Genomic DNA, 144,179 nt, shown 5'->3' on the forward strand with positions numbered 1-144,179 from the left:
AGCTGACTGATGCCATTTGAAACGGGCTGAATGGACCCTTCTTCAACACCTTGAAAGTAAATTCAATTTACTGTGATTTCTAGATGGTCTGCACAAAAAATGACATGGAATGTGTAAGTCTCCTTTCTCCATGTGGCTCTCTGATATTTGGAGAAAATTGTTGTGTCTCACCAAAACTCTTTTACAATGAAGTTGCTCAAATGCCTTCAACTATCTCTCCTGTGATATGCTTTCCGGACATGTTTATATCCTAGTCTCTCTAGCCAAGTATTAAATTCTTAAAATATATCATCCCAAACTGACCGCGATATTTCAGATGTTCTTTAATCATGTCCAGAATACCATGCCAAGTTGTCTTTTTATTTCAGGAAATGATACTTTTTTTTTTTCTTTTCAAATTAATTCAACCAAATATGTTCACCTCTTTTGACAGTTATACCATATTGCTTCCTCTTTTTGATTGTGTAACAAATACAAGTTTCAGGTAGAGAATTAGTTATCCTCATTCGCTGATGGGGGATTGATTTTCTTAAATGGATTTGTGGAACTTTTCATATATATATATATATATATATATAAATTTTTGTATCACTTTGCATATATAAATATATGCATATTTATACATATACATATATACGTGTGTGTGTATATATATATATATATATATATATATATATATCTGCATTTCTTTTCTTTGGGCTGATTATTCCAGTTATTTGAGATTTAATGCACACATAGGTATCACTTCAGAACATGTGCTACTATCTGCTGTCTGTGTTCTAATCTTGGTTCTGACACTGATTAGCTGTGTATTTGTGTGCAAGGCAATTAGAATCACTAAATTTATTCATCTGGAAAATAGGAATAGTAACAGCAGTTACTGATAAATTAGGTGAAGTTTGTCAACCAATTAGATCCATGCCTGACACATGAAAATTCTGAAAAATATCTTAGCAATTATCATTTTCATTTTTAACGTTACTAGCTGTCCCAGCAAGTGTGGTACTGTACGCAAATATGTAGCTGTTATATATTTATTAAGCTGTAGTAAAAGCCATACACAAAGAACAATTAAGCACAGAAGACTAGAGCCTTCTTCTAATATTATTACTAATATTTGTAGGACCCTTTCCCCATATGAAATCTCACTGCTTTGACATTCAGGAAAACTCCCCCTATGCAATTGATGTTGACTGCTGAGAGCCATAACATCCTTTGAAATTGTTTACATAAGATATATTTTTGAATGTAAATGAACTTCCTTAAATTTTAGCTTTAGAAATCGGTTTTTCCCAAGATAGAAAACATCAGAAAACATTTACTTGTTCCCCATTTTGTTATACTGCTCTCATTATTTCTTATTTTTTAAAGGTCACTGTCACATTTTTAAAAATTTCATGCTTTCATTCAACACACATTTTTTTAATTCCTACTGTGATAATGTAAGTTTCTCTAGCCTCAGTAATTAATAGTCCATGGGACAAACTAAACATGATCTTGCATTTTAATGTTCGATTTATGTATGAATTAGAAGAAAAGCATGAATAAGAAGATTATGACTTATCTTGGTAAGATTTCTCAGTTCCTTGGGGTTCCTGGGTGGCTCAGTCTGTTGAGTGTCTGACTCCTGATTTCTGCTCAGGTCATGAACTCCTGGTTCATGAGTTTGAGTCTTGCATAGGGTGGGCTCCATGCTGACAGTGCAGAGTCTGCTTAAGATTCTCTTTTCTCTCTCTGCCCCTCTTCTCACTCGTGTGCTCTCTTTCTCTTTCTCTCCCTCTCAAAATAAACATTAAAAAAATATTTTTCAGTTCCTTGATATCTGATTTTCATTAGACATACTGAGATGTTTCCTACAAATCTCTGGACCTATTATAAATTCAGTTCCTTTATAGCACGTTTTCTCTTAGCATCTCTATGAAGCTCATTTTATTTTTAAAGTTAGAAGCAAAATAACTTTTAATAATTTTAGGATTTTCTTGTCCTCTCTTACCTATCTGCCCAAAGACTAGACCCACAGATGCCTTCTTTGAATTATAACAGTCTATAAAGATCTACTTTACTCTTGACGTGTTTAAAATTCTTTCAGGTTTCTGTTTATAATTTGATTGGGAAATATGTGAAAGTGCATATATAATTTCATATATGCTATTGTAAATAAGAATATAAAAAAATCCATGTGTGTACCAAATAAATTAAGACATAGAACATTCCAGAAGCTTTTAAGCCCTCACATTATATTTTCCACTCAATGGTACCATCCTGACTTGTGCATTAATAAGTCGCTTGCTTTCCTTTGTAATTTCACTTCATATGTGAAAATTCCTAAATAATATGCATGTGACAATATATTAGGTATACTCTGCAATTTTGTATAATTTTGACTCACTTTAGTTTGTATTTTTTGAAATGAGTTTTATTTAATATTTTATTCTTAAAAGTTACTTAGCGTTTGAAGTACCTGGGTGACTCAGTCGGTAAGCATCTGATTCTTGATGTCAGCTCAGGTCTTGATCTCGGGGTTGTGAATTCAAGTTCCACCTTGGGCTCCATGCTGGGCATTAAGCCTACTTAAAAAAAATAACTAATGTTCGATTTTAATATTGATAATCCACTTTCCTTTTTTGAAATTCCGTTTTTATTGATGAAGTGAGCTACATTGCACTGCGTTGTACAATGGTCCTCCCTTACCCATGGAAGATATGTTTCAAGACCTCCAACAAATGTCTGAAACTGTGGATAGTACTGAACCCCATGTGCACTATGTTTTTTTTCCTATATATACATATGGATGATAAAGTTTGATTTGGAAGTTAGGCACAGTAAGAGATTAACAACAATAACAATAAAATAGAACCGTTATAACAATATACTGTCATAAAAGTTAGGTGAAGCGGTCTCTCTCTGAAAAGATCTTACTGTACTGTCCTTCTTTCTTCTTCAAGTGGTGTGAGATGCTTACGAGATGAGATGAAATGTAGAGAATGATCTAAGCATTGCGATGTAAAATTAGGTCATATTGACCTTCTGATAAAATGTCAGAAAGAGGATCATCTGCTTCTGGATGACGATTGGCTGTGTGTAACTGAAACCCCAGAAAGGGAAACCTGGATAAGGAGGAACTACTGTATACATAAGCCCCCAAATGTATTTCACATGATGATGTTTTTATGTCTTCCTGGAGTGTGCATGTAAACATATCTTTAGGGATATATAGCTAGGGGATGAACTGCTGGAGCTTAGTATTTACATCCTTCTGTTACTAGCTAATGTCATATTATTCTCCCTAGTCATTGAATCAATGCATATTCCCATCAGCGGTATGTGATACCTTACCCGGCTTTCCAGCCTCACAGACACTTAGGATTCCTGGACTCAAGAATATTTGTAAATTTCATGAATATGAATGTACATTTATCTATGACTTTATCTCAACGGGCGCCCAATAAGGTAAGATTATAGAAACTTCTAAGGAAGCCAATCATCATTATCGAAGACCATAGGTAGGCTGGAGACATTCCGGGGCTGGAGAGCAGGCTTAAAATGTGGCAAAAGACCAGCATTAAAAATAACTAGGAGGCAAGATGGAGTATGAGGCAGCTCAGGAGCTGGAAGAATCTCAGAAAGCTGAGGGGTAAGGGCGGCAGGGGGCGAGATCAGAGAGGACTAGGCAGAATATGAAAACCATTCGAAGAGTTTGAATTGTATTTAATAAATAAGTCTCATGAACGAAGAATTCTTCCAGGGTTGTCAGTGGGGAAACTCGTTACAATGCTGTAGAAGGATTACTCAGGGCACAGAAGGGGACTGGGCTGGCGGTGGAGACACCAGTAGTGACAGAGATGAAAGTGGCCCCAAATGAAGGTACGGTGTGGGAATCAGAAGAAGCAGGCGGGTTGGAGAGCCGATCTGGAGGCGATCTGGTGACTAAGAAGGAAGAAAAAAATCAAGGATGACAGATTTTTAGGATACAATCGAGGGTAAAGGGGGAGAATCACAGGTGGACATGAAATCTCAGGCGTGTTGACATTTCCCAGTTGGACACACCCGAATGCACACGCACAGTAGGGGAGGTGAGTCTATTGCAAAGGAAAGAGATTCCGATTTGGAAGGTACTGGCCACAAACCACCCAGAATCACTGGTCTTACAAAAGTTTAAATATTATTGAGTAGTTTCCAATGGGAGAAATATCTTCTTTACCTTAGGACTTTCAGAAATACAAAGTGTGAAAAATAATAACAATAATACTATATTTTTCATCATGAGTGCACCGCTGTCTGGCAACTCACTAGCTTCTTATGTTGAAGAACAGTTCTTATGTTCACTGGTATTCTTGGGCTTGTCCAAAAGTAAATCTGTGAAAGGAGATTTGAAGAGGCAGTGTCTAAGCCCAAATCTTTCAGGGAACGAAGGTTATTTTGTAATGTTTTAGAATTCTACCATCTCTGCTCTGGCCATTCTATACAATGGTCTTTCGGAATAAGGGCAGTGACATTAACTTTTGAAGTTAGGATTTATCAAGAACTAATTTCACTTGTGCGACAACATTTTTCTTGTTGCTAATGTTTTCCAATTGTTGGTATATGGGACAAGGGCTCCTCAGGGGGAAATTTTCAGTGGTAGGATGATGCCTATAGGTCAGAGTTTCTTAGTAGTAGCACTATGGGCATTTGGGACCAGTTAATTATTTCTTGCAGGTGCTGTCATGTGCAATGTAGGATGCGTGGCGGCATCCCCGGTCTCCACTTGCTACGTGCCGGTAACACACTCGCTTCCAGTCATGACCATCATGGCTCCCAACATTGCCAAAGATCGCAGGTGAAGTAGATCAAAATCAATCACCCTTGCTTTTAGGACCACATCTGTAGATATTTGAGGAAGAAAAAGTTGATATTTCAAACGGTATCAGTTATGTAAGACAATTAAGAGTATCCTTTTTAAACTGTACTCTATTTACGAATTCTTATCCCTTAACCAAAACACAGGATAACAAGAAGAGATTTGCGATTGTTTTGGCTGCAAGCTGTTCTTTCCACAAGTGGGAGTGTCTCCACTAAGAAGAAATGCTTGCCATGGCAGCAGCTTGCAGTAATACGTACCCTGTTGGAAATGTGCTATGAAGGAAATGAGTCTCATCCATGTGGCTGAATCACGGGAAGCGTGAAGCCACCTCAGTAACACAGCTGGCAGCCAGACACCTTATTCTTGAGCTTCAAAAGGGATGTTCCTGGTTGAAAGAATGGGGAAGAAATGGATTCTCAACTGTTGCCATTAACAGTAGGTATTGTCCTAGGTGACAATATGTTTCTGCTAAACTAGGCATATTATTCCTGTGTTCATTCTTCATTTACTCGGTTTAGTTCTCTAGCATTTTTTCAAATTCCTGCTTCCCAGACATATACAAGGTCTTATTATAGTACCTACACTGCTCACCAACTAGAAAAGATGTGCCATTCTCTTCTTTATCATCTGTGTCACCTGTAAGGGTGTGCATGATTGTATTGGGAGTTGAATATATGTGTTTTCCACAAAGGATTTAGAAATATGGTGTGGAAATTGCAGAAAGCTAAGGAAAGGTTATACGTTAAATTTGCTTACACACAGTCGGGCAGGAGATGGGCCTTCCAAATGCTGATTTCTCCTTGTCCTCCTTTTCAGCAGGAACAGATGTTTGTTTGAACCTGAGAAACCATAATCTAGTATTAGAGCAAAGTTTTATTTGAATGATTATGTGCAATGGGATTGTGACAGGTACTGAATATGTAACAAATGAATAACAGGAACATGATTTGCCAGAAAACTGTGCACAGAGGGCTGTAACGGATAACTTGAAACTTTTATATTTTTTGAATAAACCTCTTCAGTGTCTCACAATTTCTTGCTCATAGATTTGAAAATTCACACTATCATTAAAGACGTTGCTTCTCCTTTACTTTTTTTCCCCCTCATTCCCAACTCCTGCAAGAAAAACAAATGAGAAAAGAACTTACAAGGCACACAGCAGCAGTCCCACATTTAGTAAAAATATTCAACATGTTACAGCATGCTGTGAGTTTTGTTGACATCATACAAATTGTACAATATTTTCCAAGTGTTGAATTAATATTGTTTAACTTTTAAAAATTTATTTATTAAATATTTGATACATATAGAATGCATGCCATGTATATGTAAGTGATGAAGCATAATAATAAAATGAACTCATCATCCCTTTTAAGAAATAGAACCTCTCCAATGTCATTGCATCTAAATAGGCGTTTCTTTCTGTCCCTCTCTCCTTCCTTCCCAAACAGGTAACCATCTCCCTGAATACAGTGTCTGTTTAATTTGGTTTTCAAATCTCATTTGATGAAATGGCAAGAGAGGGTTTCAGATGATCTCCAAGGCCAGCCTGAATTATTCTTGACTGTTTTCTAAAATACTTCTTATTTTAGGGGCGCCTGGGTGGCTCAGTCGGTTGAGCATCCGACTTCGGCTAGGTCATGATCTTACAGTTCGTGGGTTCGATCCCCGTGTCAGGCTCTGTGCTGACAGCTCAGAGCCTGGAGCCTGCTTTGGATTCTGTGTACCCACCTCTCTCTGCCCCTCCCGCACTCATGCTCTGTCTTGCTCTGTCTGTCAAAAATAAATGTTAAAAAAAAAATTACTTCTTGTTTTAGACTGATTCTGTCCACTTCGTTTCAACCTCCTTTGAGATTTGGATTCTAGCCCCATCATCCATTTGTGGCCCTGATCCACTCTCCAGACTTGATGTTTTGAAATGGATTAAATAACCTTTAACTACTGATTTTCCTAGGAAAACTGCTCATGCAAAACCCAGTGATACTTTCTTTTCTTGAAAAGTTAATCTTTGCTCTCATTCTGGGAAAGAGATATGGACACCAACACTTTTGAATGGTACTTGAGTCAAACCCACCCTAGTCACCATTGGGAAGGTGACTTCATTGAAGTCAATTACTTTTTAATTAAAGATCAAATAAACGTCTTTCATGGTAATGTTTTCCTTCAGGCAAACTGAGTACAGCATTATTAAACAACCTGTAGTGCCAACCCACTTCAAATTAACCTACAGTCTATCTGAAGCTTGCTATCCAAAAGCAGCTTCTAGAAAATTAGCTTAGTCCTACTCCATGGCATCTAATTATTCAAAAGTGAAAAGCCTTACAATATAGAAATTTTAGAGCAGCCCTTACTGAGATATTTCTGCAGAGCCTGTATGGAATCTACTAACCAAAAGGGTAAATGCGTGAAGATAGCAGCAATTTTACTAAGAATAACTGTAATTATATAGAGTGCATTTTCCTAAATTTGATAAAAATAAACTCGTTCTAAAGTTATGTATTCAGAATTAAATCCCACCAAGTCCCCTGTCCTAGTCTATTGCGGATCTCTCCTAGAGTGCTTTTCTAGTCCTCGCGAACTGTTCACATGGGCCACTGTCCCATAATGTAACCATTCTCATGTCAGGAACTTTTCCAGCCTACTCTTTCCTTCTTAATTTTATGCTATCATTCCTTAGCAAACTTCACACTTTCATAATTTCAACCTCCTAATAATCTTGTACTTTCCCAATTGTTTCTTATCTACATATCTTATCTACATATATTTGCCCCTGCTCTATTTTCTCCATTCTCTTAGTATTTTTCTGTTTGAAACTCTAGCCATTCAGTTCCTTTTATCCTCTAAGAATGAATAACTTACAACAAATATGGGCTTCTGCAGATGAGTAACCCATAAAACATTGAGGGGGCTGGTCCAATATGCAATGCCCTTCTGTACCAATTCTTTTCCCTCTGGAGCACACTGGCCAATTGCTATCACATCATCTTCCCCCACTTAAAAAAAATCGCTTTGCTATCTTTCACTATTTATATCTTGCAGCATTATATTTTTCCTCTATTTTATTTTTCAGTTTCATTTACTGGCTAAATTTTTATTTTTCACACACTGACATTCTCAATAATGAATGACATTGGGTTAGTTCAGTTTCATTTGTATAGCTGCTTTACCTCCACTTATTTCTGAAATTTGTATCTAAGAGTTTCATAACATTTTGGTTTAATTTAATTGTGTATTTTGTGTGATTAATTCATTACCAATAACTGCTTTGCAAAGTGTGTAAGTTGATATCATCTGATAATGATTATAATCAACCCTGCTGCTGATCCCTTCCCTAATAATGGCATTGCTGTCTATCATTCATGAAGAAACGTAGAAACTTCAAGAGGGTGTTTTCAGAGAAGTACACTTAGCCAGAGTTTGCAAATACACTTAATCACAGATCTTAATTAAATAAATGATGTCATACCAGTAAATGGCTTGTTTATAAAATGGAAACTTTGATATCTTATTATTGGAAGTTGAAAAAAAAAATGTCTCATTGGTCTTCAAAATTCAAGGAAGTGCTTGCACATGCACTATGTTTTATTACAGTAGTTTGCAACCCTCACTTACTTTCCATCACTGAAATACTTTAAAAAAATGCTGACGTTTGGACCCAGCATCTTAATACTCTGCTTTCATTTAGGTGAGTTGGGGCCCAGGCTTCAGTATTTTAAAGGCTTCCCCGATGATTCAAAAGTGCAGCCAGGGCTAAGAATACTGCTCTATTATACCTAATTAAGTATGTCTGCATGTTAATCTAGCAAATAGTTTATCTGTACTGCCAACAGATAATCTCTATCATGGAGACAGTATTGCCTTGTGGTTCAGGATATAGATGTTGAATGTCAGACAGCATACTTCTAGAATTCTGAATGCATCGGATCGGCAACTTGGAAAATTTACCTTCACTATCAAGCTCCTTAAGGATACCTCGGTTTCCTCATACGTAGTACTGACCTCAGGCAATTATCAAAAGGATTAAATGAAATAATGTCCATATAACACAAAAACTATTTGGTAAAATATTTGACATGCAGCAGACTATCAATAAGTGATAATTATTATTTTTTAGATTACCAAAAGGAGGAAGAACTCACTTAGATTAATGTTTGACTATAATAATATGACTTCCAATATGTATTCTAACATATATACCACATATATATATATATATATATATTCTAATATATATGCTATGTCCAAATGGGAGAAATAAAAACAATATAAATTACGCACAGAGAGGTCTAGAAAAAATTTCAAAATTAAATGGATGTGTATTTAACAATTATCATGCAAGGTATTGGGCTGTTTTTATAATAAATACATAAGGTATAAAGAATATGTTAGGTGATTCAATTTGAAATAAGATCAGAAGAAGTGAAACAAAAAGTGGTTTCTAACTGCCGTTCTCTCTTTTGAATGAACTGAACTGACATACAGCAGAGGTGGTTTCCTTATTCTCTATGTACTATATAATTCCAGGGGTGCTTGGCTACTAAAAGAACGGAGAACAAAGCACAGATAGTGGAGAAAAATAATGCCATGGAGAGATATAAATATACTCACTAAATTCCTCAAAATCATTTTTTTCTGCAGGGGCAATGCCTAAAACTTAGAAGAAAAATTATTTACTAGGAAAGTCACTCAGTCCAAATTCTAGAAGTCTTACACTAAGAGATAATCAAAATTAAATGTCTACACTAGGGGAGAAAGAATGAGTAAATTACAATTTGGCATGGAAGACTTAAACAATAGTGGTTAAGAGAGTGACTTCGTCAGTTCCTGACTGTATAACCTTGGGCACATTACGTAATATCTTAGCTTCATTTTCCACACCTATAAAATGTACACTTGCAAGGTGCTTCTTGAGACTCAAATGCAATGATATAGTTCTAGCCTTAAAAACTGTATATATCATCCTATTAATAGTGCCGTGTAAGTGACATATATTATGACTATTATATCTATAGCATAGAATATTATGAGAGTATTCAATTTTCTATTATCATGAAAAAAAGATTATTATCAAATGATGTTACAAGAAAAATAGTGTATGGGGCTTATGATTGTAGCTTATGACTATCATGCATAAAGGAAAATTGCAAAAATTAAAAATAAACATGATGATTAAATCAGTGTAGCTGCAGTAGAAAACAGGATGGAGATTCCTCAAAAGGCTAAAAAATAGAACTTCTATAGGATCCAGTCATTCCACTACTGGGTATTTTCCCAAAGAAAATGAAAACATTCATTCAAAAGAGTATATGCAGCATTATGTTTATTGTAGCATTGTTTACAATAGCCAAGATAAGGGAGCATCCCAAGTGTGCATGGATAAATGGGTGGATGAAGGAGATGGGGGTGGGGGGTGGATGTGGTGTGTGTGTTGGGGTAGGTGTTGGTGCGTATGCACAAACATAAAAAAGAATGAAATTTTGCTATTTGCGACCACATATGGATGGACCTAGAGGATATTATGCTAAGTGAAATAAGTCAGACAGAGAAAGACAAATACCATATGATTCTACTTATATGTGGAATCTAAAAAACAAAACAAGCAAACAAAACCTCGGAAGCAGACCCACAAATACAGAGAACAAAATACTTGTTTCTAGAGGAGAGAGACATGGGTGATGGGTGAAATAGGTCAAGGAGATTAAGGAATACAGACATTCAGTTATAAAATAAGTCATGGGGATGGAAAGTGCAGCATAGGAAATACAGTGGATAATATTGTAATAACATCGGATGGTGACAGATGGTGACTATACTTACCTTGGTGAGCATTGAGTAGTATATAGAATTGTTGAATCACTAGTTGTACACCTAAAGCTAATTACATATTGTATGTAAACTATATTTCAATCATTAAAATAATGATAAATTATATATATATGCAATTTCTAGGATTCATCCCAGACAATACTATCAATTATTAGCAGAATGATGCCGACTTGTGCTGTGTTATAGTACGCCATGTTGTTTTGCTTGCTATGTAGATAAACGATAGAAGAGGAATTTTAAAATGAATAATTAAAATAAAGTAAAAGAAAAGAAAACAAAATCAACCATGTTAACACAGGCAATGTATAGGAATTGAAAAGGTAAATGGTTTTTATTTTCATCTTACACTTTATAGTCTAGTTTTCTACAGTAGGTTTATGATGATTTTACAACTGAAATATGTGTGTATATGTGTGCGTGCACAGTTCTCATTCTCTACCAAAAGACTTGGTATAACCACGAGAGTATCTCTTCCTCAGATGTTTGGCAGAATTCACAAGTGAAGCCAATTAAGTAAAGTTTCCTCCTGAGATGGTTTCTAATTACGGATTCAGTTTTCTCATATGGTAATGCCATTATTCAGATTTCTGGTTTCCCTTTGTGTCAGTTTTATAACATGTATTTTTCAAGGAATCTGTTCATTTTGCCTGAGGTTCATATAATGTGTTCATAATATCTTCTTATTATCTTATTAATGTCTATGAGATTTGTAGTAATATCCACTACAAATAATTTTTTTTCCTTTTTCTTCAGTGCTGTAAGTGTTTATCAATTGTATTGACCTTTTCAAAGGACCCACTTTGGGCTTTGTTGATTGCTCTCTGTTTAATCTCTAGTTTCAATTTTATTGATTTATGGTTTTATGTTTATTATTTGCTTCTTTATGTTTACTTATTTTTAACCTCCTCTTTTTCTAGTTTCTTGAGATGGAAGCTTATCTCATTGATTTTTAATTAGAAGATTATTATGAATAAAGTTAAATTTGCACTAAAGTAAAAGGAATACTATAATGAATCCCCATTAATTATTACCTGGCTTCAATAATCATCAATATATTACCCAAGCTGACTGCATTTGTACTGCCTAACCACCGTCCTTGCTGTTAAAATTTTTATAGTTTTATTGAAGTATAACTTACACATTGATCACATGTTATAAATGCAAAAAAATGCAAAACAAAACAAAACAAAACAAAAAAAGAAACGTATACAGATGTGAAACCATCACTAACATCCAGTTTTAAAACATTCCCATCACCCCTACCATCCACTAGGTAATCAGTGCCCACTCCCACACCCAAACCCAGGCAACCACTGATTGTCCCTATCATTTATCTCTTCTGGAAATTCCATGTAAATCAAATCACATGATATGTAGTATTTTGAATCTAACTACCTAACTCCCTTCACTTACCTTAACTGTTATTAAGATGCATCCATGTTGTAGCAAGTTCCATTGTATTGCTAAATAATATTCTGTTATGTGTACAAACCACATGCTGCTTATCTTTTCACCAATTGATGGTCATTTAAATTGTTTAAGGCTCTTGGCTTTTTCATATGATGCTACTATAAATATCTACATATAAACCTTTGAGTGGACATGTTTTGATTTTTCTTTTGTCAATATCTAGAAGAGGAATTATTGAATTGCACAGCAAAATTATGTTTAATTTTTCCTTACAGTGCCAAACTTCCACCATTTTATATTTCCTAGAGTAATGAATCTAGTTTCTAATTTCTCCACGTTCTGGCCAATATTTATTAGGGCCTATCAGTTTTATTATAGCCAATCAAATATGTATGAAGTGATATCTTACTATAGTTTTAATCTGAATTACCCTAATGACCATTGATGTTGAACATCTTTTCATGTGCTTATTGACAATTTGTATATATTTTTAGTGAAATGTCTGTTTACATCCATTATGAGTTTAATTGCATTTTCCCAAAAGTTACTTTGAAGTCCTAATCCCTGGTACCTGTGAATGGGACCTTATTTGGAAATAGGAATTTTGCTGATGCAATCATGTTAAGATGGAATTGTACTGGAGTAGGGTAGGACCTTAATCAAACATGACCAGCACCTAAGAAAAGGAAAGACATAGGGATAGGATGAAAAAAAAAAAAAAAACACTATGTGATGACAGAAGCAGATATTAGATTGATGTAGCTACAAGCCCAGGAATGCCAAGAATGTCTGACAAACCTCAGAACTAGGAAGTGGCAAGAAAGGATTCCACCCAGAGCTTCAGAAAGAGCATGATCCCGCTTGATTTTAGACTTATAACCTCTAAAATAGCGACACAATAAATTTCTAACGTTTTAAAGCCACCTAGTTTGGGGTAGTTTGTTATAGTCGCCCTAGGAAACCACACAACATCTTTGCCAAGTTTTAATTGGTTGTTTATGTTTTTACTATGAATTGTATGAGTTCTTTATATGGTCTGGATATGAGGGGCACCTGGGTGGCTCAATCGGTTGAGTGACCAACTTCGGCTCAGGTCATGATCTCACAGTTTGTGAGTTCAAGCCCCGCATCGAGCTCTATGCCAACAGCTCAGAGCCTGGAGCCTGCTTCTGATTCTGTGTCTCCCTCTCTCTCTGCCCCTCCCCCACTCATGCTCTGTCTCTCTCTGTCTCAGAAATAAACTTTAAAAAAATTTATATGCTCTGGATATGAGTGTTTTCTCAGATATATAACTGGCAAGAGTTTTCTTCCAGTCTGTTGCTTTGGTTTTCTTTTGTTTTCCCTTTCTCATATAATTGTTTTAGGTTTACGTCAGAATTAAGAGGAAGACACAGAGATGTCTCAGATAGTCCCTGCCCCCACACATGCATGGCCTCTTCCATTATCAACAACCCCCAACCAGAAGGGTTGCTACAATTGATGGACTTATATTAACACATCATCAACATCCAAAGTTCATAATGTACCTTAGCATTCATACTTGGTGTTGTATACTCTATGGGTTAGGACAAATGAGTAACAGCGGGTCTCCATCATGATAGTGTCAAACACAGTATTTTCACCACCCTAAATACCCTCTGTGCTCTATTCATCACTCCATCTTCACTTCTGTCCTTTAATTTTGTAATAATATCTTTTGAAGCACACACATTTTTCATTTGGTGAAGCCCAATTATACATATATATATATATTATGTATTATAATACGTACATGTATGTATAATATGTAGTATATAGCTCCTGACTTTGATGCCATACTTAAACCAAAGTAATAAAGATTTCTCCTATGTTTCCTACATTTTTTCTAGAAATTGTTTAGTTTTAGCTTATAAATTTTGGTCTCTGGTCATTTTTTTTATGTATGGAATGAGGTTAGGAGCTAAATGAATTCTTTTATATAAATGATTTCTTCTGCTCCCGTATCATTTGTTGAAAATTTTCCCATTGAATTCCTTTGACATCTTTGTTGAAAATGTGTTGCCCATCAATATAAGAGTTTATTTCTGGACAGTAATTCTGTTCCATTGATCTGTATGTTTATTTCCATAGCAGTAACCTCATTGTCTTGATTGCAAAAGCTTTACAGTAAGGTTTGAACTCAGGGAGTATAAGTGCTTCACTTTATTATTCTTTTTAAAATTGTTTTGCCTCTTCAGGTTTCTTCTTATCTCCATGTGAACTGAAAGAATCAGCTTGTAAATTTCTATTAAAAAGTTGCTGGTATTTTAATAGAGATTCAATTCAGCCTATAGAAAAATTTGGGAAGAACAGTCATCATAATAATTTAGTCTTTCAATTCATAAATATGGAATATTTATTTAGATCTTTAATTACTCTCAGTAATTTTTTTTAATTTTTTTTAACGTTTATTTATTTTTGAGACAGAGAGAGACAGAGCATGAATCGGGGAGGGTCAGAGAGAGAGGGAGACACAGAATCCGAAACAGGCTCCAGGCTCTGAGCGGTCAGCACAGAGCCCAACTCAGGGCTTGAACTCACGGACTGCGAGATCATGACCTGAGCTGAAGTCGGACGCTTAACCGACTGGGCCACCCAGGCGCCCCAGTAATCTTTTATAATATGTAGTGTACAGTCTTGTAATTTTTATTAATTTTATTCTTAAGTATTTTATTTTTTTGATGTTATTACAATTGAAATTTTAAACATTTATTTAAAGATTGTTTATTGTTATTATATGGAAACTGTTGACTTTTTTTGTATGTTGATCTTATATATTTTGGCATTGCTAAATTCACTGGTCAGTTCTTGCAAGCATTTCTTAGATTCCTTACCATTTTAACATTCAGGATTATATCATCTGAAAATAATGCCAATTTTATGTTCTTTTTTCCAAACTGAATTTTTTTTTTATTTTTTTTGCTTGCAAGATTTCACTGTCTAGAAAGAAACTTCAGTACAATAGTGACTAGAAGTGTCATGAGTAGACATTTTTGCTTTGTTCCTGATCTTAGGGAAAGAACACTCAGTGTTTCAACAGTAAGTCTAATGTGCCATTATCAAGGTGAGAAAGTTTTCTTCAATTCCTAGTTAATTGAGAGTTTATTTTTTTAATCAGAAATGAGTGTGAGATTTTTCAAATTATTCTTGCATATTTGTTGAAATTATTGAGTGGTTTTTATTTATTTTGCTAATATGGTGTATTACATTAAGGAATTTGTAATTTTAAACCGATCTCCCATTCCTGGTACATTTGGTCATATGTAATACTTTTTCTATGATTTAAGATTCTGCTCACTAAATTTAGTGTAAGGGTTTTGCATCTATGTTCATAAGGGTGATTGACCTATAGTTTACTTTTCTTATGATGTTTTGGTCTAGCTTTGGTATTATCAGACTAATACTGGTCTCATCGAATGAGTTATAAAACCTTTCCTCCTTCTCCACTTTCACAAAGATCTTGGGAAGACTAATATTTCTTCTTTTAACATTTGATAGAAGTATCCAATAAAACCATCTCGAATTAGCCTGTTCTTTGCTGGAAGAATTTTAATGACTAAATTCAATTGTATCACCCGTTACAACTCTTCTCAAATATTCTGTTTCTTCTCTTGTCATTTTTCATAATTTGCATCTTTCAAAAATTATTGATTTTGACTCTATTGTATCACAACTATATGGTTTCAAAAGAACAAGTCTGGGAATTAGAACACCAAGGCCAGGCCTTCCTCTTCCTTGGATATCATTGGAAAACATTTCAGAACTCTGGCCAGCTAAACCTCTCATTTGTCTTAGTAGGAAGTGGCTAGATAACCTTTGAGGACCAAAAATAAAGTGATTCCTTCACATTAGAACAAAAGAATGTTCCATTAAACAATAACACATTTAGTTGTTCCTTCTGGATATTTTACTTTGAAAGTTCTTATATTGTTTATGTGTGTTAGTTTTCACAGATGTTTTGTTTTTTGCTCTGTTTGTTGATGTTGTGTAATGGAGCTTTGAAAATATTTATCGTAATGCGTTTCCTTGCCCTATTGTTCCTAGGGCAAGAGGACTGGAAAAGTAAGGAAATTCATTTGAAAAACAAATATAAAATTTCATATTATTTAAAATATTTTGGCAAGTCCGTGATTGGAGAAAAAAAAAACCTATTTAGTAATTATGAACCTTTTTTTTTCTCACCAGAAATCTGTGAATTTCCATTATTTGTAAAAATAAATAACTTAGGAATTATGGGATCATTACCAATGCTTCCTGTAAAATAAGACATATTAAATTTATTTAACCCAATATATTCTACATTTCTTAATATAATTAGGTAGTTGTCACTTATTGGACAGCATATAATCTTATGGCTTTCAAATATTTTTCTAAGTTACCCATAATAAGAAATGCATTTTAGGGGCACCTGGAGGCTCAGTTGGTTAAGCAGTCAGCTTCAGCTTAGGTCATGATATCATGGTTCATTGGTTGGAGACCATCATTGGGATCTGTGGGGACAACTCAGAGCCCAGAGCTTGCTTCGGATTCTGTGTCTCCCTCTCTCTCTGCTCCTCCCTGACTTGCGCTCTGTCTCTCTCTCTCTTAGAAATACATAAACATTTAAAAAATAAAAAAAGAAATGTATTTTATATCGCAACTTAGAATGTACATATACACACCTCCCTTTCACACAGTCATAGCCATATGAATGTTTCCAAAGAAATACTTGGAGAATGTACAAGTGTACTTCTTAATTTCTATTCCATTTCATCCCATTTGGTTTCATTTTTGCAAAAGTGGAGGATTAGCCATTAAATTGATTTTATCACTTACTCATGGTACACAACCCACAAATTTTTAATTTTTTTAATGTTTATTTTTAAGAGAGAGAGAGGGAGACACAGAATCCGAAGCAAGCTCTGGGCTTGCCAGAAGGGGAGGGGCAGAGAGATAAGGAGATGCAGAATCTGAAGCAGGCTCCAGACTCTGAGCTATTAGCACAGAGCCCGATGCAGAGCTTGTATCTATGAATGGTGAGATTATGCCCTGAGCCAAGATCAGATGCTTAACTGACTGAGCCACCCAGGAGCTCCCACAACCCACAATTTGAAAACTATTGGTCTAATAAATCTAATTGGCATTTAAACAATGTACCTTATACAACTCAGAGGTAAGTCAGCTTTTCATAGGTCATATGGTAAGTGTTAGATAGAATGCTGCTCAGAGCGTACTAGCAGAGGGTCCTTAGCCCTTCAATGTGCCCAGAGAGTAGGGCGATGACACATTTGTTTGAGAAATTCGATATGCCAACACCACTCCCTGTGCCCACCTACCCTATCTGCACATTGCCCCTAATGCAGCTTAGAAGAGAAAAGGATGTATAGGCAGATCATTTCTTCAGTCAGAGAAACCTAAGTGTAAATCTGGCCCCCATTTATTAAACATATGATAGTAGGAATATTGGCTTTTTAGGACTGCCATAACCAAGTACCACGGACTGGGTGGCTTAAAACTACTGAAATGCGTCATCTTATAGTTCTAGAGGCTAACATCCAAAATCAAGGTGTCAGCGGGGCCATGCTCCTTCTGATATCTTGCCTCTTCCTAGCTTCCAGAGCTTTGCGGGCAATCTTTGTCTTCTCTTGGCTTGCAGCTGAGTAACCTCAATGTGTTTTTGTTGTCCTGTGTGCCTCTGCCTTCACATAGTTGTCTTCTTATAAGGACACCAGTCAGTGGATCAGCAGCCCCCCTTCCTCCAGTATGATCTCATCTTAATTAATTACATCTGTAAAGACTCTATTCAAAATAAGGTCACATTCTGAGGTAGTGAAGGTTAGAACTCAACATGTTTGGGGGACAGACAGATTTCAACCCATAACACTAGGAAACTCATTTGTCCACACTCTGTTGTGTCTCAGATTTTATCTTAACTATCACCATGTTTTAAGTTATAACTACACTGTCAGAAGACTTGGAGGGAGGACAGTTGATGGAATCAGGGGTACCAGATGAAAGGGAGAAAAAGAAAACATTGATTGCAAGCCACAAAACTGTAGGAGAAAACTCATATTTTATTTTTTTTATTATTTTTGTTATTTTTTTAATGTTTAATTTGCAATATCATGCAAAATCGTTCCGGGTATCCCACTCAGAATCACCAGGCACCACTCTTGAAAGACATACTCTTTTGCTTTCAACTCAAAACTTTGACATAGAATCTCATGTTTTCTTCTTTCCTCTTTTTGGCCAGCAAATAATTCTGGATTCCTAAAGTCATCAATTCCAGTCTAACAACTCCAGCTTGGATCACTCTTGTTTCATTATATTTGCAAGAATGCTGAGCTTTGGATTAAAAAGGAAAAAAAAAAATTCATCAGCTACATAGCTTTCCCCTGCTGAACCAGAGACCGGAAAATAAATGTTTGCACCTTTAATGACCTCTATTGTCCTGACTTCACAAAATCCCTAGTGGGCAGCTAATCCCTTGGAACAATACAGTACAGATGTTTCACATGATAAGAGGGCTAATTCCAGACCAATCAGAGCCACTCCGAATGTCAGCACACCAAAATAAAGTTAAAATATGGGGCAAACAGATGCAACCTCCACAGTCTGATCCCTTTGTTGGTGCCTCATTCTACAGTAATGGGTGATATCTGCTTTGTTTAAGGCAGTGACAACTTTCTCTTTAGTAAGAATTGAGCTGTCTTGTTCCTTTGTGTCTGCTGTGTTCACCACATTCAGGAAAACACAGAAAAGGATATAAATGCACCTCTCTCTCTCTGTCTGTTTCCCTCCCTCTCTTTTCTTCCACCCCTAATTTTTTGTGTCTCTTTTCTGATCTTCCTAATATTTCATAGTGAATTTAGAGATGAAAGGAGATGAATAGAAAGTTAAAATTTTATGGTAAATCAGTTCAATTATGCGATGCATTCACCATTGTGGTATATCATCTTTTTCCCAAATATTCTTTCTTTAAAAAAATTTTTAATGTATATTTAGTTTTGAAAGAGAGAGTGGGGGGGTTGGTGCAAAGAGAGAGGGAGACACAGAATCTGAAGCAGGCTCCAGGCTCTGAGCTGTCAGCACAGAGCCTGATGTGGGGCTCAAACCCACAGACCCAGAGATCATGACCTAGACTGAAGTTAGACACGTAACCAACTGAGCCACCCAGGTACCCCTATCTTTTCTACCAAATTTTCATTTTTAAAAAGGCTTTCATTTTGTTTCCTTGCTTACTTATTTGTTTTCATAACGTTTCTTAAAACATAACAATATTCACATGCTATTGAACTTTGTGAATCTGAACACATTTCATCTTTACCAACAGAACTATGGCCTGCCCATAAAATGTCTGTTTGCTTATTTGTTTGGTTATTTTCTTAAAGCTGCCTACACCCAGGATCTGACCATTAGTAGACCAAAACATTTACAAGACAGTTGTTTAGTGACCATGTTTGCTTAAAGAAATAATCCAGGTAGGATGTTTCTTTCAGGAGAAAATAAGGGTTTCCTAAGTCTTAGCTTATGATCTATTTATGTCCTTGCAGTTGGGAATAGTGTAAAGTAATGTAATTCCACAGGCTTGAGGTTTAGAATGCTCATTTAAACAGCTCGCACATTAAATTATGATGTGGTCTTTGCACTTGAAAAGACCCTTATGCAACATGAATAATCTTTTTAAAGTCTGCATTTGGCTGCTGACTTACTTGATTGCAGTGTTCTTATAAACTTTAATTCCACTCTGAGGAAAAAAAAAATATACAAATGATTATTCAAGCCAAATTTATGCTCACTACAAAAGAATAGCCAAAAAGTCACAAGCGTTTGAGATCTTTGGACAGGAAGAAAACACTTTTTATAAATTAATAAACATTTGGGGATGAAGATGGGAAGAAAATTCAATGTTTGGCACCAATTGGTCCTATAAAAAGAACAGATACCTGAGCATCCTGCAAAGTATTTCTTAGAAGCAAAACCCAGGAGATATATTAGATCTATAAGACTTTATAGTGAAAATTTGTGGTTTATCACATTAGACATTAATTGTTGAATATAACATTGCATATAATATGGAACATTGCAATAAAACATTAATAAGTGGATTCATAATTACTTTAAATGAAATCAAAGTCATGAGAATTTTATTTGATGAGGGAGCATGGGACAAGCTGAGGGCAAAGTATAGGCTAGGAGCACCTCCCCACCTCCCGGTGGGACATCTGTGATGTTCCTTGGACACTCCTGGCTACCCAAGAACAAAGGAAAGGGGTTTAAGTGCTTGCCACGGTGATGTGGGAAACTAAGGCAAATGAAAACTTAAATTCTCTTACTTCCTACAGTCCATTGACAAGTCCCTGAAACCCACAGAGTGACCTCCCTCCATGAGCTCCACCACCTGGATGATGACACTTTGCCGGGGGCAAAAGAGAACCTTAGCTTAACATTATCCCAACCCCGAGGATTCTGTAAGTCTACTTCCTTTATCTCAACTGCCCCAAGATATATGCTGACAATCATGCTCCAAGCTTGTGGCCTCCTGATATACATCTGAACGGTCTCATGACAGAGGTTTTACTAAAAAGCAATAAATGGCATTTCCTTAGCAACAACTACCCCCTCTAGGTCCTGGATACCTTGCTTCCAAAATTCCTTAGAGACTTACTTTATCCCTGACCACCTCCCAACCCGAGGGTATGTAATAAGTTTCCTCTCACAACCCCAGTGCAGCTCTTCCTGCCCATGGGTCCTGTCCCCGTTCTTTAATAAAATCACCTTTTTGCACCAAAGATGTCTTCAAGGATTCTTTCTCGGCCATCAGCTCCAGACCACCCCACCATCACCCCAAAACTTCATCATATTGAGACATTTTTGCTTTTCTATTTGATCAAATCCTCTCTTCCAAAAATATGTCGTATTTAATCTGTTCTGAGGAGAGTTATCATGAATTTCTTGGACTATTTCATAATTTGGAGCTTCTAAGTGTTAAGCTAACAAGAAAACTATGCATGAAGATAACTATCTGAACATTTGTAGGCTCATCCATCATAGTGAAGAAATATTTAAATATTCTGGGAAATTCTGCTTAGAGCCACAGTGAGAGAGAAAACTTATTTAAAACAATAAGAGTTTTCTGGTCACGTGCCATATTTCCTGCTCCATTGTGTTTGGCACCAGGAAACAACTTGGCACGAATGGCTGAAAAATCCATCAACAACTGTGTCAACTTTATCACTTCCTGAGCTTATGCTTGCAGGAAGTGGATACAAAACCAGTGATTTAATAGGGGAAAAATCACCCTTTGCCATTTGAAAATTTAAAATAATATACATTTAACACTTATCTGCTATCTCTCTGTAGTAAATAAACGGGAAATTTATCCTAAGAATAGGCAAGGCATATATTAGAATACACCGGATGAGCTTTCATTTATGAAATACAGTGAAAAATGCGTGCCCTATTTTTTCCGTTGGTTGTTGATCATGAGTCGTTTCTAAAAACTGAAGCAAATTATACGAATTTAAGTGTGAATTGAAAGGATAGGAAGAGAAGATTGATACACAGGATGTCAAACTAAGACACACTATAAAGATGCTACCTCTAGAGAGAAGTAGTTATTTTGCTTCTTTTATGGAGATGTAATAGGTGGTCAGAGTAGATGGCCAAATAAGAAAATTCACAGGGCAGAATGGCATCATGGCAGAAATAACTCTTCATTGGGGATATTAAAAGAAATGGAAAGGTACAAAATGTTTCTTTATACTACATTTGGAGGAGAAAACAATAACAAGTAAAAGGACAAAAAGTCCATTAAGTGTTGGTGGCCTGAGACTGATCTTTTGGCCATGGATTATAAAACAACCTCATTTTTGGCTCTGGTCCCTCGATGCCCAGCTTGACTAGGGGTATTCACCTGATGGTTTCTAATACTTACAGCTGAGATATTAATCAATGATCATTGCTAAAATTCCCTAGAAAACAGCCTTGGTTTTTTATCAGAGTTTTATTGCCTTTCTTACTACAAAACATTTCTTCCAAAGAGCACTGTCTTCAAGCCTGATTAACAACTCAAGGATAAATTGAATCCAAATATTCTTTGAAAAAATTGGCTATTAGAATGACTTAAGTATTCAGGAAGACAGACACTTCTCTCTCCTGAAATATGCAGTTAGGTCATATTTTTATAAGACTGATACTTTTGGGAAAAAATATTCTAGATTATGCCTAAATTCATATAGCTAGCAACGTTTCAAGAATACTTCCAGTTTTGGGGCGCCTGGGTGGCTCAGTTGGTTGAGCATCCGACTTTGGTTCAAGTCATGATCTTGTGGTCCTTGAGTTCCAGTTCCATGCTATGCTCTGTGCTGACAGCTCAAAGCCTGGAGTCTGCTTCAGATTCTGCGTCTCCCTCTTTCTCTGCCCTTCCCCCTCTCATGCTCTGTCTCTCTCTCTCTCTCTCTCTCTCTCTCTCTCTCTCTCTGTCAAAAGTAAATAAACATTAACAAAAGAAAAAAAGGATACTACCAGTTTCTACAGTATCTAAAAGTTTTTTCACAGATACTATGTTTTTAGATACTGGGATTCTTATTTCAGAATTAAGAATACTGAACTCAGTGACAAAAATGACTCACCTATGTCACAAAACAATAAGTAGCAAAACTTAGGCTAAAAACCATATCTTCTGACTCCAGCATGATTTTCAATGTAAGTGTCCCCATGTGTTTCAAGCTATGGCCTCCAGATCCTAAGGGTATTGAGCTGAAAGTTTAAGTGTCAACACAGAGAATGGATAAAATGATCACACTGAGTTGTGCCTGGAGCACCGCAGCCACTGTGGAACCCAGGCAACTCCATTAGAATCTATTTGAATATTAAGCATTCTCATAAGTTTTTATTTATTTATTCATTTATTTAGGAAAAGGCAGTTTGAAAACAAAACCATGCACTCTACCATTATTTTCCACAGGTTAATACCATAGTTGCTTAAGCCCTAAATCTAAATTTGACAAATGTAAATATGAGAGAGACTGACTAATGAACGACTTCTTGCACTGTCGGTGGGGATGCAAACTGGTGCAGCTACTCTGGAAAATAGTGTAGAGGTTCCTCATAAAAAGTTAAAAATAGAACTACCCTACAACCCACTAGGAATTTATCCAAAGGATACAGGAGTGATGATTCAAAGGGGTACATGCATCCCCAATGTTTATAGCAGCACTTTCAACAGTAGTCAAATTATGGAAAGGGCCCAAATTTTCATCAACTGATGAGTGGATAAAGAAGATGTGATATATCATATCATATCATATATATATGAATATATATGATATATATATATATTACTCAGTATAGTACTCAGTGGAATACTACTCAGTGATGAAAAACAATGAAATCTTGCCTTTTGCAACAATGTGGATAGAACCGAGGGTATTATGCTAAGCAAAATCAGTCAGTCAGAGAGAGATATCATATCATGTGTGGAATTTGACAAACTTAACAGATGACTATAAGGAAGAGAAGGAAAATTAAGATAAAAACAGAGAGGAAGGCAAACCATAAGAGACCCTTAAATACAGAGAACAACCTGAGGCTTGATGGGGGTGGTGTGGGGGGAGTGGGGAAAATGGATGATGGGCATTAAGGAGGGTACTTGTCGGGATGAGGATTGGATTTTGTATGTTAAGTGATGAATCATGGGAATCTACTCCTGAAACCAAGACTATACTGTATGTTAGCTAACTTGAGAACAAAAAAATAATAAATAAATATAAATAAGTAAATAAATAAATAAATAAATAAAATTATATAAGATTAACCTTTAGAACTAAACTATACGTCCCTCAAACAAGCTTCCAAATTGATTTTACAGAACAATATAGCTAAAAATAGCTTTAAGGATCCAATAGTACAATTTTTTTTTGCATCTTATTATTTTATTTATTTATTTTTGAGAGAGAGAGAGCTGGGGAGGGGCAGAGAGAGAGAGAGAGAAAGAATCCCAAGCAGGCTCCACACCCAGCACGGAGCCCAATGCGGGGCTCTATGTCACGGCCATGAGATCATGACCTGAGTCAAAATCAAGAGTGGGACACTTAACTGGCTGAGCTACCCAGGTGCCCTTGCATTTTATTCATAAGAAAACAATCAGAGGACAAAGAGATAAAGATAAATAACAAATGGTGAATTTGATACTCTTTATCCAGAATTGGAAAAAGTCTATTCTATGATAGGCTAAACCAAATAATTTTATTTAGACTAAAACCTATACAATGGAATATAGAAAGTATCAGACAATTGTAATGACCTGGTTGGCATTCTTTGTTAATCCAAATAAAAACAAAATATTGAAAGGTAAATGCTTTCCAATTCTCAACTGAAATTAAAATTGCTATTAACAAATCCAAGCTTGTACTAAAATAAGGAGATTTCAGTAAATTTTAAGAATATTTTAATATAAAAAAGAATATTTTAATATAACATCAAAGTTACACTAGCCTTCTTTTAAAAAAAAATAATGTTTAGGGGCGCCTGGGTGGCGCAGTCGGTTAAGCGTCCGACTTCAGCCAGGTCACGATCTCGCGGTCCGTGAGTTCGAGCCCCGCGTCGGGCTCTGGGCTGATGGCTCAGAGCCTGGAGCCTGTTTCCGATTCTGTGTCTCCGTCTCTCTCTGCCCCTCCCCCATTCATGCTCTGTCTCTCTCTGTCCCAAAAATAAATAAACGTTGAAAAAAAAAAACATAAAAAAAAAAATTACTTTAAAAAAAAAAAAAAAAAAAAATAATGTTTATTTGTTTTTGAGACAGAGAGAGACAGAGCATGAACGGGGGAAGGTCAGACAGAGACACAGAATCCGAAGCAGGCTCCAGGCTCTGAGCTGTCAGCACAGAGCCGGATGCAGGATTCGAACTCACAGACGGTGAGATCATGACTTGAGCCGAAGTCAGACGTTCGACTGACTGAGCCACCCAGGGGCCCCAACACTAGCCTTCTTATAGTCATGGTGAATTTTCTGTCCCGACCATACAAATAGGTACTGAAAATTGTTAAAAATTATATTAATTCATTTAGTATATATATGTGCTTCTCATTATTCTTGGCAGCTGCATTCTACAATGTCACCATGAAACATGAGCTGGTGAAACTGAGGCATCTATTCCTAGGAGAAATACAGGATTAGGTTCCTGTAAGCCTCTGGTTACAAGGTTTTCATCAATGGATCAGTACATAACCTGTTTTAATGTAGTTTCGGTTTAACGACACCTTATTCAGTATTATTGTTGATTTTTTAACATTGAATTCACAACAAACAGCACTAAAATGGTGAAAGAAATTTGTCTAAAACACATGTATTTTCTTCGTAAGGCACCTCCCAGCTTTCTCAAGTTTGGTAAGTAACATCAGACAATCCTTTGGCACTGTGCTTGGAGGGTATTTTAAACAATAGAATCATCCCCACTACTACCAACAAAGCAAAAAATGAGAATGTGGCACTAGATAGAACTTTCTAAAGGACAACTTTATGATATGAGAACTGAAACAAAGAAGGCAGAATATTGCCTTGTTCAGCCTCAGCTAGGAACACGGGTGCTAGGCTAATAATTTTTTTGCAGCATATCCACAGTTTTGCACATACCCACAAATGACAGTGAAAATACTGTAGATATTGATTGGGGGGGGTTGCAAATAAGCCATAGACACTAGGTGAATTCACAAGTACAGGATCCAAGGATAATGAGAATTTGCTTACTTATTGAGAGACGTCTATATGAAATGCATTTTTCCAGTATTTATTTTACCAGAGCTCTTAGCAACTACAACAGTTCACCCACTCCTGCATTTCTGAAAGTTTCTCTTCCCTTCACTATCAGGACCTTGTACTCCCCTTCTAAATGTTCATCTTCCCCTCTGGCTTCCTTTCCCCATGTGCTGTGTAGGCTCCATCTCCTCTACCGCTTTTTAAACTAGTGACATTTGGGGCTCTCGGGTGGCTCAGGTGCGTAAGCCACTCTCGGTTTCCGCTCAGGTCAGGGTCTCACGATTCTGTGATCGAGCTCCATACTGGGATATCGGGTAAGCATACAGCCTCCTTGAGATTCTCTCTCTCCTTCTGTTCCTGCCCCTCCCTCACTTGTTTGTGCATGCATGTGATTTCTTTCTCTCTCTCATAATAATAATAATAATAATAAAGTAAAATACGCAACTCTTTCAGGAACAGTCCCAAAGCTTATTCTCCTTTTACTGTATACTCTCCATTCACAAACTCTTCTATACTCAGAAGACTCACAAAATTTTATCTCTAGTTCACATCCTTCCTCTGAGTTTCAGACATATATACCATGGACGACTAGACACTTCAAGGTCTCAAAGGCACCTAGAAATCAATGTGCATAATATTGAATTTATGATCTCACACCACAAAACTTGAACCTGCAATCTGAAGAATTTACGAGCAAAAGAAACTTTTATAGCACGGGTCCAGGAGAATATTTTGAAAATGATTTTAGGTTGTACATAGCGCTAAGGATGGTCCTCTTCTCAATGTTAAACAACCTGGCCTCTTTGGTACAAGGGAATGCAGAGTGCCTTCTAGAAGGCCTCCCTTCCCTGGGGCAAGACCACCATCTTCCAAGAAATATCATCACCATTTCTGACAATACATGAAGCTAAGTCCAAGATCCAAGGCAAAGTGAGAAATGTGTTCAGATAATCTCATTAGACTTCTTCCGAGTAACCAGATTAAAAGTTCCATTGGCAGTTATGACACAGCAGCAAGAAGTCGATAATTTTTATAAATTTATTTTAAGAGAGAAAGAGAGAGCATGCGGCAGTGGAGGGCAGAGAGAGAGGGAGAGAGAGAATCCCAAGAAGACTCCATGCTGTCAGCATGGAGCCCCATGCAGGGCTTGAACCCATGAACCCTTAGATCATGACCTGAGTGGAAATCAAGAGTCAGATGCTCAACTCACAGAGCCACCCATACATTCCTTGAAATCTATGCATTTTAACCTTCCCCACAATCTTTTGGTGACGATTATCACATTGAACTAAGTAAGCTAAATTTTGTAAGGTGATATTTTTATTACATCTTTATATCTTCCAAATCTATGCAGAGTATGCATTACTTTTTTACTGATAAAATAACTAACATCATCCATAATTATATAAACAAAGAGAATAATTTTTGTCAGCCTTTTATAACCCTGTTGATTTATTTTATCAGAAATGCAGCCTCTGATTGCACAGATCAAGACGAGTATTTATAGAGGGTAATTGATGGCACTAGTGAGATTTTAAATTCAGCATTTGCTCGTCAGAGGAATAGTTATGCAGTGTTCTGGTTAACACAAATTTTGAAATTTCAGACTGCTTATCTTGGAATCTTGTTGGAACCTCATAAACATTTTTGAATGAACTGACGAGGCAGTAATGAGAGGAGGAGGAAAGACACATTTTTATGCATTTTCAGGTAGTTTTCCTCTTCCCAGACACAGAATAAACTTTCTAAATGGCCAACATTAGATTTATTTTATTCTCCTTTGATTTATTTTTTAAAGTACTTTGATTTATTTTTTAAAGTCCGGTTTATAACTTTGTAGCTTGTGGAAAGTGTAAGTTTTCCACTTGACTGGTAGTTTAAGTTTATGATATTGCTTTAAATTGAATTGAATTTAAATTTAAACAGCCCCAAGTTTCAGTGTCTTAAGTGTAATTTTTCTTCATACAGCAGTTCCATGAGGTGATTCTCCTCGGTGAGTGGATATCGCGCGTAACAATTCAGGATCCAACCTCCTTCTATCACATGGCTGTGATTTATGCTGAAGTTTTAAAGATGTATACTTGGATAAAAAAGCATACGGAAGGGACAACTGCTTCTTAACCAACCCAAAAGATAACATTATCCTCTTAAAGCAGATGTCATTAAAGTCATCCATTTGATAACTGTTTCTCATCATCAAACGCAAAGTCACTCTGGCGTGAACAAATACGCTGGATATGTGTAAATATACTAATCCATTATGGAAGATCCTTGAAGTCAAGGACATTTTTGTTTACCTGTGTATTCATCTTTTTGTTGCTATTTTTTTCTCTCTGGGTGTGAACTCATCTAGTCAGTCCCTCTAGCCATCCTGTCTCATAAAAGGGGGTAAGGGGACCTAAGAAAACTTGCAAGGCCTCAGCCCAGAGACTCATGTCTACTAAAAGACTGAGAATTATCATAAAATTAAAGATGTTTCCCCTTCTTCATACCTTACCACCACATCTAAAGAGCTCTAATGTAGTAAGAGTGGTTTTCAGCTGAAAAGCCTGCACGATTCTGAGGAGGGGCATTTTTTTTTTAATGTTTATTTACTTTTGAGAAAGAGAGAGAGACAGAGACAGAGTGAAAATGGGGAAGGGGCAGAGAGAGAGAGAGGGAGACACAGAAGCAGGTTCCAGGCTCTGGCCTGTCAGCACAGAGCCCAATGCGGGGCTTAAACTCACAGACTACAAGATCATGACCTGAGTCGAATTCGGATGCTTAACAACTGAGCCACCCAGGTGACCCTCTGAATAGGAGGATTTAGAGAAGCCCAAAGTCAACAGGGGAGAGAAAATAGAGATATTTAGAAGAATTTGAAATCTCTGGCACTTCTAGCTAGAGCAAATACCAAACACAACCCAACTCCTAGTCAGATTAACATAAATCCTCTGAGTAAAAGCTTACTTCTCCAAGTTCTTATTACTTGATAAGCATGACAAACTTTGAAAAACTAAATAACCAGGCATGCCAAAGGCAAGTAAAAAACAGTCTGAAGAGGCAAAACAAGTACCAGAATCTGACTCAGATATGAAAATGTCAGAATTATGAGACAAGGAATGTAAAATAACTATGATTAATATGTTAAATACTATAACAGAAATGAAGAATATCTTTGGCTAACAAAATGGTAGATTCAATGTGGCCAAGGGAAGAATGAATAAGCTTGAAGAAGGATCAACAAAAACATACCAAAATGATACACACAGAGGCAAAAAAAAAATGGGACGAAAAAGAAAAAAAAATAGACCATCAAAGACTTGTGAGTGTGCTGGACAATTTCCAAAGGTGGAACATATACATTATTGAAATGTCAGAAGAGGAAGTTGGAAAAAAAAGTCAAAGAAATGTTTGAGAAAATGGTATCTGTGAAATTTCTGAAATTAATAACACATACCAAATTATAGATCAAGGAATGTCAGGCACCACCCATTGAGTTACCCACCCAAAATGGCACATGGACATATCATCTACAGATGGCAGAAAACCAAAGACAAAGAGAAAGTTTTAAAGAATATAGAGAGAAAAAAGTGTACCTTACTTACAGAGGAACTGAGTTAAAAAATTAACATGGACTTTTCATCAGAAATTATTCAAGCAAGAAGAGAACACAGTAAAATATTTAAATTAGCGAACAGAAAAAACACCCAATAATCTAGAATGATATACTCAGTGAACTTACAGTTCAAAAATGAAGGGGAAATAACAGCTTTTTCAGAAAATTACAAACTAATAGGACTTCATAGCCAGCATATTTGCACTGCAATATGTTAAATAGAAGTGATCCAGGGAGAAAGAAAATTACTTAGGTTAAAAACTCAGATCTACAGTAAACAAAGAATAGTGTTAAAAAAGAAAAACATGATGACAAAACAAAATATTTATGTTCTTATTGTCAATTTAACTAAACAGAATCATTATTTAAAGTAATGCTAGTAACCATATGTTGGATATTATAGCCAGTTGATAAGAGAAATGAATGACAGAAATGTCATAAGGGCCAGGGAAGGGAAGAATGGGAACTACTCTGAAGTCAATTGTACTACACTTGGAACAGTATAGTGTTATATGAAGAGGAATTTAAATTATTTAAAAATGTATATTGCAAACTTTGAAGCTAACCAACAATTTTTAAAAATCATATAATAGATATGTTAAGAAACTGAGATAAAATGCATAATTAACATCAGAAAAAAAGAAAAAAAATTAAAATTAAAACAAATGCAATGAATAGAAAATGTTAAAAATAGCAAATCTTAATCCAAATATATCCATAATTGCTTAAATATGAATATCTAAATATACCAGTTCAAACACAGAAATTGTCAGAGTGGACTAAAAATACAATTATATGTTGTTAACAAGAAGTCTGCTTTAAATTTAAAACTGTTGGGATGGAAGTAAGGAATGCAGGAAGATATAACATGGTGACCCCAATCAAAAGAATACTGGAATGGCTAGTATTAATTTCAGACAAAGTAAACTTCAGAATAAGAACAAGTATCAGCTTTAAGGTTGCTTCTTTGAAAATCAACGGGTCCTCTGAAAAAATCGATAAAATGTGTAAGCCTCTAGCCAAGCTAACCAAGAGAAAAAGAGAAAAGATAATACTAACAGTATCAGAAATTAAAGAAGACCATCCATCACTTCTGGTTCCTAAACATAAAAGGATAATAAAAGATTATGAACAACTCTATGCCCATAAATACAATGACTTAGATAATATATACCATGTACCAGCTCCTGGGGTACCTGCGTGGCTCAGTGGTTAAGCGTCGGGCTTCGGCTCAAGTCATGATCTCGCGGTTTGTGAGTTCGAGCCCCGTGTCGGGCTCTGTGCTGACAGCTCAGAGGCTGGAGCCTGCTTCGGATTCTGTGTCTCCCTCTCTCTCTGCTCTTCCCCTGCTCACACACTGTCTCTTAATAATAAATAAACGTTTAAAAAATTTAAAAAAAAGAGAAAAAGATGTACCAATTCCTAGAAAGACAAAAATTACCAAAATTCATACAGAAAGAAAGAGTTGAAATAGCTTTGTATCTATTAAGGGAATTGTATCAGTTAATAGCCCCCAAAGAATGCACTAGTCCCAGATGTTTTTACTGGGAAATTGTAGCAAATGGAACAGGAGCTAATACTCCCTAACTCATTCTATGAGAGCAAGATTACCTTAATACCAAAACCAAAGACATTACAAGAAAGCAAAATCACAAATCAATATTTCTTACAAACCTAGATCCAAAATTCCTTTACAAAATATTAGAAAATTGAATTTAAAGGGGCGCCTGGGTGGCTCAGTTGGTTAAGCCTCAGATTTCGGCTCAGGTCATGATCTCATGGTTCACGAGTTCAAGCCCCACATCAGGTTCTGTCCTGACAGCTAAGAGCCCAGAGCCTATTTCAGATTCTGTGTCTCCCTCTCTCTCTGCCCCACCTCTCCATGTGCTCTGTCTCTCTCTGTCTCTGAAAAATGAATAAACATTAAAAATTTTTTTTTTGAAACTTGAATTTGACAATGTATAAAAAATGTTATACTCTATAAACAAATGAGATATTCCAAGGATGCCAGTTTGGTTCAACATTCAAAAATCAAACACTGTAACTCACCACATCAACAGACTAAAGAAGAAAAAACTTATGATTATATTAATTAATGCAGAAAAAAATTACACAAAATCCAATACCCATCAACAATAATATTTTTTAAAAATTTCAGAAACCTATACATATAAGGGAACTTCCTCAACTAGATGAAACAATACTAAATCCATCCGATTATATTATGCTTAGTGGTAAGAGAGTCTCTCCCTAACACTGGGAACAAAGCATTCTTATTTCCTTTCAGTATTATACCAGAAGTTATAGATAGTACAGTGAGACAATAAAAGAAAATAAGGAATATGTTGGTTAGAAAAGAAGAAATAAAATGGTTTTTATGCATAACAGCACAATGGTTTATGTAGAAAATCCCAAAGAATCACCGAAAACCTCCTTTACCTATTAAATGAGTATAACAATGTTGTAATATAAAAGATTAACATACAATAGCAAATTGCTTTCTTATATACCATTAGTGACCCTTTGCAATTGGGGGGCTACCATTTATAATAGTACCTGAAAATAAATGTTTAGATATATATCTAACAAAATATGAATAGAATCTATATGTAGAAAACTACAAAAGTCTAATGAAAGGCATAAAAGATCTAAATATTACTAATGTTCTGTGTTTATAAATTGGAAGACTCAATATTTTAAGATGTTAATTCTGCCCTATTTGTTCTGTAGGTTTAATATCTGTTCAGTTGAAATTCCAGAAAGCTATATTCTAGGTATTGACCAATCAATTCTACAAATTTATATGAGAAAGGAAAAGACTAAGAATGGCCAACCCAAACTGAAGAAGAAAATTGGAGGTCACTCACTGCCTGACATTCAGACTTACTTTAGAGTGACATAATCCAGGTGGTTTTCTAGTGGCAAAATAATAGACACATAGATCAATGTATCAGGATAGAGAGCCCAGAAACAGACCCATATAAATGTAGTCTACTTATCTTGGGTAAAGAAGCAAAAATATCCAGTGGAGAAATGATGGTCTTTCAGCAAGTGATTCTGAAGCAATTTGATGTTCAGATTTGTGGGGGCCAGTGAGGAACTAGGCACAGACCTTACAATAGAAACAAAACAAAAATTAAAAAAAACAAAAACCTCAAAGCTGATCATAGAGTTGAATATAAAGCACAAAATTTTAAAACTTCTAGTATGAGAACATGTAAGAAAATCTATGTGACCTTGTATGTGGTGATTAGTTTTTAGATAAAACAGCAAAATCATGATCCATGAAAGCAAAATTGATAAGTTAGAATTTATTACAATTTTAAAAAATGGAAATGCAAGCCACAGATTAGGAGAAAACATTTGCAAAATATCTAATACAAGACTTGTTTTCAAAATATGCAAAGATCCCTTAAATATCAACAATAAACAAAACAACCAATTAAAACATGGGCGAAGTATCTGACAGATCCCTCAACAAAGAAGATATATGCATGGCACATAATCATAATTAAAGATGTACCAATAAGTTTTTATTAACAAATTGCAGATTAAAATGAGATAGTACTACACTCCTGTTAAAAAGGCTAAAAATCCCCAAATCTGACAATATCTACCCAAAGCTGGCACGGATTTGGAACAACAGGTTCTTTCATTCATTGCTGGTAGGAATGTAAATTGCTACTTTGGAAGACAGTTTGACAGTTTCTCACAAAGCTAGACATATTTTTACCATACAGTACAGTAGTTAGCCTACTTGATATTTACCCAATATATTTGAACACTTATGTGTACATGATTACCTGTATGTGTATGTTTATAGCAGCTTCATTCATAATCATCAAAAACTGGAAGCAACCAATATGTCTTTCAATAGGTGAATGTATGCACAAATTGTTGTACATCCATAAATTGTAATACTATTCACTGCTAAAAAGAAATGAGCAAGTAAACCAATAAAATCCATTCATAAAACTTAAATTCATATTGCTGATTGAAATAAACTATTCTGAAAGGTTGCATACTATCTGGTTTTAATTATATGGCCTTCTGGAAAAGCCAAAACGATAGAGAGGGTAAAAATATCAGTGACTGCCAGGCATTTGTAGAGATGGAAAGATATTTGAAAGGAACACAGAGCAGATATTTGTGATGATAAAACTATTCTGTGTAATATTATAATGGTGGGTATATTTTAAAACCCATGGAACTTTAAAGTACGAAGCGTTGTTACAAAGTTGAAAATGTGTGCAAAATTTAAAAAAATTAAGAAATCAGGAACACCAGGATGAATTGTGAAATGTTACAATAGAATCTATATTTATTTCAAATGTATACAACAACCTCACCAAAGAAGGTAGGGAAGAAAGGTGTTGACCTTAGTGTAGGAAATGAAATGTGTCTGTAAGACTAAAGGCTAAAGAAACCGTACACGAGGGCTATACTCTAGTTGATAATTTTCCCCAATGGGGGTATGGGTTAACAGTTCAGACACTGATATAAACATGTACATATATACTGGAACTGAACAATTTAGTAAATGGATGTAAGTTAGTTAGGTACCATCTGCCGATGGTAGAAACCAATGTCTCACTGCTGGAGTGGGAGTTATAGGCAAGCAAGGGGAGAAGGCTGAAATATTTCATGTGTTGATGGATTGATTTGGAAATATCAGTAAGGACTCCATATTGAATTTACACTTATACTGAAATTTAACTTAAAGGATGCCTGGGTGGCTCAGGTGGTTGAGCATCTGACTTTGGCTCAGGTCATGATCTCACGGTTCTTGCGTTCAAGCCCCGCATTGGGCTCTGTGCTAAACCTGCTTCAGATTCTGTGTCTCTCTCTCTCTCATGAGAGCATGATTTTGCTGTTTTATCCCCTCCTCCACTTGTGTTCAGTCTCTCTCAAAATAAATAAACATTAAAAATATTTTTAACTTTAGACACACACACACACACACACACATATATATATATATGTTAATGTACGTGTGTCTTTCCTTGCTTTCTCAGCTGAGAGACCATTGAAGCAAAGACACTCCAGCAGTAATTAGCAAGTCAAGCTCCCAGATCTTGATTTGTAATACTATTCGTCAAAAGAAGGCTGATATTTTTAAGGACAAGGACAGGAAACCCAAGATGAGCTTGGCATCTTGCAGTGCCTGAAAGTAAGGAAGTTCTCAAACAAAAAAACATAATATGGGATAGGAGCCAGTTAAAAGAGCTCTCAATTACAAAGCTGGAGTGATCTGAACAAGGAAATAGACACAACAGTATCAGATTATAACCCACAGTATAAAAAAAAATCCATGAGTTCCTAATGATACAAGTAAGTGATTAGATAGTTAAATAAATGGTCAATTAGAGACAAATCTCCTATCCAGTAGAATTCCAAACATTTTATGTAGGTACTCTACCCCCAGGGGTAGCATGATAATTCTCCACTCCTTAAGTCTGAATTTCAAATAGTGACTTCCTTCCAGAGTATGATGGGGAAAAAGGAGGTGGGGATAGAAAAAATTAACTGCACAAAAACCTGAGAAATATTACTTCAGCCAAGTAATTAAGGTCAACATAAGTCATGTTGATAGTATGGACTCTTGATATAAGATGAAAATGGACTTTAATTCTGTGATCGTCCTTGCCAAAACACATAATCCTGATCTAATCATAGCAAGCATCATACAAATCTCAATGAGGAATGTTCGACAAAATAATTGGGCGGAACTCTCAAGGACATCACAAACAAAGACAGTCTGAGTAATTGTCACAGCCATGATGCTGCTGAAGGGAACAAGACAATGAAAGGCAGTGAGGTATCTGGATCATATCCTGGAAGACAAAAAAGACATTCAATAAAAACTAAGGAGATCTGAATAAAACCTGGACTTTAGTTAAATAACAATGTTCCAAGATTGGTTCATTCATTGTGACATACGCCCCATGTTAGATGGTAATGAAAAGGGAAACTAGATGAGGACTGTATGAGAACTTTCTGTACAATCTTCACAACTGTTCTGTAAGTATAAACTGTTCTAAATAAAAGTTATATTTAAAACAAGTTGGGCACTCCTCTCTCTTTCTCTATCGCCCCACACATCCATTCAATTAGCAAGCGTAGTCATGTCAGTCTCCCATGGGCTCATGCCTATTTCCACACAAACATGTCTCAGTCTACATCCTCTAGAAATAAGAGCTTCAAGGAAGCATTGTAGTCCTGACACTCTGTGTGTGACATGCTAGTCAAAGGATGAGAAGGTGCAAAATAATAGAAAATGTAAATGATGCCAGAAAATAGGTGAAACCATACCTAATGGCGTGTTACAATACCGGCCACCAGCAGAATAATTGTAGCAGTGAAACCATATCTAGCTTCAGATCATGAAAGGGAGAAAGAAGGGGAGTTTTATTTTGCTACATTTGCCTTGCCTCACATTTGCCATTTATCAGGTTTTGTTTGTGTGGAAATTATCACTTGACTCCTACTCAAACCACAGATACTTTGTAAGATACTGATCAAACCACAGATCTCTTGTATCATGCAGTGACAGTCCATCCCAGCTGAGGTAGGACAGCGATGGAATACGAATGGGATACTAACCAAGAGAGAAGGTGAGAGCTGAGGAAAATACAGAAGGCACACAAACAGGGGTGTGCTGAATCCAGCTCATCATGGCTCACGAGAGCTGCTTCCCCATATCTCTTCCCAGCTACGTCTCCAGAGATACCATGATAGCTTGAATACGTCCATAGTAGGAACATTTCCAGCACAAAAATCGGTACCATCACACATCAAGGTCTGTTTGCTTGATTACAGAGTCAGGTTATCAGCACACCACAGCCAGAAAGGGTTGTGTCCAAAGAAGAACCCGACCCTGATTAACTGTACTGTCTCCACTACTCCCACCCCAGGTCAAGACGTGCGTACCTCTTCCCTAGACCCTAGTAAAGAGCTTCCTGTATGTTATGCTTTCTTTCTGTCTTGCTTCCTACATTTTATTCTCCAAACAACAGTACATGATATTGTTAAAACATGTATCAGGACATGCAACTCCCCTGTTCACTATCATTCAGTGGCCCCTAATTTAGAATCAAATGTAAATAGCTTACACGTTTTGAAAGTGATCTGGTACCCGCTTTACTCTCTGGGATCATATTCTACCACACATCCTATCCATCTCACTGGCTTTCTCTCTGTCCTTCAAATGTCCCAAGATATTTCCAAATTTGGGACATTGAGCCTGCTGTTCATGCTATATTAGAGGCTCGTCAGATGGTTGGCTTATTTCTTTCACTGGAACTTAAATGTATCTTAAATGTCCCCAGCTTTGTAAGGGATTTCTTTTTTTATTTTTTTTTATAATTTTTTAAATGTTTTTATTTATTTTTGAGAGAAAGAGAGACAGTGCGAGCAAGGGAGAGGCTGAGAGAGAAGGAGACACAGAATCTGAAGACAGGCTCTGGGTTCTGAGCTGTAAACACAGAGCCCCCCGGGGCTCGAATTCAGGAATTGTGAGATCATGTCCCGAGCCTAAGTCCAACACTTAACCGACTTGAGCCACCCAGGCACCCCCTGTAAGGGATTTTTTAACCGCAACATCTCAAACAATGTCCCTCTCTCTTTCTCCATCTCATTGCCTGATTTATTTTCTTCCATTATTTCTCCATTCTTTTCTTTTCTTTTCTTTTTTTAATGTTTATTCATTTTTGAGAGAGAGAGAGAGAGAGAGAGAGAGCACGAATGGGGAAGAGGCAGAGACAGAAAGGGAGACACATTATCTGAAGCAGGATCCAGGCTCTGAGCTGTCAGCACAGAGTCTGATGTGGGGCTGGAACTCACAGACGGCAAGATCATGACCTGAGATGAAGTCAGACGTGCGTGTGTGCGTGCGTGTGTGTGTGTGTGTGTGTGTGTGTGAGTGTGGCGGGGGGGGGGGGATGATAGAACTCAGACCTGTCTGCTGGTTTCATAAACCACTCAGTTTCATAAACTGAGAATTGCTCATATCAGCCAGCCTCACACCCAGTTCAAATAGGTGCCTCTCTTAGTGAGTACTTAGGCCATATTTGGTCTTGGTCCTGTGCTTACATGAATTATGCATTCAGCCTTATACCAACACATAACAATACAAGCAAAAAATATGAAGTAATGCCAGTTCTTTAGATGAAAGTCACAAATTATAGAAGTTGAATTTATTTAATAAGGAATGAAAAGCATGAAATTGGAAAATGGACTTGCTACACTAGTAAAATTTTATAGAGAAAGAATTAAAACAAACCAAAGGCCTCTTGATATCACTTCTAATTATCCAGATACTCTTTATTAGAACAACAGTGCTTCTAACACAAAGGATTTCTTTTTTTTTTTTTTTTTAATTTTTTTTTTATAATTTTTTTTTTCAACGTTTATTTATTTTTGGGACAGAGAGAGACAGAGCATGAGCGGGCGAGGGGCAGAGAGAGAGGGAGACACAGAATCGGAAACAGGCTCCAGGCTCTGAGCCATCAGCCCAGAGCCCGACGCGGGGCTCGAACTCACGGACCGCGAGATCGTGACCTGGCTGAAGTCGGACGCTTAACCGACTGCGCCACCCAGGCGCCCCAACACAAAGGATTTCTTATTTCCTAGTGATGGTATGATAGGCATCCCTAATAATTTTCCAGATCTTTATAAATCCATGGAAAAATTACTTAGGTAAACACTTTCCTGAAACATCTTTACAAAATGATCAAATATTTGAGGCTATGATGGAGTGAGAGATTTATGCATGGATATATTTCTAACAGCATTACTTATAATAGAAAAAAACTGGAAAAAATTATAGTGTAGGCTAAGCACCTTATGGTTCATAAATATGACAGAATATTGGTCTGTTCTAGTTCTATAAAAATTAAAACACATTATTAAATTTTATAGCATAATGATGAAAGCAATTGTATGAAGAAAAGGGGAGGGATTATGGGTAATTATATTCCTTTTATCTCTTTTCTAATTCATTTAACTTGGTGAGTACTATCCTAACTTGAAGTCTATATTTATAATAATAGTTGCTTTTTAGAGTCTTTGTATTATCTTTATGCAGTTTGTAGAATCTAAGAGTTAATAGTTTAACTCATTAAGTTCATTCAGAAAATTATTACATAGGTGTTACAAAGTTAGTTAGGTCTTCAGTTCATAGGAAATTTTATTCAGGACAGTATCATTTCTCTGAAACAAGAAAAAACAGGTTGTTTTTATAAACGTGCCGCTAATAGCCGTGTGATCTTGGTACAAACACTGTACCTTCAATATATACACTTGGTTGGGGGCCCTATTAACTCTAAGATTTTACAAAACAGAAGCTGATGTTTCCAAGTGTAGATATGAAATATTAAGCAGACCTACCTCAGAGATTAGAACTGGAATTTCCTCTAAGGAGAGAGGCAAAGAATTGAGACCAGTGAATACTTTGGCGAATATTATAATTCACCGGGACTCCATTTTAGCCATGAAAAATACACGTTCTTAGTTTTTCCTCTTTCTTAACATAAAATATCACGGTCCACTCACATTTCCTCTTCTATCACTTCCGTCCCTTGTGTTTTCCAACCACACAATAGTAAAGGCTACCATGGTGTACAATTGTCTACCACCGTTAAGAGTATGGGCTTTAAGTTAAGAACGATCTGAAATTAAGTACTGTTTCCATCAATGAGTAGTTATGCAGACGTAGACAAAGAATTTACATTTGCTATGTCTGAGTTGCTGCATCTCAAAATCCACAGATGATGTCTATTGGCAAGATTTAGAGTGAGGAAGAAATATAGTTCCTACAGTGCTTAGCATGCAGAAACTGTTCAAAATGTCAGTCGCCCCTTCCCCAATATCACCTACTACCTAACTGTACAAACTATATTATATTCTGCTAAGTTCAGTGACCACATCATGTAAAGTAACACAGAATACAATTATTTGTATTCCTTGCAGCAACTAGAACACTGCCTTGAGCATCATTGGTACTGTCTAAATATTTGTAGATGGATTTACGGACCACAAGATTTCTTTTATGGTCAAAGAAGGCTATATAAATGAAAACTATTTTATCTGCCTTTTTCCTCTTCTGAGTGTTATTTTTTCACAAAGCTTATACTCATTAAAATTCTATTAATCAACACATTCTATCTAACTGACTTGCTGAAAGATTCTTCTATTTAATCAGGCTAATCAAACAAAGGACACAATTGTTGTTGCTTTTCTACGCAATGCAAATATCTTTACAAAGTGTGCACATAAATAATACCATATGCATTTCTTAAAGAAATAGAAACAGATAGATATATTGGCTTTATGTAACGCCACCATCATGTTTTGACTGTCAAAATTGTACAAAAACACACTAGGGGCTTTATTTCTTTGAGAATTGGTGCCATTTTCAAAAATATTTAAATGTGTCTCATATCTTCAAGAGATTTTACCTCTATAGTAACTGAACAAAGAGTCACAATTGCATTAATATGAGGGATGCTATCTATGTGTCATTATTTGGATGCATATTCCCCTCTATGATAGCAGCAGTCATCATCTTCAGCCTGTTGTTAATGAATAGCATTTGGTAAAGAAATAACTTCTGTAATAGAACTGGCCTGTCCCTGAAGTCATTTTCTGACTGCTCCCAACACTCAGTGGCTCTGCAAACCAGTGTGGACACAGACATCGGCTGTGGTGGAATTCTGGCTCATTGGCAGCCATTATTGTGATAGCCATTTATCATAGAAGCAGAATCATGTGTGAGGCCATTTTCTTCCCAAATGAATGGGGATGTTATTAAATGAACATGAACATTAGCTCCCACTCACTCTCTGCACCCTACACAATACCCCTAACATCCAATCAAGTGAACTATTAGATTTATTTGAAGAAAAGTAAAAGTTAATAAAAAGCAATAACTCAAACCATGACTGATATGAATTTTATATGAATTTTACACTTATTTTGGATTTCAACTTACTGACATTGTTGATCCTGAATTCAATTTTGGTTCTATGGCTAATTATCTCTTATAATAATTTTAAGGCAATCCACAGATTAAATGAATCTAAGATATAATGACTTTATATTATCTAAGATTTTTTTCGCTCAAACATTCTTCTAGATTTACGCACATAAAAATCACACAGTGACATTATAGCTATCATTTTCCAATCAAAGTTGAACGTAGTAATTTATTAGCAAGACAGCAAATACTTGTTGAACACCAACTACATGGAAACATTATGTTGAATATTTGTGAAAAGTAATTATGAATATGTTAAGATTCTTGGCTTTACTTGATTTTATTGTATTTCTTCTTTGACTATACTATCTATATTATTTTTAAAAAAGTAATAAAAATCAGATTCACTAAACATGTTATATGTACCAGGTAAGGATTTATGAAGACAAAATGTAATGATGCAGAATTCATGGGTGATGGGACCAAGTATTTTAGTTTAAATACTAACTCTGGAATTCCATACCCATGGTGGCCTAGTCAGTTACATTTTTGGAGTTTCATCTGCAAAAAAAAAAAAAAAAAATTGTGGTGAAAAATGGCTTTCACTGTTGTAAAGACTATAGATAATGTATGCAAAACAACGAGTACAATATACAATATAAATGGTTGTTCTTTTCATATCATTGTATATTCTCAATATCATTTACCTCTCAGTGGAAAGAGAAAAAAATCTTAAAATACGGGTATTAGCCTTGTTAACAGATGAGGAAACTAAGGCAGAATTAATTTAAATAATCTACCCAATTTATCAGCAAAATAAGGAGAAATTGGTTCTCGATTTACATGATTCTCACGTAAACCCAATTAGGTCTGTTCCAACATGCTGGTCTAAAAGTAACGAGTGCTAGGAGTTGCTTGTCTGGGTAATATGGCCAATCCAAGATCGCTGAGGCTTAGCAAGTACAGCAGAGAAGACCATGGCCCCAAGCAAACAGTGCTAATGACCAAGGGCATACAAGCTGGTGTTTACGTCAACAAGACCTCGGGAGCTGCTGAAGGCAAAATTGAGGGCATTGGTTCACAGAATGGTGGAACCGTGGCAGAAAGGCTTTTAAAGATCTTGGCCCAGTTGTGCTCAGAATTATAATTCTGAGTCAATGCAAGACATGCTACAGCAGAATCCAGCTTAAAAGGAAAGTGCCACTTACGTACGTTTGGGCATTTAGTGCGTGAAGACAGATGTCCTGGCTGGCCACATTCTTGTAAGGGAAAAACGTGAAAACCAGGAATTTGGACAGGAAGCTTTAGCAGAAGTTGAAAAACATGCAGATGACTTAGGACAGAACATTTCACTAATGATGTGAAGAAATCTTGCAGAAGATAAGGGGATAGATTATGCCCCACCCAAACCCATTCAGACTTTTAAATCAAGGGGTAAAAGCCTAAATACAGTACAAAAACATTACAAACTAAACATATATCACCATGCCAGTTTCTGCCAGCTGGCTCACAAGAAATTAACCCTGGTGCCACGGTAAAGTTCTACATAGAAAGACGTGACAAGAAACTCACAGAGCATTAGATCTCAGAGGGCAGACTCCGTCCAAAACATGAAGTATTCCCAAAGTATAATAGGTTTTATTTTTAACAGCTCAGGGCCTGATGCAGAGGGTACCCTGTGTGTGTGTATGGGTGCATTTGTGAGGGGTTAAGGAGGGAGACCTGAAATCCCTTAATTCCTGTAACCTGCAACTGAGTCAAGGAAGGGAAGTCAGGACAGACATAGAAATAAGAGCTGGAATGGTGACTCCTACGGATCCTCTCGATAGTCATTTTGGAATTATTATAATGAAAAACTACGTCATATACATGTACATTTTAGATATTGTATATGTTATATATAAATGCACATATATGGATATATATGTATGCATATGCTGCACATATATGGATATATATGTATGCATATGCACATGCACATATACATTTTACCAAATGAAACGGAAATATGGGGGCAATAACACAGATTCTGGAAGCCATTCATGCAAAAAATTAGATTGGGATTTTAGAAATTATTCCACACATTTTAGTGCACACATGCAGTCTTCTGTAAATATATGAATAATAGCAATTTAAAAATATATTATATTGGGGTGCCTGGGTGCCTCAGTCAGTTAAGTGTCCAACTTCAACTTAGGTTATGATCTCCTGGTTTGTGAGTTCAAGCCCCACATCAGGCTCTGCCCTGACAATGCTGAGCTTGTTGGGATTCTCTCTCTCCCTCTTTCTGCCCATCCCCCATTCACTCTCTCTTTCTCTCAAAATAGATAAATAAGCTTTAAAAAAGTAAATAAATAAAATAAAAATATATGATCTAAAAGAAAAACATTATAAGATAAATTTATTAATTAGGTACATACGGGTATAATAGGATGTATACAAATCATGTATATTTCCCCAATGACTAAATTTTGGAAGACTATTTAATATAAGCCAACAAACTTGTAGACAGTATTTTATTGGTTATAACGTAAACCAAATAGGATATTCTTGAGCATTGAGGCATAAATATTCATATTTCTGCTTTATGACTTGTATAGTCATGTATGTAATTCCAAGGACGTAGAATATTACACAGATTATGTCTTTATATAATTCTAGTGTTCATGAAAGTTCCAATATATGATTTATTTATATACTTATGTTGACTACAAGTTTTTTGAGGGTAGCAGTGAGATTCCCGGGACTGCCAGGCTCACTGGAGTTTTCCTGGGGCACAAACAGATGAATGATATTGAAGGAATTTAGCATATGCATCCCAAAATATGCCACTTTGTCTTATTGATTATGTTGACTCAGAGGCACATGAAACATTTCAGATACTCCAAAGGAGAGAAAATTCTCATGTGAAAGGTGACTCTCTTACCAGGAAGAAGAACCAACCATTCTCAGCACCAGAGATGGCCAGTCCAGGCTGAGAATGTCATTGCAAACAAAACTTGCTAAAATAACTCTTAGTTTCTGCTAGTCTCCTCCCTATAGTTTAATTACTTTTCCATAATTTCTCCTCTTTGTTCAAGCTAGTAAATAATCACTTAGGCCTAGTCACTTTTCTGGGTCTTCATTTTTCTTTTTTTCTTTTTTTTAATGTTTATTTATTTTTGAGAGAAAGAGAGAGAGAGAGAGAGACAGAGATGGACAGAATGAAAGTGGGAGAGGGGCAGAGAGAGAGGGAGACACAGAATCTGAAGCGGGGTCTCGGCTCTGAGCTGTGAGCACAGAGCCCAAGGCTGGGCTCGAGCTAAAGAACCATAAGAGCATGACCTGAGCCAAAGTCGGATGCTTAACCAGCTGAGCCACCCGGTGCACCTGGGTCTTAATGTTTTCTTGTGAGGGCTCCCACGTACATGTAAATAAAATTTGTATGTTTTTTTCCCATCAATCGGCCCTCTCAGTCTCAGCCAGAGACTATTGGGGGGGGACGGATATTTTACCTTCCATGCGGTACAAAACAGAAAGTCCTGAAATAGAGTCAAGGATATATGACAGCTTAATATATACTAAAGATGGAATCTCAAGGTAGGAGGGTTAAGGGATTTAAAAAATAAACGGTATTGTAGCAATGTGATTGGCTTGGAAAATCACGCAGCTGGATTCAAATTTCATGCAATATATCGGAATAAATTCCAATTGTACTGGGTACTTAAAATTAAACCAAACCAAAAACAAATGCTGGAAGAAAACATGAGTGCCTTATTTTATAACCTAGGAGTGTGGGACTCCCTGAATGTGACACAAAGCAAAGAGCCAACTGAAAATCTTGATAGATTTTATTATACAAAGATAATCAATATGTTACCTTTGCGTGGGGAAATTTACCCAGAGAAACTGAACAAATCAACTGCACTAAGGAAATTTCACTATAGAAGAAGGTCTTATCTGATAGCAAAAAAATAGAGAGAGGAAAATTTGAATTCACAGAGCAGCTGCAAAACTTCTTTTGTCTTTAAAATGTGACTGTTCTTTCTTAGTCATTTCAAAGTTCAGGGAAGTTCAGGAAAAGATAGAAAAGCATCATTTAAAGAAAAATTTTCTCATCAGACAGTTCAAAAACTGGTTTTCCTGAACAAAGATTGACCTCCCATTTGGCCAATTTTTATATTTGTACTCATAAAATAATTATAATATATTCTTTTAAAAATGTTTTAATGTTTTATTTATTTTTGAGACAGAGACAGAGCATGAGCGGGGGAGGGGCAGAGAGAGAGAGAGAGAGAGAGAGAGAGAGAGAGAGAGAGAGACACAGAATCCGAAACAGGCTCCAGGTTCTGAGCTGTCAGTGCAGAGCCCGACCCTGGGCTTGAACCCATGAACCATGAGATCATGACCTGAGCTGAAGTCAGACGCTTAACTGCCTGAGCCACCCAGGTGCCCCAAATTATAATACATTCTTAAATTTACTAAATTACAAACAACAGTAAAGGCTTGAGAAGAAACCTCATGTTTCTGGAAACAGTAGTTTCCACAGTACCAATGCTATATGCTACCCATTACTTATAATGACCTTTTAATTTTTAATGCTCATTCCAACATTAGATACAAAATAGAACCACTGGGATAGGATGATATTGGTATAAAGTAAGTCAACATTCCTGATAGAGAGAATAAGTAATGCAATATTTGCAATTTGCCTTGTAAAATCATCAGAAAAAGAGGAGTTACACAAATATTTACAAAAATGTTTAAGGTCCAGGAAAGTTATTGGACAGAGCTAAGCATAAAGGCACAGAGAGCCCGGACACACAAATGTCTTCTTCCAACAAAAAAACTCATAGCTGCACTTATATATGCAATGTAAATAAAATAGTAGCCTATTTGAATTTGGTTTTGAAGGACCCTGCAGATGAATTCAGTACACAGATAAGGACAGGGTCCACTTGGCCTTTAATGAAAGAGATTCAATGTGCTCGTTCTCTTGAGACTGTGCTGGAGGGATCAGCTATGTCAACCTCATACTCAAAATGGTCTGCATGTTTATCAAGACTATTTTTTTTTCTTCCTCCTCAGCAGCTAGACTGGGAGCTGGAGTCATATGGTCAGTGACTCACAAGGAAGGCAAAGAAAGAGAGATCTGTGATACAAGACTAGCATTGATCAAGCTAGACAAAAACACAACTGTGCAAAATTACAAAAAAACAAACAATTCTTTCACCATATTTGCAGTACAGCTACATTAATGGACATCCCCACGTCATACTAGACACTCTGTATTTATTTTTCTGATGGATTTCCCTATAATCTGTTTCAGATTATCTTGGCTTACAAAAATACGTTTTTTTTGCCCAAGAGTGGAGACCACCAAGGAACTACATATGCACACATATAAAATGTCATTCCTTTAGTCCTGAATTTAGAATATTAACTCAGTTCTTTCTATCTAAAAACAAACAAACATCCACCTCCCTTACCCGTCCTCCTCCCTAAAACTTTTCTACGTAGCTTTGGGTCAAAATGATGAAATTTCCCTGAAGTATGGTTAATCTAGCACTTCTGAAACAAGTTGACATTTTGGCAATTGCTGCTGTGATTCCTGCCTGTCTGTATTACCCACAAGGCCACAGGACCTTCTGCCCCACATATTAATATTGAAAAGGCATTGTCTGTATTACAACGACCCAGAGCAAAGAGAGAAGCTGTCTGTTTTTCATGGATGATGCTGTTTGCAAATGTTTCTCATACCTCTAGTGACTGATACACTTGACAGCTTTCAGAGAACATTTGTTAGGGTTATTTCTGCTTATTTTGGTCCTAAATTGTGAGGAAGACAGTGAAAAATAACCATTTTGAATACACAGTTTTTGCTACAAACTGTGCTAGGCACATATACACTTCAGCTTAATGAAATCTCATGAACATCCCCAAGTCAAGTAACTTGCTAATGGCTATGCAGAGTGTACCTGGCCCATCGCTTTGGATGCAGCTATATGCCTACAAAGTCTACATACGAACTTTCTATTTTCCGAGAACAATTATTGGGGTTGTAGTTTTTTTTTTTTTTTAGGTTACAGGGTTTCAGAACTTTGATAATTGGTTCTTTTCTTCAAGTAAGTTAAGTGAAGGCCTTTGAGCAACAGAATGATGGCATTTGATTTGAATCAGTGGTTAAGTCATGATTCTATCTTTACAACACCCTTCTCTGTTCATCAGTATACTTGATCAGAAATAAGTGTATGTTATTTACTATGTTGGTGTAAAATAATAATAACACGAAGTTGTCATCTAATCAAAGTGTTGATAACTAAAAAGGAAAGAGAGTGGCTGTCCAAAAACAGCCTCTCAGCACAGACAGTTCAATACCCTACACCTGAATGGAGTAGCCGTGTACCTCGTTAGTGTAATTACTCTCCAACGCATGACAAAATGGACATGCTCCAAGCAATGCTATGAAAACATATCGGCATGGCCATAGAAATGCAATAGCTTTAAAATTGTATGAGATTTTCATTTTTCAAAACAACCTATTTGGCTGTTACCAATTAAAGTAAAAACTCATAGAAAACCACACTTAAAAATTCTATTACTGGATTTGACTCAATGGCATCAGTACCCAAGGGAAACTTTGCATTTGTAAAGGGTTTCATCAGTAATCAAACAACTCAGAAACAGACCGGGAACCCAGGGAGACTCCGGGGATGAAAATGAGCCACTCCAGGCCCCAGTCAATGCTTTCCCTTTACCGTATTCACTCTATCAGCCTGGATCAACTTGACCTGGATAGAGAAAAAGAAAAAGAAATAAGGTTTAACACGGAAGGCAACAACATCTTTCACTTCCTTCAAAACAGATAGGTTTACGACGAAACAGATTTTTGTGAGGTTTGCCAAATTTGGAAACAATTCACTGCAATATGTGCATAATCAGAAAAAAAAATATCTGCTAATAAAAATAGTATTACTGATGCTCTCGAGCCAGCTGTGTTTTCTGTGAATTTCACTCAGTTTCCACATGGAATTGCTTTAATGGTAAGGATAATGAAGGTATTTTCCTCCCGAAAGATACCCAAAGGATACTACCCATAGGAATCATTTCATTCAACAGTGAATTCAGCAATGGGAAGTAGCAGCTGTGAAAGTGTCGTCCAGCTGCTCTATGAAACCCAGTGTGGTAGAAGAAGATGATTTATCAAGACGTGACAGATTTTCTTATTAAGAATTTGGCCCACAGTGTTAAGCAAAGCAGCTAGACATAATCACCCTCTGAAGTTGCGAATGTGGTGAGTGTGAAAAAAAAAAAAGTGCATTTAACAGAGTCCAGAAAATGGGAAGGAACGTTGTGGATGTTGAGATGTAGATTGATAAGGACTGTGGTTTTCTAAATGATGTGTGTTTCTATCATTACGGTGACAGGGAAGCAGCTAATTGGAGGATCTCAGTCCCAAAGTTGCAGATTTGACAGTGTCCCCATAAACTGTGGGCTCTCGGACACTGTCTAGTTTCACATTCTAACATTAATACATGCCTCAAATAAGTCTATTGGAGAAACAGTACAGCCCATGACTTGCAAATCCATAATGACATACTTCATGAGGATTTGGAAACACTTGACTTTCAGCCCCTACACTGTGAAATGAAACACAAGAGATAGTCTGGCCATAGACAGCTTAATCATGTACTCCAACTATAAGATGGCTTGGTAATTTAGAATCATGACTTTCAAATTAACCTAAGATGAAAATTGTATGGGTCATCAGAAATGTGGGATGAGCAGCTGAAAAAAAAATGACAAGGGGGCCCATCATGGGTGATAACAGGGAAAGAGCCTCTGTGGTCAGTCCTAGAAGACAGAACTTCCAATCAGCACAGTCTTTTGAACAACTTAAACACCTTGTCGAACGCCACCTAAACTCCTATCATTCAGAAAGACAAAAACGCTTCTCAGTTAGAAACATAACTGGACAACATGCAGAGTGACAGATAACAATCTTGCGAGTTAAGGTTTTCTTTTGGCCTCCATATCTCCCAACTTGGTCTGAAAGAGCCAACATCCCAAAGCATGGCAGGTGTGGACAGAAAATTCTCCAGCATGTCATTTCTTTTGCGGCAACGTCTACTCTTTCTAGCCAAAAGACTAGGAAAGGGGCAGCCTAGCAAGGCAGGAGGTTTTAGACAAAAACTTCTTTACTCCAGTCAAACCACAGGAAAAAAAAAAGTTGCAGCCCCAACCCCCACCCCAGCCTCCACCCCAGCCCCCACCAGCAAAATCCAGCGGGGAACTTAGACTTTCACCCCTCCAGGCTCTGTAGTTCATTCCCTGCTTCGACTGGGTCTCTGCTGAATTCCTATTTTCCTCTTACTGCTATCCTTTCACTTTGTTCATTTTTTTTTCCTTCAGAACTTATCACGCTTTACCATTAAATGAGAAGATGAATTTATTCTTTAAGTCTGTTTTCTTCTCCCCTATGAGTACTTTAGTTATATGAGGGCAGGGCACCGTGTCTGTCTTCGTCATCGTTGTGTCCCCAGCACAAGAATAGTGCCAGGCATATAATGAGCACTCGATCAATATCAAAGGAATTAACGTGTAGAAGGAAAACATCTTTTATTCAATAATAATGACAATAATATTACTAGTGAAAAAGCAACAATGGTTTGTTAGGTTACATGATGTTCTACTATGAATCAACAAATACTCTTTTCCAGAGCCTGGGTGGCTCAGTTGGTTAAGCTTCTGAATCTTGGTTTCAGCTCTGGTTGTGATCTCACAGTCGGTGGGTTTGAGCACTGCATTGGGCTCTGTGCTGACAACATGGAGCTTGCTTCAGATTCTCTAGCCCCCTCTCTCTGCCCTTCCCCTGCTTTCTCTCAAAACAAATCAATAAACGTAAAAAATACTTTCCCCCTCAGTATGGACGGTACATATGTCATGAACTAAACAAGACAATATATAAAAACTTTTAGCATAATTGATGTTATTTCTAGATGAGGATGCCAACGTACAAAATTTAACTGTCATGAGATCACACCTCTTGAGTGCTGAGTGGAACTTCAGCTTGTGTGACTGACAGCTGTGTGTCTACTGCGTGTCTCCCAAGTGGGAGTTCACAGATCAGTGCTTATCCATTACTTCAAATGATATGAAGATCCTTTTTTAATTTTTTTAAGTTTATTAATTTATTTTCAGAGAGGAGGAGTGCGAGGAAGGGAATGGTGGGGGGGGGGGGAGGAGAATCCCAAGTAGGCTCCAGGCTGTCAGCACAGAGCCCTACACGGGGCTCATTTCCATGAACCAGGAGATCATGACTGAAATCAAGAATCAGATGCTCAACTGACTGAGCCACCCAGGTGCTGCATATGGAGATCTTTTTAATGATGCAGCTCCCTGGACTCTTTACTTAAATAATTAAAATTTGAGGGTAAATTTCAAGATGATATTTTAGTTTTTTGGGTGATTCTGATATAAAGTTAAATCAGTGTATGAGTCAGCATTTGGCAAATAAACAAAACACATCTGTGTGTGTGTGTGTGTGTGTGTGTGTGTGTGTGTGTTAAGAGATTTATAATAGATAATTGTCTCACATGATGATAGAGGCTAAGAAGGCCCAAGGTTTGCAGTTGGCATGTTGGGGAACCAGGAGAGCTGATGTGTAGTTCAAAGGCCTGGGAGCCAATGGTGTATTTCCAGTCCAAGTCTGAAGGCCTGAGAACCAGGAGAGCCAATGATGTAAAGTCCAGTCTGAAAGCCAGCAAGCTGGAGACTGAAAAAGAGCTGACTTTTTAGTAGAGTTAAAAGGCAGAAAAAGACCAATGTGTAGCTCAACAGTCAGGCCTGAGGTATTCCTTCTTACTCAAGACTTCTTGTTTTATTCAGGTTTTCAATTGATTGGGTGAGGCCTACCCACATTAAGGAGGTCAGTCTACTTTACTCAACAGACTGATTGAAATGTTAATCTTATCCAGATACATGCTTGGAGCATTTGGGTGCCTCAGTCGGTTAAGCATCCACCAAGGCTTTGTTATGATCCTGCAGTTCGTGGGTTGGAGCCCCGTATCAGGCTCTGTGCTGACAGCTTGCTCAGAGCCTGCAGCCTGATTCTTTTCAGATTCTGTGTTTCCCTCTCTCTCTGCCCCTCCCCCACTCTCATCCTGTCTCTCTGTCTCTGTCTGTCTCTCAAAAATAAACATTAGCAAAATTAAATCTTTATCCAGAAATACCCTTGTAGACACACCCAGAATAGCATTTGGCCAAATGTGTGGGCACCCTGTGGCCAGTCAAGTTGGCACATAAAATTAACCATCACAGTCAGGAAAATATAAAAACTATGTTTTACCATTATTATACAATTAGTATTTTCCAGACATTTTGATAAATATTTTATATAGATCTTCTTCCAGAATAATTCTGCAAGCTAAATATTATTCCTCTCCAGATTGTACAGGTGAGAAACTGAAGTCATAGAAGAAAACGATTAACTTAATTTTAATGGCCAGTGAAAGACACAACAAAGATTCGAGGGTACACAATTAATCTTTACGCTATATCACTTTATGACACCATCAGGCTGCTTCCAAAATTCATACGCATTTCTGGGGTAGACATAGAGCTGATTATCGTTTTCCTTTGGGTTATGAGTAAATATATAATCATAATTCTAGTCGAACACAATTCATACGCTAAAACTAAGTAAGAGGATAAGTTAATGTCTGTTATAAGGGAAACAGCCAGAGACAGTATGATACCACAGCTAGTAACAGAATGTTTCTGTTTCCAGGGTCAGAGGGGATAAGTAGTTGAGGGGTTATTGGAAATGAAGAAAGCTGTGTGGAGGAGTTGGTCTGACTATAACTTTATCCTCTGGTGAAGGAAAGAACCAGGAATAGTGACCCGCAGGGAGCAGGTGAGGGAAGGACATAACAAGCTCTTACCTCATTCTCTTCCTCTGATCTTCCCTTGGTGCTGTTCTGTGTGACCTGAATTCAAGAGGAAAGCAGGGGGCAGGGGAATCCATTGGTGAAGTCCACACAGACCAGCCTCCTAGGATACAGAGCAGGTTGGAAAAGGGCAGACAAGGGATCCAGAAGAGGAACAAGGGATCTTAGAAAAGAAAGGTAACACTTCCGTCAAAAACTAGCCTGGCATAAGTGAGATGGAGAAGAAATCAGATGGAATCAGAGATGCTCTGGGAGTACAACTATAAATACCTAGGGGTTAGGTGACCGGACGCTTACACAGGGGGATGGAAGGCTTAGGCTGCACACAGATTCAGTTAGCTGAATCCTCATGGCAGTCAAGCTGAAGGTCAATGCTAAGTGTTTTGTGCATGGCTTCTATAAAATGGGGCGCAAATGTCCTGCTTCCTAATCCTGATGCATTCCTCTGGGAGCAACAAGTGAAACGACATGGCCACGGTGAATTCCTACCTGGACTGACCATTTATTACGTGGCAGCTGCTGGTTCTCAGCAGACTCTTTGGAGTAAATATAGAACCTCATTTAAACAAAATCCAATCTTTCTTGAAATAGTATCTAATTTTATATAAACAAATACAGTATGTAAAGGTATAGATATGCCCCATAAATTTTCCTATGCATATTCTACTTGGAGAGTCTTCTAAGAATAGGCAAATTTAAAAACATAATTAAATATATTTTTTCAGCTGGAGGTTATGCTAGTTATGAAGCTTCTAAATGAGGGGATACTTAAAATGACAATAACTCACATTAGGGTAGCATCTTAAGTTTGATAGTTCGAGTTAACAACAGTGTTATTTTATCATTTATCCAAAGTCAGCTGAATATCTGTAGGCACTGAGCACTATTGTGGGAACTGGGAAAATAGCAGTTTACATCCCAGAGACAAACAGAAAAGACGGAGGTGAAGAAATGCATTCAGGAGATAGCAGGGTGGCGAGAGTGACTACTATGTAGTTAATAAGGGTCAGAATCTTAAGGATGCGGTTGAGGCACGCAAAAGCCAGGTCCTAGCAGGATCCCAGGACTCTCATAAGGACTTTGGTCCTAGAGGGATAAGAAGACACAGGAGGCGTCTGAGCAGGTAAGTGGTGTGGCCAGGGTTACATTTTAAAGCATCACTCCAGCTACTGTGTAGAGAATAGCTCCTCCAGCGACAAGAGAAGGAGCAGGAAAGCCAAAGAAGGATCTGGAAAACCAATTAATCAGGAAGTTTCCTGATTAATTAGAAGCCAGGATCAGAACCCAGCTATACTTACTTAGAAAGATGCCCCCCTATCATTATTCTCGATGCCTTCCCACACTACAGGGTGTGAGCCATTCTTTGGTTTCCTGAACAAACCAAATATTTGCCTGCCATCAGACCAAGTGTAAACACAAACCTCTTCATTAGAAGCATCTGTTCTGTAAACACTTTTGAGAAAAAAAAAAATGATGATTTTCTTTCCTTCTTAAAAGGACAAATGTAGCTGTCCACACCTCCACAGGGTTACAGAAACAGAGACAGCTGTTTAGGATCTCTAAGTGTCCACACAGAGGCTAAGATTACAGAGGTAGTTTTGTCTATAAATCACCATGTGGCTGTAGACACGCCATGAAATTATTTATAACTGTGCTCACGGCCTTTAGGGACATGAATTGACTGCGTGTGTGGACCTGAGTACACGTATCTAGTATAGAACACCAAATCGGGGAAGAACATGTGAAGTGGATGGTTCCTAAATAAACTAGATGTGCATTCTATCCTTAGCTGTTGTCATGGACTGAATGCTTGTATTCAAAATTTGACTCCAAAATTTGTGTGTCAAAGCCATAACTCCCAGTGTGGCTATATTTACAGATAAGGCTTCTCAAGTAGTAGTTAAAGTTAAATGAGATCATAATTGTGTGTGCGTGGTGGTGGGGGGGCTCTAATACAAGAGAATTAGTGTCCTTATAAGGAGACACATCGAAGACCTTGCCCCTCAGTGTTCCTTAAAGAGGTCATGTGAATACACAGCAAGAAGGCAGCCATCCACAGACCAAGGAGAGAAACTTCACCAGCCCCCAACTGTGCTAGCCTCTTGATCTTGGACTTCCCGTCTCCATAGCTGTGAGAAAATAAATTTCTGTTGTGTAAGCCACCTAGTCGATGATATTTTGTTATGACAGCTGAAGCAGACTAATACAGCTGTTGAAAAACAGGTTTCTTGTTTTTTGTTTGTTTGTTTGTTATTTTGTCCTGGGTACGTAGACCAAAGCCAAAAGGCAAGGTCACTTCATTACGGGAAACGAAATCTAACTCTTGCATCAGAAAGTACATAATTTCATGCATCCGACTTTTTAGAAAATCTTATTTTAACTCAAGACCAGAATTTCATAGCCTATCACAATATTACATTTGGGAGGACATAGAAGCCCTTACGTTTTGGAAAATCAGAAAACGAGTTACTTTTAACAAATGAGTACTTAGCGTCTACTTTCCATTTTTGGCACTGAAGTGATTACATTCTCATTTTAATCTCATTTTATACCCAAATGGGTTGAAATGTCGTGATGACTCATTTCAAACCTCGAATTATCATTTGTGATTAATCCCACCTACACTGGAAAGTTTTTGCTTGATCTCTCTACTGAGGGGTGGGTTCCATGTTTCAGTATCCTATTGCTGTATAATGTGAACTGTCAACCATTCTATTTGGGGGTGGAAGTATGCAATATAGGGATGGAAAATTAGCTGTCAAGTTTCCTTTTCCTCAAAGATGAAGCATTGGGAAAACCCCAGTGAAAAGAAAAAAAAATCTCACCAAGGAAATAATCATCCACAAGCCATGTTTTACTGCCTCAAAACAAAGGGAAGGAGTTTATCTCAAGGTACATGTTGATGTTGAAAATGATTCAGCTTCATCATATCGCAGGGAGAACCGTCTGAAGCATATACCCGGGAGAACCAAAGTCTCTTGGGAGAACGTTCAAGGTCAGAGTTTTCAAACATTAGACATTGCAGATCCAGCCAAATCTAATCCCCCCATGAACTTTTTTTTATACATAGTAAACCATTAAAAAGAGACAGAACAGGGATTTCTAAATATTTCTCCCATTAAATATCATTATATTTTATAATACACTTACCCATCTTTATTTTTTTTTATTTTTTTTTTTATTTTTTTTCAACGTTTATTTATTTTTGGGACAGAGAGAGACAGAGCATGAACAGGGGAGGGGCAGAGAGAGAGGGAGACACAGAATCGGAAACAGGCTCCAGGCTCTGAGCCATCAGCCCAGAGCCTGACGCGGGGCTCGAACTCACAGACCGCGAGATCGTGACCTGGCTGAAGTCGGACGCTTAACCGACTGCGCCACCCAGGCGCCCCTCACTTACCCATCTTTAAAACGGACTAAGATCTGATTTATCAAATTAGTTTGAAGTTGAAAATTTTAACAATGGAGTAGATCAATCTTCCCCAGAAGAGACTTCTAAACATTGTTCCCAGAGCTCTTGTTGTTTTAAACATGTCAGAGTTGGCGGAAATGTTGAGGCGAGAGCACTAACAGAGGAGTTATTTATTATATCATGATTTAGACTACACAAAAGATAATTAACCTCTTTAAGCCTCGGGTTCTCCAATCGGAAAATGTACAGGATAACATAAATGTCATGGAGTGGTGCCGAGGCTTGAACGGAGCATTGGATGCAGAGTACCTGGCATATTGTAGGTGCCAAATAAATAGTGGCTCCCGAAGAGCATCTTCGTAATGGTTACCAAAATCTTCATCCTCGACATTGTGAGTTGTTACTCAAATAGGGGTCTCTAGAGAGTAGGAAAGAGACCATTGTGGCTATGGACTGGCTCAAACAGAATGTAAGGATTATAGAGTTATTGCAAAATACTTTTTGAATTTAAGAAAGTTCTTTGGACTGAATTATGTCCCTGCCCCTGTCGAATCCATATGTCGAAGCCCTAACCCCCAAGGTGATTATTGCTGCAGACAAGGCCTGTGAGCAGGTGACAGATTGAATGAGTTCATATGGTTGAGACCCTATTCTGATAGGGGTGGTGCCCCTAAAAAAAGGAAGAGATACCAAGGCTCATTCTTTTTGCCATGCGAAGATACAATGAGAAGGTAGCCAGGAAGAGAGACCTCACTAGGAATCAAATTAGCTGACATCTTGAGCTTGGACTTTAGAACTCAGAAAATATTTCTGTTTAAATAACCTAGTCTACTGCATTTTGTCTGACAGAGAGGACTAAGGCAGGAAACATTAAGGGCTAATTGCTTTGTTTGTTTGTTTGTTTGTTTTAGCTTAAGCAACTGTAGAAAGAAACAAATATAGACACAAATCACATTACCCAGAAAATAGTATGAAGATTCATTATACCTTTAGATTCTTGAAACAGAGATGTCCAGCACTGGCATATGTGATCGAAGCTGTGTTTCAGTAGGCAAGCATTTCCAGCTTAGAAATTATAAAATTGTTCAATTTTAATGTGTGTCATACTTCCATGATTAAAACATATGTCATAGAAGTTTGTTTTGATCAAGATTATTTTTATATGCATAAAAATTCATTAGAAATGCATGGAGTGGGGCACCTGGGTGGCTCAGTAGGTTGGGCGTCTGACTTCGGCTCAGGTCATGATCTCACAGTTTGTGGGTTCAAGCCCTGCATTGGGCTCTGTGCTGACAGCTCAGAGCCTGGAGCCTGCTTTGGATTCTGTCTTTCTCTCTCTCTCTCTCTCTCTCTCTCTGCCCCTCCCCTGCTCCTGCTCTGTCTCTCTCTCCCAAGAAAATAAACATTAAAAAATTTCAAAAAATGCACGGAGTGATAGCAATTTGTACGTTATTTGTACAAAGTGATATAGTGAGAACAAATGACTATATCTGAAAGCAGTTGGCTGTCAGATCCATATTAAAGAAAACACAAACAAAATTAATTTATTCAATATTTTTATTCTTCATTAGGCTTTTGATTTAGTCTTTAATGTTGCCAGGAGGCAGGACAGTTCCATTGAATTTTTTTCTGAAATTATATGTAAAAGATTATTATACCCAAAAGAGCATTTTGCTCTTAATATCTATTACTGCTTGGAAATATGGTCCCTACACACACTTCATATGCATATGCACATATGCACATTTGTATGCATGTGTGCATGTTTATTTGTATTTTGGCAAAACAAATATGAGTACGATAGAAAATGCCCCTTTTTTTGGTATAGAAGCAACATTATTGATTCATTTTTATGGAATAAATTTGTAATATGAAAAAGAATGGCACACATTTGTCTGAATACACACATCAGAAAAAATGTTCAAGGCAAAAAACAAAACGAGTTTTTTCTTTCTTTTTTTTTTGCAAGTTCAGCTTATTTTACAGGGAAGATATGGGTTAAGAATGAATTTAAAATCTCATAATGCCATTTCTCTTCATCTAATTTAATTGAATTGAGTGCAGGAGCAGTTTTCAATCTCAATACTAGGCTTACTATACCAGTAGGTTGAGGGAAAAATTCCACTGTCTCATTACCTCGGGGGCCACAAATAAAAATTCCAACCCAGACTGGCCATGCAAAATCCTATTATTTTTCCCTCCAGTAACACCCTTGAGTTGTTTTTGTTGTTGCCGCACATTTGAAATTAAGCCATCTATTTTTTGAATGACAATTATGCATCTGAAATATGCTCTTCATATGTCGAAAACATTTGAACACGTGTCAACTATAGAATTCTACCAGATTTGAGAATTAGGTCCCTGCCTTCCCAAAAGACCATGGGACCCTCTAGTGTTTGTGGTCTGATCATGTTTGAATTCCCAGAGTGCAGCAGAATACACAAAAGAGGGATTTGATAAAATATATTGCATTGAATTAAAAGAATCAGCTACACAGGGGCGCCTGGGTGGCGCAGTCGGTTAGGCGTCCGACTTCAGCCAGGTCACGATCTCGCGGTCCGTGAGTTCGAGCCCCGCGTCAGGCTCTGGGCTGATGGCTCGGAGCCTGGAGCCTGTTTCCGATTCTGTGTCTGCCTCTCTCTCTGCCCCTCCCCCGTTCATGCTCTGTCTCTCTCTGTCCCAAAAATAAATAAACGTTGAAAAAAAAAAATTAAAAAAAAAAAAAAAGAATCAGCTACACAGAAAAAAGAAAAAAAAATTCTATCCCTTTTTTGAGAGCCTACGTTGACAAAACATCTATAAAGCAATAGATGTCTAGCTATCTCTGGGACTGCAGTTTAACTCTGAGAATGATTGTCTAAAACATCCGTGAATGAAATTTGCTGAAAATGTTGCTCGATAGGGTGTCCGTGTATTTTTCTAATGTTTTAAAGGTCTACTAATTTTTTTAATTGTATAAAGATATAGAAATTAGCTAAGATGTTAATGTGAATCAATGGGAAACCCTCTTGGGCATGGCTTCAAGACTTAGCCTCTTATCTCGTTCCAGCTATTGTTGTCGCGGACAGTCTGACACTGACTGTCGTGGACAGTCTCTGCTTTGAGCAGCTTGCCACAAGTGTTGTTTGACAGAGGCATGGCAAGGCACAGTAGGTCTTCTGACTTTCTGCCCAGAGATCCTCTGACACTGAGTACGTGCGCCCCGTGGATGGTTTGGCAATCATACATGCAAAGTGCTTACGTGTTGGAAGGTGGACCAACACATAAATAACTTCCCTTTTTACCCCTGTGCTGGCTGGTTTGAAACACTCCAGAAGCCTTCTTAGAGCTCCTTTGGACCAAGTAAATAGTATTCTCTTGAGGTAGCCACTTCAATAACATATTTTTTGGATGAGTTTTTACTCTTTATTCTATCTGGCTCCCTAAAATGACATTTCTGAATAAACCATTCATAGATTCACCTTTGTCTCAGAGTTGGCTTTGGGAAAGCCCAGGCTAAGACACTGAATCTCCTTGTTATTTAAAATATTCTTGGTTGCCAAATCGTTCTGTCAAGTCACAGGGCACTAAAAATGATAATAACAAAATAATTTAAAAAGCAGACTTGTTAAACTACTGATACGATCCTGGAAAGTCATTGAAAATATGACTTCATAGCATATTTGAATTAATCCCCAAGAATTTGAATAGGAAAAAGTGATGGGAAGATTGCATTATCCCCAGTGCTGTGTAGTAAATACGAAACAAATTCAAGAGTCCGTCTAACTACCGCCGTTAGTACCATACTCATATGGACAGCAATTTAAATTCTGCAGAATAGGATCCTCCCTTGAATTAATGTCATTAATTTGAAATGCATTGGCCTTGTAGGTCAGCTTGTAGTTAGTGTTTATACGTGTCTTTGCTTTTTGGTGATATGGGAACTATAAGCATGAGGAATTTAAAACTACATCCACGTCTGCATTTGTTTATAGAACAGTATATTAAAATATTTTGAGTCAACACTAGAGGTTTATGAGTGGATTCTCCCCAGATGAATCCATATATTACTCAGCTTTTGGAAATCGTTCAAAGGTGAGGACCCGGACTGACTACCCTTGGGATTATTTATCACTATTAACAGAAATTCAGGAACCAGGTTCACCAGAGAATGTAATCAAGGACTGTCACTTTATATTATTACATTATAGCATTTATTTTTATGAAAAATACAATAAATTATTCCCTACAGCTTTCTCCAAGTTCGTTTAATTTCAAAGAGTCAGATGACAATGCCCATGAAATCTACAGTCCATCCACCTGAAAGCCTGTCTGTGTTCACTCAAGATCGGCGTAACCCAACAGATGTTTCTGCTTTAAAGGTCATGGAGAATTTATAAACAGTTTCTTCTTTCCTGTTTTCCTGAAGTTTAACTAGTTCTAAAGTCAAAAGAATGTAATATAAGTCTCACGATCAAATCCAAAGATAATAAATATCTAGAGAATGTAGTCTTTTACAGAAGGCCTTTCCACAAACACCCGCAACCACTGAACTGTGGTCGGTTTTGTAGTCACACAGACCTGGGTTCAAATCCTCTTTTTGCCACTTCCTGTTTCTATGACAGTTACGGGCTTAGAAAAATGATATGCCATTTTTGAGTCTAAGTTTATTGATCCGGAGAGTAAGGTGAAATAATATCAATGTAAGTGATGTGTGCCAATACGCTTTTTATGCGGCGTCTGCAACGTATAGAACATCAAAAGCACTGAAATAGACAAATACACACATGGATGCATATTTATGTATCATCAATATGATTTGTACCTTATGTGCCTCTAACTCATTCTTTAGTTAACACGACACAGTTTTCCTGTTCTCTTTCCTTAAAAAAAAATGAACACATATAAAGTAAGAAAAAAGGTTTTAAAGCCAAGCGATACAGCCTTAAAGGTTTTGTGAAAACCAAAGGAAACAATGTATGGAAATGGTTGATCACAATGCCTGGCAGAGTAAATACATATTGACTTTGAAGCTTTGTTTCTGAAATACAAGAAGAAATGAAGAGAGTCTCACCTAAAAATAACACTAAAAATAAAACAAGAAATGAGTTTAAAACGAAGTAAGTGACTAAATAAAAGGAAACATCAAGAGATGTATTGGAAAAATAAATGATTAAGAGTAAGTGTTTTCAAGCAATAGAAATTGCCCTATGACCTGTTGAATGTGTGGGTGAACTGGGGAAATTAAAGTAAACTGGGTTCAGAATGGATAGAAACCGGGGCCAGCATGGTCTGACCCCTATTTAGTGGATACTGGTGAGGGACATCAAGTCACTATAGGATCCAGGCTCTTCCAGGATGACTAGCATCTCCTGTTTCTTTTGAAATGTTTATTTATTTATTTTGAGAGAGAGAGAGAATGAGCAGGGGAGGGGCAGACAGGGAGAGAGAGAATTCCGAGCATACTCCACTTTGTCAACATTGAGTCTGACATGGGGCTGGATCCCATAAACCATGAGATCATGACCTTAGTGGAAACCAAGAGTCAGGCATTCAAGCAACTGAGCCACCCAGGCACCCCTAGCACCTCCTGTTTTTACTTTTATTCCTGGATTTTCCTCATCTCAGTTCCAGTCTCCATTTTCCCATGTTATTCCAGCAGAATTTCATCTGTCTTGTTTGAGTCACAAACTTGGGGAGGGGAGGGAGGTAGTTGGATTTTTTCTTTTTGGTTGCCAAATCTATTGGGTCTGCACACAAAGGACATATAGGAAAGTCTCCCAAAGGAAAGCTGGGTTCTTCTTACCAGATGAAGGGGGAATACCTGGCAAGACTAACATTATAAATGTTTACTACGACTCTAGTTATTGTCACAACTGTCATGAATTCAAAACTAAAAAGTAAGTCAAAGATCGGGCTGAGGAAATACGATGGGTAAATGAGTGACGTCCTATAGTCATGGTGGCTACTCTTGGGATATTAAGAATTAGATGTGTGACTTCTGTGTCTATCCACTACAGTATTTTCCTGATGGAGCACAGCATCGGGGTCCCCTTTAACCCCCAATAAAGCATACGGACATTCTTCATTCATTGGGCAGCCTCATTAACCTAGTAACTGATCCTGGGAAGAGCAGATGCCTCTGGGTTCATTTTCACCATTGATAAACTTCAATATTTTCTCAGATTTAATTTCTACTATTGAAATCTCTTTGGTAAGTATATTTGAAAGTGTGACTTTTCTTTCGTCCTTTTTCTTCTTTTTCTATAGGCAGAAGTTGAAGAGAGCCATGAAATTCAATTATTCTGATTCTGCGTGGGCCAGCTATAGGAAACAGGCCATACAGTTGAAACACAGAAACATCATTACATTCCCAGTTGTGTGGCATCGCACAATACTTTGTGGAATCAGTATCAGGGGGATCACACAACTGTCTCACTTGCTCTTGTCACGTGTGCCAGGACAAAAATGCACAGGTGGAAAACTCACTGCCCCTGTGTGTCTGAATTTTTCTAGCACCATTATCTGAAATCACTAAGGTCAGGCACACAGGCCATCCGAGTCAACTCTTCTACTGGATTCTGTTAGCTCAAGCCATATGGTTAAGTGGCCAGTTCAAGATGGATGTTGAAAAGGTTTGGGTTGCTGATAACAGATATTTAAGCACTAAGAGAATGATGGCTTTAAAACTCAGTTTCCTTGGATGAAGACCCAAGTATCGTATAATAGTTTTGACAAGAGTAAAATACTTTAGACAATTAGATGAACTTTCAACCAGAGTTTATCACTGTACATGAAGTCTTCCAGAATTTTATTTTTAAAATATGCACTATTTTTTTATTCCTTTTCTGAGGGTGGGAACCTTTTTTTTTTTTGATGTTTATTTATTTTTGAGACAGAGAGAGACAGAGCATGAGCGGGGGAGGGCCAGAGAGAGAGGGAGACACAGAATCCAAAGCAGGCTCCAGGCTCTGAGCTGTCAGCACAGAGCCCGACGCGGGGCTTGAACTCACGGACCGCGAGATCATGACCTGAGCTGAAGTCGGACGCTTAACCGACTGAGCCACCCAGGCGCCCCGGGTGGGAACCTTTTAAATTTGAATTCTCCCAAAGAGGAAATTCTAGAGTTTATTCGAGAGATAATTCAAAGGAATCACCAGTAGAGGGTTGGGGAAATGGGTCACAGGATGGTACGAAACCAATTAAGGAAGTGTTAGCAGGTACATTACCACTGTAGAAAACTGGAACTTAATCCCAGTGGGGACTCAGAGTCAACTGTGCTCCTGGTATTCCTCCTGAGAGATAGGGAGCCAGACTATTTTCCACAAACTCCTTCTGTGTCACTGGGTAATGACTTATCCTGGGAGTTCTAATTCCCAGCCTTTTCCAGTCAACACTGCCCTGAGCAGAGCTGGCTCTGGTGGCCAAAGGAAACCTTAGGCAGAAAATAGCATAGATTTGGGAAGTTGGCAGTCAGATCACTATGCCAGGGGAACATAGGCAGGACACTATAAGTGTCTCCTGCAGAGGTATGTCAACATTTCTTTTTGTATATATATAGAAATCATGGTAAAAATTTTATGCAGTTTTTTATTTCAAGAATACAAAGAAGTCTACTGCACTAATTGGCATGCATATTAAAATAAAAACAATGAATCAAACTAATCTATTTTGGTGTGTGTCCCTAATCCCTAAGATAACAAGATGTCTACTCCATTCCATTTCCAAGAATGAGAAGTCATGCATTGGACCACTTCCATTGGAAGTGATACATAAGGAGCATTTCATAATTTCAAATTAGTGTTTGGTAGCAGAGAGAATCATACCTACCTCATGTTTCTGGTGGTAACTTTTCTAACTTTACAGATGAGTTCACCTCAACTCAGACAGACCAAACATATAATTTAACTCCAGGTGAAGTGTATATATTCATGTACATTGATTCTGCTAGTACTTATTGAGTGCTAACAATCTAAAATGTGAATGTGGCCTTTTCTTTATCAATTTAGGGACATTAAATTGAGAAGGAAAAGTTGATCTCTATAATAAAACGAGTAACCTACATAGAAATTCATTAGTAAAACAAAGTTTTATCAATTATTGTTGATCGATCCAGCTCTTAGAGTGGTTTTACACAATGCACTATCACTTTTTCTTTATGTTTGTGGTATAATCCCATGTTTATTCACTTTTCCAGACACTTGCATAAAAACTTTCAAATACACAGCTAAATTGGAAGTATACTGTACAGACCCTACACCCATGATCTGTGTTGTATATTTAACACTTGCCTATATTTTCTTTATTGCACATACCTACTAGTTTCCTACTAGTGCTGTAATAAATTACCACAAATTCAGTGGCTTAAGACAATTCAAATTTATTATCTTATAAACCTGGAGGTCAGAAAGCTAAAACATGTTTCATAAAGCTAAGAATGAAGGTGTTGGCAGGCTGTGTTCTCACCAGATGACTTTCTGGAGTCTCCAGGGAAAACCCATTCTCTTCTTGTCTTTTGCAGCTACTAGTGGCCACCTGCATTTGGCTCATGGCTCCCTTTCTCTACCTTCAAGTTCAGAAGCAAGGGATCCTCAAGCCTTGTTCTGAATCCCATCCCTGTTTCTCTTGTTACATCTCCCTCTCTGACTCTTCTGCTTAATTGTTCCACCTTTTAAAGAACCTTCTAATAATATTGGACCCAGGAAAACCCAAGGTCATCTTCCTATTTTAAGATCCTTAAATTAATGACATCTGCAAAAACCCTTTCCCATGTAATGTAACATTCACACCTTCACATTATTCTCCCAATTACACCATCTATCCACCCCTGTTCTATTCTCCCCTATTCTCTCCTCCCCTTTTCTATCCACCAATCTGTCTTGTGTGTGTGTGTGTGTGTGTGTGTGTGTGTGTGTGTGTGTGTGTATTTCAAGGTAAATCGCAGGATGCTTGTTCTTAAGGGTCACTCTCTATTGAGTTCTCAATAAAGGCAAGTTATTCTGTGTCTTTAAATTTTATTTAAAGCAACACATATTTTATGAATTCTCCATATTTTTCCAGGAGTTTGTCTATGTGAACATTTACACAGTTTTGCTATTCTATGCATGTATTTTTACTAATTTCCTTAGTATGTTAACACAGGGTGCAGATTTCTGGATATTTTTAATGTTTGTTTTGACACTTATTTTCTTTTTGCTGCCTTATATAAATATTTTGCTCTCAAGAAGTTCATATTGAACCCTTCTCACAATACTGGTTGATGAATAGAGAAAGAAATTTCATGTTCTAGTAGGGTGTTTTATCTCTGTGGGCTGAGTTTAGCAGCAGTGAAGATCATGGAATCTATCTATATCCAAAATCATATATGTCATCCTTTAATTAAGCAAAGATTTTCTCTTTGGTGAACATGTTGCTGTAGAAATATGAAATGGTGAATAATTCAGTTATTATTTAGATTTGTCTCTATAATATGGTATTAACTTTGAATTTATAAATTCATATTATAGCATCTATTGAACTATAATTCACCATCCTCTCACCTAAAAAAAGTAATAAAGTCATAACAGTAATAATATTGACATATATTGAATGTTGAATTTGTGCCAGACACTGAATTATTTATATTATCACCCTTATTTTATAGGTAAAAAAGGAAAAGTAGAGACAGATGGAGTGACATGTTCATATATCTAATGCATATGTAAATGAGATAGAAGTAATCCTTCTGAGCAGCGGGCTTGGGACTCAGAGAGAGGTAAAAACCAAGGAAGACATCTTATTCAGCCTAGCAGGAATAAAGAGAAGTTTTCCAAGGGAGGTAACTTTTTCCCTTGTTTTTTTTTTTTTTTTAATTTATTACACAATACATTGTCATCACCTGCAGTCACCATGTTTTACATTAGATCTTCAGGCCTATTGATGTTCTAGCTAAAAGTTTGTACCCTTTTACTAAACCTTCTCTATTCCTCCCCCCAATAACCCCTGCCCCCGGAAACCACTTTTCTAGTCTCTTCTATGAGATTAACCTCTTTGTTTTTTCCTTCTTTCCTTCTTCCCTTCCTTCCTCCTATTCTTCCTTCCTTCCTTCCTTCCTTCCTTCCTTCCTTCCATCCTTCATTCCTTTATTCCTTCATTTTCTTTCTCATATAAGTGATACTATGCAAACTTTGTCTGGCTTATTTCACTTAGTATAACACCCTCAAGTTCTATCCATGTTGTCACAAATGACAGGACTTGCCTCTTTCTCATGGCTGAATAATATTCCTTTGTGAATATATACCATATTTTCTTTATCCATTCATCTGTTGATGGGTACTTAAATTACTTTAGCTATTGTGAATAATTGGATATCTTTTCATTTTCCTTGGATATATACCCCAAAGTAGGGATTTCCGGATTTTATGGTATTTCCATTTTAAATTTTCTGAGGGCACTCCATACTATTTTCCACAGTAACTACACCCAGTGGAGGCAACTTCTAATGAACATGTTGGATTCAGTCAATTGTAGAAATCAGATTAGGGTTTTCCAGGCCAAGAAAATAGAATGAATAGAACAGTGTTTGTTAAGGGCGGGGTGGGGGATGATTTTGCTCCTCAAAGGGTATTTGGTAACATCTGGAGACACAGTCACACTATGTGGGGTTGTTGATGACATCTGGTGGGTCGAAGCCAGGAATGCTGTTTTCAGTCCTCCAATGCACAGCAAATCCACAACAAAAATTATCTGGCCCAAAACGCTAGTAGTGCTGAGGTTGACAAACTATAATTTAGAGCATACACGGATGCCTGTAAAATGGCATGTGCAAGAAATAAGTAGTTGCAATGGCTAGAACAGAGGAATAAGGTGTGCAGCAAGAAACAAGAGAGTGGTAACGCAGCCATGAATGGTTTTGTAAGGTAGGCAAAGGACTCTGGACTTTTTCCTCCCAGGTATAGGGGACAAAGGAAGAATTTTCAAGAGTGGGATCATTTGACAAATCTGTATATCTTGGTAGGAGGATTGGTTTACGAGAACAAAATAAGATTATGCATATTAAAGCAGTTTATAAAATTCTGTATCAATTTTAAGCATTATTATTTCATACGAGTCAGGTCTCATCATTAAAATAGGTTGTATCAAGTCAGATTTATTAGAGCAATAAAAAAAAATCACGCCATCACTTGACAAGATCATCTACCAAACTTGCATGACCTAATGCATTGTTACCGTCCCCCTAAATAAGCTCAGTCATATGCTTCTTGATTTCTCTAAAAGTGCCACTTTTTGTTCTCCTCACAGCTATTTGTATTTCTGACTCTTATTATGCATTCACATTACAAATCTGTCAGTCTACTAAGACAGCTCTGTTCCAGCACCCTCTCTCAGGAGTTTATATTGCTTTGTCATCCACAGTAGTACCCATCCATTGCTGAGTCAGATAGACACAACTGCATGATAAAAAGTGAAGTACATAGAAGTCAATGTGTTTTTTTTCCAAATTCTCTTTTCTCTTCCTACACTTTCTCTTCATCTTCTTTTTCTTCCTTGTTCTTCTCCCTATCTTTTCTCCAGAATCTGGCTAATGGTGATAGGAAAAGCTAACAAGAAAGAAACCCTTACCAGAGTCTAGCAGTGACATCTGATTGTGTTACTTGTGAAGGGTAATCATAAATGACTTTAAAAATGATCCCTGGCAGGTATCCTCCAAGATAGCTCCATTGCAATGATCTTGCCTCTTGATATTTACAGCTTTGTGTAATTCTCTCCCGCTGAATAATTTGTGACTAATCAATACAATATGGCAATACTGAGGGAATGTCACTTCTGTAATTAGGTTACAAGGGATGGTGACTTCTGTCTTGCTGACAGACTCTGTGTGTCTCTCTCTCCCAGCTGCAGGTTTGATAAAGCAAGCTGCCACATGGGAGAGTCTATGTGCCAAGGACTGGGGGGCAGACTCTAGACGTCAGCCAGAAAAGATCTAAAGCCCTGCTTCTGACAACCCTGGAGAAACTGAGGAAATGCCAATAGCCACATGAGTTACCTTGGAAGTGGATCCTTGTATAATTGAGCCTTTGGAAGAGACCCCAGTCTCAGCAGACACTTTGATTGTTGGCTTCTGAGAGGCTGTGATAGAAGACCAGCTAAGCCATGCGTAACTTCTGGACTCACAGAAACTATGAGATAATAAGCCTGTGTTGTTTCAAGCTACTGCTGGCGCAAGTAATCTGTTACACGACAATTGGCAAGTAATAGGACTCTTAGTCTAGATTCTTTCTGAAAATAAATTATCTTCCTCATCACCTGAGAGGGGCTGAGGATACAGACATGAAAAATGTGTGGACTTCAAATTATAACATCCAATACAGCTTTATTTCATTGTGACATAAATGAACTTAATGAAGGTGAGACACTTTATACAGAATACACAGTTATTTCTGACATTCTGAAATTTAAGTGAAAAGAAAATTATTTTTTTCTGCCCTACTATGGACATTAACCTCTGGATCTTTAACTGTAGCATAGAATGACAAAATGATAGCATTTTTGGACCTACGTGTTGACACAATCTGTATTAGTTGGCGTAATAGTAACTACTGTAATAAATAAAACCAAAAAAGTAGCATATATAGTAGTCATTTATCTCATTCACGTTAGGGTCAAAATGCATGTTTCTGATCTAAGAAATCCTGGCTTTTTCAGTCTTAGGTTCTGACATTTTTAATTCATTTCCAATCTTTCCACGGAAGGGGTAAATGGATAGAATGTTGTTCATAAAAAACAATTATGAGCATTGTCGGGAATTGGCTGACATAATTTCTACCAACATGTCTTTGGCCATAAAGTAATGTCATCATGCCTAATATAAGGGAGACTGGAGAATACGGCCCAGCTGTTCCCCGTAGAAATTATAAATGGATATGGTGACCAGCAAAACAGCCTCTACCACACATTCTGACTCTTCCACTTTACAAATGAGAAAATGGAGATTTAAGGAGAGATTCAATGCACTTGATGATGTCGACACCATGAAACCGATTTCAGACATAGGACTAGAACAAGTTCTTGTAACTTTTGTTTGCTACATTTTCTGTGAGTTAATCTATTTGTTAAAAAGGAAAACAAATAAGTATTTTTATAGAGCTTTCAAAGACTAAAGTTATTAAAAATTTTGGTAAGCTATTATTAAAAGCCATTTGCAAAGATTCAAATATATGATTAATCAACATGTAATTACTTAGGATGCCAGTTTAAAAGAAGTAAACCATGGGTCTCTGTTTGTGTTGAAAGGGCAAATAAAATATAGCATTTCTCTAACCTCATATTAATGAAAATTAATTAATGGAAGTGTAGTTCAATTGCAAGAAAACATTTGGGGCATATGTAGGTTTACTAGGTGCATCGCTTTAATTAGAAATATGTAATTCCATTACCATTTATTTTAACTAAATTTAAATTTCATGCCATTAGATCAGCAGTGTCTGAAAGAAAAATAAATGATAGTGCATCTCAAATGAGTTGTATAGATCTTAACATTCATTAACCTTTTATTTAAATGAGCTATTTCAGAGAGGTCTAGGTGACCATGGGATTGGGAAATTTAGTTAGCCTGAACTTTCCAAATGGAATTGTGCTGCTTCTAACTCCTAGACACCCAATTCTGCTTTCACGGTAGACTGGTCAGTTCTCAAAGCCTTAGTTAAGTTAGTTCATGAAACAAATATATTTTTTCCCTTTATACTCACCTAAACACACACACACACACACACACACACATTTTGCTTTAAGTTTATTTATTTATTTAGAGACAGCATGTGAGTGGGCAAGGGGCAGAGAGAGAGAGAATACCAAGCAGGCTCCATTCTCAGCCTGGAGCCCAACGTGGGGTTGGATCTCATAACCATGAGGTCTTTACCTGAGCTGGAACCAAGAGTGGGATGCTTAATTGGCTAAGCCACCCAGGTGCCCTCAACACTGATATATTTTTAATCAGATTTTTTTCTTAACTATGACATTAAACATAATTATCTTGCTTACTAGTTTTCTAACTGGAATGAGTTTTTATCTCTTTTTTAAAAAAGGCTCATCAAAGCATAAGAGACTCTTAAAAACTGAGAACAAACTGAGGGTTGATGGGGGGTGGGAGGGAAGGGTAGATGGTGGGCATTGAAGAGAGCATCTTTTGGGATGAGCACTGGGTGTTGCATGGAAACCAATTTGACAATAAATTCCATATATTAAAAAAAAGGCTGATAATAATTTTGAATTCGAAATCACTTTTATTTGTGATTTAAAAAAAAACTTTTATTTGTGATTTTAAACTACTGCTTTTAACCACAGAAAATAAAATACAATGTACTTACCATTCAGCATTCCACAGGACACAAATGTGGCCGTGTATTGTTGATAAGATAAGATGCTACATTTAGACGTCCAGATACCTTGCCTCTACTCTGCTAGCACTACATAGCTATGTAAAATTGAGACTTGGTAGTTTGGGTAGCGCAGTTATGCATCTTGAGTTAATAAAGCTGATAATGTATGATAGGCCGAGATTGTAAGGGGTCCCATCTAGTATGGCAAAGTCCTGCAGGCATTTGCCAGTAAGGCCACTACATTGAGGAATTTAGTGGAAAGTTTAGTGAAGGACAAGGATTGGTCTAAGAGAGAGGTATGAAAGAATAATGGAATTCATTCTGCTTTAGGAAATGGACAGGATAAATGAGAGATATGTTGTGAATTGGTCTTATTTTAAACTGATGGTGTATAGGAGAAATCATATATTCATTTTAAAGTCGATAACCTAAAGATCAGAACTGGAGACCAAAAATTTCTTATATAAATAATTCACATACACATACACACATCAAAAAGTATTGGCTGAGCGATGTTGTTTTTAACTTCCGTAGGGCACTTCATTTTTAATGGCTATTTGTAAGGCCCTGTGATGAATTGACTCATACATATAAAATGTTTTGACCTCCTTGGTACGAGCCACTGCTTCAAATCACATGATTATTGTTAGTGGGGGTGAGCACTGAATGAATAGAAGACAATTTGTATCAGTTTATGAGGGAATAACTGCAGAAAACTTTTTACAAAATGGAATTCATCTTTTTTTTCCCCTCATGTTTCAATGTTAACAGCAGAGAAAAATTCAAGGAACCTGAAACATCAAATATCTGGTCCTGCAAATTTGAGTTAAATCATCAGTCTCGTGTGATTATTGTTTAGGAAAATTACAAACAACCTTATTCTCACCCCATGGTTATTCTTTCTCAGAGCAACCTGGACCTATTTTCAGGAACATACATTCTAAGTTCGAATTTGGCTATTGTATGTACATGGAGATACCAGAAGCATTTGTCTCTGTTTGCATATCTGGTACAAGTTCAAACGTCTTTGAAGACCAGCATTTCATCACCACATTCCTAAGCAGTTCTTTGATCCCTGGGATTAAGTGCCACATCTCCTAGCTTGATATACTTGCCTTTGTTACAGTAGGTTTCCTTTCTTTATTCTTTGGAAGTTTAATTCTATCAACTTGCCAGCTCTTTTGGCCTTTTAACTTGGCCTCACCATTGTAGAAGCCTTACATCACATGACTGGTGACATAAGAGACAAAGTTATCAACTCACATTTGATTAGTTAAAGGAAAAAATCCAAAATTCCAGAAATTTAGTGAAATTGAACCAATTTCTGGACATTTAAAGTTCTTGGGTGTGTTCTTTTTATCCCCTTCATGTTTTGTCTAATTACAGTAAGCTTCATGTTGTCATCAGAGTTTATTCCTCTTTTTAATTTTTTTTAATTTTAATTTTTTAAATTTTATTTAAGTAATCTCTAAGCCTAACATGGGGCTCAAACTCACAACCCTGAGATCAAGAGTAGCATGCTCTGCTGATTGAGCCAGCCTGACACCCCATGGTTATTTCCTTTTAAAATCAGTATATGGGGCGCCTGGCTGACTCAGTCGATTAAGCGTCTGACTCAATTTTCGGTTCAGGTCATGATTTTGCGGTGGTGGGATCAAACCCTGTGTCCAGCTCAGCACAGTGTGAGGAGTCTGCTTGGGATTATCTCTTTCTCCCTCTTTCTCTGCGCCTTCCCCGCTCCTGCTCTCTCTCTCTCAAAATACGTAAATAAACTAAAAATAAAATAAAACAAAGTAAAATAAAATAAAATCAGTATATGCTATAATCGTGTATCATTGTAAACCTGAAAGGTTATATAAAATTAGGGAGCCCTTTGTATTTCATTATAATTATAAACAGAATACAGGGGGCAGGCATAGTGAATTATAAGGGTTTTAAGGAAATGTTAATAAATTAAATGCATATTAAAGGCAAAATATTTAAAGAGTCAAAATGACAAAATAAAAAAGGAGACACATTAAAAAGGTAACAGTTAAGGGAAATAATAACAACAGTAAACCAGGGGAGAATTCTAAAGCCTCTATTATTTTACAAACAGACAACCCTACAGAACAAATGTGAGATCAGTTGATGGCAATATGGGAGCTTTCTGGAGCCCACATTTCTAAACTCCCCTTGTGTGTATGGCTTAGCAGTTTGAATGAATCTTTCTCAGTGTTCAAAAGAAGAAAATATACTGGAAATAGGTGATAGAAAAAGGTTTGAAATGCTGGAAAATCTCCCTGGGTTGAGTAACCCAGTAAGTTTGTCTGGGAATATGAAGAAAACATCATGTTTACCTCATGTTCACCCCCAAATTTGGTGCGTTTCTTCTAAATGCCATGATTTGGGTGATTTCCCAACTAGCTCAACTATCTGAGTGTGAAACTATATTAATGTTAAAATGATAGACATGAGAAAATGAAAAAGAGACTAGCCTGTTGCCCTTAAGGGGGAGGAACACAAGGCTCAGAGTGGACCATCAACTAATATTTGTAGAATTGCATAGAATTAAATTAACATATTTTGAATCAAGTTAGGTTTTTTAAAAAAAAATTAATGTATTGATCACTGGTCACTGCATGGTTTAGGGTGTGCCACAGTAACAAAGTCAAAATTTCAGAAGCTTAAAGTAAAAATGTTGAAAACTATCAAGAAAGAAAAGGTTAGGGGCGCCTGGGTGGCTCAGTCGTTAAGCGGCCGACTTCTGCTCAGGTCATGATCTCGCGGTCCGTGAGTTCGAGACCCGCATCGGGCTCTGTGCTGACAGTTCAGAGCCTGGAGCCTGCTTCAGATTCTGTGTCTCCCTCTCTCTGACCCTCCCCTGTGCATGCTCTGTCTCTCCCTGTCTCAAAAATAAATGAATGTTAAAAAAAAAAAAAGGTTAAAAATTCTCCATCTTAACAAGCGTTCATCTCAAGTTGGCAAGGGACTCTGATTCATGTCTTATCCAAAGATGTACTAGTAAAGCCTGCACCGTGTCACTGGTTGAACGCCATTGGTTGCTGTGGTAGGAGTAAAAGGGTAAAGGCACGTGAAGCATCATACTTGCTCAACAGTTTCTGTTATTAAATAATACACATTTTTACTTCTATTCTCATTTCACTGACCAAAACAAGGCACATGGACATTTGAAGAGAACAGAAAAGCCTAATTGTGCCCAGTGTCCAGAAGGAGGAAAAACAGGAACATCAGGGATGGCCTGGAATAACCACCTATTGGATCTGATGGTTTGCACTGATAAACATGTGACGGATGTTATTGAAAGAAGTGTTATCAATATTTTAAAAATGCATATTTGTATGTAATATATACTCATGTCTATATATGTATGTATATATATGTCAATTTTAATGACCACTTTTGCTAATGATAATCAATAATATATTTTATAAAATCAAAAAAGAACAAAGTAAGGGAAACACAGAAAAATGCAAATTTTAGTTTCTTGGTCTACAAGGTCCTTGTAGTTTACTGAAGGAGGATGTTTTTAAAAAAGTAAAATAATTAATTTCTAATACATAAAGCATTTTAGTATCCCTTCCTCCTGATGCACAAGATCAGAATATTTCTCTTTTTTAAATTTTTTTAAGGTTTATTTACTTTTGACCCAGAGAGATACACAGTGCAAGAGGGGAAGGGGCAGAGAGAGAGGGAGATGCAGAATCAGAAGCAGGCTCCAGGCTCTGGGCCATCAGCACAGAGCCAGATGAAGGGCTCGAACCCACGAACCCTGAGATCATGACCCAAGCCAAAGTCGGACATGCAACCGACTAGGCCACCCAGGTGCCCCTAGGATATTTCTTAAGTAAGATTAAAGTAATTTTTTTAAAATACAATTGAACAAAACTTAGAAACGAAAACCAAAATAGATGTATATTGTTTATAAACGGTGTCACTTCACCATTAAAAGGGAATTCTCAGGCCCTCTTTGAGCTGAGTAAAATGATGCTAAATTGTTATACATTGTTTTTCTTTGAGAAGAACATATGGATCCAAGGATAAAAGCACAGAGCTATCTTACATGATTTATGATGTTCTCTGCTTACCCAAGGCTCATTCTTGTTCTCTCATTCCCCTTTAGTAATATAACTTGGTCATTTCCCAAGTATTTTAAGATGATATTCACTTTATTCCTATCCCAGTAAATTTACAAAAATTCTTCATGTTTGCCTTCAAAGAATCTGTTCAAATCACAGATTTATTGCTCCCTACATGGCTGAATTCCAAGCAGAACTCTGTCAGTAATGATAATGGCAGCATGTATGGAGTGGAATAAGAAAAGTATAACAGGAAATAAAACAATTCCTCTTTTCTGCCTTTGAGGTTTTCCTAAGGCACCTTTATAGGCACAAGTAAGGTAAACAAATTCACAAACAGTGAAATGCTGGTAGTAAATTTTTAAAAGTTGAAAAATGACTACCTTTCGATGACTTTAGCTTATGAATCAAATGGGGAAATCAGATTTCTCAATTTAGCATAGGAAACAATCATCAGCCAAGGTCAGGGAACGTGAGTTGCGGGGCCAACTGCTTCAAAGCGGAATAACACTTTATTCAGAAACTTTAAAGTTTATGTTAATACAACTGTATTGTGAGTTGGTTAAACCAAAAACCAATGCTTTTAAAGTTCAATTTCCTATAATCTTTAAATGTATATTGTACATAGTATTTATTCTAAGTTTGTTTTATTTTCTTGTGCTGAGAAAGCCAATTAGCCCTTGGGAAAACTGTTATGAATATACCTTATATTTGTTGCGATAAATGTTTCAATATCTTCAAGTGTCTTTGTTTCTGCTGAATGACATTGTGGAAATAACCATTTACAGGGATGGAAACTAATTATCACTTTGACTTCCCTTTCTATTGAGAATATATACCTTTGTATAAAACAATAAATGTTTTCTGTACAATTGTGCAATCTAGGCTTTTTAATTCTTCTGATACCAAATGCAAAACCACACACACACACACACACACACATACACACACACACACACACACACACACACACACACCCCTGCTACCTTTATGACTATTACACCATCTGGAGACAAAACTCCAGAGGTGGCTGTACCAGAAGTTCCACCATTGCTACATAAACTAATACCGGAGGGTATGATCATCAGTGTAAGAATGGGAGAATGAATCTTTTATTGTTGAAATGGTGTTCACGTTATGCTGACTAGTGAAAAATATTTTACACGCTTCTCTGACCTTGCCTGAAAGTATTTAAGAAGCTGGTGAGCAGAGCGATACAGTGGAGCTCTAGTCTTAGAATCTCGTTGATTTCAGAGCCTGCCTCTACATACAGGTTTGTGTTGCTTGATCTACTGAGAAGTTTAGCTTCATTACGCCCCTCGGAGCCTACTCAATTCACCGCCATGAAACATAAACAAACAAACAAACAAAACAACCTGTTGAGTACTTAGGACAGAATGTTGGGGTATTGTCCAGTCCACGAGAATAGACAGTACAGGGGTAAACTTAGCATTTGCTCATTTTGTTGGACTTCCATTGAATGATTAGCTGGACCATTCTGTATGTCCTCACCATTTGAAGTCTTTCTGGGATCCCCAGGTTGGTCTTAGACAAAGTACCTTGCCTTTTTTTTTTTCATAGCCCCTGTTAGAGATTCTAGCAGAGATCAAACTTCCCTCCTTCTTCTTAAATCAGAGTTTCTGTTAATTTTCCACATTACGTTAACTCCCCACTATTAGACTCAATTGTTGCAAAAATAAGTGAATATATTGAATGCTAGCTTATCCTTATATGGCCTAGAATTTTGTTTAGAGATAACGAGAAGGAACTCTCCTCACACAACATCATCTACTATATGAAGACAAGGAAAATAACAAAATCATGGCACCTGGAAACTTCTGTTTTTCTCTCCTGTGCTCTTGCTCATGCCTAATGCTGTCTTTCTGGTTCTGTCTACTGGAAACTGTTCATCAAATTCACCATTATAAAAGAATACTAGTAGCTTACTAGTACTAGAATACTAGTAGTGTATTCTTTCTTAAGGTACTCCTCTTAAGATGATACAAAAATATGTTAGAGAAAATCAAAGCCTTTAATAAGCACATTAATTTATCAAAGTTAGATCTTCAGAATCTACCTTTGGGTCATCATTTTGAAAAAGACCTGACTGTTCTTGTCTTCCTGAAATCCTTCCCTCCCAGTGAATGCTTACTTTCCCCAACACATCAGGACAGAGTCCCAGAAAGTATGATTCTAGCACAGACTTGGCTAAAATATACAACCACCATTTGCATTGCTAACAATGTCTTTTTCAAACTGCAGAAATTATTCCAAGTCTTCAGTCAGAAGCATGAGCCATGGTACTGGGGTTTTCTGCTTTCCTTTATGTCTTGTTTTCCTCTCTGTGAATGTTAGACCAACATGGCCCCGTGATTCCACTCCTGGTGTCCTGTGTAACATCTCCTTGTTGCTGGGTGGAGCTGGTGACTTACTTCCAACTAATATAACATGCCAAAGGTGATGGGGTATCATTCCATTGATGATCTAGACTCTGTCTTGCTAGCAGATTGCTCTAGTCTTTTTCTCTTTCTCTCCCCCATAGGCTTTGAGGAAAAAAACGTTATGAATCCTGCCACTACACCACTAAGAGAAAATAAATTCTGCAAACAACCTGAAAGAGGTTAGAAGCAGAACCTTATCGAGCTGAACCTTACTGAAAATCCAGCCCTGACTGTCACCTTGACTGCTGCCTGTGACATCCTAAGCAGGCGACACATTTAACCTGTGCCTGGGCTCCTGACTCACGGAAACAGTGAGATGAAAAGTGTGTATTGTCATAAACTTCTAAGTTGATGGTAATTTGCTGTGCAACAGACACAACCAATAAACTCACTCCCTGACTCCAGATTATTCTCAAGATCTAAAACATCCTACAATTTTCTTGCAACTAGAGAATATTAAGTAGTTAATATTGCTTTTATGTCGTAGAATCAGACTAGCTGATTTCGTGAAATATTGGGAACTACTAAGGGAAAACATTGTACACACGAACACATACATACGATGTTACAAAAATGTTCCTTTTGTTGCTTATGTCTGCTGCATCTGTATCCACCTAATAGTAAATGGACTCATAGTAAATGGACCTACCTTGTAATATTGTTTCAGGGACAAAATTGAAAGTGTAATATAAGTATTATGCACAAATTCCCTTATGTGGGGCTCTACTACTCCCACGTATGTGTTTGTCATGGTTTAATTGAATACATTAGTAGAAATACTTTCCAAAGAAGACCGTACAACTAGGAAGCACAAGGCAAGTTTGCATAAAATGCTTAAGGGGCACATATTGACATGCACAATTTTCCTCCTTGCTGAATTTTATTTAAACTTTACTTTTTTTTTTCTAGCACATTTTCTCCCTCTCTCATTGCACTTTTACAGATAAGTAGCTGCACAGCACCTCAAGGCAGTTGTGATATGGTGTCCTCGCCATGAAATTTTTGTTTTCCAAGTCTCTGTGCAGTTCTATGCCCTCGGTGACTTAACTAGAGTTCCTTCTTAGAATTCTTTTCCTCCATGCTGTGTTCCCTCCCCCAACGGATTATTTATATTCCCCTAAAGGGTTTTCCAAGTTCTGGAAAGTACAGGCAGTACTATATTTAGAGTCACTAATATTTTATTTTCTCACAAGAACTTCAGTTTCATTGGGCATATGTTTTACACCTTGACATCTTACCCAAGTGTAATCAAATAATGTTGTTAGCACCTCTTAGTTTACATTGACTACAGCTCAGTATTGAAAAGAAAACTTGTTAATATAGTTACCTGATAGGCTGAATAATTCCCCCTTCCCACCTCTACCTCCTTGCCAAAGATGACCATACCCTAATCTTGGTAACCGTTGAATATGTTACTTTACATGGTAAAGGGGATTTTGCAGATGTGATTAAGTTAAAGGTCTTGAGAGGTGGAGATGATCCTGGATTATGTAGGAGGACCCAATGTAATCCCAAGAAGGAACAGATGGTCAGAGTCTTAGAGAAGGGCAGAGGTCAGAGAAAAGAAAGGTTGCTGGGCTTTGAAGGTGGAGAAGGGGTGCCAGGAACCAAGGAAAAGAGTCATCCTCTACAAGGTAGAAAATGTGAGGGAAGGGATTCTCCCCTGGATCCTCTAAAAGGGATGCAGCCCTGGTGGGCCATTTTAGACCTCTGACCTCCAGCACTGTAAGAGAATAGATGTGTGCTATTGTAAGCCACTACGTTTGGGATAATTTGTTACAGCAGCAATAGGAAAGTAATGCAGTTTATAAAAGCATCCTAAACAGTGTAGAAAGTTTAGAAACCAAAGAATCTAAAGACTCCCACAGTCTGAGAAACCCAAGGTGGCCAGATATTTTTCTTATAAAGAGGGTTTGTACTTTTGTCTTTATATAGAGTTAATGACCCACTTTCTTTCTTGGAGGAAGAAGCATCTTATTTGTGAGTCAGTACAGCCCACACTTGGAATGAGCTCATCACCAGGATGTTAAGGTCTGCAGACCTCTGCCCAGGACAAATTCCTTTACGTTTGTGTAGTTGTGAAATTGAAAGATGATTGGGATCTGAAGAGGTAGACATTGAAAATTTTGCCAGAAGCCTAGACCAAAACCCCATGGAGACTGTCATTTTGGTGTTGTGTGGAGACCTCCCAATTACAAATGACGTTCTGTAGAGACAACTTGTAAAACCAGAGTCTCGTCCAGTCAAAGCTCTCTTACCTTCCTCAGCAAACCAGGGACATTACTCCCCATTGATTAACAGCAACAGCAAGAACCACCACAGAATTCAAGCTTGAGTTCTAACCTAAGGAGGCCAATTCATAGAAACTTTGCAGATACTTCCTTCATAGACACACTTCTTATCTAAGTATGTGCACAGAGGCAATGTGCTTTGTTTAAGGGTAGCAGACAAGAGTGTCTTGATCCCATATGTTTCTCCTGAGAAGGGAAAATAAATTGCAGTAAGAAGTTAAAAGGGTCTTAGAATTTATCTTTAATTACTTGATTTCCCTTAACAACAATTCCAGAAAATATGTGATTTTTCCAGCCCCTGAATGAGCATCTCCATGTATGACGATATGTCCGTAGACAACCTTTACTTTGATGGAATGCCAGAAAGTTCCCAATTAGAGCTGAGGTCTTCCTCCCCATAACCCATATTAAAGAGGCCGCCTTTGTCAACAATGTATTAGGTGGCAGAATCCTATTTCAAGAATCAATAAATTTTATTAAGACATGACCCCATGTGCATGATCATCCAAAATTGTTGTTTCTCCAAGTCGCTGTGAAAAATTGCTTAGCAGGGAGTAATTTTTATTACCTATTAAAGTATGTTTTGAAGGATTTTCATATACACTTTGATTAAAAAGCATGTTCATTCTTGTAATAGAAAGCAAAAAAAATCATGCAAATATTAAGGAAGAGCAGGTTTATTGTATAGATATGTAACATAGAGAAAATATCAAGGTTGGTGTCTCAAGGCCATAATCCCTGGAATATTTTAGCTGTTGATTCATAAATGGAAAAGGTAAGTGCCACCGTTTTCTGATCCTGGCCCTGTCAGAATTGTAATTAACTACTGTAATGTATGTAACCCTCTCTTTCTATCTTTTAATAAAAGGGAGCACAAAGAGGTTGCCTCTGAAAGTACCGCAATATTAAGGACCTCTTATTCTACTGCAAAAAAAAAAAAAACCTTCCCGTCTCATTCGTGACATGCTTGTATCATTATTGGGTTGTTTCTGCATCTGAAACATACACAGATTCACTTGGCATTTCTGGTCTGTGTAGTTTTTTATTTAGTACTGTTTCTACCTCTTTCTACCCCCCTCTCCCACCAAATAAAATGAAATCTGGAATGGAGTAAAGTCAGGCGTCACATGCCACACTTCTAGATTCATCTTGAGTGTTTTATCATATTTCATTATTTGAAAAGAATAAATATACAAGAACACCTGGGTGCCATTCAGCAAATAAACTCAATTCTGAATCATCCCAAAGGTGTTACCAATGGACAACTGTCCGCAGTTGTGGACAGTAATGAAAACAACCCATTTAATTTGAGCTGAGTTTTGTTCACCCAAGACTGGTGTATATATATATATTTAATGAATTGCATGGTTACCCTTTAGGCAGAAATCTTGCCTTATAAGTTCCAGTAAACTAACTTACCTGACCCAGTGTAAGTTTAGTTTGGTGTAAAACCAATACGTCAGGACAATTTTAGTAGTTTTTAACTGATTATTAGTATTATTAAAAGAAAACCATGAGCCCACACCTGTATGTTCAATTTTTTTTAAGTTTATTTATGTTATTGAGAGAGAGGGAAAGAGAGTGTGTGTGAGAGGAGAGAGAGAATCTCAAGCAGGCTCACAGAGCCTAATGCAGGCTCAAACTTTACAAACCATGGTACCAGGACCTGAACCAAAATCAAGAGTTGGACACTTAACCAACTGAGACAATTAGTTTTTGACAAATGAGCAAAAGAAACCAGGTGGAGGGATTATGGTCTTTCCACCAATTGGTGCTGGATCAAATGAACATCTTTAGGGAGGAAAAGTAAATTAACTTCCAGACTTTCGGTTTCCAATTCTACATGTAAGGAAAGTTACAACTCCCACCTAACGAACTGACTGACTAAATAAATAAAAACACGATATGATAGACATATCTGTATATACTACCTAGTCAACTTACCAGGTAGTATGTTTCCAGAAATAATCTAACATACAATACACGAACTAAAGAGCAGACAAATGTTAGAAAAGCAATTTGAGGCTTGAAGGATCTAACATCTCACTAACGTTTATTTTGTTTCCCAGCTAACAAAGTGCTTTTGATGTCAGTGTGTTCTGTGTTTGGATGTTAAGTGGAGAGTGAATAAATATATGAATTTATTGTGAAAGTGGGAGTATATTAATAAAATACAATTAAAATTAGGATGAGTCATGATCCTTGCTCGTAACGTACTCTCATAACAGGCCTGGAGTGGCTTTCTCTCTCTCTCATAAACACCTGTGAGTCCACACTGATATATGAGAACTTCAACATTTGCAAATTGCTTAGATCGACCTCTGTGTTTCCATCCTATCGCCCTACCTTTCCCCATGGATACATTTTTTTTATTATGTTCATAATTCTTCTTTTGTTTAATATAGTTTTTACATGAATATATTACTCAGATATACTCATGAATGGTTCAGTTTTGCTTGCTGTTTTGATTAATGTATTATAAATAATCTTTGGGTGTATAATTGCACCATTCCACATTACATTGTCATGATTCATCCATATCATGGTATGTAGGTATAGTTCATTGTTGTTTGCTTATTGTCTTGTCTGTAGATTTCATTGCTTTAACACAGGGTTTCTCAACGTTGGCAGAACAGTTGATATTTTGGACTGGATACTTCTTTGCCATGGGGGGAGGCTGTTCTGTAGGATGGTAGGATGTTTATAAGTATCCCTAGCCTTTGCTCACTAGATGCTAGTAGAATCCACCCCCCCCCTTAATGAAAACCAAAAAATGTCTCCATATGTTACCAAATGTCCCCTGGGGTACAAAATCACTAGAGGTTGAAAACCATCACTTTGATATATCACAGTTTGTATATTCATTATATTACCAATGGCTTGTGTGCTATGTTCATATTTTGTACTATTTTTTTAACTTTCTTGAATGAGTATCTTGATAAGCACTTTGCATAAGTTTCTCTCAGTTTGATGCTAGTTTGTAAAGCATGTGATTATACAACTTTACATGTCAAATACTTTTCCAAAACCAGGTGGACTGATTTATGCTTCTCCTTGCTGTCTGAAGAGAGTCTGTTGATTTACATTTTCTCCAACCCTCATATTGTCACATTTAATATTTGCTAATGTCAGTTGAGCGATTATAAAATAATAGCTTACTGTGATCTTGATTTTCATTTTTCTGATTACTCTCAAGATCAAACAAATCATCATACTGCTATTGGCCACTTGTGTTTTCTCCTCTGTGAAATGTATACTTTTGCCCATTTTTTTTTCTCTGTTGTGTTAACTTTTCTGCAATAGTTGCTGGATATTTCTTCTCTATATTAATCTTTTGTCAATTGTGTATGCTATGTAAATATTTTCTATCAGTTTATAGCATATATTTTTAGTTATTTTAAGTGCTTTTTGATGGACATGAGGTTTATGCTTTAATATAGTCAAGTTTATCTCTTCTCTTGTGTATTAGTGCTTTTGTGTTAAGATCGTTTTCCTTACCCCAAAGCTAGAAAGATATTTATCTTTATTTTCCTAAATGTTAAAACATTTTGCTTTTGACATTTCACTGGTAATATATTTGCAGTTGATGTGTGTATATGTGTTAAGATAGGAATCATTTTTGTTTGGATTTTCATACGGATGTCTTGTTAGCTCCAATTGTAGACTAGATTTCCTTTTTTTCCCCACTGATCTGACATTGTCTCTTCCCACATAAATCAATGTTCCATAAATGTGCAAGTTTGTTTCTGGGCTCTTAATCCTATTATTATATTCACTGCTTTATCTATCCCTGTGTCTGTAATTGCTTATAATAAATAGCAGTAAAGATAGGATGAATACTTCTTTTTATTCTTTTTTATAATCCCCTCCAGATGTAACTGGGCTATACTTAGCCCTTGAGACTTTCATGTAAATTTTACATTTTTTTGAAAAATTCTATGAATTTGAGATTATTATTAAAATTACATTGAAATTTGAGATAATTGTGAAGACATTCGATGTTTCTAGTCAGTGTGTTCTTTACTAAATTGATTCTATTAATTCTTCCCATACATGAGCACTGTATGTCTTTTTGGCTTTTGAACCTTATTATCACTCTCCTGTGAAACATCTGGATGGGTTTTCTGTCTGTGGGGAGATTTTTAATTACGGCTTCAATTTTCTATGTATAGTTATTGTTGACCCATCCTATTTTTTAGTCACTTTTGGTCAATTATATCTTTCTATAGTTTTGATTCTTTCATATAAGTTTTCAAAATTGTTGAGATAATCTTCTATATAGAATACCTATTATATTTTAATCTTTGCTATCTTTAATTATGTCTCTTTTTAAATCTTTGCCTCATCTATAATTCGATGCATAAGGGTTTTATTATAACATCACATTTATATAAAATTTTGGCTGAATATAAACATCTAGGGTCAATTTGTCATCGTTTCCAATTTTTTGTCTATGATCATATTTATTGCATTTCTGTGATCAACCTTTTTGGAAGTTTATCGATTTTGTTACTCTTTTCGGATAACGTGCAGTTTTTATTTCCTCTTTAATTTTGTTTACTATATCTTTGTTTTCTGTTTTATAGATTAACATATCCCGTTGTTACCTATTATTTATTTTTAGAATGAGTTTTTTTTTATTTGTAGAGCTATAAATACTAAGAAAAGTTATTGACATAAAATAATAGATCAAAACTGAATGTGTTTTGTTACAGCAATGCCAATCAACTTTTTGAATTTTTCCAAGTTATAAGCTAAAATGAGTGTGATTTATCATCAGAACTCTTTATTTTGATCTATCAAGAGACAATTGATGAGATTCTTCTTTAATAGTTTTGAAAGAAAATTTAAAGCCGCGTTATTTGCAAAATCATCTGTTACCAAGCTAGTAATGCCATTTCTTTCCCAAGATTCTGCGAATCCTAATAAAAATGCTAAACAAGATCTTGTCAAATGACTACTTAGCTACATCTGTGCCTTTTTTTTTTTTTTTTTAACTCTGGGGCACCTCATTTACTCATATAGTCAGAAAGGGTTTAAAACCCTAAGCAGTTATTTCAATATACTTTTATCTCATGATAGGTTTTGACAAAATACTTTTATCTTATCACAGGTTTCAAATACATTTCTGTCAATACTTTGAAGTTCCAGGTTTAGGTTATTTCATGTATGAGAATAATTGTTGCATTAACGCTATGTCTAAGGAAACCTTTATTGTTAAGCTCATCAGATGAATCAGATTCACATTCTATTACAGAGCAACTTATTTCAGATTTATTTGAAATGAACATATTAAGAAACATTTTTAAATACACAGAATATACTGTATAAGATAGATTATTTAAAGAATCAAATTCAAGTTATAAAAGAATTAAAATTAACTTTGTGTTGTCTAAAAAAATTACTAAATGTATGCTTATTTTTGATGAACTGATTTGTAATAAATCACTGCAAATATGACTTTAAGTATAAGTTGTTTATAAAAAGAAGACTGTGGGGCAAAGCTTAATATGACTTCAGTGAATGTATAGCTTATGTATGTTGGGCATTTGGGGATTAATTGCACACGTGATTGCACAAATATGTGCACATATGTATGTATATGCAAATATACATATACATGTGCATGTATGTATATTCACACAACGCATATATGTGCACACATATGTATGCATATACATGTGTGAATATAGGTATATATGCACATTTGCAAACACATGTATATATATATATGTACATGTCTACATGTGTGCTGATAGGTATGGGTACGTGAGTACATTATATGTGTATATGTACATAGGTATTTTATTAACATCATTAGATCTCATAATCAAATTTTTCTACATGTTTAATAAAAGATAGAAGCATGTAGTGATCTGGCATCTAACATATTTAGCATAATGTTAATTCTTGTAAGGGAAGGTTGAAAGTTGGAAGTATTTTATAAGATGAAAAGTGAAGCCTGAATATTGTTGCAATAAATGTATCATGTTATGTTTAGAAAAAATAAGATTTAACAGCCTTATTTATCCTCCCTTCCACCCCCCACCCCGACGGGCACAAGAAATCATATAACTTTTTTTTTTGTCTATGAATTTTATCCCATAAATCTTGAAGTACTTGGAAGTCCAAAAAATATTCAAGATATATTTAAAGGATAAAGCTTGATTATATCCTTCTTTTTTGAAGCACTTTCTCATGATGATTCCTAATGATAAGTATTATGGAAAACAGTTTAAAAAACACTTAAAACATTTGAGACAAAAAGTTATTTTTAGCATTCAAAGGTTAATTTGGAACTGAGTATATTTAAGGTGTATATCTCATTATAAACTAGGGCAATGTGGTTTTTTTTTTAAACCTACTCTGCTTAACAAAAATTGTAGTTAACGTTTACGCATTTTGATAGGACTGGACATGCTTGGATTAGGTCTGGGGACTTCTGCTGTCCTATTTCCTTTTTAGTTGTTTCAGTATAGGCAAAACTAGATTGCTGAGAATAGCACTAAGCCCAGTGATTGGCTTGTATGCAGGAAATTCATTTTTCTTGAAGATCCTCATACAAATAAAATGACTTTGCATCATCCTTGGGGAGAGGGTGAAATCGATATACCTACTGTATGTTTCTTTTATTTTCAGCTCATATTAGTAATGATAACTTTCATGAAGGACCTTTCATGTAAATTAATGACTGGCTGGTGTTAATGGACCACAGAGTAACCCCTCCCAGGCAGTCATTAATCTCCAGAAATGCCTTATGCTGCAATCGCAATTGCTTAAATAAAAGCTTGCAAGAGAATTCAAAGAGAAATGCTAGACTTGTACCTGTCACTACAGAACAAATGGCAGTTTCGATCCCCGATAAATCTCCAGAGGAACAAATAACTTGTGTTTCAACTGTTCTGTTTCCTAAAATGCTGTGCAGCATTTACAACTTTTCAAGGTGCCAATGCAGATTGTATTTCTTCAGGATTCAGTGCTGGATGGAATTGTCCTACAGAGTAATTTCACTATAAGTAGAAGAAAATAGACAGCACTTGAAGGAACTAATTTGCAATATTAGTTTTTTGAACCTATAAATAACTTCAGAAGGCCCTTGGACCCAATGAGTTGTAACGTAAGAAACATCTGCATTAATGAAGTGTACCTAAAATGCCTTTATTGATGAAACAATGGATTCTGCATTACTTATCGTGTTTAGATCTCAGTCATAGTAAACAATTTTGGCATTTGCTCTTCAAAACACTATCGTCAATTGCTTTCATGTTGTTTAGATGTCTTCCTCTCTCTGCCAATTCCAACCCTCTTTCCCGACTTTCATTTTGTTCCTTTCACTTTATCTTAATATCGATGGCACTTTGGGAACTTGTTCAACCTTTTTCTCTTTTCACTTTGCAGTCCCAACTTTCAGTTACCTTCTATGGAGTCATGTCTGGCCCCATTGTGCATGAACTGATACCCCTTTTAAAGATTTCAATCTTAGAAGATGAGCATCATCAACTTCCATTCCAGGTAGGTCATTTGCAAAGTTCTTTTTACTTTACTAAGCTCTGTCAATTCTACTTTCAGAACAACATCTCACGTCCGCACACCATTTTTCAGTTATGTGGCCACGCCCTAATCTGATGTGATTCTGCCTTTTACATGGATTGATGGGCAGCATAACTGGTTTTTCTACCAGTCTTGTCCCCTCCAACTGCTTTCTTCAGATAGTAATCAGCAATCCTCCAAAAATGCAGAGCCATGTTGACACCTTGGTATTCAGAACCTTCAATGGAATGTCATTGTCTTTTTAACATAGTTCATGATCTTTCCTGTGATTTACAAGGTTATCAATAATCTGGGCTTCCCTCATCAATAAAAAAGAAATATGGTGAGTATTCTTTAACTCTTCAGATATCCTACCTTTATTCGCTGTGGTGGAGGGACTTTGGCTTCCTGGTATTCTTGTATAATCCCTTCCCCTTGAGTGTGGGCAAGATCTGTGACTTGCTTCTTACCAGTAGAATATGGTATGGGGCGCCTGGGTGGCTCAGTCGGTTAGGCGGCCGACTTCGGCTCAGGTCATGATCTCGCGGTCCGTGACTTTGAGCCCGGAGTCAGGCTCTGTGCTGACAGCTCAGAGCCTGGAGCCTGTTTCAGATTCTGTGTCTCCCTCTCTCTGACCCTCCCCCGTTCATGCTCTGTCTCTCTCTGTCTCAAGAATAAACGTTAAAAAAAATATGGTAAAAGTGACTGGATGTATGAGGTTAGGTATACATGATTATGTTACATAATACTAACATCCGTCTTGCTAAAAGATGCTCTCCATTTCCACCTTTCAAGAAGCAACCTGTCACATTATGAGCTACCTTATAGATAGGACCAGGTGGCAAGGGGCTGAGGGTGGCTTCTGGCCCACAGCCAGAAAGAAATTTAGGCCCTCAATCCAGCAGCCTATAAAAAATTGAGTTCTGCCAACAATCACATGAATTTGAAAGCAGATTATTCCCACATGATCTAGGAAAGCCTTAGATGAGAATCCAGTCTTGGCAGACACCTTGATTGCAGCCTTGCAAGGAACCCAGCCAAACTATGCCTGGATTTCTGACTCACAGAGATGGTAAGACAATATATATGTGTTGTTTTATGCTACTAGATTTTTGGTAATTTATCATGCATCAATAGAAAACTAATACACTCACCATACTTCATAATGAATCTACCAGTGTTTTAACAGTTCAGAAGAAAGAGTTTGAGTAAATTTGTATAATTGGGTGTCAAAAATATAAAGCAGAAGGACATTTCTTATAGTCGAACACACATATACACGAACATGCTTATAGAGAACAAGAGTTTGATGTTTAATTTTAAAATGCTTTAGATAATAACAGAGAAAAGCATTAGCTAAAAAAATTAAATATAAATTTGGTGATAGAATAGCGCTTCAAGGAGAAAAAAAAGGAGTATTAGGATGAAAAGAAAATTTCTTAAGCAGAGGGTAGCTGGGGACCCCAAGGATATTTGAAAAAAAAAGGAGCACTCACCCCAAGTGAGGGTAAAATAACACAGTGATAATTCAAATTTTATGGCTATTACTTCAGATGTCAAAATGTTCACAGTCGAGGGTGTGGAAAATCTGTTCTTTTGCAGCCTGGGAATTAGAGCTGAAATTTAACAGTAAACAGTGTTACTCGCTTTTTTACAAGTGAGGAAACTGAGGCCAAAGCTAAGTTGATTTTTCCAAAATTACAACAAGGCTTACAGTTGGCAGGGCTAGCAATCAAAATCAGATTGGACTTACATCATATACTACAGGTCTACTGCCTGATTTGTTTTGAATTTTAGAATAGTGGCTTCCAGGATTTGATAGACCTATCAAAGTATCTCCTCATTCTAGGCAAAATACTTCTGTATAAATAAACCAGTTTCTGTTTTAAAAATCAAAATTCACATATTTGCATTTGGAGTTACCTTTTTTCGGCATTTTGAATCCTTCTGCCCTTTCAAAGGAACTTCTTAAAGACGGACAAAGTGTTAAACCTCGAACTGATAAGAACATTAATTTTCAGGTCCCTCTATGTCCTACACCAAGGCTTAGGTCAAAAAGTTGGCAGCTTTTTACCTCAGACATGAGGTTAACACGCAATTATCTCCCCATTGTGAAGAATGAGAAAGTTATCATGACAATCAATGGAAGAAGTCAACTCAAAGAATACATCCTGTGAAATGCAACAGTTAGAGGAGACACTCAACACTTTCTAGGGGCTGAGACAGCCTAAAGGCTAATTTAGATCATCATCTAAACTATTAAAGTCGTAAGTGTCAGCTGAGAGTTAAGTAGCTCACGTCAGTGGCGCTGGAAGACCCAACTCTAAACAGCAACAAAGGAGAAAGGAAAGTGAAAATGGGAAAATAAAAATAATGCATTGGGTTTCTACAGCATCTGTCGATTATGAACAAAAACTCCTGAGGTATGTTTCACCACTAGCATCATGATCTAGCTATGGATGCTGAGACTACCCAGAGAACACCACACAAGCTAATTTATTTGTTTAAGGTCAAATATAGAGTTGATCATTAGAGACCTGCTTTTGTTTTCAGCCACATTATCTTGTGGTAAAGGGAAAAGTAAGAGCCATATTGAATAAAAAGGTAAATAAGAAACTAAGAAAGTGTCTATTACGGTGGCTGATTGCTAGATGCACACTCCACCATGCCCTGAGATCTCCACTGAATTATTTAAGCTTCATCAAAACATAGCTGGGAGTTAATAGAAATCAGAGGTGTTGATTACTACTTCTGACAAAGGCACTCAATAATTGCATGACCCCTCAATAATTGTTAACTTTGCATCTCCTCACATTGTGAAATTGTACTTCCAGGAAAATAAGCAGAATCAAGTGACATAATGAGTATAACAATGCCTCGTATGCAAATGTCACATAACAAATAATCTTAATAAATGTTAAATAACCTGATTCTGTGGCAAATTCATGAAAGTAAACCCTTTATTGTATCATATTTCATATAAATACCTTGGGATGATTAAAGAAAACTCATAATGTTTGGCCATGACTGACATTTCCTTTAGAGTCCATTAATAAAGACTCATACTCCCTGAATGAACAAATAATACTGAAGGACAAAAATAATATTACATGTGTTTCAGTGCCTTCTAGGAGCTTATGGTTCAACTGGGAAAAACACAATGGTATTGTTAGCAGTACTGTTCTAAGTGTAAATCTTCGGACAAATGGAAGATTAAAGTCCACCAAGATAGCTTCCATGGTGCTTCCAGAATTTGGCTGAAAGACACTAGCTAAGCAGAAAAGAGAAGGCAAGGCACTCTAAGGGCCATGAAGTCGTTACAGCGAAAGCATCAAGGTAGAAAACGTAGATGTCAGAGAGAACATCAGCATTCACTGAGGGCCTGATGCGTATCAAACAGACCACATACAGAAAGTACAGGAACTACTTTCCACGTAACCCCTTTCAAACCATAAACAGTATATATGCTTTTATTACTCAAAAAGCTTTTGTGATAGATACTTCTCACAACATTTTATGTCTAATCCAAATGTAAACTGGCACCTCTCTGATCCTTTGGATAGCAATAGGATTACCTCACGGATCTGATTCCACAGTGCTCTTGGTAAGCCTTCTGTCTTCTTCAGATTTCTGTATTTCCTTTAAAGTTCCCCTTGTTCCTCTATCTCTGAGCTCTCACATGCTGATCCTTCCCTACATTACCACAACTGTGAGCTCTTCATTCACCAGTTTTTACTACAAATCCAATCACACAGGCATTGTCATTTTATTTGTTCTGTTGAAACTCAGACTGCAGAAAAGTTGATGAGGGTGCACACTGAGTATTGTGACACTCTCCATTCACGTTCTACCTCATGCACTCTGTTTCAGAAGATAGATATGGCCCTTCCCTTATCTCCTACAAAGTGGCCTCACTGCCTTCTCTAGAGCCTTGATAGCCTCTGACATCCCATGTCCCACAGAAAGTCAACTAATAGTTTACCAAAACAATTTTCTGGGGCACCTGGGTGGCTCATTCGGTTGGGCGTTGGACTCTTGATTTCAGCTCAGGTCATGATCTCATGGTTTGTGAGTTCGAGCTGCTGTGGGTTCTGTGCTGACAGAGCAGAGTCTGGGATTCTCTCTCTCCCTCTCTCTCTGTCTCTCTCTCTCTCTCAAAGTAAATAAATAAACTTAAAAAAAAAAAAAACTTTTCCAAGATGTGTTATTCAAGTATCAGGACATACTGTAAAAAATTTTGAAATGGGCAAAACCATCAAGGAATGTTCTATCTGGTCAAGCTTTCCATATAGCATATTTTATCTTTCATTGTCCTTGAGCTATTTGCAACTCTGCAAGTTGTAGAAACCTAATCATAATGCAAATAATTCTAGTCCCTAGAAATGCAAGATTTCCTCCTGATAGAATGTAGTTGATTGTTGTTCTATAGATATTGACTAATTGTGGATATAGTCATAAATTCATTGTCACAAATTCTGACTGCCTAGCTAATTGTGTTCTTTGGGTTCCCCTCGAAGCAGCAATACTATCCTAGTGTTTCTCTCATTAATTAATCACTTAATAACATCTCTGGCCCAGGTTTTTAAAATATTTTTTTTCAACGTTTATTTATTTTTGGGACAGAGAGAGACAGAGCATGAACGGGGGAGGGGCAGAGAGAGGGAGACACAGAATCGGAAACAGGCTCCAGGCTCTGAGCCATCAGCCCAGAGCCTGACGCGGGGCTCGAACTCATGGACCGCGAGATCGTGACCTGGCTGAAGTCGGACGCCTAACCGACTGCGCCACCCAGGCGCCCCTAAAATATTTTTTATGAAAGTCGTGATGTCAGCTTTCTAAAAGTCTGCTCAGTAAAAACTTAGCTTCCCATAAAATACTTTACACTCAACTATAAGGAAGGAGCCTTCAAATGTCTTTAAGTTCTAGAAAATATCTGTAAAGACCTAAAGCTAAGTTCAGGGACTTTTAAAGAATTTATTTCTTAAACCACATTCAAGAAAATCTTAACTTCCTTCATTAGTTCATAGAATATAAGTATAATAGATTCTTAAACATACTGTTAATGCTGCCCGTTAGAAATGACACAAGATAAGTGACATATCAGGGCGCCTGGGTGGCTCAGTCGGTTAAGCGTCCGACTTCAGCTCAGGTCATGATCTCGCGGTCCGTGAGTTTGAGCCCCATGTCGGGCTCAGTGCTGACAGCTCAGAGCCTGGAGCCTGTTTCAGATTCTGTGTCTCCCTCTCTCTCTGGCCCTCCCCCATTCATGCTCTGTCTCTCTCTGTCTCAAAAAAAAAAAAAAAAAAAAAAAAACGTTAAAAAAAAGATAAGTGACATATCACTTAAATTTGGGTAACATAATCTGATACATATTCTCAGATACAATCATTTTATGTTCACTATTAACTTGGAATTCTAATTGCACATATCACTTTGGATTTTATGTCCTAAATTTATTATGTTTGAAAAGATATTTATGCAATGAATCAAAATCATAGAAGTTTTTATGTCTTTTTTTTTCAAGAAGCTGGACAGGACATGACATTAAACTTGTAACAGTTTTTCTGTACAGGGGTGCAAAACAGGCATTCGTGCATACACACACACACACACACGCACAGAACCACTCCAGTATCAATGATTAAGATGCACATTAATCAATTCATTTTACTAATTACCTGCCAAAAGTTTCAGGTAAGCTTTTATGGGCTTTATAAATGTTAATTATATGTGGCTAAACACATGTATACTTAGCAGAAAAATAAAGGAACAGTGTTGGAGTTCTTCTCCAACGGTTTTATTTCATAGAACATATTATTTCAGTTGACTTTTCCCATCAAATGTCATGATAACCTTTCCACTTTTCACAATAAGAAGATAATTATGTGTTAACCTGGTGTCAAAGGTAAAAAACTGCTCACCTCTAGAGGAAACCTTGAAATAGGATTCATAGGGGAAGTGGATATAAGATGTTCTTATCTTTTTGAGGTTTTACTTTGTAAATCTCTAAATTTACTGTTAAAGACCTGAATTTAGGGAAAAAAACACATTCATTTGTTCATTCATTCATTTGTCCATTCATTCAGTCGCTCAAGATTAATTAATTATTAAGTGCGATGGATTGTACTTGGAGTTGAGAATAAACAGATAAATAGAACAGTTTATTTAGTTCTGACAGAGCTCTAAGTGGATGAGTAAATACAAACAGCTAGCTAGTAAGCAGTTTAAATCCTGTGTTTGCATATTACAAACTGCCGGGCCTTGAGTTCTTTACATAATTTAACACTCAGTCCTTAATCTGTAAAATGAGGCCCTTTATCTCAACTTCTTAGGACTTTTCTGAAGATTAAATGTTGAGCAAGTGCCTGACATGCAGAAGTTGCCTAACATGCCTTATGGTTTCCCAGTGTGATACAGCAGCCCAGCAAACAGAATGCTGTCAGGAACTGGGTGGAAAAAGACTTAGTATCAAGTAGAATCATAGATGTCTTTGTCAAGGTCATGACACTTAGTGCAGTTTTTCACAAACAAGTAGCATTTAAAAAAGAGGTTTATTTATTTATTTGAGAGAAAGAGAGAGAGAGAGAGAGAATGGGAGAGAGAGAGAACAAGTAGGCTCCATACTTAGCGTAGAGCCTGACTTGGGGCTCAATTCTAAGATTGTGAGACCACGACCTGAGCTGAAATTAAGAGTTGGACACTCAACTGACTGAGCCCCCCAGGTGCCCCCAAAAGTAGGCATTTTTTAAGCAATGTGATTGTATACCCCAAGACATAAGGGTGAGATTTCAACATTTCAAGTTTTAGCCTTTAAAAACAAAGCAAAAAAGGAAAATAAACACAACTCTAAACCCAGGATAATTAAAAAATTAAAATTCTGGGAAGTTAAAATCCGGTATTGAATTTGTTAAACTTAGAATAAATTATGAGTATAATTTCCCGACCTAACATGTATTTCTTAATATGTACTTTTTCCCCTGATGTCAATACGGTGAAATATACTGTGATTTTTTTATGGTTGTATCTACTCCCATTTTTAAACCAAAGAACAGTAGCAAACATATGCTTTCTGAAATTAGAAGAGAGCTTTTGAGTTTCTTTTATAAGAAAGGAACCGGAGTAAGCCAATCATTATTAGAAAGTTGACTTGAGACAATGTTCTTTAAATTTTTAATAGGCTCCCATTGAATAGATGGAACTACTCCATAATTTCTGGATTGCACTCACTTTTGCTATTCCCACAGAATTCATGGTTGTTAATTATTCTGAAGGAAGCAGCAGGGGTGGAGGGACCATGAGGATATCAGGGAGCAATGGGAAGAGGAGTTTCAAGCAAAGTCAAGAATTCTACCTGTGACAATGATCTCTAAGTGTGTGAGTCTTGAAAACACCAAAAATACTTTTGGACAGCTTTACTTTGAAAGCTTACTTTAACATAAGCATAGATAGAGGTAATATTCTTCATAATTTACATAGAAAAAAGCCCAGCAACTCAGGCTTCTTTGGTTGTGGTCTCAGCTGACCAATGTTAATGTCTCCTTAAATCTGAAGAATCAACTTTCAGTTGCCTTTCTGAGAGAAAAAGAAACAGCTTAGATAATATCCCAACCCTTGAAGAACTCCTAAAAATGAATGGTGAGTAAAATTGTATAGTTTATAAGGCATTTTTACATACTGAGCCATTTAGCTAATCCCATTCTGTCCCTATCAAGACCCCTTAAAGGAATGGTTCTTTCGAGTGGTAATTATCCAAGCCCTAGTCTTCATGCAAAGATTGGTGCAAATTGATAAAGAGAGGAATACAGTGATGAGAGCACAACCTCAGCTAAGGCTAGACTGGGGAACATTGCTTAACGGAGGCAATTTTCAACTTGGTGCTTTCTAATTATGGTAGTCCCTACTTACCCATGATTTCACTTTCTTCAACAGCCATCTGGAAGCAGATGATCCTCCTTCTGACAATACGTCAAAAGGACAAGAGTAGGCTAACACTGTGTCACAATGTGTACCATCATGCGCCTCACTTCATCTCATCATGCAGGCATTTTCACTCACATCTTCGCAAGAAGGGTAAGTAGAGTACCCTAAGATTTTGAGAGATAGAGAGAAATTACATTCACATAACTTTTACTATAGTATATGGCTATAATTACTCTATTTTATTATTAATTACTGTTGTTAGTCTCTTACTCCATCCATTGATAAATTCAACTTTATCATAGGTATGTATGTGTGGGAACAGGACCTATGGGGTTTGGCACTATCTGTGCTTTTAGGCATCCACTGGGGTTCTTGGATGTATCATCCATGGATAGGGGGCAACTAGTGTAGACCTCTCAAGTCATGCAGACTATTGAATGAAACCCATATTTAGGAATCACAGGTAAACCAATATGTGATGGTTAATATTATGCACACACTCGGTGAGGCTATCATACCCAGGTTTTTGGTCAAACAATGGTCTAGATGCTGCTGTGAAAGTAATTGTAGATGTGATTAGATTTACAATCAGGGAACTTACAGTAAGGCAGAATACCCTCTATAATGTGGGTGGATCTCATCCAGTCAGTTGAAGATCTTAGGGGCAAAAATTAAGGTTTCCAGATGAAGAAGCAATTCTGTTTCAAGGCTGCAAAAGGCGCACCCTGCCTGAGTTTCCACGCTGCTGGCTTGCTCTAGATTTCAGAGTCAAGGCTGCAATATCAACTCTCATCTCAGCTTCCAACCTTCAGGTCTGCCCTACGAATTTCAGACTTGCCAGCCCCTACAATCATGTCAGCCAGTTTCTTAAAACAAACCTCTCCATATAGACATCAATATCTATATATCCATATCTATATATCCTATTGGTCCTGTTCCTTTGCAAAATAGAACCATAATACACAATGCAATATACAAAACAAGTAGATCAATTTCAATTTCTAGACCTTGAAATCAGGCTAGTCTTGACAGGTATCTTCCAGAGTAACTGAATTCCTTAAGAAGGTGTATTGAGTAAGAAAAAGTATACCATGCAGAGAGTCACAATTCAGCACTCTTATATCATATGTTGCCAACTGGCCATGTGACTTTCTCTCATCTCCACCTAAATGTATTCATCTGTAAAATGACAAAATTAGATTAGCTCATCTCCACAGACTCTTCCTGGTCTAACCTTATGTAATCTCTGTGATCCATCATTTGCACTGAGTATCTTCAGAAGGACCAATATCTACAGAGACCTCCTTCCAATAACATATGGGTGACATAGGCAGGAAATAATTGCCAAAGAAATTATCTAAAGGTAAAGTAAGGAATGGATTGGCCAGGAAATTGATGTCTGTATGTGTGAGGAGTGCATAAGTACCTGAAACAGATTTGATTGGTTGATTAAGGTGAAAAAAGCCATAGAAACCCTGGTATCCATCTGCCCAGATGAAAGTTTGTGTTGTTGTTTCATTTGGGTGGTTCATGGGTCAGTTCTAACTTGCTCCATGATTCTGTTGCTGTCAGGAGTATAACGATTTATGACTCCACATTCCTGCTCTAGATTCCCATTAAGCCTTGCCCTTTGGGATTATCTGTACCTCTAGTTCCACAAAGACTTTATTCAGGAAATTGGGATTTCTTTCTAAATGTGGTTTTAAGAACTGCAATAAAAGCTTGTTGTACCCAACACTGGGGTTTTCAATAGCATCTTTGGATTTGGATTTGAGGATGAGTCTTACTTGATCCAGTGACCCTGAGATTTAGGCATTTAGGAACAGGTGCTTGAACACCAACACTAAGTTACCTTCTAGAACCTAATAAAAAAATGTTGCCTTGGTTGTTCCTCATGATGGTAGAGATATAATACCAGTAATAATAATAGTCAATGAAAAGCGGGAGGATAAAGTATATAGATCCCATCAATGTCAGTGACATTTAGACAGAAAGATGGAAACTGGGTTCTAGCAAAGAATACATTCTCTGGTGTTAAACTGGTTTCTGCGGAAATTACAAAATCTGATGTGCTAATGAAGGAACCATAAATACACTTTGTTTTTCATGTGGATTCATGTTTGTAGAGTGAATCAATTGAGACTTTACATTCTGACTAAACTGGCCCGGTCTTTCTGTATTATACTCCTCAATATTACTGTTTTACTAGTGCTAATAGATCTATGGTCCACATGGTGGTCCCTGGCCCAGCAATATCAGCATCACCTGGAAACCTGTTAGAAACATAAATTCTTGGGTACTCCCCAGTAATCCTTGTTTTCACAGGCCCTTCAGGAGATTCTGACCATACCATCGTTCAAGAATCAGTACTATAGGCTGGCACTCTGATCCACGCCTAAATCCACGTGTCCAACAAAAACTCTTCTATTTTTTTTTAAAAAATGTTTATTTATTTATTTTTGAGAAGGAGAGAGAGAAAGAAAGAGAAGCAGAGAGAGAGAGGGAGAGAGAAAGAATCCCAAGCAGGCTCCTTGCTGTCAGTGCAGAGCCTGACATGGGGCTTGAACTCACAAACTGTGAGATCATAATCTGAGCTAAAATCAGTAGTCGGATGCTCATCCAACTGAGCCACCCAGGCATTCCCCAAAACTCTCCTATTAAACATCGACAGAGAAACGTACTTTCCTCTTCTCCATAAGCATCTCAAAATAGGACCTAATAAAACAGAACAAAGCCAACAATCCAACAGATAAACACAAATAAGTACATAGAGAGATTCCAAAATGTGAATTTAGAAAGCAATCGTTCTTTTACTTCCGTTAGCTGCACATTGTGTTTACAGAAAGAGACATGCGGCCAAATTGAGGCTCCTTTGCCTATATCTTAGACCGTGATTTAAGTTTATATTTATTCATCTTCTATTTCCACCAGCAGCTACAGCAAAATCAAAGCATTGCAAACATCTTTAGACACTGCAGACCTAATATATGTAATTCCAGTGTTCCTCTCTCCTCTTTATCTTTATATATCTTCATTACCCACCCACTAGTTCAAACGCTTAGCTGTAGGGGTTGAGAAGAAGGCATTTATTAAATCCAAATTCAAACAAATGTTAGGTAGTTAGAATCAGTGCTGGGAAATAAAAATAGACATAAAAGACCACTTGGTATCTTGATGAAAATTAACCAGAAATAATGGAACGTCTAGAGGAAGAAATAGTATAAACACATAATACTAATCTCCTATATCCAAATGACGTAACAATTTGACTCCACTTGTCATTGATTTGCTACTTTAGGCATGGGAGACAATTTTGGTATGATCAGAACTATTACACATACCAAAGATAATGATTTAAGCCCTTGATTCAAAATCTTTAATGTTTTCAAACAATACATAATTAAAAGTCCACCTACCTTCAATTCTAGAAATCATTTCAGAATGCAAACTTAATTGGCTGTTATTAGCAGAACCAGATTAAGTAGCTTGTTATGACCATGATGAGTTTATCTATTATGCTCATAATTAGGACTCCCACAGCCAACAAACCCAGAGGGGCTCAAAGTTCACAGCCAATCCCTGTTGCCAACAGCCACTTACACATTCTTAAGTCATCAAGTTGCTATCCTGCCAGCAACCCCTACTTTTCTTTTTACATTTCTAATCTACCATGTGGACTAATTTACTTTCTGGGAACCTCAAGGGCTAAAGGCTTTATGCATGGGTATGTTTGCTTTTCCCAGACGAATGCCAATTGCTAGGAGAATTTGGAGCTGGGAACGGGGGACTGGGGCAAGAATGACTGCAGTATTATCCTCAGACACTGGGAAACAAGGGAAGCTTCTGAAGTGTTGGTCTTTGGGGATATGTCTTCCCAGTTTATTATTGTTATTGTTATTATTATTGTACTTTTAAGCAAGTTTTTTTTTTGTATCTCCATGTATGTTATAACTTCCCTCTTTCTTTTTGACCCTCTTCCGAGAATAGATAAAACCTACTTTTCCAGGTCTGTATCCCAGTGAGAAGCTGGGATAGATGTCTGTTCAAAGTAATGTATTTTTAGGAGTAGTTCATATATACTAGCTAGAAAAGCAGTAGGTTCAATTTGAATGTTGTTCAGACACCAGCAAAGACCACTCTAAATGGCTGCTTTAAGGTTGAGCCAACTTAAATGCTGCACATAGTGACAGTGGATTTTTTTTTTTTTGTCTTTGTTTTCCCAGCAATTAGGGAGTTTACAATATCCTGGCACCCAGGCCATAGCCCGGGTAGACTCAATCAGGGAATCCAGGCATCAGTACTTTTTAAAGCTTCCCAGGAGTTCCCAAAGACAGCCAAGATTGAGAATCATTACAGAGGGAATCCACATTAGTTCTTTAAGACAAATCGGGGCGCCTGGGTGGCGCAGTCGGTTAAGCGTCCGACTTCAGCCAGGTCACGATATCGCGGTCCGTGAGTTCGAGCCCCACGTCAGGCTCTGGGCTGATGGCTCAGAGCCTGGAGCCTGTTTCCGATTCTGTGTCTCCCTCTCTCTCTGCCCCTCCCCCGTTCATGCTCTGTCTGTCTCTGTCCCAAAAATAAATAAATAAAAAAAAAAAACGTTAAAAAAAAAAAAAACGTTGTAAGACAAATAGCACGGAAGATCTGATTGGATGTTTTTTAGCTTCTACAACCTATTTTATTTCCATAGAGAGATTTCTTGGACCGTGATTTAAAAATTTATATATATTTTTACGTACTTATTGGGATTGGGGCTAATCAATCAAATGGAGAGATATATGTCATCTTAATTCAGGGTCCTTCTGTAGATTTCTGTCACTCTCGTCCCATTTTATACAGGGTCAGAATGTTTTCTTTACCTGGGACAATATCTTGTAGAAGTTCTGTCACTTATTTTCTATATGATTTCTGCATTATCTCGTAGCTACACTGCCACTTATTATCTATATGATTAGGTAAGTATCTTAATCAATAAAATGAGGGTAATATTACTGCATGTTTCATAGTGTTAGTGGGTTAAAGGAGATAACTCTTATAAAGCAATTAGCACAGAAAAGCTGGCATAAAAAGTGAACTTGGTAAATATTAGCAATGGTTATCAGCATGATAAAAAGCTAGAGATTTTGAATGTTGAAACAAATACAAATGTGTTTTAAGTGTTGCATCTAGCTACTGAATTACTATTATTTTCAATTTAACTTGTCAGAAAAATACATTAGAACATTTTATTGTTAGGTATACAGGGTATAAAGTAAGTTTAACAACGGCTCTGGAAACATACTCAGTTACTTTTTGTTCCAGATATTGATATTTCAATTACGTCTTTTTGGGTTGATTCCCTCCATACCCTTAAATAATCTTGCCAAGAATAGATCTGGTGTTTTCTAAACAGAGTTTGCTGTGAGGGACAAGATGGAGACTTGTGACTTGCCTTTGGTTTATTTCATCTTAATAGGATTTGAGTAAGAAAGGCTAATGTTTGTACATATACCCTTTAAAAAGTAAAGTAAGACAGTACAACAGTGCTTCGTCAAGGCAATTCTAAAAATTACTCATCCTAGATTTAATTATTCATCACAGTACTTCCCTTTTGTAAACATGAAATAAAAATGTTCCAGTGTCACCCCATTAAATATGATAATCCACAAGAAAAAAAGGGTAAAATTATTAAAAAAAACATGAAAAAGGGCTCATCAGGAAACATTTGAACAGCCAATTAAGCTGCAATATGAAACAGGTGAGTCCACCGTAAAAATGTATACACATTGTATTTTTGTTTTCATCAGAGATCAATTTATCACTTGAGAAGACTCACATCTGACATATCCATATTCAAACATTTTACAAATTATTTCATTCAAAAAAATTCAAACTATGGCTGCCAAATAAAATATAGGATGTTGGGTCTAATTTAGATTTTAGATAGGCAACAGAGAATTTTTTTTTAGTGTAGATCCCACAAATATTGCAGAACACATACTTAAACTAAACAAAATTTGTTGTTTATCTGAAATTTAAATTTGACCACACATCCCATATTTTTATTTCTTAATCTGTCAACTCTAACTTAATCCATATCTTATGTTTTTGATAAAAACTTTGCAAGGGCTTCTAACACTTTATGGGTAATGCTTTTCATTTGGCCTTAATATTTGAGAGTGAATTCTTCTGGAACTGGAAAGTATACCCATTTTGAGATAAAGTAGACACATTTTTAGTGCTAAAAAATACTTTTAATGAGTCAAGGGCAAAAGTTCATAGTAAGGTATTCTGAGTGATGCTTTGTTTTCTTTGATTTGTTTGCCAGAATTAGAGATGATAGATTTACATTCTGAGCTGTTTTGTTTGCTTTGTTTCATTTATTGAGTCCAATCTGGATTTTTGTTTTTTAATCCACTGTAAATAATCCAGCTTATGTTTAGGGGAAAAATCTGTAGTTGATATTCAACATAGATGTTCTACAATTATTTTTTTAATATGAATAAGTGTCCATGTTGCAAAAGTCATTAAGTAAAACTTTTTAAAAAATTAGGAAAGTAGCTTATACACTGAACCAAACTGTGGTGTTCCTTGAAGCAACGTATGCCAAGTGTGGGTTTTAGAGAGTCAGCTCTTGCCCTTCCAGCATTAATCTGTATTTGCCTCAGTTTCCTTATCAGTAATAAGGGATAATAAAAATCCATAAACATAGGGTATTTGCTAGAATTGAATTCCCAGGAAGCATAAAGTTTGGCACAAAGCCCACTTCAGAAAGTACTAGGTGTTGTCTCGACTACTACCAATTTCTGGAGTATACCCTGAGCTAGTAGTTAGGATGTAGTTCCCAGCATCAGGAAGCCCAATTCCTGATATTATGACCATCTCTATGCCACAGGACCGGAAGTCTACAAAGAAAAGGGCATAGGTAATTGTGGTCAACAGCTGAAAGTCTCCATGAAGAGCACAATATGTAATAAGTACGTGATAAGCCTAAACGAGTATTATCTGAGGATCGTTTCAAGTATATTCTACCTTCTGTAGCCAGCTGGCTCTTGTCTCTAATAGTCGGGAAGAACTATACTATCAGATGTACACCTCTGAAATTGGTTGGAAGGGTTTTGTTTTGTTTTGTTTTAGTTTTTGACACAGAATGGCTCCCATAACTAAAAAATGGTAAAAAAAAAAAATTAATTAAACAAACAATCAAATAAATAAATAAATAAATAAAGGAATCCACATCAAGGAATGACTACCACAGAGTTATTTTGTGATTGTTACATACTATCATAACCACAGTTTTACATAAAACCCAAGCATGTCAAACTATTCTGACAATAATTCCAAATTTATTTCTTATGAAATAATACATATATTTTTTAAACTTGCTGGTTTGAATCTCTTGTTTTCCTCTGTTCAATCTCTGATATCCTTTTCTGGCTCCTACTCTTTGTCTCCCACTCTGCTGTTCTTGAATGTCACATCTTTGTATCAGAGCCCTGATTACTTTTTTTTAGAAAAGAGAAAAAAAAGAAAAAAAGCCCTTGCTTACATATTAATTAAAATTTCCTTCTATGTACCATATTTTTGTCATTAATATAGTTAAGGAGGAATTGCTTCTCTCTTACATACTCTGGAAACTGATGGCACTATTTACTTTTTAAGCTAGAATTTTTATTTTCCACCCACCCACCCTCCTTTCTTCCTTCCTTCCTTCCTTCCTTCCTCTCTTTCCCACTCTCCCTTCTTTCCTCCTTTCCCTGTTATGACTGCTCAGTCAGAAGCCATATCTTTCATATGATCTGCAGTTCACTGTAGGAATCATCTTGCTATCCCTTTGTGATATGCATTTTCTCTTTAATCTGAACACTTTATATTCTCTGATCATGACTTTCATCTTCATAGCTTTTTCTTACCTAAGATAGAATAATTTCCATTTGTGTGTGTGTGCATACGTGTGTGTGTGTGTGTGTGTGTGTGTGTGTGTGTGTGTAGAGGGAAAAAATTGTAGCCACGGGAGAAAACTTCATTTCTGTTGAAAGTCATGGTTTTCGGCATTGCTGGAATATTAACTCCTTAAATATTTGGTGCTCATTGTCATGTGGGCAACAGTGTCTGGCCAAGCTGTTTCCTTCCCTTCAACATCCCCCCCACTCCTTTTTTTCTGGTCAACCAGTGAAACATTAGGTAACAGAGAAACAAGCAGTATTTGTCATCTCTCAGACAAGTGCATTCATTCTAAAATTACTTAGCAACATGTAGCGTTTAATAATGACCATGTGAATAATAATGGGTAAATAATTAATACACAAAGTATTATATCAAATTATGTTTATCTATCAGCTTATTTGATCTACAAATCATGTCCATGGGATGAGGACATTTTCCACCCTTTATAGACTTATTGAAGTTAAAACATCTGTCTAACAAATGGGAAAGTCAAGATTTGAACTCAAGCAATGTGCCACCAAAGCCTGAGCTCTTTATAACAATGATATGCCATCTTCTCATTTGGACATTTAATCTCTTTGTACATGTGTACTTCTCAGAGTTCCTCTTCTTTTTCCATACAATCAATGGGGAAAAATAATAGGAGTTGTTGTACTTGAATAACCGGAATAAAATCCCATTTTCTGTATTACCTTTTGTATTTGAAAAAGCTTACTTACACAAGTTGTCATTTGTTCATTCGTTCATCTATTCATTTATTGCTATATTCAATAAAGATTTATTGTGGACTTCCTGTGGCAGTAATGGTTGGTTTCTCTAGCTACCCTAAATATTTCAGATGTCATTGCTTTTTTTTTTCCCCTGCTAGGATTAAACTCTTGAACTTCTGATTGGGTAAACCATTTCCATAAGAACATGCTAAATAGTGTAGAGTAACATGACGATTGTGGTCCTTTAACTTGGGTCCAGCTGTTCTGAATGTATTTGCTGGTCATCAGATCCCCTGTCCTGGATAGTGCCATTCCTTTGCATTATGGGGGATATCAGCTTTTTATTTTGCTCCTGGTATGTTTTCCTGGTTGATTCTCTTTTCTCTCTATTGTTATTTTTTTTTTCTTTCAAAAATATGGCCACAGGTACGGTAAAGCTGATATAAGTGCCCAGGGAAAGTCTTGTTTGAATCATGAGGTTTCTATGCGTGATACGAAGGTAATTACTGTTATAACTACAGGGTCTTTTCTTTGCAGGGGCCAGTGTCAGGGCTGGAAGACTGGCAGTGTTATAGTCTGTAGTGTGATCTTGGGTGTCATAAAGAAAAATGGACTTCTGCGGGGCGCCTGGGTGGCGCAGTCGGTTAAGCGTCCGACTTCAGCCAGGTCACGATCTCGCGGTCCGTGAGTTCGAGCCCCGCGTCAGGCTCTGGGCTGATGGCTCAGAGCCTGGAGCCTGTTTCCGATTCTGTGTCTCCCTCTCTCTCTGCCCCTCCCCCGTTCATGCTCTGTCTCTCTCTGTCCCAAAAATAAATAAACGTTGAAAAAAAAAATTAAAAAAAAGAAAAAGAAAAATGGACTTCTGTGCATTTGGAGACCCGAAAACTGCAGCAAGTTCATGGCAGAAGGACCAGCCTCCAGAGTGCCACAGAGGGCAAAGCACACTGTGAGCATGTAAGCGTGTACTCTTTGCCAAGTTTTTTTTTTATTAGCAAGACTTTCCACCTTAGTTGGTTCTGGAATCAGAGTGAGACTGCACTCTAGTGACACCACTGTTGTGACAAGACAAAGAAAAAGAATTCCTCCTAACGGACAACCATCACCATTCACTTCTGTTTAGATTTGGCCAAGACATGTTTTACCACAACAAGAAACGTATTCTCAGCTTTGTCCACTGGTTGCTTCTCTACCCAGAGAGAAACCCCATCTTCTCTCAGAACTTCCTGTTGTTCCCTGTAGCCTATGTGTTTGCGTGTTTTACTTATTTCCAACTGTCATCGAATGTCTCAGAGCGGTGCTTTTCAACTTGTTTTCATAAGAATTACCAGGAGAACTTGTTAAAACCAATCCCTCCACCCCACCCAGAGATTCTGATTCAGTAAGTGTGAAATGGGTTCTAAGAATTTGCAACTTATGTTGGTGCTGCTCGTTCTGGAACCACCTATCAACTAGCATTGTCTTAGAGTCTCTGAAGATTTTGAATTGGAAGGGATCTTACAGATTGTGGACCAAAGATAGGAAGTGACTTGTCAAAGGTCACACAGTTACTCTGTTTAAACGTTGTAATGTTTTCTATGATGTGATTCAGACTTTTTAAGTAGGTTTAGTTTTATTACTCCAGAATCAGCAGAGTGCATTCCTCTAAATGGCTTCCTTGGCACATATAAACCATTACCACTGTAGACAGGGTCAGAATGAAATAGACCTTTATCCAATTCACACTGCTTTCTCTTATTTTGGCCTTCTTAAATTTAAAACTATCTTTACCATCAGCAAAAATAAGCCGATTGGGGAGTGCGTGCATTCTCCTTTCTCCTAACATTAGCCCGTCAATGTGTGTGTCACTTCTCGCATCCTTGCTAAGCTTTAATAAATCCCGTTTCTTTTGACTATCCTGTATCTTTCCTTTATCTTACATAAAGTGATTAAAACTGATTCCAGCTACTTGATTATGTTTCTCTTTAATGGAACAGGACAAGTTTCCATGAGAAAGGTTTTGTGAACCCTCTACCAGTTGAAAAGTAGCTACACTTCCAAGTCTACACAGGAGAAGAAAGTAACCACAGGAGAAAAAAAAAAAAAACATGTATAGTTTTTGTCTAGTACATGGTTCTGCACTAAAACAGGCAGAATGAGGACTCCTTGGCTGGAACAAGTCCGCGCGTCATATTTTATCATGTCTTCTCTGGCAAAGTCTCCAAGTTATAGCAAATACATAAGTCTCTGCCTCTTTCTCTTGGAACTTATAGTTTTTGTGCCTGAATGATATGCTAAGTCTTCATGACAATTTATACATTTTTTTTTTGCTTTCTGATGTTGATAAATGCAAGCTTTTGACTATTTTTTTTTTTTAGGAAGACCACGGAAGGGAAGCCTTCCTACTAATAAAATCAGTATAATGAGAAATGCAAGGATGTCCATGCTTTCTACAAATCTATATATAGCTACTCTGATGATGAATAAAATAATCCAAGAACTTCTAGTCAGCTTCAAGGAAGCTAATAGGAAAGGATGGGAAGAAAATGAGGGGGTTAATTTCAATGTCTCTCTGAGAATTAAGCTAAAATATTGCTCAAACTTACGAAAAATCTAATTAAAGGACCAATATGGACCTGGTGACAGATGAAAAGGATTTAAAAGCAGGAGACACTCGAAATTCTGAAAGACAAATTACTGTCAAGGAAGGATAATTCTGTCTGACAGGTACTACTAAAACACTGTGATATGATATTATCTTAGGAAAAGCCTGTCAACACAAACGTGGTAAGTCACAAAACTCTTGAGCAAGAGATAACCTCCCTGCAACCAGGCATATACAAGTTTGTCTGGCAATTAGTATCCCTGAATACAGACGGTATGGCATTATCATTTCTGGATAAAAGCATGTGAATGCGTCCATAATAGGTACAGTTTGAGTTTACATTTCTTGCTACATTAAGAAACTATAACCCAAACATAAAAATCTGTAATAAATGACACAAAACCCATAATTTTATGCATTATTTGAGGACTCTAAAAAAGAGACATAAAAGAAAGGCAAAATTAAACTTATAAAATGTAAATTCAGTAAATACACATTTAAGAGCACAGCCAGAAGTTCGATCAGACATTCAAATGTCTTCAGATTCAGATGAAATGTCTCATTTTTGGATCATTTTGGATATACAGGGCATATAATACCCATTTTGGTGTATCAATGCAATATGCCTCGTTGACTCTCAAATGTCAAACACATTAATAGACATAAGAGAAGCTAGAAAAAAAAGAGAAAATGATCAAAGTGCTACCTACCCAGTTCTTGAAATGGTTGTCCAGATGAGTTTTTTCGAACTTTTCAGAAATGAATATGCCCAATATATTTGTTTGTTTGTTTTACTGTTTCAGTGTTTAGTAAAAGAATTGCTATAACATAGATAAAAACCTAAAAGAATAACACAAAATAGAATATTATAAAGTAAACATCCATGACCCCACAGTGAGATATATATATATATATATATATATATATATATATGATTAAACAAATACATGAGAGAGAAAGAATAAATTATCCTTACAAAAGAATTCCACACAGTATATCTAATCTCCCCTCAGAGAAGTGAGCTTAATTCTGTTGCTCTTGAATGTGGGCCGGTTTATTGAATTGTTTCCAAAGAATGGAGAGAAAAAAAATAATAACTTTACAGTGAAGAAACATGTCATATTGATATCATGGACCCCTGATGTGATGGAATGAGAAGGGAACTTTATCTCTGTGCTATTCTTCCCCAAAACTCAAACCCTAGTCTAATTATGAGAATCTGTCCGATAGACTCAAGGTGAGGGATATTCTGCAAAATGCCTGACCAGTGCTCTCCAAAACTGTTAAGATCAAGAAAAACAAGAAACAACTGAGAACTATTGGAGGAGGGCATAATAAGGAGATGTCATGAATGCATACTATGCGCTATTCCTAAATGAATCCCGGAATAGAAAAAGGACAATGATAGTGTCAGTGAGACATCAAACCTTGTTTTAGGTCGCAGTGATTTGCATTTGTTGGCTACTCAGCATAATTAACCCAACTTTACAGCTATAGTAGGAAAAAGAGCATTACATTAAACGGTGTAAGAGTAAATGGCCATCCCTTTCACAAAATATATGGTTATTTGGGAAAAAATATTATTGGATTTTACCTTAAGTGCTCATATAAAAATAAATGATAGATCAAAGATGTAATCACTTAAAAAAGGAGACCCTACAAGTTTTAAATTAAAATATATGGATGCATATCTATATAACTATATCTATATAGATGTACAGCTATCTTCAATAGAAACCAAAGGAAAATAGGATGAACTTAGATATATAAAATATTAAAAATAATTTTGGCCAGAAATTCCATGGACAACAATATTGCTGTCACTACAACAACTACAACTACCACCAAAACACTGAAAATAGAGGAAAACCCAGGACACAGAGGCAAGGAGCCCTTACATATAAATAGGAATAACCATAAGAGAAACAAATATAGCAGAGTATTAAAATATTTCACTAAAAAGAAAAAAAAGGTAAATTCATGAACAGCCATTTAATGTCGTTCTTCCTTTAGAAAATACAAAATACAAATTAAATATTAAAATAAGTCATTATTATTTATCAATTCTACTTCACGTCTGTTCCATAGGAAAAACCTTCCATATTTTTTTTTTTTTTTGGTAAATCAAATCTCTAAGGAATGATCACCCCAAGGTTATACAGATTGTTAAGTAGAGAAATTGGAAGTCGCAAATTCAATGTGGTGAATATTGATGCCAAAACTGGAAAAGCACAGTATGAAAACAGAAATTTAAAGCCAAGTCTCATTTAAGAATATAGTTATCGGGGCGCCTGGGTGGCGCAGTCGGTTAAGCGTCCGACTTCAGCCTGGTCACGATCTCGCGGTGCGTGAGTTCGAGCCCCGTGTCAGGCTCTGGGCTGATGGCTCAGAGCCTGGAGCCTGTTTCCGATTCTGTGTCTCCCTCTCTCTCTGCCCCTCCCCCGTTCATGCTCTGTCTCTCTCTGTCCCAAAAATAAATAAACGTTGAAAAAAAAAATTAAAAAAAAAAAGAATATAGTTATCAAAAATAATATTTATAATTGGTAACCAGCAATATTTGCAAATAATTATACATTATGATAAATTAGAATTATCCCAAGAAGGTGATATATAAAGATGATTAAAACTGAGGAAGTCTGGGGCGCCTGGGTGGCGCAGTCGGTTAAGCGCCCGACTTCAGCCAGGTCACGATCTCGCAGTCTGTGAGTTCGAGCCCCGCGTCGGGCTCTGGGCTGATGGCTCAGAGCCTGGAGCCTGTTTCCGATTCTGTGTCTCCCTCTCTCTCTGCCCCTCCCCCGTTCATGCTCTGTCTCTCTCTGTCCCAAAAATAAATAAACGTTGAAAAAAAAAATTAAAAAAAAAAAAAGAATATAGTTATCAAAAATCATATTTATAATTGGTAACCAGCAATATTTGCAAATAATTATACATTATGATAAATTAGAATTATCCCAAGAAGGTGATATATAAAGATGATTAAAACTGAGGAAGTCTGGGGCGCCTGGGTGGCGCAGTCGGTTAAGCGCCCGACTTCAGCCAGGTCACGATCTCGCGGTCCGTGAGTTTGAGCCCCGCGTCAGGCTCTGGGCTGACAGCTCAGAGCCTGGAGCCTGTTTCCGATTCTGTGTCTCCCTCTCTCTCTGCCCCTCCCCCGTTCATGCTCTGTCTCTCTCTGTCCCAAAAATAAATAAACGTTGAAAAAAAAAAAAAAACCTGAGGAAGTCTATTTAACCCAATTATTTATATTATTATTACAAAAGATGAAAATGTATGGCTATAAATAATTAAGTAATGATTAACGTTTAATTCACATTTATCATAACCATTTAGAACCAGCTAGTAAAAGGGTTTTGTTTACTTAGCATATTATATAAAAGTTACATATCATTTTAATGACGACAAAGTTGGAATTATTTCCACTATGGTAGAAGAAGGTAAGAATACTTGCCTTTTCATTTCTTTTCCATTTCTTTCTCATTTTCATTGGATGTCCTAGCCCATGCAAAAAAGAGACAGAGACAGAGGACGAGGAGAGAGAGACAGAGAGGAAGTGAGAGAGAGAGAAAGGAACTATAGATTGAAAAGAGAAAAACATATTTATAATCGATCTAAGGAAACAAATAGTACAAATACAAGGATTTATTGGATGAGAAAACATATTCCGTCTTTCTCTCAATTCTCCTCTCAGATACTATTCCACATCCTCCACCTTCCCCACAAGAACACTGATAATTTAATAACAACCGATTAAAAGAATAAAAATAAGTCATTTAAGAAAAAATGTGAAAAACTTAAGATCTTTTTGTATTTGTATTGAAAGGTGTGAAAGAAGACCCAGATGAATATTTTACGAGGTATGGAAATACGTTGTTTCAACTCAAATAAATTAAGAAACTCAATGTAATTTTAGTGAAAACACATATTTTCATAAAAATTTTTGAAAAGTTGATCTTAAAATTTGGATGACAAAATAATGATGAGGAAAAGAGGGAAAAAAGTAATTAAAGAAATTGCAATAAGAGGATGAGGCTTTTCCTTCCAACCGTCAAGACTTACTACACATATACACTGATATAAAAACGTACATGCTGCTTAAAAATGCACAAATATACTAGTCGAACAGGACTGAGAAATGGAAGAAGAAATACAGAGAACGTTCAGGATATTTAACAACTGATAACATGAATTACTAAAGAAGAGTGGATTTTTAAAATAAATGATGTCGAGGAGATTGACTCCATATCAAAAAAGAATAATATCTGATTATCTCACACAATACACAAAATACATTTAATTGTACTAGTGACATAAATGTAGAAACTAGAACTTGCAATGTGTTAGAGCTAAAGACAGAATAGTGTCTTCATAATATGGCTGCAGGGAAGAAAAATTTAGGATACAGAAATGCAATAATAAGTAATAACTTAAAATTGAAAAATAATGTTTGGCATTAAGTGCTTGAAATATACATGAGCACATTTATATCCAGGACATATAAAGAGTTACTAAAATATATGAACAAGAAAACAAGCAGCATGGGGAAAAGGTATGAGTAGACAATTCACAGATCAGAAAATCAAGTGGCAGGTCAAATAAGAAAAGATCCTGAACATCATCTACAATAGGAAGGTAAAAGAATTAAAATGAGGTAAAATTCATAACCCTCAGATTGGAAAACAGGAGCTCAAGGTACTGTTTCTGCTTACTGCCTTTGCAGTAATAACAGCCAGAAGAGGGCTTTCAAACTCACGTCTGTCTTCGAATTTCATTGGCATGCATCGAATTCATGAAACCTAATTTGCATACTAAAACCTCAGTACGAGGGATTGTGCAAAATATAGACATTGGTTTTTCAACCTCTTTAATTAGGAAAGTGGAGGGGAAGATAGAAAATTTCATCCAAAATATTCATGAGAGTGTATACAGTGTGTTCTGTGTATTCCAATTTTTATTAAAAAAACAAAAGGATAAACATTTACACACACACACACACACACACACACACACACACACACAACCCCTACATGTGAACCAAGGGCAATAAATAAGGAAAAGGAGGAAAATAATTATTTTGACCTTGAGTGGTCTTGAAACTAGAGTGTAGCTCGAACATGGCCATTCCAGTTCTCCTTCTGTAATGTTCTATTTACCATTTCTTTTTTGTTTAATTTTTTTTGACATGTATTTATTTTTTGAGAGACAGAGAGAGACAGAGGATGAGCAGGGGAGAGGCAGAGAGAGAGAAGGAGACACAGAATGGGAAGCAGGCTGCAGGCTCTGAGCAAGTTGTCAGCACAGAGCAGGGCTCGAACCCACAAACTGTGAGATCATGACCTGAGCTGAAGTCAGCTCAACGGACTGAGCCACCCAGGTGCCCCTCTATTTACCATTGCTAATCCTTTCTTCTAGTGCAAAATGGAAATGATCTCTAAGTGACATTACAGTCATGGAGTAAAGGGAGCTCTGAACCACTTTTGTAACCTAATGTTAGTGTAAAGTTACTTCAAAAGGAAAGGTTAAAGAAGAATGCTGTAGGTTTTTTAACCACAAAGATCATTTTTTGCTAACTACTGAAAAATGGTATTTATCTTTGGTTCTAGGCACTCCTCAGGGAATAAACGTGATGACCACATTGTTATGGGCTCTAAATGCATGCCAGACTGCCACTAGATGACAAGAAAACCATCGCATTTCTCTGCAAATCAGCTTTTTGTCAATAGTGCATAACATTATTATTCATGCATCCAATTGAAATATATATATATATATGTATATATATACACATACACACACATATATGTATTCATGCATCCAGTAAATATATATACATATAAACACATATGTAAACACACACACACACACACATATATATAATAAGCACAGAATTAAAACTGTGTTATCTTTTCTCTCATTTATTTCCCTCACACATTATATTTATTTAAGCAAATGGCCTAAAGAGTCAGTCTGTGGAGGTGTCCACACTGCTACCATCTTAGTGTAAGTTCTCATCGGCCCCTTTGCTGAATAAATTTAAGAGCTTTTTAATTAATCTGTGTGCCTTCAGTCTCCTTTCCTTCTAAACCTACTTGTCGGCTGCTCCAAGTTTTCCTTTGTTCACCCTTTTTCTTTCCTTTATCTTTCCTTCCTTCCTTCCTTCCTTCCTTCCTTCCTTCCTTCCTTCCTTCTTCCCTGCCTCCCTCCCTCCCTCCCGTTCTTCCTTTCTTCCCTCTTATATATTAGAAATGCACTATAAGTATATGTATACTATATATATGTATATTTTGCAGCTATATACACCATATATATAGTATATGTATGTATAGGGCACATTCACACATTGCATATATGTCACTTACATGCGCACATATGTTTTTTTCAATGTTCCCTGCTTACTCAAGAATATAAAATAATTCTTCACTACCAAGGATTGTAGATTTAATGCTAAGTCTGTCTTTCAAGATCCTACAAAACAGAAAACCCAGCTGCCCAAGTTCACCGTTCACTTCTCTGAATTAACTACTCCTTCATGTATATGGCCCCTTCTACTCCTTCGCCATTGCTCTCACATCCTCTTGAAACACTGCTGACCTTCTCATTCTCTTGTGCCAATCAAAATTTGATTTATCCCTTAAAGTCCCTCTTGAGTCCTCACAGCTGTCTTAATGTTTTTCATGTGTACCTGAATTTTAATAACTCCTCTTTCTCTCACGTTTTGCTGCACTCGTTACACGCACTGTACAACATGATATTTATGTTTTTTCTCTGTTATTTCTTGCTCTATTTCTTGTGTTGCCTCCTTACAAAGATGGTAAGGTCTTGGTGCCACTGCTAGGGAATGGGTTTATACTTCTTTAAAGGTCTGATTGTACCTGACTCAATAGCTCTTAACATATTTTTTATTTTCACATTGTACGTCAGGTCTCCATTGAAATAGAGGCATCTATAATTTCTGAGGCCCTCTTTGGCCCCTGAGTTAGGAAAGTACCAGTTTCTATCCAATTAACATTTCCCCAAACACTCGACAAATAGCAGACTCAAGATGCTTGTGTTTTAGCGCAGGTTTCCAGTCACTGACAGGACAATAAACCATATTTACCTCCCACTAAGATATGATACTTTAGAAATCTCCTAGGCAAATAAGTACCCAATTCCAAGAACAAATATCTCTAGTACAAACAATTCAAGCTTCTATTGATTTAGATCTGGGTTTACGTAACCACTCAAGGGTGGCCTGTTGGGGCAACAAGACCCGCCTGAATTAAGCTAATCCATCATAACACTGACTAAAGCTCTTAATCATGTTCTACAGAAGCAGGAAGGAAGTTTCAGAAAGATCGTAGGCAAAGGTGTCTTCATATTTTATTTGAAATTATTTTGTTTCCCTTTTCCCGGAGAGGACATAATTCTCTAGCATTTATCTTAGTGCTGTAGATGATTAAAAAAAAAAAAGAAGAAGAAGAAGAATCTAAGCAGAGCTTCGGAACTTTCCAGTTGCTAGGATCTATGATTTATGATTTCAAGTTCAAGTGTTCCCAAATTCAGTGTCAGACCCGGGAAATTGTCCTAGGTGGAATTATCCACATACTACATAGTTTTCCTTTTATTCTCTGTGGTGCACAGAGTTTACTTTGAAATTAATGGCGATTTGAAACCTGCATCCATTCTGTGGCCGTCGATGCTAATCCAGACATGAGTCCCAGAGAGAAAGGTCATCATTGTGTTTCTTATTGGATTTTTGATTATTAGATGCTTCAGGAGAATTAAGGGATTCTTTGCTTTGAATCTGCTTTAAATTCAGTAAGTGAATTTAATTTAATAATAAAATTATTAAACCAAAGTGAAATTGGACTTATTTTTATTCCTGGGGAAACATCATACTTTCATCACCATTTATTTAGCAGAGTTACCAATTTCTTCGGTGAAGTCTTTCAACAAAGAGCCTTAGGGGATAGAAGAACAGATAAACACAAAAAGAAAAGAAAACCAAATATGCGCCAAATAACAAATGTAAAAAAGTTACATTTTTACATTTACATTTACAAATGTAGGGCAACATTTGCTAAGACACTATGTTTGTTTGTTTGTTTTCTCTTTTATGTAGATGGCAGCTGTACTCCCAAAACATTTTTTTTCTCTCTCGGTAGTACAAGCATCAGGATTCATTATTGCTAGTGCACAAGTGCACACACTAGATCAAGCAGTGAATGTTGGATCGAAGGCTTCCTCTACCACAGCTCCTGCACGGAGAGACAAAAATAACATTATGGAAGGAGAAAAATGTTACACTCAAAGAAGTGGAGGCGGCAATAGTTCTATTCAAGTTACCTGGGTTTTCTGTTCTTGCCTCTGCCCCACCCAAGCTCACTAACAAATCCTTCATGGAAGGCGATTTTCCCAGTCCCATGAAGAACTCTTGACTTGCACTCAAACCGTTGTCTCCTGTACTGCCTTTGCCATGTAGTCATTTATCATCAGTTACCTCTGCATAAGTTGTTCGATATCTTGAGTTTCACCTGGAGTCAGATAATAATATCACCTCGACCCACCTCAAATGTGTTTTGATGTCATTGTATTCAGTGCATACCTCTATCGTTATGCGCAGCATATTTTAGGGGGTCAAAATCCATTGCATATGTGTATTTCTATCTCTCACGCTTGAAGTTCTGTGAGGGCAAATACCATAAATTACTCTTAAAGTAAATTATAGTACCCAGCTAGCCTAGCACAAAGCTTGAGACATAGTGATCCTTCAATATAGTTCAAGTCGATTCAACCAATTATAAATATTGAACTATTCAACTAATATTGAACTATTAATAAAATAGATAATGTATGTGAAAATGACTTTTGCACAGCAGGAGTAGATTATCTCTCTTCTCATCCTTCATGAGGTTTTTGTTAGGAATCAGGTATTTATATAAAACTCTCTCAGGCCAATATATTTGAGTGGGCAAAATAATTTTATTTTAAGAACATGAAGATTTATCATAATATAAATCATATACATGTCAGCAAATGAAGAAATAAAACCCATATTTAGTACAATTATACAACATTTGAAGATGTTTGGAGACTTCTCAGCTTTTAGATCTGATTGACACAGGATTTTCACATGGCTTTTGTTCAGTTACTGTCTATTGAGTGAATAAATTAATTAAGAAATTAAAGAATATCCCAGCTTAATGCATCTAGGAGTGTCCATTATCAGTTCATGATTTCTTTACTTAAATGACAAAACAGTGTCTGTTTTTCTTTTAAATTGCCTTTTGTTTTGACACACAATTCAATTTTTTTCCTTATTTGCTTTCTGAGTCGGGAGTTTCTTTTTGTCTGTTTTACTTATTGCCTTCCTGAGTTTGAGTAGAGTAAGCTCCCACCCATATTACAATTTACAAATATAACTACAGATTGTATATGTATAGAACTTACTTATTCCCAATATCTATGCCAAACTTACTCCCTTTATCAACTGTCAAACCCAATTTCTTCCATGTCTTTAATTTGGGGTCATGAACTCATCCCCACGCCCCAGTCTAAGAATGTCCTACCCATATTTCAAATACCCCAAGGATCCTATTCACTGTTAGCATCTCCCATATCACTTAGTCTTAATTAAGCACATCTTAGAATTTATGAGATGCTGAGGAATAGAGATTCCCAATAGCCTCTTAAGAACTCAAATACATCTTGATAATTATAATTAATATAAAAATATGCATGCAAATTATATTAATTTTGTAGACTGCCTACAAAGAATCAGAACCTCACAACAGTCCAGTCTAAGGGAGTCTTCATAAAAAGAGCTGTCTCCATTTTGCAGACAGAGAGAACTCCACACAAGGGGATTTCTTATTGTTCCTTGTCATTGTTCTTCCCTCAGGCTCTTCTCTCCTAGACATCTTTATCACAAACCCTTCAATTATGCTAAATTGTCTTGGGATGCTTCAGATACCCAAGGCAAGAGGTGCTCCACTTTTTTCCAGCACTGTCACCATTATCTCCTTCCTCATCTGTGCCTGCTCCCAGCTTTTCCATGTTTTTTAAAATTTTTTTCCTTTTTTTTTTTTTTTTTTTTTGGTTCTTACGAGGGACCAGAACTATTCTTTTAGCAAAAATACGTGACACAAAACTTGGTTAAATATTCTTTTAGCCTTAGGTCTAAACACTTTTCTACAGTTATAATGAGATATACTATCTATGGAATATGTCCATTCAATTATCAAATGAGTTTGAAAGCTACCTACAGAATGTCCTCTAATGGCAATAAATAGACACCTTCACGTATAAAGCAGTGTCAAAGATATTTTTTCAACGGCCAAGATTTCTCCAAGATTTTTCTTGGCTAGATGTAGCCTAAACCTGTGAATTCGTTGTAATTTAACTTTTTTTTATCATCTATTATGATAAGTTAACAATAATGTTTATCAGTTTGGATTAATTGCAGAGAAACATAAGATAGCCTATTAAATTTCTCATTTTGTCCACAGATGCAAGATCATTTTAGCACAAGAAGTAATTTATTTCCTTCCTCTTAGGACAGATGTATACTAGTCAAACTTAAATAGCTGATAAGATAAACAAAAAATAAAAATAAAAGGCTTGGAAAACTGAAATTCTTCTTTATTTTTTGTGTCTCTGAGGTTTCCATGGAAACCACCAATCTCCCTCCTGTAATTGAAATATGGATAATTAGAAGCACATAGACAACTGAATTTAGAATCAGAAAACTTTAGCCGCATGACTACTAGCTTTACCACAGCTGATCTTGAGACTCTGTCCAGCATCTCTTAGTCCATCTCCAAGTTCACTGGCAGGTGGGGTGGGGGAGTTTGTAGAAATCGAAGAGCTCTTATTATTTTTAAACTACCTGTGCCTTTTCATCTCTCTGCACAGACACATCTTCTTATGTTTGCGAAGCTTACTAAACACACAGGAGAGGCAGCCCTGTAGAAGACGGCATTTAGTGTTCCTAAGGTCAATGCTGATCTAATGAAGACTGGGAACGTTGTGAAGTCCAACATGTCAGCTACCCCATCCCTGTTCCTCAGGGAGGCAATGCTGAGGTGTATGCTCTCTAGAATCTTTAGTGGGTCTGAGTCCACAGCAATAGATCCCACATTAATGAAAATTCTATTGGTATATTTTGGCCTTGCACATTTGGACTTTCTGAAATGACTCCTATATTTTAGTGTCTGTTTTGGAAGAATACTGAATTCAGGTGTTGTCCATGGATAAAAGGTTTTTACCTGTTTTAAATCTTCAGTTTGCACACTTAAAATATTTATTAAACAGGATATCAAGTGGAACCTGTCCTCTCGCCTTGCAGTCCCAAGACAGGGACAAATGGTGGTGACAAACAGAACTAAATACACATTTTAAAAATGAATTTAACACCTGGGAGTACATTTGCATACCTATGACTTACTATCCACCAAGCACCACAACTGTCCCACTCCAGGACCAATCTGTATGCTCCTACCTGAGTCCATATGAGAGGTAAGTCTCATATAGGAGTTACAGGAAAGGAAGGAAGTAGAGATTTATCCAACACTTGCCTCTATAGAGAGCACAATGTTGTGTTGAGAAATGTTTTTCCTTTCCTCTGCACAGAGAAAAGGAGGGGAAAGTTGTACTCATATTGCAAAAACAAATGTAGGAGATGTTGGTCAAAGGGTATGGAGTCTCAGTTATGTAGTATGACTAAGTTCTAGAGACTCAATATACATTATGTTAATAATGCTGCATAGTATAGAATTTGTTTGCGAGTAGGGCTTAGGTGTTCTTACCACACACAAAAAGGTAACAACGTGAGTTGATGGATATAAATTAACTTATCTGTAATAATCATTTCACAATGTGTATACATATACCAAAACACCATGGTGTATATCTAAACACATATAATTTTATTTAAAAGCAAACAAATGTGGCTCTGTAAGCAAATTGCTTGCTAAAATGTTGTTGGCTATAAAGAATGGGAGGCTAATAGTTCATCCGTCTGTTGAATGTCTTCTTAAAGACTGGAATTACTGCCCTTCCCCTGTGTCTATCAAGAAAAGTAAGAGAGAATGGATCGAAATGGTGGGGAGTGACAGGAAACTCCAACCCGCAAACTCATCATTCGCATTTTCCTATGTGTGAATTTCTCCTGTACGGATTATTCCAATGGACACTGTGCAGTGTAGCTGTGTCTGAGCCCCTCTGCAAGACCAGAAATCAAGTATTGGCCTTCCAGGTAGCTGGAGGAGAAGAAATAAGAATAATGAGAAATAATGAGGGTTTAGTTTAAGAAATTAGAAAAAAACATAACATTTGGTTGAGAGTGGGATTTTTATGTACCTGTTGAGGAAGACAAGTGTGGACAGTCAGGCAATCCTGGGGAACTGTCCAGAACGGCAGCAAAATCTACAACTGAACTCACACATGCCCCCAAAGACAAGCAACTCAACAGAAAGTGGGAGAAGGAAATAGACATGACATTTCCTGGAGAAAACATGCCAGTAAACATTGGAATAGATGTCCTGGTTCAGTAATGATGGGACAAATACAAACTAAGCCCACATTTTGTTGCTATTTTTTCACCCATCAAATGGGCAGAAATTTAAAATATGGATTCTATCTTTTGTTCTTGTGGTATTTGGAGAAGAGCTCTCTCATTCGCTCCTTTCTCTGCTATAGTAGTTTGTAGATTTATGTATTCATTTGCATTTATAGCCTAAGACTGTAAAGATGCGTACTTTTGAAAATTTCTCTTCTGGGCTTTTTACTAAGGTCTTTAATAAAACTTGCACATAGTTTAAAAAGTCAATTTATATTAAATGTTTTGTAACAAAACTGGAACCTGTGTCTTCTTCACCACCTTCCTGTATTCCCCACAGGCATCCCCACATCCAATATCTCTTTTAATCTCTTGCATCGACACTTATATCACCAAGACTCATTCAATCAGTAATCCATATCTATAACCTAATAGTATATAAATACTTCCTTTTATGAACTTACCAGTGTCCCATAAGTCCATAATAAACCTATTAGTACTCTTGTCCCAAAGCTTAAAGTGTCAGTTTATCCACTAGTACTTTGTCCTTTTCTATAGATCTTGGCCTTGATGCCCTTCATTTCCTGATTTGACTTATGATTTGGCCTCCAGGCCTATCTAGTGTTTGCGTGTTAGGACTACTTTTATACGGTATCCTGGTTGTTTTCCACTTTTCCTGAATCCTTCATTTACTTCTTTCATTGATAACAGCCATTTTTGAGAGGCAAACGTTTTAAGGCTTTGTATGTCTCAAGCAGATTTTATATATTTTGTTGTTGTTGTTGTTAACCTTCCCATTTGTTAATAGTTTAGGCAGTGTGAAATTCTAAGATAAAAATAATTTTCCCTCAGAAATTTGAAGTTGTTACTCCACTTTCATTTTGGTTCTAGAGTTGCCTTTGATAAGTCTGCTATTCTGGTTCCAACAGTCCCAATACTTTTCTAAGTGTCTGTGTTTGTTTGCTTCTTTGCTTTCTTCTTTCTGTACTTTTTTTTTCTCTCAAAATATTTAGTGAACTCTAGCATTCTTGGCATACTTTGCTGCAACCATCCTGTGTTATTGTGCTTTACAATAATAAATATATGTTTGGTCTTCATCTCCATTTCTGGCACAGAGCTTCTTGGAATTTCCTAAGTTATGATTTTAGCAAAGGGGTCTTTTGTTATGTTAAGGAAGTGACTTTTGGAATGTTCCCTTGGTCACCTAAGAATGGAGAGTTAGTTGCCAGAGAAACCAACCGCATTAGAGGATAGGAACCACATTAGAGATTAGAGAATAGGAACAGTTAGTCTCAGAGCCTGACCTCCAGGGAGGGGAAAGGGACAGGAGATTGATTCTGTTGCCAATGGCCAATGATTCAATCAAGTATATCTATGTAATGAAGTCGCCACAAAACTCTAAAAGCACTGGGTTAGAGAACATCTGGGTTGGTGAAACACACAGAGATTTGCGAAGAATGGCACCTGGAGTGGGCATGGAATCTCCTGGTCTTTCCCCCATACCTATTCTAGTCATCTCTTCTGTCTATTCCTGAATTATGTCCTATTATAATAAACTGGGGACCTAGTAAGTAAAATGTTACTTTGAATTCTGTGAGCAGCTTACCAAACTGATCAAATCTGAGAGGAGGCTGTAGGAACCTTTTATATATAGATTGTTCAGAAGCATGGGTAGCAATCTGAACCTGTGACTTGTGTCTCACGTTGGTGAGGGGCAGTGTCGTAGAACTGAGTGTTCATCCTATGGAATCTGATGCGATCTCCAGGTAAATAGCATCAGAACTGATTTGAATTATGACACCCTGATGGTATCTGAGAATTGCTTGGGCTTATGTGGGAAGCCCCCCCCCCCCACACACACACACATTGGAAGTGACACAGGAAGCCAAAGTACATGCCAAACTTCACTGCTTGAAACAAGATTTATTGTTATCCTTCATGGTTCTTGGGTTGACTGAACTTGCCTGGGGTCCCTCATGAGGTTGCAGTGAAATGGTGGTTGGGGATAAGGCCACCTGATGATTTTATTGGGCAGGGGATTCAAGATAGCCCATTTTCATGGATTGCAGTTGACGCTGGTTTTCAGTTGTAGAATCATTGGGACCATCTACTGGAGTGTCTACATGTAGCCTCTGCAAGTGCTATGAACACTTTATTCTATAGCAACTGATTTCGGAAGAAGTATCCTAGAGAGAGACTAGATGGTTTCTTGGGACCTAGCCTTGTAAATCTCTTAACATCATTTTTGCCACATTCCATTTAATACAGGAGCAGCCTTGATTGAAGGATGAGATGCCCACTCCTGGTGTGAATACTGGTAGACGTGGTTCATTGGAGAACCATATTTGGAGACGAGCTACCATATCTGATTTCCTGAGATTCATCAATGATTTACATTGCTGTTTGCAGACGTGTTTTACTCATTGCACTGGACACCATGAGGATGTTTATGATCTGGAAACGATGTCTTCTGGCCCAGAAAATGTTTATGTGTTTTGTTTTGATGTTTCTTTCCTTTCATTTTCCTTATTACCTTTAAAAAAATCATCATACTGATTAGGTATGTTGACTACTGCCCATTCTTTGTCTTCACAGTTTCCCCCCACCCTTTTGTTTTTCCCTCTACCTGCCTGGAGTTTCTAAATTACCTTCCAATACTTCCATAGAATTTTAATTTATTTTTACTACAAGAAAATTCACACCTTATTTCTTTTTCTCTGGCCCATTTACATAATATTCTCTAAAGTTGTTAAACGGATGCAATATATTTGCTAGTCTCTGAAAATATTAATTATAATTGTGTTGAATGTCTGTATATTTTCTTCTGTAAATTGTTGCTTCTACATCCCCTTTCTCTGTGAGCTAATCTTCTTTATAATGAAAGATTTCCTCAAATGTTGTGATATTTAATGTTCATAGTTTAGAATAAATTAGTATAAATGCATTGGAGACTCAGTGGGCATAGGCAAAGTATTTACTAGATGACTCATGGAATGCTACGCAATGAGTAATATTTTTCATTGGCAGCCACACAAAAAACAATACCTATAAATGAATTTTTTTCTTTTCTTTTCTTTAAAAAAATTTTTTAATGTTTATTTTTTGAGAGAGAGAGACAGAGTGTGAGTGGGGGAGGGGCAGAGAGAGAGAGGGAGACACAGAATCCGAAGTAGGCTCCAGGCTCTGAGCTGTCAGCACAGGGACCAATGCAGGGCTCAAACTCATGAAACTGTGAGATCATGAAGTCAGATGCTTAACCAACTGAGTCACTCGGGTACCTCTTTCTTTCTTTCTTTCTTTCTTTTTTAGATTCTCAAATAAATAAGCTGCAATCTGGATGCAGGATGGGGTAAGAGCTGTTGTTTCCACCTTTAGATGGGTGATTATTTTCTAAATATGACATTTTCACCTTCACTCCTCAGCCTTCACCAGGCTAAGTGCCTGGGTCAGCTAAGTGCCAGGGTCCTGAGCACTAAGTATGGTCAATCTGTATCTGTAAGTGCCAATTTGTCCATCTATCTGTGAATAGGAAGAAGTTTATGATTCCTCATGCCAAATCATTAATAATTCTCCCCGTTAAGAAAAAAAAGTTTCACTTTTATTGTTTATACTTAAATTTTCTCACAATGGTACACGATATTTTGAATATTTAGCAGCAATCATATATATGCTGAATGTACAGATTATCTAAAAATAGGAAAAAAAACACCAATCTGGCTCTCCAGGAACTAGAGAGAGAAGCCCCTGGGATTGAATTTTTATCTACACTGCACACCTGCCATTTTCTTGCCTGCATAGTTTGTGCCTTCGAATTCCTTGAGCTGTGGTTAATGGCTGACTGCATATAATCTTGCAGTTGGCTTATTTCAGAGGGAGTTAACAGATAGAACTATATTTTCACAGTCCTAGGAGGAAGAGGACACATTAGACCTTAAGGCTTTTAAATAAAGAAAACAAAATATTCAATGGTGAATAGAGTCTTCTTTTTGAGACAAGAAATTTCTTCTTTTTTCTCAACAAGAAGGACACTATACATGGGTTGCTTCCCATTGTGAGGCTCCAGACACCAATGGTGAGAGTTTTGCTATGAGCAAGGGCACAATGAAATGGTGTTTACATTTTGACCCATATTTTCAAATTCCATGAAGATGTAAGGTTCAACAAAGGAATTGTGAGGGGGAAAAAAGAGAAATTTTCTTATGTTTTTTAAACATCAGTCATTACAAATTTTGGTGAGCGATGAAATAAAACTGAAACAACGGACAAGCATCGTGTGTGTACGCGCATGTGTGTATTTGTATGTGTGTGCATGAGGTCAGAGATGATAATCTGAAGAATGACTTTGTGCACAATAATAAATTATCCGTTTGAAGAGGCATCCAGTGAGTTTTCTTCCTTTCAAGTAAAAGGTAATAAGAAAATAAATCTAAAAACTATCCATGAAGATACCCCCTGATAAAAACTCAAGTTTAATATTAAAAAAAGCTAAATTATTAGAAAATAATATGTTTTCAAGAATTATATGAACCTTGTAGGAAGAAATAAAATTTTAAATTCTTGGAATCATAGAGATAGTCATGAATTATTAAGTGTTGAATGTTCTAAAAAAATTATCTTTAGTTTGGAAACTTAACAATAACGTCCCATGTTGTATGTGACATTTTAATTTCTAGGCCAACTAATAAGAGGTTACTTACACATAACACAGCTTTAAAATTATTGTCATCAATATGCCCTTACATCAATTTGCCCTTCATATGTTGAGAGAGCACATGTGCATTTATGTTGTAGCCACAGATAACCTTATGTGCAGCCAAAAATTCATGTATAATTTTAACTCCCCCAGACTTATTAGTAGCTCACTGTTGGCTGAAAGTCTTCCCTATAACACAGTCAATTCTTTAATACATATTTTGTATGTTATATGTATTATATACTGTATTCTAATAATAAAGTGTTAAAAGGAAAACCATAGGCCCAAAATGGCGCCACTTAGGCTAAGTCCGCAAACCAAGGCTTAATACCTAATCTAATTGCATCTTCAACCTCCCACAAAAATGTGCTCTTAAGGGACCAGTCAGGAATTCTCTGATCAGCTCCAGTGAGTCTGCCACATAAGCCCTCTTCATACCTCAAAGGAGGTAAACAGTCTAATAAGACCCCTTTACCTGTCCCCCCAAGAGAAAGTGACCTTGCCTCAATGAATCCTTTTTCTTCTCCTTTTTCTTCTCCTTCTTCTTCTTCTTCTTCTTCTTCTTCTTCTTCTTCTTCATCTTCTTCTTTTTGATAATAACTTCCTTGACCCACCCTCTTTCCTATAAAAAACAAACAAACAAACAAACAAAAACCCTCATTTTGTGTAGTCCTCAGAACTCCCCTCTACTTGCTAGGTGGGCTGCTGCCAGATTCATGAATCACTTAGTAGGGCTCCTTAGCTGTTCAAGTTTACTAGGTTAAACTTTGTTTAATGACAAAAAGAAGCTAGAGAAAAGAAAATGATGTTAATAAAATCTTAAAGAAGAGAAAATACATTTATAGTACAGTGCTTACTGAAAAAAAAATGCACGAGGACGCAGTTCAAACCTATGCTGTTCAAGCATCAACTACACACAAATGAACTCATTAGGGGTATACTATTGTGCAGATTTTTTTCATCCTTTAGTCATAAAAGTATCATTGTGGTAAAATAATTTCAATGATGTGGAAGGACTTGTAGTCCAATAGTAATCTTAACCCTGCCCCTTAATGCTTCCCCAAATGTAAGTCCATCAGGGTTAACTAATATCCACCATTTGGTGTTTACACTTAATTGTTTTCCTCCTTTTGTGTATGTATGTGTGTGCTTGTATGTGTGTATACATTCAAATATGATTTTTTGTCCAAATAAGAATCAAATATAAAAATGGTTCTTAGAGCACTTGGGTGGCTGTCAGTTGAGTGTCTGACTCCTGATTTCCACTCAGATCATGATCTCACGGTTTGTGAGATTGAGCCCCGAATCGGGCTCCATGCCAAGTGTTGAGCCTACTTGAGATTCTCTCTCTCTTTTTTTACTCTGCCCCTTTCCCCAGTTCTTGCTTTCATGCTCTTCTCTCTCTCTCTCTCTGTTTAGAAATATAAATAAATAAGATACATGCACACAATTATTCATAAAAATGGTTCTAGAATCTGCTTTTATTTTTTTTCTTTTTCAAATTTTTATTTAAATTCTAGTTAGTTAACATATGGGGTAATATTGGTTTCAGGAGTAGACTTTAGTGATTCGCCACCTACATATAATATCAAGTGCTCATCATAACAGGTGCCCTCCTTGCATCACCCATTTAGCCTATGCCCCACCCACCTCCTCTATCAAGGCTCAGTTTGTTCTCTGCTTTAAAACACAATCTCATGGGGAACCTGGGTGGCTCCGTTGGTTAAGTGTCCAACTTCAGCTCAGGTCATGATGTCACGGTCTGTGAGTTGGAGCCCTGTGTCAGGCTCTGTACGGACAGCTCAGAGCCTGGAGCCTGCTTCGAATTCGGTGTCTCCCTCTCTCTCTGACCCTCTCCCATTCATGCTGTTTCTCTCTGTCTCAAAAATAAATAAACATTAAAAAATAAATAAATAAATAAAACACAATCTTATGGGTATTCCCTCATGAAGCAAACTAAAGATTCACTTCATTATTTATAACAGATGTACTATGACCCATTTTACAAATGAACAAAGAAAATAAAATAATGCATCTATTAATAAACTTTGGGATCATTTCCATTTGTTATACCATAACAAACTTCATATTATATATCTTTGTGCACATGTGTGATATTTCTGTAGACTAGATCCCTAGAAAGGTAGTTGCTGTAGTGAAGAAGAGACAAGTTCTTTTTTAAATGTTGATTTATTAGGGTGCCTGGGTGGCTCAATTGTTAAGCATGTAACTTCAGCTCAGATCATGATCTCAGGGTTCATGAGTTCAAGCCCCGTGAGGAAGTCTGAGCTGATAGCTCAGAGCCTGGAGCCTGCTTTGGATTCTGTGTCTCCCTCTCTCTCTTCCTCCTCACCCACCCCCATCTCTCAAAAATCAATAAACATTTAAAAAATAAAGAAAATAAATGTTTATTGCTTTGAAAAAAAGAGAGAGAATGCAATTGATTGGGGGAGGGGCACAGAGAGGGAGAGACAGAATCCCAAGCAGGCTCTATGCTGTCAGCACAGAGCCAGACTCAGGGCTCAATCTCACAAACCATGAGATCCTGAGCTGAGCAGAAATCAAGATTTGGATGCTTAACCAACTGAGCCACCCAGGAGCCCCAAGAATAGACAAGTTTTAAATTTTGATAGACTCTACCAAGCTGTCTTGCACAGACTTTAATTTTTTTTAATGTTTATTTATTTTTGATAGAGAGAGAGAGAGCACAGTGGGGAAGGGGCATAGAGAGAGAGGGAGACACAGAATCCGAAGCAGGCTTCAGGCTCTGAGCTGTCAGCGCAGAGCCCAATGCAGGGCTTGAACCCATGGTCCACGAGATCATGACCTGAGCCGAAGACTGATGCTTAACCGACTGAGCCAACCAGGAGTCCCTGTCTTGCATAGACTTCATAACAGTTTACAATCCTAATGAAATTGATGGAAGTGCCATATTGCCACTTATCTGATTAACAAGTAGAGAAACGTACATTTTATTTATTTAACTTTATCTTTTCCAAATGTTGAAATTGTTTTAATTTGCCTTTTTCTCCTTGTTAGTGACAACAAAGATGTTCTGATATGCTTGGTCACATTTATATTCCCTCTTCTGATTTGATTGTTCGTGTCCAATGACAATCTACTTTTCGAGCTTTACACTTTTCGTACTGATCTGTTTTACTGCTTACCACTCATTCTCCATCATCATTCTCATTGTGTCTCACTTGCATTCATATTCTGATTCTTAGAACACTCTTCCATCTTCTTTCTTCCTTTGTGTTTCTTCTGTTAGATTGGGAATGTGAGAATTTTATGTTACCCATGTATTACCTACCATGTATCTATCTATAATCTATTGGATTATAGGGAGTATCCATAAATAAATTATAAGGCAGCCTTATAATTTTAAGAAAAACATTTCCTGTCAAAAGTCACCTTCATGTGGATGCACAATTTAATTTTTTTGTCTCTGTCCCACTCTATATCACCTTTCAACTCCAGTTAAAATGAGCTTTTTTTCCAGATTGTTATTAGTACTTTTAAATTACATTGATTTTATTTTATGCTTTTACTGAACTACTATAGTATATTTTACATTCATCATCAATAATAATTTAGTATAAACTATTGTTTTTCTAATTCTTTTGTCACCTTATCCTTTACAGTTATAGATGTTCTTGAATAAAGTTTTTTGGTTTTTTTTGTTTTTTGTTTTTTTGTTTTTACTAAATATCTTAAGATTTCTTCATGAGTGTGTGGCGTATGTGATTTTTTTTTTTAAAGTCCTTGTGGTGGAGGATGTTCTTATTTGATTCTCATGGTCAAATATGTTATTATAGCTGGATCTCAGTCAGGCAAAATCCTTTGCCTTCAACATTTCATCTTTGTCTTCCTGAAATCTTACTTACACATTCTGTAAATGAAGAATTGAACCAGACCAATTAATAGGCAAGTGAGATTCTATTTGGGACATTTGCAAAATGGAAGAGAGACTGACATTTTATTTACTTTATTTTTAGGTTTATTTATTTATTTTTGAGAGAGAGAGAGAGAGAGAGAGAGAGAGAGAGAGAGAGAGAGAACAAGCAGAGAGGGAGAGAGAGAGAATCCCAAGCAGACTCTGCACTGTCAGTGTGGAGCCTGATGTGGGGCTTAAACTCACGACCCGTGAGATCATGACCCAAGCTAAAACCAAGAGACCACTGCTTAACCTGGTGAGCAACCCAGGTGCCCTGATGAATACATTTTAAAGGGATGGCTACCAGGTCATTTAGAAGATATTTGTGGGTAGTAGATGATTCACATCTTAAAAGAGCAGAGACATAATTTACAATTGTAAGTTTTCTAGAGTAAATGCTCTAGAAAAAGGGAGGTCAAGGGCTATAGTCAGGAAGAAATCTGTCTAAGCTGAAGGGAAGTGTGAGGGTGTCTTGGCCGATTCCCTTAAATTGCTTTGTTGTTGTTGTTTTCTGGAAATCTGTAAAGTATTCTCTTTATTCTTAAAAATTATCAATTTCACCCAGATACGTGAAGTTAGGAACCATTTGGTGTTGTAGTTGCCTATTATATTGGGTATTATTATATTTAATACAATAGTACCCTATTTTGATTGTTGTTGTTCCCGCTACAGTCTGTCTTCTTTGAAATCCTCCCATGCCCTCTTAGAAACAGATCCAGGGTCTCCTGGGTTTGTTTTCAAATAATAATGCTCATGTCTTTGGTATCCTGTACCAGGTCTTGTGACAGTCACTTAACTGTCATTCCTGATAAGTAATTTGGTTTTCAGCCATCTCAACTCAGTTATTCAAACATTCTTTTCACTTTTCGAAACAACTAATTTTTGGCATAATTTTAGAAGGACAGAAAGAATTGTGAAATAGTTAAGAGAATTTCCATATACTTTGAACCCTGTTTTCACTATTAACATCTTACACTAATATGATACACTCCTTACAATGAGCCAACCAATATTGATACTTCATTATTAACTCAAGTCCATACCTTATTCAGATTCCCTTGTTTTTATTCAGTATCGTTTTTCTGTTCTTGGATCATAGCCAGGATACCACATTACATTTAGTGTTCCTTATGATCCTCATGCCCATGGAAATTTCTTTGACTTCCCTTGTTTCTCAGGTTTTTTTAAGTTGTGAGGAGTAGTGGTCAGATGTTTTGTGGGATATCCTCTTTTGCAATTGGTCTGATGTTTTTCTCATGATAATCCTGGGGTCATGGGTTATTGGGAGGAAGACCAGAGTTATAGCGTGCCCTTTTCATCACGTCCTATCAAGAGTACATACTATCAACATGATTTATGACTGTTTATATTGACCTTAGTCATCTGGATAAGGTAGTGTTTGTCAGCTTTCTCCACTGCAGAGTTAATATCTTCCCCCCTTCTGTATGCTGTATGAAAGGGAGTCATTATGTGCAACCTACACTTAAAAAGTGGGGAGTTATTCCCTCCACTCTTACTACTTAATATATTAATCAATTTGGACTCTGAGAGTCTAAATCTTGACTCTGAAATACAGTGAACAGTGTGGCGTTTCTGCAGCTCTAAATTAAATTTCTCATCTTACCGGCCCATGGTCCCTTCCAATTCCTATTTCTGGTAATGATTTTATTTCTGTTCCGCTAGGAAAACTCTCTTTGCAGTGATCCTATATGTCACCTGTATTTTTTGGTGGGTTCTCCATTCTTTCAAAATGCCAGAAGGCTGCTCTTTTCATCTTAGCTCTGGAGAAAAATCAAGAGCAACCAACCCTTTTTCACTGACATTTCAAACAAAGCTGATATCTAAAAAGTGCCTTTCATTCTAAGTTTCCCAGACTACATTTGCCATCTAAAGGCATGAGTTACAGCATCCCTTTTTTTTTTTTATGTGGATGTATTACTGACCATCAAGAACACTTCTTCTGGTATCTAAGTGTCCCTTTGGCCTGGGAGCAGTTCAAGAATTAGGGACTGGTGTATTGGCATCTTAAAACTTTGAAAAGTTTGAGCAAGGTTTTAAGTTAAAGCTGCCTCGAACGGCAACACTGATTCAGCCAACTAAAAGAATCTCTTGAGCCAAATTTCTATTTCCTCTCACTCTGAGCACTCCTCCCCAACTCTACCTTCCCCGACTGCATACACATTCACACATGTTTGTATACATGTTCTCATCTTACTGCTTCCATCCCGGATTTTCCTACTAAACAACTCTTTCAAACTGCCACAGGCTACATTATATTTTTCTACTATTTAGGTGGAGACAACCCAGATGCATGCTTATTACCCCACACCTTACTAGGGCAAATGGGGACCCCAGTTACTAAATACATCAGTAGCTCTGATCTCAGCCTTCTCTCATCTTCCACAAACTATTATTCACAAGTAGGTAATCATAGCTCACACCCATAAGAAGAAGGCTTTATTTAGCAATTTGTTGGATTGTCTGTCTTTTACCATTTGTTCCAATTGTGTGTTTCAAGCGTGGGTGTAGAACAGTTTACTGGGTCCATTATGTATTATCTTCTCAATACTAATGCCTTGTCATATGTATCTTACCAAGGACAGTTCTTTTTTGTTCATGACTTATTACTATACTTAATATGAAAAATAACCTTGATAATTTTTGGTTTTATGTGAACAATGAAAATACTCAAAGCAATGAAAAATTTTCAAAATGACACATTTTATTATTGAACTGCTATGTCCGCATTCATAATAAAAATGGATATAAATATAATACATATTTCAAACAATTCTACTCTGAGATTAAAAATAATAATATATGTAAAATCATGTTATATAAAAGAAAATCACAATGATTTGCACGGATTTTACACATAACATGGTTCTAAATTTTTAATAATCCTCAGATTATCAATAATAATAATAATCCTCAGATTAATATCTGAGATATTCTTGGGAATATAAAAGGAAGTAATTGATAATAGAGACTTTGAAAAAATTAAGTAATACTTATAAAATGTTTTTAAGCATCCATGGTAAAAAAAAAATCAGATATCGCTTCAATATCATTTTTGTTTCCACAAATTTTATAATTATGTTAAATAAATACACGTTTGTACCAGGGAAGTAGTTCAAGCTTCTTATAAATTGCTGCACAGAACATATTGAGGGGATGGGAGTAAACGCTTTGAACTATTTAATGATATTTGTGAATAAAGGCTATTGGACTTATAAGAAAAATGAATGAAAGTTATGTCCAGAGATTATTTTTCCAAATGAATTGGTCACATTACTAGTGTATTTTACTTTTAGTGCAGCTAACCAAATGATCTGAAAGTTGAAATATAATCAAACGTGAGAGCAAAAAAAGAAAACTTTACACTTACAAATTTACAATGGCTATTGTGAATGTTACTTCTTCTTTTTTTTTTTTTTTTTTTTACCTGCCATACCGAGTAGAATCCAGAAGTTGTAAACCAATCAATACATGAAAAGCATCCACTTCATTCTCTGAATGGTGAGTTAGAGTCAATGTGACTATTTCACTTCAACCTCTGAACTCCTGGACAAGACCAACCTGGCACCTGATATCATTTGTTGGTCACACTTTGATGACAACATTATATATAGACTTCTGCCCATGAGGAACTAGATGGGAATAGTTAGTTTCCTTTCCAGTTATGTTATCAAAGATGCATGGAATAATCATTGTTTATAATTCCCATAAGTCTGAGAAGAACTCAACCCGACCATCCCTGCTAACCAATCAATCTTGATTAAACTAAAAGAGAAGTGTCCAATATGAGAATATTCTTAAATAAATATTTCCAAGACAAGTAGATTTACTGCATTCAATTAAAAGAAAACTTCAGAGGAAGAGGTTGAAAACACACATCTCTTAGTACCATCAGTTTGACCTTAAAATGTGGCCTGCAAAAGGTAACAGGACAAATAACTATGCATTACCTCTATTGGAAATAGCTTTATAGCATTTAATTTCTCATTCCTTTATAGTCTTATTAATTTTGATGGTATTGATTTTAGAAGGATAATTCAAAATAAAACATTGCTCAAGAACTCTTTTTCCATGTTTTCAGAATCAACCAAAATGTTAAATTATTTGTATGTCATTATTGATTCTTATACATTTAATCCATGACTTGGTTTTATAATAATGGTATAGAAGCCATTAGCTTGATCTTTCCTTTGGCTAATTGATTTTTTCTATTTCTAAATGTATATAAACTAGATGTTTATACAGCAACTATATATCTCTATTAGTAAATATATAGAAACTCTATTTGTGTATATAAGTCATCCTTGAAATTTTCTAGCAACATAGAAAAAAATGTTATTTTTGAGCAAAGTTAAAAGGATTAAGGCTCTAGATTTTTCTTGAAACTCCTTTGCATAGAAAACAACATGCCTTATGACATTTCCCCCTTTTAATGTTTTAAGTTTAATATCTACTCATACCCTCAGAAGAAGGAGGTTAAGAAAAATTCAAGGTGAAAGAGGAGAGAAGTACTAATATTTTGACCATCCAAGGTCAAACACTGTGTCAAGGGCATAAATTAAACCATCTCATAATGAGAAAGTTTCCATGATCATCCCCAATTTTGAAATGAGCCAACTGAGAATTAGAGATATTAAGTAAATTTCTTTAGTCATTCAACTCTAAAGTGAATTTTAAAAGTGTCTAATTCTGAGTGTGTACTCGTAAACTTTTCGCTCTGCTTGCATCAGTTTATTTGTGGCTTTTGTTACTCACCACGTTCTATCACATGCCCTTGTCTTCATCTCTTCCTCCGGTGTCCCTTTGTGACCTACCTCCTTATCAAAGCCTAATTTAGTCCACCAGGTTCAGATTTCATGCTGTTTTGTCTCTAATAACTAATTGATATCTTCAAGCAGAATAAGCCATATTCCTCTCTCGATACACCTCTTTTAAATGATATAAAAGCTGGGTATTGCAACTATTCTCTTGTCAGCCATCTTTACAAACCAAAAGGCAGGACAATATGGTATCTTGCTTTCCAGAGAACCTGAAGCACGTGGGAAGTCTTTAGTGCATGTTTTTAAATGAAGAATGAACAAAAACGAATGAACAGAGATCCATCAAACTGGATGGCCAGAAAACAAGGGGGAGGGGTAGCATTCACAGTCTTTCTCCATCCACCAAATGGTTGTTAACATTTTCCTAGACTTTTGAACACTTTTATCAGAGTGTACCTCAGTTAGAGATACTGAAGCTTGATTTCGAAAACAGGGATTTGTTTTGTACTTTTTCCTACAGTGGTTCGGCACTCAACAGCACTCCTTTGCTGTTATTTATTGAGTCTACAAAGCAAAGAAAGACACCTTGTTTTATTTTATTTTGTTGGAATAGCCACTTTTCTTTTTATGGAGACTTTTACTATTTTTTTGGTATAATGCCAATATCATATCATTATTATGATTATAAATGTTTAATTTGAGCCTTAGACCATCTCCAAGAGGTCTGAGCATTCCATGTGATAGGTCTCCAAGAGCAGAACTCTTTCCCACTCAGATACATTTCCTTGTGGTCAGCTGACATAATTCTTGACTTTCACTTTATTACCAGTATTTTTTTTTATTAATTGAGGTGGGTTTTTTTCCCTGAAGTTCATTATGTCAGGTTTGTTTCAACAGATAGAATGAAGAGCTTCTTGTTCCCTATGCATAACACAGGGGAGGGCATTTCAAACTATGGGTTTTCACACTTTCCTTTCATGCCCGTCAGTCTATAAGTAAGACTAGAAGGAATCAAACAATCTAGCCCACCAGCAGACACAAATCTCCAGATGTAGCTCACTCTTCACCATTCCAGAGCATTTTGAAGCACCAATTTATTTGGTAATATCAAAAAATACAAGACAGGGATAGTCTCATTGTTTTTGTCAATTTTTTAAGCACTTTGGCTGAAAACCTGTTTTAAGAATTGCATAATCAATAGTCAGGGATTTGAGAGCTTCCATAATAAAAATATAATTCTAATCCTATTCATTTTAAATAGCGAAATTGTAATGCTTGTCTAAAACTTAAAAATTTTGAGTAATCAGAACTTAAGTTTTTAGGTTTTTGTCTTTAACCTTTATTTATTTATTTATTTATTTTGAGAAAGAGAGTGAGTGAGCAGGGCGGGCAGAGCAAGAGGGAGAGACAGAATCTCGAGCACAGTGAAAGAGAGAGAGAGAGAGAGAAAGAGAGAGAGAATTTGTCAGCACAGAGCCTGGTGTGGGGCTGGAAGTCATGAACCCTGAGATCATGACCTGAGTTGAAACCAAGAGTCTGACACTTAACGGACTGAGTCACCCAGGCTCCCCTTTAGTTTTTTTTGTAAAAGGAAAATAAGTCTCTTAAGTATTGAAGCAGAGCTATTTAATTTGCTAATAAATAACACATTTTAATTTTTAATTATTTTTTAATGTTTATTTTTTTGAGACAGAGAGAGACAGAGCACAATTTGGGGAGGGACAGAGAGAGAAGGAAACACAGAATCTGAGGTAGGTCCAGGCTCTGAGCTGTCCGCACAGAGCCCGATGCGGGGTTGGAACCCACGAACCATGGGATCATGACGGGAGCTGAAGTGAGCCACTTAACCCACTGAGCCACCCAGGCGCCCCAACACATTTTATTTTAAATTATGCATTTGGCTTTGAAGTTTACCACTGAGAACCACCAATTGTTTTGTTTTTTTTTTTCAGATAACCGCCTTACATGTAACAGCTATTATATTACATATTACATATTATTATATGTAACAGCTATTCTCATTAACAACTTGTAAGGAAGAGTTTAAGAAAAAATAAAGTAAGTGGGAGCGAAAGGGTCAACAAGTATGATTGCTTACATTTTCCAGGATGTACAAACTCTGTCGTAATGAGGAGAGAGCCTTTTATGAAGACAGAAAATAAATCCTTCCGTAGAAGTACGTGAACACGGATGGATGGACACGCTGGCTGATCGGGGTGGATACAAGCCGGTGGTTAGTGGACGCACGTGGGGCGCGTGCATGTGCGTGCGTATCTGTTTCTGTACACAAAAACTCATAACGCTGCCGGTGTGTATAGTGGCAATAAAGGCTGAAAATTACTACAGGCTGTCAAAGGGTTTGGTCCTAAAGTGGAAGGGGCAATTTACTTTCTACTTGCAGCGCAGCACCTTCCTTTTGATTCCACAACACCGTCTCTCTCCAGCCCTCCCTCTTACTCACTTCCTCTCTCCTTCTCCACTGCACACTATAATGAGGCACAGCTAGAGATTCCTTTCAAAGAAGGAAAAAAAGGACGTCTCTGAGTGGTGCAAATGGGCTGAAAATGTGTTCCTTCTACTCAGGAAAGGCTCCTACAGTTCATACTGAGAAAGATCTCGGGTGGTTTTTTTTTTTTTTTTTTTTTCCCTCTGAATTCATGGTGCACACACACACAGCCTTTATCTTGTGGTTTGTAAGAGTCAAAGCCATAAATGGCGACTGCTATGGCTCTTGGAGAGCATTTTAGACTCAAATAGAGAAAGTTTGCTATTTCATTGAAAGGGATTTCTGCCTTCATACAGCATACTCAGTTTGGGTTGAGTAAAACATTATAAAGGAACAGATTGCATATGAAAGAAGCAAGCAAAAAAAAAAAAAAGAAGGAAGCAAAAGACTTTTCTTTCAAATTCAAATTTCATATGAAAATATATTCATTTCCCTGTATGCATTTTCACTCCCAAAACTCAGTGTGTAAAAAGAAAAGTGATAGGTGTTATTCTTCCTTAAATATGTTGTCTTTTCACTGATTGTCAGGTGGGGGGAGGGATGCGTTTCATGAAAGTAGGGACTAAAAGTTGAGACAGGAGAAACCAAACAAATACATGCGTTCAAGCAAAATAAAATACAGCCTTTTTGTCCTTAAGGTTTCATTATACTGTCTCAGTAATGAGTGTCACATTTACAATAACCTCTACAAAGCAGAGAAAGCCACAATGCCTGAAGTGATAATTTCAAATTAAATAACTAAAAATAGTTTTTTTTCCCCCTCTGATAGTGAAAAAAAAATCAGGTTTAGAAGTTACTACGCTCTATCTTCCAAATTTGTGGAAGTGAATATGTGATAGTGTTGACTGAATGTTGGCTGGGCTTTAAAACGAAAGAGGTAGGATTCCTGAAATGGCAGCTTATCTTTGCCAAATATTAATGCCTCCAACTCCCCACCGTGTTTTTCCTTCTCATTTCTGAAGATAACACAGGCCGGGTGTGTTTCTTTTCAAACTTAGGAAAGACTAGACAATACATATCCTCCTAGGCCCTAAATTGAGAAATTCTTTCATTCATGCTGTTGTGGTGGCCGATTAGCCCTGTGTGATAACCTGAAAGTGCAGGCTTTCAGATATTCTTAGGCCTCAATTTGACATCAGGATAAACAGCATGAAATTCGTAAAAATTAGACAATCCGAGTGGCAAATTAAAGCTGCCTGTGTTGAAAAACTATCGATAAAATCCTAAGAAGAAACGAAAATGCATAAAAGCAACCACCATAAAATTATCAGGTATAACCAAAGCTGTCAATTTTGGCAAAAAAACCCCACCATATTTCTAAATTCTGTTTGATTTTACTGATAAAGTGGAAGGGGGGATTCTAGAACATATTGGTTCTGTTAAATTTACTTAAAAAGGATCGCAAGCAATGTGGACCAAGAATCAAAAGCTTATCACAGGTAATTAATCCAATTCCCCAAAAAGGTAAAATTTATAATAGGTGGAAGATTATTTTGAGTGACAGAGAATGTGACCTGAGAAACAAGGTGATGAAGACGTGAGCAAGCCATCGGTGTGAAATAGCCTTGGGCAAGGATGTTCCCAGAGGGTCACAGTTAAGCACAAGTAGTTTTCATGAATGATTGTAAAACTTAGCGATAGGTCGAAAGATTTAGCTTACACAGTGAGATCCTAGGACACCTTTCTACCCCTAATGCCTAGCACAGGGTCTGACACAGAATAAATGCTCTATACATAGTTATTTTTTTACCTCATGCATATCCTAATTTCAAAAAAAAATGCTAAAAACTTTTATCTGATAAATGTACGCTCTTAATTTTTAAAAATTTTTTTTCTTTAACATTTTTTTTATTATTGAGAGAAAGAGAGACACACAGAGCATGAGCAGGGGAGGGGTAGAGAGAGAAGGACACAGAATCCTCTCTCTCTGCCCCTCCCCCGTTCATGCTCTGTCTCTCTGTCCCCAAAATAAATAAACGTTGAAAAAAAAAATTTTGAAGATGCTGAATAATTAAAACAAGCCAATGCATCTCTGAAGCAAGTGTAATATCACAGACAAGTTCATACTAAATAACTAGTCAATTACTGCAAGTTACCTCAAAACACAACGGAAATGATGTGTTTGATATTTAGAACTGTTCCAAAATTGAACATAGTACTCACATGCCACTCTAGGTCCTGGGTTCTCTATCACTTGAGGTATTCGAGTCGAAGTGAGATGATTGTCTTTGAGGATGGAATGGAGTATGTAAGCTTTGGATGGAATAACTAGTCATTCTGATTCTTTTTTTTTTTTTAATGTTTATTTATTTTTGAGACAGAGAGAGACAGAGCATGAACAGGGGAGGGTCAGAGAGAGGGAGACACAGAATCTGAAACAGGCCCCAGGCTCTGAGCTGTCAGCACAGAGCCCAACGCGGGGCTCAAACTCAAGGACCGCGAGATCATGACCTGAGCTGAAGTCGGACGTTTAACCGACTGAGCCACCCAGGCACCCCAGTCATTCTGATTCTTAACTCCTGTAGACGTGCTGACAACACTGACTCCATATTCGGCCCTTCATCGTATTCATTCCCTGCGCAGTGACCTTCCGGGGATCACTGTTCCAGGCCCTGTAGATATTAACATACCCCCGGATCAAAATGCCGGAAGGCTTATTCTATACTTCCGTATAGTGGCACACAGAAGGTTTCACTTGAAATAACTACCCTTTGACCTTACCACAATGCTCCTGGCTCTGTAAAAGCTGTGGATCAAGGTGCGGACTTTGTGTATTATAGTTGCATAGGGCCTGGGTCATCTGCCCCATGTACCCTATCAGTAAGTTATCCTAAATAAAACTCTGTGTAAATGATATCAAGTGGTTTGCTTTGTTTTCGGGTCCCCGCGTAACTTCTCAGGCTGGAGGCTACTTCACTGCCCCTCCTCCACCTTCTAGCAACTCCTTTCTAGACATGTGTTTTATCATTGGTCAATTTCTCTTCCATTTCTTCCCATATGCAGATCAGGGAGACCTTTTGGGTTGAGGGACAGTTATACAATTTTCTTGTTTCACAAGTTGGAAGCATTTTGCATTTTAAAGATAACTAGTGGTATTCGATGCATGACTAACCCGCTACCTGTTTTTGTAAATAAAGTTTTATTGGAACACGATTGGTCATTTGTTGGTGTATTGTCCATGCTTTTTTCACTATAGTGGCATAATTGAAACATTGCAACTGAGATCACATGGCCTTGCAATGCCAAAAATATTTACTATCTGGCTCTTTGCAAAAAATGCTTGTTGACTTCTGGTCTAGAAACCTATTTGAACTATCCACATTATTTTGGCAAAATATCCCAATATCATTTCAAAAACATAATGATTATTTCATGCAATAAAAATATGAGATTGGGTGTTAGGAAGACATATATAGCTGTCTTGCACTACTTGCCTACAAATAACAGATTTGTATCAGCATTCCTATGTTAAAATGATTTATAAAGTATACATACTAGCATATAAGGTCTTATAACTGACAAACATATGTATTCAAATATGAATACTTTCATTGACTCTAAAAAATTATATTTCTCCAGTGGTTTCCCGTGACTTCACATAGCAAAAAATTCTCTGTGATCTGTTTGAAAACATTGGCACCTATGTTCCAGTCAAGACAGCTTTAAAAATGCATACTGCAGGGGCACCCGAGTGGCTCAGTCTGTTAAGCATCCAACATCAGCTCAGGTCATGATCTCATGGCCTGTGGATTCAAGCCTGCGTCTGGCTCTGTGCTGACAGCTCAGAGCCTAGAGCCTGCTTCGGATTCTGTGTCTCCCTCTCGTACCTCTCTGGTTTGTGCTCTCTCTCGCTCTCTCTCAAAAATAAATAAACATCAAAAAAAGAATGCATTTTACAAAACATTTCTAATTTGGAATTTTCCAATAAAAGAACAAATCTTAAGGAATCACTCTGATGTTTCATTTAAAAATAATGACATACTATAAATTTTTCATTTTATGTTTTTTTGTTACTTGTTTGTAACAGAGATAGTAAATATTGTATTTCAACCAATGTTTCAAATGAAATGAAAATTCTACAATGGAGTCATTCAGCTGAATGAAAGTTTTCTAAATTATGTGTGCCCTCTTTCTTCTCTGATGCAGGGTTTAGATATTCATAAATATTTAAAAAGTCAGGTTTTCAAATCCAATATGACTGCAGTCCATTTTAACAGTGAGAACTGAATTGTTTTTGCCCCTGTAGGTGAATAAGATAGACAAGCTAATTGCCTTTTTAACTTACAGATTTTCAGCACAAGATCTCATTATCATTTGCTTTCAGGAATGAATTTCTCCTGAGTTCTAACGGAGAGTGTAGTTTCTTTTATTATAAAATCATGAACCCTTTACCTTCTCTATCTTCCTTTAAATTTCCAGACAGAGTGCTTGATAGAAGACTGATTTTGCTCATCACTGTTTCAAGTGATTCTTAGAATAACTTGAGAGAACAAGGAACATATCACATTAGCATCACAGAATACTTGAAAAATCAATGGCTGGGCCTAGGTAGAAATGATTGCACCTGTTACCAATATTCCACACATTTAGAAAGGTCATATAGAACTTATTTAAAACTCTATTCACAAGCATAATTGTAAATGACAAGCTTCTATTTATTATATATAGAGCTATCTATCATTTTAAATGCCTTAAACTGGTATAATAAAAATATTCCCCTGGTAAAGAAGCCTAGTTGAAAAATCTAGCTGTTGAATTTGGAGTAAATTAAACACAAATTCTACCCCACCTCTCACACACACACACACACACACACACACACACACACATTCAAATATGTACTGGGGTAGAGGTTTCAATGATCCCAGGCTAGGGTAGATGAGAACAAAGAGATGATGTAAAAAGAAATATGCAATTCATAAGTTACATAATGGAAAAACATAATGAATACATGTGTAAGGGACGTCAAGTTACAGAAAGTTGATAGAGTTGTGAAAGAGTGTTTTTTTAAGTTTTTTTTTTTTTAATTTATTCTGAGAGAGAGTGTGTGTGAGTGGGGGGAGGGGCAGGGAGAGAAGGAGACAGGAGGAGAGAGAGAGAGAATCCCAAGTAGGATCCACACCGTCAGCACAGAAGACAATGGTTGTAGGACTCAAACTCATGAACTGTGAGATCATGTCCTGAGCCGAAACCAAGACTCAGATGCTTAGCCAGCTAAGCCACTTGGATGCCCCAAGAGCTATTTGCTTTGTAAATTTTACTTAGATCCACCCCTGACTATATTTCAGTTTTTAGTTGGAAAAACTGAGTTGATTTCTTAATATTATAATTTGCATTTTTCTCTATATCTCTGAAGAAACTTCAATAATTGGATAGATACATGTTACTAATATAAGTGTCTTGTTTCAACTGCATTTACTCTACTGGACATTGTTCTTAAATTCTACTTTAGTTTTAATGAGTAATTCAAAGATCTTAGAAACAGAAGGCCTCGGTATGTTTAGGTAAGCAATTTATAAACTTGAGCTTGTTTCTTAATCCTTAATATGAGAAAAATGAAATTTTTGTCAGATTAAATGCTCATTAATGAGGATTGGATAAGTAATTTGTGTAAATGAACAAGGCGAATGAATTCTTTTATGGATTTAAGTTTTTATTTCATATGACTGCTGAGCGGATTTTTTGTCACAGTGACTATTTTCGGAAACAAAGATTGAGTTTTATAATCTCACGAGCATGTATTTCGTGGAAAGCACGACAATATTAGAATCTAGATAGTTGTTATAGGTCAGGCTTTCTCTTCATAAATAATGTATTCCAGCAATATGATATCAAATAGACACGTGGAAATAGGAAGCTCAGTCTAGGCTAGACATTACAGTGCTATCACAGGGTAGATGCAGTAATGAATGGAATTGGATGGGTATGAGATCTTTTTTGAGGTGAATAGAAAGGAGCTGGGAGAAAGAGAAACATTCTAAATAACTTATTTATTTAAATATGGAAAAACTTTTTTCAATACAATCACCTTTATTTAAGTACAAATACCTTTTCTTTTTTTAAATTTGATTAATTTTGTTTTATTTTTCGTCTTTAGTAATCTGAAAGGTGTTATTTGATCTGAGGCGAGAGAACGGGAAAGGATCAGATAATTGTTCTTACAGTTGTTTCTAGTGTTGAGGGTGTGTGTATGTAAGAGACACATTAAATGCTTTAATTTTGACATGATGATTTTGAGATATCCAGGGACCCGACATGTATAGATGTCAAATAGCTTGAGAGATATGAATGTGAATCTAGGCTGTAACATCAGGACTGAGAATACTTAGGGACTTGTGCTGTGGTGAGCAAAGTCATGAGAATTAATGAAATCATCTAGAGCAAAGTGTAGGAAGGACAGGATGAGAGAACCTAGACCTGAGCCCAAAGACCCTCCCAAAGTTGGTAGTTGGATACAGAGGAAAAAGTTAGCAAAAGAAGATAAGTTAATAAAATTGGCTAAACTTAGGAATATTTGATGTCATGAAAACCCCCAAAAAGAGACTTTCAAGAACCGGTAATGGGAGGGTAAAGGAGGAAGGACACACTTTACCACCAAGTGTTTCTAAGATATGAAGTGAAGATGACAATATGAAGTCAAAAGTCTTTCCATTGAGTTTAGCAAGAGTGAAGTCCTTGATGAACTGGTCTAGAGTAGGTTCAGTAAAGGGTGTCCAATGTATGTTAGAGAGACACTAGGAGGATGTGAACATAGTGGATATAGACATTCCCTTGAAGAAATATAATGTCAACCTTAAAAACAACATAGCCAACAATTTTACTAACAAAATGAGATTATTCAGGAATAGCACAAGAATTGCAATTTGAGACAAATTATGGCAAACCATAGACAGGTCTGAAGAGACAAAGGTGAAGTCAACTTTTGTTGGGTTTTGGAAGGAAACTGGGGAAAACTGTGAGAACAAAAGTTCATTGGAGAAGAACAAGAGTTTGAGATTGTGATAGGTTCTCACTGGCTGCAAGCATGGGTTAAAGCATTGTTGCTGGAGAAGGCAGGGATCTTCTTTCTTTTTCTTAAAAACAAGAGATAAAATTCCTATGTGAAAAACATCCCCTCTTGTTAAAATAATTTATTCTTTCTTTCTGCTGGTTATGGTTCCTACCACAAGTGATTTGTGTGTGAGAACAATGGCTTCCTCTTCATGGCTTCCTGGTTCCATTTTAAATTAGTTTTTTTTGTGTTCTTTTTACTAATTTTCACAATATATCATATAATGTATCTAGTATATATTAGATAACATATTATGTGTATTAATATGTATATAGGAACACACATCATTATATATGAATAGAGCCCAAGAATACAACAGCAGTAGAGACGTTGGGCTTTCATCAGATGGACATTTCTGACATTTTAAGAGGGAAGGAGATGTCTTCAAATACAGGTGGAATTATCAACTTTGTGATAAAAAGTGGTGATAGTTTATCTCTGTTAACTTCCTTTTTTCTCCTTGAACTGTGAGGTGACAGCAAAGCGAGGTGAGAAGGGAATGTATATGTATGAGGACAGAAGAGACTATTCATATCGTATTTCTGTTAATAAAGCTAATTAGAGAAGCATTGGCAGTTATATTAGTTTTTCTGCCGTATAGTATATTATACATAGGTACGTACTTAAAACAATATGCAGTTAGATATAATGTGAAGTGAAATAATCAGAGAAAGACAAATGTCATATGTCACTCACATGTGGAATATAAGAAGCAAAACAAAGAAAAAAAAAGACAAATAACAACAAAAGACTCTTTAATACAGAAAACAAACTGGTGGTTGTCAGAGGGGAGGTGGGTGAGGGAAATAGATAAAGGGAATTAAGAGTACATTTATCTCGGGGCGCCTGGGTGGCTCAGTCGGTTAAGCGTCCGACTTCAGCCCAGGTCACGATCTCGCGGTCCGTGAGTTCGAGCCACGCATCGGGCTCTGGGCCGATGGCTCAGAGCCTGGAGCCTGCTTCCGATTCTGTTGTCTCCCTCTCTCTCTGACCCTCCCCCGTTCATGCTCTGTCTCTCTCTGTCTCAAAAATAAATAAACATTAAAAAAAATAATAAAAAAAAAGAGTACATTTATCTCAGGGCCCCTGGGTGGCTCAGTTAAGCTTCTGACTTCAGCTCAGGTCATGATCTCACGGTCCCTGGGTTCGAGCTCCGCATCAGGCTCTGTGCTGAAGGCTCAGAACCTGGAGCCTGCTTCAGATTCTGTGTCTCCCTTTCTCTCTGCCCCTCCCCCTGCTCACACTCTCTTTCTCTCTCTCAAAAATAAACATTAAAAAAAAGAAAAGAGTACATTTATCTTGATAAGAACTGAGAAATGTATAGAAATGTTGAATCATTATTATATTGTACACCTGAAACCAATAGAACAGTGTATGTAATTACACTGGAATAAAAAAAATACATTTATCATCTCATAGTTCTAGCAGATCCGGAGTCCCAGTACAGTTTAGCTGGTTCCTCCACTCAGGGTTTCCCAAGGCTGTAATCAAGATGCTAGCTGGGGTGCAATCTTATTGGAAACTCCAGGTGATCTTCCCAGCTCATGTCGCTGCTGGCAGAATTCATTCAGTCCTTTGCAGCTGTGGAATTCAGGGCGGCTTGCTTCTCACAGGCTAGCAGGGAAAGTCTGAGTCCTCTTTTAAAGGCTTTCAACCAATTAAGAAACTATAAAACCCTATTTTGGGTTCTGAAAATAAAGTCTCTTTAACTATAAAACCTACTCAGGTTTACTGACTCACTCACTGGCTTTTCTGTACCTTAGATCCCATGGTCCATTACTACAACCACTTTCTTTGTTTTCAACCAACATCCTCAATTCCTGTGACCTGGCTCTTGTCATTTTTGCCGATGGCCATCCATAGTTAAACCCAACTAACTTTCAATACCTACATGGGAGACGCAGGCCATTGATTTCGATGAAATATACATTAGGGGTGACTGGGTGTCAGGCTAAATGTTGTGAACACAAATTTCAAGCCACACAACCACACTCATTTATTACATGTGTGCAATAAATATAAATATATCCCTTCATACCACAATGGTAGAGTTGAATAGCTGTGATTAAAAACTAACGCTTACAGAGCCTGAAATACTTCCTACATGGCCTGTTAAATAAAATGTTTGTCTACCTCCAGTCTGGATAACGCAGAGGCATTATAGGAAAGAGGGTACTACTGTTGTTGAATTAAAAGGAAAAGAGACGTAGGTGAAGAGACTAGGAGGCTTAAAGTTGTTATCTTGGTGATTGGTGTAGTTTTGGAATATAGGGGATGAAAAAAATATGAGTAAATTTTGGAGAGCAGGACCCTGGATATTGACCTTTCTGAGAATTAAGATAAGAGAAAGTATGGAGTAATAAATGATGAAACAAAACCTCTAGTCTTTCGGGAAGGCCAGGACTACAGGGAGGGCAGAGCAGATGACAGAGCTCATGGTGGGATCATGGTGGAAGATTCAAGACATCTATCTATCTATCATCTATCAATCTATCTATCTATCTAATCATCATCTCTCTACCACTTGTGGTTTTGTTCACCTTTCTCTACAAGCAAGGGGGAAAGTATCCTGAAAGAACCATGATATGTAAGTAAAGAATATGTCTCTAGTTATCAGGCCCTGAATTAAGACAAGTCTGACAGAACAAAAAATTAAAACAAAAAGGTAGAACTGTAGAGGCAGTGAAAAGACCAGTGGTTTCTAAGACTTAAGTGGGGAGGGAGAAATGATTCAGTGGGGCAAGAGGATTTTTAGGGTCGCGAGACAAGTATGTGTAGGAGTTAGATACATGTCATTTATATATTTGTCCAAATTCATAGAACATACAACACCAAGAGTGGACCCTACTGTAATCTATGGGCTTTGGGTGGCAACAATGGATCAATGTATGTTGGTCAACTGTGACCGTTTGTACCATTTGGTGGGGGAAACTATACATAAGTAGTGGAAGAGGATGTATGGTAAATCTCTATACCTCCCATGCAATTTTTCTGTGAATCTAAAACTTCTCTAAAAAATAAAGCCTATGTAAAACTAGCAGCAGCAACAACAACAGCATAAGCACCTGCCTCTGAAGTCCACAAGGTAACTGTGCTCAAGCAGACAACCAACTTTCAATTAAAGTCATGTAAGTGGTTGGAAATTCCTAAGGTGTAATTGTCATGGACTAGCACCCATTGATTGTATAGAGTTATTGACAGTAGAGTGAACTACAGATTGGGTCAGAAAAACATAAGGGCCATCATAGGGAGGAAAAACCAGATGAAAACAGGAGACCACTGAGGCTTGAACTCCTGAGAGCCACAGGGATAAAAAGAAGTGTAAGAAACGATAGGATTGGTCCAGATGGTCTGGTCATATGTGTTTCAAGGTCCATGTGCTTCTATTCATTTTATAGGAATTCCACAACTATCTTTCAATATTACAAGTCACTCTAAAATATGCAATACTTGTTTTCACAAATCTTACGTCACCTCATATAATTAAAATCTTTATTGTGCAGTATTTCATTCCTGAATTTTCTGATAAAGGGATTGGAATCCAGAGGGTCGAAAGGAAAAGAGGTAGTCCATAATTAAAATCAGTGTGGCTACATTCTTGTAAATATAACTTTACTCTTGTTTCTATATCGTGAGTGCTTCTGCAGAAGGAAGTAGAATAGAACCTAGATTTACTAACACACTAGAGACAAAAAATTGAAACCAAATAACTTTAAATTGTCCCCCTAATATTTAGTGACTAAAATTAAAAGAAGCCTCTGGGGCGCCTGGGTGGCTCAGTTGGTTAAGCGTCTGACTTCAGCTCAGGTCACGATCTCACGGTCCATGAGTTCGAGCCCCACGTCAGGCTCTGGGCTGATGGCTCAGAGCCTGGATCCTGCTTCTGATTCTGTGTCTCCCTGTCTCTCTGCCCCTCCCCCATTCATGCTCTGTCTCTCTCTGTCTCAAAAATAAATAAACGTTAAAGAAAATTTAAAAAAAATAATAAAATAAAATAAAATAAAATTAAACAAAATTAAATAAAATTAAAAGAAGCCTCAATGTTTCTTATCTTTAAATTGGGAATAATAAAACCACTTCATTGTGATATTGCATCAGTGGAATGATGTGTTTGA

The sequence above is a fragment of the Lynx rufus genome, unplaced genomic scaffold (assembly GCF_022079265.1).
Source record: "Lynx rufus isolate CCGP_SWC_20201006 ecotype Redwood Valley unplaced genomic scaffold, mLynRuf1.p SCAF_17, whole genome shotgun sequence".
NCBI lineage: Eukaryota > Metazoa > Chordata > Mammalia > Carnivora > Felidae > Lynx > Lynx rufus.